The following is a 144,179-nucleotide window of genomic DNA, read 5'->3' as shown; positions in this document are numbered from 1 at the left end:
GTGTTACGTTCCACAAAAATGCTATGTAAGACCTAATAGTAGTGGTAGTGTTGAAATTGGGGTTCAGTTTTACAGATTAAACAAAAAAAAAAAGTCAATCCAGTGACACATATCAATAATAAGTTTAATGTGTACTATTTTGGATATATTTGTGCAACATGTATAAAGGAAACTTGAATTTTCTTAATGTTTATAAAAGAGCTGGTTATGATATTTTACTTGCAGTGATTTTTTTTTCTTTGTGTAAGTTCTTTGCAGGGCATAAACGTACCCATGATCACTTGTGTCATATCCATGACTGGATCTTCTTCAATAACAAGTCAGAAAACTCATTTCCCACTCGCAAGGTTTAATAACTTTTCTTCTGGAAGTAACTCTGGATTCAATCACCGAAAATGTCTAGTGACTGAAGCTCCCTTATTTGAAAGCCAAAATCCAGTTTTTTACTTCTTATCTGCATTCTCAGGAGTTTGGATTTTGAAAGAGGGGAAATTTTATCAGGTTTCAATGCAGCATGCACGTAAAATCAAAACTTATCTGCGTAAAATAGAATTAAGGTGTCAAGTCTCAAACAGCATATAATCAAATCTACATAAAATGATGGTCTACTGTATTGTATATTCTTTGTTATTTGTTTTTTGTATAAACTGCTCTACATTAATTGTGCTCAAAACCTAAATACAACGCACTGCCTTCAAAACAAATTTCTTTAGAGTTGATCATTCTGATTTTTGCCTGGAGAGTTAGCAAAAATGCATATGAAAAAAATATAAACAGCAATATAATTTTCTAATTTAAATAAGTGCATAGCAACGAATGGAAAGTACTTTGAAGGGGACAAAATTGATGTAGACTAATTTTTGCAAAGTAAAGTTTTTATTGCCTCAGTTTGAGTATAGTGCCTAGAAACAGTAGTGTGCCAATCGACAGAGAAAAAGTGACGTCAGATCTGAGGAAAATCCAGATGGTGCTGTGCCCCGGGAGCACGTTATGTTTCTCAGTCAGACTCGGTTTTTAATCAGCGATTACATGCTAATTTCGCTGCTTAAAAGCCACGTTTTTCGGGAACAAGTTCTATGTCTGGCAGGGGCTTTTATTTATTTTTTGAAGCAACACAAACATTACATGACTCCTCTGTAATGAATATAGTACACTATAAGCTTTTAAAGCAATTTTTAAAAAAGTAATTTATTGAAATTTTAGTACTAGTTTGTTAGTAATGATGTTTTCGTATTTTACTTTATTTCGTCATATATTTCATTAGCAATTGGCTTGACCTTTCATCGTTCCTGGACAGAAAAAGGAAACTGGATAGTAAAATTTGTCAAAAGAAATTTTTGAAAGACTGCAAATCTCTTATTTAATTATTAAACCTGCTTCTGAATTATTTCTGCTAAGTAAAATACTATTTGCTAAAATATGCAGTCCAAATTTGCAAATTTGATACAAAATAGAGAAGTCGGTAATTTAGAATTTATTTTATGATTTAAAAACAAAAGAATAATTTAGAGAAGTTGTTTTTTAAAGGATTTTGTCTCATTATGAGGGTTGTGTTTTGGGGGGTGTTTGGTTTAAGCTTCAGGAGGGAGGAGCATAAATTTTGGAGGTGGGTACCTCTTATTAAAGTTACTGCATTCTACTCGGTAATTCCGTTAATTTATTCTATTAATATTAGCTAAAGCAGGGGTGCCGTCAGCGGAAGAGGAAGTGATGGAAGGGCTCATGATGGAGACTACACTAGCGAAAATTTCAAAAGAAGGCATTTTTAAAAAGAATTTCAGTCTCAATTTAAGGGGGAACATTTTCAGGAGAATTAGGGGGCACTCTAAAATAGTGAGAGTGGATGCTATCGCCCTTAGGATGAGCTTTCCTAACTAAAGTTTGCATAGAACAGCCTGTGGTCATTTTGTTATTTTGTTTGTCATTATGTTATTTGTTTCAGTATTTTTTCCTAGTATAGTTATAGCAAGGGTGCCGACCCCAGGTGGGGGAGGGGGGGGATGATGGTTCATGGGATGAGACTACACTATTGAAATTTTTATAGAAGGTGTTTCAAAATAGTTTTGGTATCATAATCAGGACACTACTGGGCCCAGGGGCGGCATTTCAACATTTCATTTGGGGGGGCGAGTTTTTTTAAACATGAATTACCTTTGTATAAAATGACATGCATAAAAGGAAAACGAAGCGATAATAAAATGGATTTAATATTTAAAAAACAATGTGATTAAAACGAATTACATTTTGTGACAGAAGTTTAAATCTATTTTATAGGTTGTTATAAAAATATTGCTACATGTTTTGCCCGTTACTGAAGGTTTAGTCTGCGATTTTTGGAGTCAGGCAATAGAGAAAATTTAGTTACTATTTCATCAATGTCCAGAATAGTATCTTGTTCTATTGCAAGTACAGCTAGAGATGAAAGCCTTTCTTGTCCCATTGTGCTTCGAAGATAACTCTTCAACCTCCTGAGACAAGAAAAAGATCTTTCACAGCTTGCTGAGCTGATTGGAATGGTTAAAAACAATTGAAGCAATAAAGCTATGTTTGAGAACATATTTTTCAGCCTTTTCTCTTTAAAATAATCAAGTCTACTTTTAAAATCCAGCTGGTCTTCATTTTTCATCATGGAATAATACATACGCAATTCACAAAGCAATTCTTCTTCTTTCATGTTATAAACTTTACTTATAACTGAAACATTTCCTTTTTCTTTCTCAATATCTGTTCCAGAGAGTACAGAACTTAAGGCCAACAGCACAGATAAACTATTTTCATCAAATCTTGTTTCGATTTCATTCGAAACCGAATCTATAATTCTATACAAAATATCGATTCGATGATATGATTTTACATCATTATGAGGATTTTGTTCACCTCCTCCAAGTTCATTCGGAATATTTTTGCGCCTTTTTAAAATTGGCCCAGAATAAGAATTTTTTTCGCAGAGTTCTGTCACAAAGCTCCATATTTGATTAAAATATACATCACTGCGAAAACTATTAACAGTTTCAATTGTCGATTTAGCTAAAGCTTGCACAACCTGAAAATTAAGATTAGAAGACTGAAGAAGTTTCGATAGAGTATTGCATTGTTCAAAGACGTTTCGCAATACAAACTAAGTGAACAAAAACTCAAAAGAAGTCAAACATGTCAAAAGGACATCAGCTTTTCCACCATTTGAAGAGTCGTTTTCTGATAATTCTTCTAGGGTTGAAATTACTGCTTCAAAATTATCAAGGAGAGCTTTGATGGCTTTAATTCTCGAAGACCATCTTGTGTCACTGGGTGATTGCAAAACTGTAGAGCCTCCAGAAAAACTATTTGTTGAAGTGCGAATTTTTTCAAAAATGGCATGTCTTTTATAAGAAGATTCTATAAAAGAATATAATGAATTGAGTTGTTCAAATGCGTTTCTAGCAGAAGGAATCGATGAACAAGCTCTAACTAGACACAAATTTAAGATATGAGCATAGCAATGGATATAAAAGGCCGAGGAATTTTCTTGTAAAATTCGGGTAGCTACACCACTGTACGGACCTCTCATATTAGATGCTCCATCATAACACTGAGCACGCAAATCTGAAATTGTTAGCCCATATGAGGAAATTATTTCTTTAATTAAAACAAACAATGATTCTCCATCAGTTTTTTCTGTCCTGTAAAGGCCGGCAAATGATTCATGAATTTCAAAGTTATCATCAACGTATCGAAAAACTATCGCCGCTTGTTCATGTCTGGAAATGTCCTGAGTTTCATCAACTATTATAGAGAAATAGCGAGCTTTTTTGATCTCCTTTTGCATCTTATCAGTAATTTGTGTTTTACATAAATTGAGGATAGTGTTCTGATGTTCTTTATGCACGTAAGTGAATGATTTTTCTTTGTTTTGAAATAGTCTTTCGATCAGAGGACAATCCTTAGCTTGGAGTTTCATCAACTCTAAAAAATTTCCCCTATTATTTGAGGATATTTTTTCGTCGTGTCCCCTCAAACTAATTCCTTGACGAGCACAAAAAATTACGGATTCACACACTTTTTTCAAATAGAGGCGATTTTCTTCAACTTCTCTGGAATACTGCTTGTCAAGTTTGGCAGAAACAGAACCTGAAGACAGAGTGTCAATAAAATTCAATGCATAGCATACTGCCGTTTTATGAGATGAGCTTGCATCGTGAATTTTAAATTTTTCGGTTGCTTTTGACCATTTACAAAAGCCATGAAGAATGAAGGTTGGCTCAGCATATCCTTTTTTAGCATTAGAAAAGGCTCTGCAAGGAAAACAAAACGATTTGTTGGCAGAAGGGCTGTATTCGAGCCATGAATATAAGCTGTACCATTCTTTTCTGAACTTACGGCCCTTTGGATCAGTTGGAAAGGAAGAAAGTTCCGGCTGGTAAGGTCCCAAAGTGATATTTTCTTTTGCATTTTGAGGGCCATTAGCGGGATCTCTCTCGTGCAGCAGATTTGATGTAGTAGTTTCTACATCAATTTGATCTCTTTCAGTCGAACTTTCTATCGGGATTTCACATTCTTCTGTGTCTTTCACTTCTGTTTCGCTTTGAGCATTTTTTTCAACAGAATTTTCATTGGGAGGTACAGTTCCGTCTGATTTTGGATATTTTACGAAGAAATCCGTAATGTTTCCGTTCCAACGTCGCTTTTTCGTGCTCATAACTGTCGCAAAATAAAAACGCTTTTTCTTCAACTCCAATAGAAACCCAAAGCAATCAGAGCAAAAAACTTCAAATTCTACTCTTGTATCGAATGGAGATATTGCCACACTATTATGAACAGTAAAGACAGGGTTGCCAACTCCAAAAGTTATTCCCCTCCCCCCCCCCACCTAAACTTAACTCATAAACCCCCAAAATGCGATGGGATAAATTCGTACACGTCAGAAAGTCACATGATCCTTTAACTGTGACGTCACACCTGGAATAAAAAGGTCACATGACCTAGAGTGGATACAGGATTTCATTTTTTAGGGGGGGGGGGTCATGCTCAAAAATGTAGTCTTACGTACGACAATTTTCTTGAAGTCTGGTGTCTTTAGATGTCAACAAAAATCACAAAATCGGCCATTAGTTGGTTGAAGACTAAACTAATTTTAACTATTGTAAATTAAATACTTATGATTAATTAAACTTAACTAATAATAATTTAATACATTAAAATGACCTGGTTAAGTTGTATTACAACCTATTTTAGACCAGTATTCGCACCAGCCAACACAATAAATAAATACTACGAAAATCTAATAAAAATTAAATGTTTTATGCATATGATGAATTAAGATATTGGTCAAAATTAAATTTTAACATAACATTCGACACAGGACACACATCTAAATAATTATATTTAATGATAATATATAATGATTATAAATTTCCATGATACACGACACAGTATGCAGAAAAATAATATTAAAACTCACTTGATATAATAGTAAAAAATTCGGCGAAAATCTTCTTTAAAATTAAATGTTTTCCGAATATAACTCAAAAACTGATGAATACTCACCCGATTCTTTTCAATTGTAGAAAAATCAGAGGCGAATGAAGACGTTGCAGTCTCTAAGTCTGATACAAGGGAACTCCGGATATGTTTCCGTCGGTTTTGGGTCTTCAGTTTTATTTCTACTTATCAAAAAAGACAACAATGTTTTGTCACCCGAACACTTCATTGTTTTTGTTAGAGGTGGTCCTTTTTCCAAAACAAACCCCGGCTTTTTTCAGCTCAGTTTCCATCTAAAACGATGGGACGGGAACCCTTATATAACCAGGTTTTGAGAAAACACGTTACTGAAATTTTACATTTTTTGCTCGATCCTAATGTCAAAACACTGGTTTAAACTATTAACAGCTTATACAAAAATAAACTCGGTAGGGACAAAAACGAAACTATCTAAAAATCACAACAGAAAAGAATCGGACGGGACGGCAGACACTTCTTTATTTTTATTTCACTGGCGCCTAAAAGCAGCTCCGTGAAGAAACTCTCATTTCACTGTCTACATATAAATAGAAAAATGCCATGTAATACCTTCCCCCCCCCCCCAAAAAAAAAAAGAAATCAAAAATTTTTTATTACTCTTTCTTGTGGTTTCGTCCAGGTTTTATTTTCTTTCCTTTTCAAGCAGTCATTTTCATTACTCAAATGCAATGGACCTTATAATAACAGATTACAAAGTATTGTTGCTGATTGAAGGGGGGAGGTCACGACTCCCATGATCCCCCCCCCCTCTCTTTATCCATCCTTTCATGTTATGCCATAAAGAAGCTGAATTCAAATATTTATTTTTTCTTATGGTTTCAACAATTTTTAATTTTTTTAGCAAACGTTCAAGTATTTACACGGGTTTGGGATGGGGGGTCAGGACCCTATGACCCTCCCCCCTTGTATCTGCCACTGCATGTGACCATTGTTATTTTTCGGTGCTGAGTGAAAAAAGGCATTTTTATCATTTTTCTGTCATTTGTGATCAAAACAAAGGTTATTATGGCTCAAAAAAGTAAAAAAATAAATGAAATAATAGAACATTAGCATTTCTAAAGATTAAAGAAAAACATTTTTATCTGATAAAACCCTAAAATTTAAACCCCTAAATTTACCCCTAAAACTTTTATCCCCCTAAAAAAATCCCATTGTAAAATTTTCCCCCTATTTATTTAAGGGGAAAACCCCTTAGCAACCCTGAGTAAAGAACAAAGAAAATTCTATGCATAGTTTATTAAAACTAGTTTTGAAGGGGAAGTCCCATGGAACCAACCAGGGTGAAGGGTTGTCACCCTGTCAAGCAGTGATCTCTTTGGTCCTGTTGATGTCATCTCAAAAAGGCGTCAGCCGATATACGACAACTGACGAGGGAGATTGCCACACAAAGCATATAATGGTAGACGTAATTTTAGAGAAGACAACAAATTGAGGAAGGGGGGGGGGGTTAGCTTGCTTTCCTTGTCACCGACTCCTTGAAAAGAAAGAGGATGAAAGAAAAGGAAATACAGTTTTAAAATACTGCAAATATATTTGTTGTCTACCTATTTCGTATCCTTCTGCGGAAAATGTTTGGGGGTGCAACCGCCCCCTCTTGCCCCCCCCTATTTGCTGCCCCTGACTGGGCCGACGCTGAGTAAAATGGGGGGTGGGTACTTTGCATCATCATTCTTCGGAAACGTCCATTGATTAACTATCAGCATATTTGTTTCTGTTATGTAGAACATCAGTCTGCCATCTCGGTGAGTATATATTTCAGCAATTTAATTCTAATTATTTTACTAAATCGGGACGGGGGGAGGGGGTAAGGCTTGTGTATGCCATTCAAATTTCTACAAAGGGTGCCATAAAAAGATTAAAGTCCCATTTTGGGGGATAGCATTTCTGAGGGGTGGGGTGCTTTGTAAAATTTGGCTATGTAGATGGGTTGCGCGTTCGCTCTTAGGGGGCGGGGGGGGGGGGGGGGCTTCCATATGTAAACCATCTGCATTTTTCAAAACCTATCGGCCATCAAAGTAAATTTTCCAGGAAATAATTGTAACACTTCAAGTAAAGCTAAAGCAGGGATGACAGGGGACGGAGTGGGCGTGATCAGGGTGCAGATTAAACCATCAAAACTTTTAGAGGTGTTTGAACATAATTAAAGTGTCATTGAGGAACTTTTTTGGGTGTGGTGGGGCTTGGTAAAATTTGGGGAAGGGAGGAGTGCTCTGTCATTATTGGGTGGGGGGAGAGGACACTCAGAACTAAATCTGCATTTTAAGATCTGCAATAAAGGCTATCGGTCATCTCGATAAACCAGAGATTCGAGCAATTTACCCTTAGCTGTGCTGGGGTGACGAAGAGAGGGGGAGGGGGCTATGGCGCAGACAGCACCATTGAAATTTTTAGCGAAAATCGGAGTTCCATTCCTTAAGTCAGTGGCGTCACTAGGTGGGCGGTCCGCCCTGGGTGTCACCTGTCTGGGGGGTGACACCCAAAATGAAATTACAAGTTTCTAAAAAATATGAAGCTATAAAATGCATTTTTAAGACTACAAATTTAAAATTTTTCCAGAGGTAAACGTCCCGGGACCCCCTTCTTTCACCCTACATCATGGGGTGAATACTATACTCAGGATTAGGTTCATATTGTCAGTACTTGGACTGTTGTATGAATTTCATGCTTACAAAGAATACTAAAACCTTTTTTTTTTGTTGAGGGGGAGGGGGACGTGACACCACAAATTGACACCCTGGGTGTCACCCAGGCTAGGTACGCCACTGCTTAAGTTTTTCCTCATCTTCGGTAGATGACTTTTAAAAGCGAAACATTTTCTTTGCCTGATCCGTAACCACTTTTGCACGCTGTATAAAACAAGATGTATCTTTTTTTCTCTTAATATTTGACTTTGATGTGTCCATTAAAATATTTTAAACCTCTTTCATAATAATTTTACGAAATGCGGAAAAACAATATTAATGCATAACCGAATTATAACTATGAATCCCGCATCAGCTAATATGAACTCCGTCAAAAGTAACGTGCTCCCTAACCGCACTGCCCTCTAGCAGAATTCCTCAATTTCATCCTCAAGAATCGCGGTGAAAACTGGCGGTCGGCACACTACTCTTTCTAGGCACTATATTTTGAGTATTTATTGAACAGATCTTGTATTTAGATGTAAATACAAGTTTATCGTTGTGTAAACGGTGGTTCATTTTACTTGCTTAATTGCGGTTTTCTGAAGTGCATGCTGGCTGAATTATATTGTGACTATTTAACTACTCTAAAAATAAGTCTTTTTGAACTTTTTACAGACAACATAGAGTGCAATTTTCATGCATATACATTGCACTGTAACTGTCTCTATTCCTAGTATTGAATTATGATACATTTGTAGTTTAAAATAAGTGTAAATTAACATTTAATCCTCTTTCCCCCTATCCCAAGAGTTTGACTATTATAGTTCTCTCTCTCTCTTTTTTTTTTTTGTAGAGTGTTAGGAATAAACTAGAGAAATATGGTTAAGTAAAACAATTTTGCCTAATTGGCATGAAAAATGTAAAGTTTTTTGCTAAAAGGATATGTAATAAGTTTCATTGGTTATTTCTTTTTCAAACATTTTGCTTAAAGCTATCATATACCTTTTCAGACCTTGTTTGTGTAATCTTATTGAACATTCATTAAATATCAATGTTCGTTTGAAATTTTGCTATTGATACTTATTTATTTTTATTTGTTTATTTATTTTTTTGTGGTATGAAAATAATAGGTATCAAGAAACCAAGTTAGAATTGGAAGAGTTCCAAGAAAGCAGTCGAGAACTTGAAGCTGAATTAGAAACGCAGTTGGAGCAAACAGAGGCACGAAACAAAGAATTGAAAACTCTATCTAGTCGACTTCAAATTGAATGTGAATCCTTAAAGGTAATTTGCATCAGGCATTTGAATTTTTTTGAGATTAAATTTTAAAAAATGATCTTGAAATTCAAAAACTTGATTGGGTATTTAATTTCAAGATTTTTGTATTATTTTCTTCACTTTCTTTTTTGTTCTTGGTTTATTTATTTATTATTATTTTTAAATTTTATTGCTTGTCCTAAAAATTGTATGTTGTAATGATTGTGCTAACAATGTTTATTGGAGAATTTAAAAAAAAATAAAATAAATAAAAAAAGGCTTTTTCCTTTTAATTTTCTGTGAAATATTTCATGAGTGAAACAAGTATGATCTTCCTCATACAGTGAATATAAAGTGTCTTCTCATCAGGGTTCACCAAACAAGGCCCAGCCCGGAAGAAACCACCTTTTTTTTCAGGTGAACCCACCTTAAACACCTTCTCAGAAAAGTGGGTTTTTTAAAAATTTACTGCATATTGAAATCATTTACGTTGTGGAAGAAAACTAAGTGAAGATATAGGGTAAAAGCTCCAGTAGTCTGCCATTTAAGATATCATTTGTTGAGTTTTGTTAACCTAAAAATTTCAGTTATCAATACAACAACAAAAACAATGAAAACCTTTAGGCTGTACCTTTTTGATAATGATTCACTATTTCGTCTCTGGAATAAAAATGTTTTTATTTTAAAAACCAAGCTATTGTTAATACGAGAAAATGCTCCAGTAGTCGGCCTTAGAAACCCAGTAGTCAGCCATTTCATTTTCGTTACTATTATGAGGTGTAAGTGAATAAATTTGAACAAATATGAATCTGAAACTTACAGAACAGCAGTGTACTTAAAAAATTAATTCCAGTAATTACAAAAGAAGTTTGCATTCCGGATGTCTTCATAATATTTATCTTTATATTATCTTCTAAACTACGATCAGTTTGAATATACATCTCATGCAATATTTTTTTTATTATTTATCTTCTAGATCATAGGTTCTCAACCTGCAGGGGGGGGGGGGTTGCAAAAAAATCTCAAAACGGGGAAGGGGGGGGGGGAGCGTTAGGGTATATCAGATAAAATAAAATCAACCCTCTCATTAATATTGTGAAAGTGACTATTGTGTACGCCAACCTCACTTGAATCTTAAGTTATCTCAAAAAATTGAATTTACTTTTCATTTTGAATTTCATATGTTCTAGTAATAAGTTGTTCAAAATAAAGCTTTGAACAGTTGAGTTGAATCTTGTGTGTGAAACTATCTAGATTTTTCCTTATTTACTAGTTTTCAGCTATCCATATCAGTTCCAGTTTCGAATTAGATTGCTTGTATTAAGCACGTACGGAGAGAGAGGGGGGAGGGGGTGACTTCATGTCAGCAGGGGTCTGTGAAGGATTTTTCACAGGGTCCGTCTTTTGTGAAAAATAAAATAATTTTCTAAAAAAAAATTTTTCAAAATTTCGATGGTGCAAATGCTGCATCATTAAAACTTAAAGTTGAGTGTTTTCCTCTTTTCTGTTGAGAATATCATTGAGTGTTTTTCTAATATGGGGGGGGGGGGCATCACTCTCTGGGGAGATGGGCACCCCTCAAGTATCAATATTTATTTCCCATTCTACATTGTGTTAAATTTTTCTTAAAATGTTACACGTAAAGATTTAAAATAAATGTAACAAAAAAAAAATAATAATAATAAAATTCAGGCAGGGAGGTTCAGCATTTAACTTTTTGTCCCAAGACACTTTTAAAGCGAAAAGAATTTCGTTTAAAACTTATTAAGTCCGTAATTTTAATGAAAATAAAACGAGATTTTATTTGTTTACCTCTTAATAAAGAGTACTAAACGTCAAAAATTCGAAAAATCCGATTCTCATAGCGGATTCAAAGAGATAGATATGCAATCCCCCTCAAAGTGAAGGCATCAAAAGTATAAAAAACGGCTTGTAAAAGAAATATTTTTGATAAAGTTATTTTAGAATTACGTTTTAAAGGCCTATGATAAGCAGATCATTAATAACTATCGCCACAGTTGAAGCAAAAATAAAATTAAACCATCGATTCAGCATTTTAATTTTTGACTCATACTAGAAAATGGAGTTTCGCTTTAAAAACTTGAAATAAGCGTTTTAACAAAAATAAAGATACTTTTCATTTATTTGTATGCTAATAACGCGAAGTTAGTTTCAAAAAAGAATAAAATATGATTCTCATATCGGATGTAAAAAGATTGCACTTTTCGAAATGTAGGCATCTAAAGAAAAAAAAGGTAAATAAGAGTGAATTTAAAGTTAATCATCCTTGTTAGCATTGAAAAATCAAACCAATATAATTTACTCCCAAAATAAGTCACACACACATAAATATTGCCAAGCTGGTAAATGGATGAAAATATTTTCTAATCAAGTCATTATAAAGGTTTAATGCCAGACAGTAAGTGGGGATAATTTTGAAGTTGGTAACCCTATCTGAAGCAATCATTTTTTTCCCACCTCTACTATCCCTTTGCAGTTCTAAGTTCATTTTGCTGTTATTGTTTATTAAATCATTACCAGGGAGAAAAGTGCTTACGAGGAAAAGTGCTTACCAGGCTTTTTGGCTTTTTCGGAGAAGTTAACAACAACACCATCACCCAACACTGCTGCAAAATAGCTATGATAAAACTAACAAGTAAAATTATTTGAAACCAAACTGAATTTCAGCTGTTAATTTCTTTCAGAGAAACAAACAAGCAATATATTTATTTGGTTGTACTAGTTATTTATTGCTTGCAGGAGCATCACAAGTGTTTTTTTTTTTTTTTCCAAACTTAGCAGATTTTGTATAAGCTCATCCTTCTAATTTAATTTAATAAGATTCCAAAATTATTGGTTTTATACACGGGAAACATGCGCGTTATTTTGATTTCAGATTTGCTCTTTCAATAAACAATTTGAAAGCGGTTTTTGTTTATCAGAATTTTGTGAAGGGTCTATTTTGGTTGATCAGAATTTTGTGAAAGGTCCGTTCTGGTTGATCGGATTTTTGTGAAGGGTCCGTTAACGGACCCAAATTTCCTCTGGCCAAACCCCTGGTCAGTCTTCAAAGGGGCTTCAGAGCCTGAAAGTTTGAGAACCCCTGTTCTATGTCAGCAACTAAAATGATATTATATGCTGCGAAAAAAGTTGATAGAATTCATGACCGAAAAAGAGCAAATTATTGATCGATATGATTGACATTTGGTTAGTCTATGTTCATTAGAACGAAACTTCAACATACAGAACACAAAATTAAAATTGTAGTTTTGGGACTAACTTCACCTCAAAACAATAAAAGTAAAAATCCTTTTACGTAAAAGATTAGCAATCAAGGTCACGTCTGAAGCAAAATTTAACACAATAAAAAATGGTACTCCGTTGGGAACGAACTGCAGTAAAGTGAGTTATAGGCTCGTCCGTATTTTCAAAGTTTTTTTTTTTTTGGGGGGGGGGGGGGGAGCAAATGGTATGAATACAGTTCATTTGAAATTAAAGCATCAAAATACGAGCAAAAATGCATAATTGCATTATACTGGGAAAATCCAGAGGGGTAAATTGCTTTCCCCCCCTTTATTGATTGCCCAAATGACAGCCTGTATGTAGGTTAATTGAAATTCAGACATTTGGGGGTGTCCTGAATATAATCATACAGTCTTCAACAAGAATATTAGTAACAATGCATAAACTAAAATGGAATTAGTAGCTACGTAATGCAATTTTGAAGCTAAGTCAGCATTATTTTAAACAAGAAATAAATTTTGATTTCCTAGAGAAGAAACCCAAAGGAAATAAATGTCCAGGTTATGGAAGCAGTAATAAAAGATGTAACTAACATTTGAAATAATTACCCTTAGTAAAATCAAAACATAAACGTAAGATGGTTTCATAAGAAAGACAATAAATCACTATTTGGTAATGAGATGTGAAGTGATAGAACATTTATTCTAAACGCAACGATTAACTAAATTTACAACATCAGTTTTCAAGAATTCTAAGTTAAAACCAACATTAGAGGCAATAAAATGATGAAATAACCCCTTTTTGTCAAAAAATGTTCAGGCAGAAATTTTTGATGAATATCAGAAAATCCATATTAGGTACGCAGTTGACTACTGGGTGATCAACAAAACAGTATAGAACCAGTGGTCAATCTGTCATGGCCGACTATTGGAAATGCATAAAAATTCAGTACCCTGTGGTCGGCCATCCCTCTAAAAATAATTGAGTTGAAGAAAGAGTTTAATTTTTAATTGAAACGTAATGTTATACTATCCATTAAAACATAAGTAAAAGCAAATTTATGTCAGAACGAAAAAAATAAGGGTATTTAACATTTAAAGATGAGGTGTCTTCTTAAGAAAAAATAAGCAGAATCGCAAATTAGGATGATGGGCACACTATTTAAAATAAATTGACTCATTACTGCTTAATAAAACGTACTTACAACTTCACTGTTGTTGGATGATAATTGGGGACAGGTAAAGAAATGTGGGAATGCATCATATCCGATTTTGAGCTATACAACTATTTATAAGCAGTTTTATGTGCTTGTAGCTGACTACTGGAGCACTTACCCTATTTTTGATATTAATCACCTGAAGATAGTTGGCAATAGTTGTTAGCCAATAGCGCTATGAAAAGGAAATGGCAACTGTGTAGAAGAAAATGCAAAGAGTCTGCTCAGGTTTACTGTGGAGTGGGCAAAAATCCAGTTAGGACAAGTCGATCTGAATGAAGGGGAAAAGTAAAATATTTGATGTGCTAGGTTCGCTCATTTTAATTTTTAATTTAATTAATGTAATTCTGATTAATTTAGAGTTTTACACACATCTGCAAAACCTAGCGCACCTGAAAACTAATAGATGTGTCGGTCCATTTTCTCCTGGAAACCGGATGTTTGTCTTTTCATTGGCGGTCAGACAGTATTGTGGTTAGGTGAAACAAAATCACTGATAACTAGGTGAATAAAAATTTATCTGGATTTACTACAAAAATCCACCTTGTGTCACACTTGATGCTTCTTTCTGGTCTATAATTTCTTTTTCACGATTATTAGTGATCTGTTATGTAAAGATCTTTCTTGGATATGCTGTTATCTGTTATTGAAAAAAGTTAAACAACCTGTTCTAAATACTTATATTAACCTTTTAATTCAAAAGTTTCATTTTTGTTTTTCCATTTAGTTCCCTTACTTTGTATGTGTTCAACAATTAAGTAATTAAGCTGCACTGTATTCTTTGAATGTTTTTTCATTTACTTTAAAATTACTGTAATTTTCTAGGATAAATTACAAAAAACTCAGCATGATAGTCAGGCACAAATTGCTGACCTTGAGCAGGAGTTAGTTTGTGTTACTGCTGCTCGAGATAGTTTGCAGAAATATATACGAGAACTGGAGCAAAGTAATGATGATCTAGAGAGGGCAAAAAGGTAAAAAATCAGTTTATATTTTCAAGTTCTCAAATTAAATCTATTTTCTTAAACATTGCTAAAATTTTTTGATCTGAAAAGCTATTAATTTCTGTATTTCATTTTATCCATTTTTACTTTTTTCTATATCTATTATATGGAAGAAAGTGTTGGATTGGTGCAGATTTTCGAATTTTGACGGATTCAAACGTTTTGAGGTGTGCTGAGTCCATTTCGACCATTTTTGGAAAATGTCTGTCTGTTTGTGTGTGTGTGTGTCACGTATGTGTGTGACTATTTTTTTTGTGGCCGCTCTACAGCAAAAACTATCACATGAAATCGAACAAAATTTGGTACACATATGTGCCCTTAAGTGAACTTGTGCCCATTGGTTTTTGGTGAGAATTCCTCGAAGCGGGGTGGAGCAATGGGACGTTTCTTGAGTTATGCGTGCCTGCTATTCCCCAAGAAGTAACTGGTGGAATCAAGCAAAATTTGGTCCATATGTTGCCCCTAACAGGTACAGGTGCTGATTCAATTTTGGTGTCAATAGCTCAAACGAGGGTTGAGCTATTGAACGTTTCTGTCGTCAATTGTGACTGCTGTATCTCAAGAAATAATGAACAGAATCAAACAAAAATTTATCGGCAAGTAGCCTTTCAAGGGTATAAGAGCCGATTCTATTTTGGCGTCAATAACTGAAAAGGGGGTAGCGCAATCAAATGTTCATTTTTTTTCATTGTGAGTGCCAAATCTAAAGAAGTAATGTTACGTTCTGGATGAAATTTGGAATAAATGTAAATCCATATGTAAACAGGCGTTAGTTCAATTTTGGCACCAATCATTCCATGGGGGAGGGGGGGGGATTATTTTTTTTAGCTTTAATATAAAAATAGCTTTATAAATGCAACAATAAGAAAGATAAATCGTAATGGATTGTCGTCTGTGTATTTTTTGTGCTTTTAATGGTTGGAAAGTGACCAGAAAATCGCAATGATTTAAACTTGTTAACTGTTGCCATCTTGTGTTTGTTAACAAATGTTTGTAATTATTTTAAGCAAGGCTTTTAAAATAATTTTCAATTTTTATTCTTTGTTTTGCTCTTTAGATAAATCAGGAATTGGGATGGTTGTCAAGTTTTGGCGTGTGTAATTTTGTTTTTGTTGGAAATATTGCTTCCTCGTCAAGCATGGGGAGCAGGGTTTCTGCCACAGTCGCATTTTTCACAAAATGTGAAAACACTATATCAATTGCGAAAATTAAGCGAAGCATTCCTGCTTTTTTGCTCTAACAAAAAATAAATTATTAAAAAAAAAATATGATCCAAGAGAGGAAGCAGCATGGCGATACTCAACTTAATCTTTTTTTAAATATTAAGTCAAGATTTTAAAATTATTATTCAGTTCAACAATACTTAGTCTTCTGGCATTATGTCCCCCTCAACAACTGCATTATTGGGAGGAAGGGAGTGCAACATTCTAAAAACGAAACGTGTAGTTTATTTTTTTATTTTATGTTAAAAAAAAAACTGCTGCACTTCTTTAAAGATCTCATAAATGAAATAAAAATTTTATTTTCAAACTGGAGATGAAACACACTGGGGCATTTAAAAAGATATGGAAATACACATATTTTAGCACTTTGCTAAAACTTTTCCCACAATTTTAGCTTTTACGCTGAAGAACTTTTGAACCCAGCTTAAACGCTGATTGGGAGGGATCAGAATTATAAGAAAGATATAGAAGAAAGTTTCGTGATGGCCACAACATACTAGTTGAAAAATTGTTTGAAGAAAATTCTTGTACTTTTATTTAAGTTACATTCACAGACATAATTTAGATTAAATATGAAATTAAGTATATTTATAATATAGCATTAGTTTGTTTCTGGAGATGCTTCACTGCCATTGTTTATCACTTTTTAATAATTTTATGCACATGAGTTTGATTTAAAAAGACAAAGGTTATTATTTAACTGCTAAATTAAAAAAATAAAAATATAATGTCTTTTAATAATATAAAATATAACACATAATCTATACATATAATAAAATAAGATGTTTGTTTGTGTGAGTGTGGCGCGCTTCTCGGGAAAATGGTAAAGCCTAGAAACATGAAATTTGGTATACAGGTGCAGTTTTTGCTGAAGATGTGCACCTCTGGCTTCAATTTTTAATATTTTAATTAGAAAAAAGTTATTTAATTTTTTTATGTGTTTTTTCGCACTTTTTAGTACATTTTACCTCACAGACCCCGAACCAATCGCACCACACAAATATTTTTTGTACTGTAGTGTAGGAAATTTAATTTTAAATATGATGAATGAAATAATTTTGAAGATAGAGCAATTTTTGTATTTTTTATGAATTTTTGAAAAAACCTTTAATTTGCATTTTTTTTCTAATATCATTAAAGCCTCATGTCTAAAATTTAAGTTGGTAATAGTAAACTTTTTTCAGAGTAAAAAGCTCTCAAAAATACACAATAGTTTTTTTTTTTTTTTTTTCAATTTTTTTACTGCTGAACACATCATGTCTTTCCACACAGGCCAAAAAAAGCATTCTTCATTCTTTTATGCCTCTGACATCACTACTTGGATTTCAATTCGATATTTACGATGGAATCTTAATCACAAACAATGTTAATCTTTTTTTTTTTTTAACTATATAGCTTACTTGTACATTTTGTGATGTGATGACCACTTGTTTTTCCAGCAGTGCTTGCTTTTTTTCTTTTCTTTTTTGTTCCATTTAGGGATTGCATTTATTTCTTTTTTCATTCCCCCCCCCCCCCCAAGCTGGACGTTTTGCAGTATCTATATTACGTTACATTTCATAGTTGTGCATATTTAATTCAATAAAAATAGCGAGATTTTTTTTCTTCATCAAACTCTACTTTTTGCACACTTGGGGGGAATTTGGAGGACTCTCTTTTGCTCTACTTAAATAAAAAAAACGGTTTTTTGAGTGATCTTTGTTTTTATTAGGAAATGGGTGGGGAGGTATAAATAAATAGAGATGGATAAGAAAATTTAAAGATAGATCATAAAGGTAGATAGCCTCTGAAGGCGGCAATCGTGGTGTAAAAATGTGAATGGCACAGAAAAAGATAGAGACGGATTGATTAATACTGCTGCCAAATTTATTTAAACATCTGCCAAAGGCAGCAAACTTGAAGAAAAAAGGTAAATGACAAGTTAGCCAAACAGCTGCCTTAGGTGTCTGTTAGCATAGAAAGGCGAATGGTGTAAGAAGGCAAAGCAGCTGGTCGCCGCAGGCGGCTAGTCTTTACTAATAATAAAGCTGAAAGTCTCTCTGTCCGAGTCTCTCTCTTTCTGTCAGGATCTCTGTGACGCGTATAGCGCTCAGACCGTTTGGCCGATTTTCATGAAATATGGCAGAAAGTTAGTTTGTAGCATGAGGGCGTGCATCTCGAAGCGATTTTTCAAAAATTCGATGTGGTTCTTTTTCTGTTCCAATTTTAAGAACAAAATTATCATAAGATAGACGAGTAAATTACGAAATTATCATAACATGGAACTGTAATATGGGCACATGCCAATTGGCGAGAAAATTCACCATACGTTATTTGTAAATATACAGGTCAACCAAAAGACATTTAATTTTCTATTACGAGCAAAGTCGTGCAGGTACCACTAGTATAGAATAAAGTACTTTTATCAAGGGCTTGCTTTCCTCTTGTACTCTAAAGATCTTGTCCCTTTAGATCTCCGGTGTGGCCCACAAGCAATGTGAGACGCTTCCAAAATATTGAAATATAAAATTTTCAAAACATGAGCATAATTTTAGGCATAGGGCTTTTTCAAGTGACTTTTATACTCTGATTTTATAGGAATAAAAAAACTGAGAAAACTTCCGATCATTTTTGATGATTTAAAGAAATGTTTTGAACATAAAACTCACAAAGTCTTCATTTTTTTTTCTTTTTCGTGTTCAGGAATTTATTTTGCCTTTATTTTTGTTATTAAACCATTGGTAGTTTTTTTTCTCTCTCAATTTATTTCACTACTTGCCTGTAAAAGTATTTTTTATGCATTTAATTACATTTTCATTTAAGTGTATAACTCTTACTCTGCTTCTTATTGCAGCAATTTTCAATCCACATGAAGTTCATCTTTTCACTTTCATCTATATCTAATACAACCGTGGAAATCTGCACAACTTGGGAGAAGTGGATTTTAGGATTTGCGGATTTCAGGCCATGAAGAAACTAATTTTTAAGCATATCTTAGAACTAAAAAAATAACACAACAATAAAAACTTCGAAACATTAAAAAAAATTACTATTTGCAATATTTGTGACAATACATTAGAATCAAGAATTTATGCTATAGATACAGAAAAAAGTTTTGTTATGGCCATAAAATACTAGTTCAAAGTGGCACTTTTATGCCTGAATTTTTTAAGCTTAACAAATTCAAGTTTTGAAAAAACTCCGTTTTTTTTACATCATGTTTTTTAAATTTATGAAATTTAATTAATCTACACCTTTTTCTTTCCTCTTAATGAAACTGACAGTTCTATCTACCCTATTTTATTTATAGGGCTGCTGTTTCATCTTTAGAAGATTTTGAATCAAGGCTTAATCAAGTAAGAATTCAATGCTTCATCTCTACTTGCTTTCAGCAAGTTGATTCCCCTCTTTAGTACTTTCTAAATTTTTATTTGACTTCATAATTTTTTTTTTTTTTTTTTGAAGGCCATTGAAAGAAATGCTTTCCTTGAAAGTGAATTGGATGAAAAAGAGGTTTTAAAAGTAACAGTGCAAAGGCTGAAAGATGAATCAAGAGGTAATATTAATTGTTCTTTATGCTAGTTAAAAGTTTTTTTCCCTCGTAAAATGTAAAATTCATTAATAACTGTTAAATGAAAAAAAAAAATCTGTTGTGATTGTTTTTTTAAATACATGGATGTTATGAATGTAGGTTAAGTTAATTATTACTAATATAGGTAGCAGACTTGACAGACGTTGTCCTGTTCAAATATTATGTATGCTGATTTTTAACTCCAACTACTCCCGAATGCCTCCTTTAATCAAAAAAAAAAAAAATTCCCAAAATTTCCTTCAATTTAAAGAGGAAATTTTAATTTAAAACTAATTTTAATCAAATTCAAATTTCAATTGATGAAATTGATCAGCTACAAAAATCATAACTACATTTTTTATAATAAACTTTAAGCTGCAGTTATTATAATAATTATTATGACCATAAGATTTTCATTTTCGATGAGCCGTTGTATTCTTCTTACAAACTTATTACGATATTATTTTCAAAGTGCTGTATAATATTTCATAAGATGTATAAAATCAAACGAGAACTGAGAATTCAAATTTGTAGGTTAGGATATTCAATGCACATGTATACATGTTAAAAGAAAGAAAAATCCTATCAAATACTCATTTCAGGACTGCACCTTAAAAAATTGCGCAATAGATATTTCGTAATTCAATTGCAATTGAAAATGTTTTTTCAATAAATAAAAATATAATATTCTCAACTAGCCACTTGTGGCAACCAGCTGGTGCTCCTTTTTACGCCATTCGCCCTATGCAAGCAGCCACCTATGGCGGCTGTTTAAATAAATTTGGCAGCAGTATTAATCAATTTATATCTGTCTTTTTCAATGTTAATTTGAGTAAAGTATTTTCTATATCTATCTCCAGTTCGTTTTGTGAAATTCACCTTTTTATACCAAGATTGCCGCCTTCAGCGGCTATCTACCTTTTCCAGCTATTATCCATCTTTATTGAATTTAACCTCTCTACCCATTCCGTAATAAAAACAAAGATCACTCAAGAAAACGCTTTTTGTTTAATTAAATAGCACAAAAAAAGGTCTCCTTTACTCCCGGTAGTGTGTAAAAAGTATCGTTTGCCAAAGAAAAGAAAATAAAACCTTGCTGTTAATAAATGATCACAACTATATAACATGACGTAGTTTTGATACAGCAAAACGTCCAGCCAGGGGGGGGGGGAGAAAAAAGAAATAAATGGGAGCAATTTCTAAATAAAATTAAAAAATGGAAAGAAAAACAGCAACCGCAGTCAGAAGATAAAAAAAAAGGTAAACATTGTAGCGATTGAAGATTCGATGCCACAGTATTGAATGGAAATCCAGGGTGTGACGTCACAGATAAGAGAAGAATGGTTTTTTCCGACTGATTCGTCTGACGCGTCAAAATTTGATGTTGTTGCATTAAAAAAATTGCGCATTTTTGAAAAAAAAAAATCTTCTGAAGAAAGACAAATGTTTTGATTATTACATAGTTAAATTTTAGAAAAGAGGCTTCTATATTTTTTGAGGGATTGGTTAAGCCAAAAATGAAACCCAGAACCCCCCCCCCCCCCCCCCCCGCAAAATAAAGGTTTTTTTCAAAAATTCATAAAAAAATACAAAAATTAATAGATTTGCTTTAATGTTTTTCTCATCATGTTAGAAATTAAATTTGCTACATTTTAGTGCAAAAAATATTTTTCTGGCGCATTTCGCTTGGGTTCAGTGGGGTTAAAAAAGCTAAAAACTGCTAAAAATCACATAAAACATTAAATAACTTTTTTTCTAATTAAAATATCAAAAATCGAAGTCCGAGGTGCACGCCATCAGCATAAGTTGCACCTGTATACCAAATTTCATCTTTCTAGACCTTACCATTTTCCCTGGATGCAAGACACAATGCACAAACATCTTGTTTTATTATGTGTACTAGCCGCTTGCGGCGACGAGCTGGTTCGCTTCTATGCTATTTGCCTTTAAATACAAGCAGCCGAGCCGCCTAGGCCAGCTGTTTGGCTTACTTGTTATTCACCATTTTGCACCAAGTTTGCCGCCTTCAGCGGCTGTTTAACAAAATTGGGGGTGGTATGAATCAATCTATATTTATCAATATTAATTTGAATAAAATATTTTCTATATATCTCCACTAAGATCGTTTGGAATTTTCCCAAAGGAGGGGGATCTCAATGCAAATTTTGTCAGAAAATAACAAAAAGCATTTCCATTTTCATGTGAAAGCATTATTTTTTCAAAATCATGGAGAGGGGTGGGACTATTACCCCGTTGAAGTTCCTTAAATGGCAGACCTGTCTATGTCTTGCTGTCCATCGACCAAAACGGCCTCGATGAAAAGCAAGAGATAGACATACGATATTTATCTACCTGTAGATCTATGCATTAGGGCGGAGTGAAAATAATAAAATTGAGAAATACAATTATCCTGTATGCGGAAAAGTTGCCTCTTACCAAGCCTAATAATTATACAAAATTTCAGCTAAATCAAATATCTTTAGCTGCCCATTTGACTTTGAATTTTAAGTAATTAATCTGATTTTTAACCAACCTGGCAAAAATGGAATGATAAAATATAATTACCTCTCATTTGAAACTTAATGTGTTTGAAATGAAACTCTTGATAAATAAATACTTAATCTATCGTTAGTTGAATTACCTAGGCGATTGCGAAATTTCTTTCAAACGTGTATTAAGCATGCTAATCACACATGCTTTTCCAGCGCACTTTCTTGTTGCGTTCACTGGTATCAACTGCGTTCTTTCCAGTTAGTTGTTTCTCTCTTTTAAAGTAGTTCATTTAGTTTTAATTATTTCGAACCATTAAAATTATTACTTCAAACTTAAATGAAGATGTTTTTACATATAAGCAACTTGAAAGGAAAAAATAAAAAATGCAATTATTAGTCAAGATTTTTCTTTAGCATCGTAAAGGAGATCAGCGTCTATTTTTATAAGTGTAACTGAATTAAAGTCAAATAGTTGTCTGCATTTATTATATATCCCTTTTAAAGCTGTTGAAGGCCCATCTCTCTCACACATTTTATAATGCTCAGCATTGACAATAGAATGTTTTCTTAGCATGACTACTCTATTTTATTATACTGTAAATTGCACAAGTATTCACTTCCAATCCGACATGATAATTTAGATTTAATACTATAAAGTATACTCTAACAACATATTCTGTTGAAATTTTCACGTTCTCTGATGGGCATTTTCTGGAAACCGAAAAGTTCTATTTGTTGTCGTTGGCCGTCTACAATTTCTGTATTCTTTGCTCGCAAGCAGATTGAAATATTTTCATTTGAAATTCCATTCCACATTTTGTAGATATACCATTGATCTGTACTAAGTTCATCAGGGGCAACCTCTGCCAAAGATACATCCACTTTTTGAAAGTTTACTACAGCCATATCTTCAAAGGACTCTAGTTTTTTCCCCATTTCTAAAAAATACCCTTTTGGCCCAGCGGTTATTTCCATTCAAATGTTCCAGTAAATGGCTTAATTGTATTTGTACAAAATTCATAAATAAACCATTGCAAAGAACGTCCAATAGAAATCCCAATTTCCCTTAGGACTCCACTTTTTTGCACTTAACGTCCAACGCGCTACTTAGAAATATCGATAATTTTCTTTTAAAAAGTTAATATGCGTATTTAAATGTTATGAGAGCTATCAGACATAGGAGTTACAAGGATATCCTACTTTGATTTAAGTTAGGAGAGTAAAACAACTTGGTCTCCTATTGTCTTTCTAGCTTTATTTTTTCATTCCTTTATTTGAATCAAAATATTGCCTTTTCGACCATCAAAGTACAGCATATTCTTATGAAAAGTGTTATTCCTCATTTTTCTTTTCAAGTCAATAGGTATTTTTCTTCTTTTCCTTCTGATTTTGCGACGATCAACTTCCAGGGTTCGTACTCCTCCTGAAAATCCTGAAAAACTCCTGAAATTTAATTTTTTCTTCTAAGGGCCCTTAAAACTCCTGAATTTTTGTTTTAATCTCCTGATTTCCCCCTCTCTTCTTGAAAATAATTTTTACTAGTAAAAGTGCTTCATCAATCTCAAAATAAAACTTTAACAATCGCTAATTTTAATTCCATGTTGTTAGACTGCCATATCAAAAGAGCCAATGAAAAATCTCATATTATATAGAGCACCCATTGCTTTTTGTAAAGACATGGGGTGTGTTTGAACCGACTGACCGGTTACTTCATTCAAACATGCTCATTACGTTTCATGATTGTAACACCGGCCTAGGTTTTGTGTCAACTGCTATTAAGCATATTTTCTTTATTGCTAATTAGTAGTGCTGTTGCTATTTTGTAGTATATTTAGCATTGATAATACTAAATATACTACAAATACATAATATACGAAGTACTATGTACTAAATATACTAAAAACTACTCGTGTTATTACTCCTGAAAATTCTGCTTTTGACTCCTGAAAACTCCTGAAATTCATTTTGTCTGGAAGAGTATGAACCTTGAACTTCTTTGGAGGAATCTTCTTTGGCAATTATTCAAATACAAAAGTGACGATCAGGAACAGGCTCTGGGCCCAGCTTAGCTGGTCCTAGGTCAGTTAGTCCTTAGTGAAGATCAGTGGCCCTCTTAAAGCTATCGACCCTCTTACTCACTACAGCCGCTTCCGGTAAAATTCCTAGTGCCCAAAACCCTACTAAAGTAATAATTTTTTCTAATTTCCAGATCAGCTTGAGATTTGAGTAGCTTAAAACAATGACCACTTGTCCGGCCTCCCATGCCAAAATTTAAAACCCATTAACCCATCTTTCATATTCATAAATTTAAACAACTGAATCATGTCCTATCTGACTCTCCTTTGCCCCAGGCTATATGTATTGAGGCTTTTAAGTCTGACACCATTATCTAAATATAAAAGGCCTCTTACTAGCCTAGATGAAGCCCTTCTTTGAGCCTTTACAATGAAAAAATATCTTTCTTCGGACAAGGAGACTGAAACTGAACAGAATACTAATTACTAAAGATGAGATCTTACCAAACTCATACATCTTTCAAAGCAGCATTGATAATAATTGATGCTGATCTATCGGAGTCATGATCCTATGCTACATTTGGAAGTATAATTCTCCTTTTCGATGCTGAAGAAAAACCTTTATTTATAATTGTGCTTTTTTATTTTCAAGTTGTTTATATGTAAAAACAGCATCTTCATTTATATTTGAAGTAATAATTTTAATGGTTTGAAATAATTCAAACTAAATGAACTACTTTAAAAGAGAACGACAACCAACTAGAACAAAGAACGCAGTTGATACCAGTGAACGCAAGAGGAAAGTGCGTTGGTAAAGCATGTGTGATTAGCGTGCTTAATACACGTTTGAAAGAAATTTTGCAATGGCCTAGGTAATTCAACTAACGATAGATTAAGTATTTATTTATCAAGAGTTTCATTTCAAATACACGAAGTTTCAAATGAGAGGTATAATTATATTTTATCATTCCATTTTTGCCAGTTTGGTGAAAAATCAGGTTAATTGCTTAAAATTCAAAGTCAAATGGGCAGCTAAAGGTATTATTTGAATTAGCTGAAATTTTGTGCAATAATTAGGCTTGGTAAGAGGCAACTTTTCTGCATACAGGCTAATTATTTTTCTCAATTTCATTTTTTTCACTCCGCTCTACTACGCATATCTACCTTTGATGGTAATTAACAATTTTTTTTCTCAATGAGTATTAATTCGTAAAAAAACATTTTTTTGTGCACTCAATTTCTATCTACCTATTCAATCCTTCTCTAAATTTTCTGGTTAGCAAAATGTCCAGAGGGGGGGGGGGGAGGAACAAATGAAATCCCTAGAAGAAAACAAAAATAAATAAATCCTTTGGAAGGAAAGGAAAAAAAGCAAGTTACTTCAGTAAGATCACATGGACGCTTTACGTCATATTCAAAGCCATCACAGCAGACAGCAGATCTTCGGTGAAGCGAGAGCTCATATCTTCGTTCTGTATTTAAAAAATTGTAAAAAAAAAGAAAACTATTGTGTATTTTTGAAAACTTTTTTTTCTGAAGAGGGTGAAATGTTCTCACTATCACATATTTAAATTTTAGAAAGAAGGCTAATATACATTTTGGAGGATGAGTTTCAAAAAAAAACAACTCGGGGGGAAAAAATGCAAAATAAAGGTTTTTTCAAAAATTCATAAAAAATACAAAAATTGCTCTATCTATGAATTTTTTATATTCATATTTAAAATTAAATTTCCTACACTATAGTACAGAAAATATTTGTGTGGCACGATTGATTTGGGGTCTGTGAGGTAAAAAGTACTAAAAATCACATAAAACAATAAATAACTTTTTTTCCAATTAAAATATCAAAAATCAAAGCCCAAGGTCCTCATCGTCGGTAAAAACTGCACCTGTATACCAAATTTCATCTTTCTAGGCTTTGCCGTTTTCCCGGAATGCGCATCACGTACACACACACACGCAAACTAACATCTTATTTTATTATATGCATAGATAGATAAGAGTGCAATTTCTGTACAAAATGATTTTGATGTTATAATAACAAAGTAATGGCACAAGTAAATGGTAAGTCACAAATTTCTGAAATGCGGATTTATTTACTAAATTTCAGATAATTGCAAATCATAAAAGCACAGAAATTTTTTTATGAAATCAATCGGCAAAAAAAAAGTCTTAATTTTTAAAAATGTATTTTAAACAATAATTATTCTAGTATTATGAATCTTATAATTAACTTCACCCATTTACAGTTTTATTTTCAATAAGTTGTTTAATACTTCATAACATACATAGAATCAAGTGGTCAATTCTTATTTAAAACTGATTTAACCAGAGCACAAAACCCAGATGTATAGTTTTGAAATATAAATGAAATGCTCTGCATTGTTTCTCGCAAAAAATTTCTTTGCTTTGTGCTTTACAGATTTAAGGCAAGAGATGGTGATCCACAGTAGACCTGTTTTTGAAAAATCACTAAGCACAGATGTGAAATCTGAGCACATAAAAAGTATTGATTCAAACAAAATTAAGTCAGAGCTGGAAAATCATTCAGAACTGCCATTGAAGAGTATGTATGTTTTGTAAATTCATATTTTTTAGAATTTTTACAATTTCAATCAAGCAGTTATTTGAAAATTAATTTTTTTTTCTGATTCTTAACTAATTCTTAAGCATTCATTTTTAGTTTGTAAAATAAGACAAAGTTTGTAAAACTTATAAATTTTTAAAACTAAATTCAAATAAATTATTACCAAAATTTTCAAACAAAAGTCAAATGCAATTGTATTTTTATTTCATAGTTTTTTAAAATATTTGGACATGTTATTTCTTTAACTATTATGAGTGATTTTAATTTCTTAGTGGTTTGTTTTTAATTAACTTTTATTTTTCATATTTCATAGGACTGAGTTGCCATCAACTAAATACATCCTTACCTTTGACACCTTCCTCTCGAATTTCTGCATTAAATATAGTTGGTGATTTATTAAGAAAAGTAGGGGTAAGCTGCTTCAAATTTTTTTACAAAGCCTCATTAAAACAAAAAATGAATTTAGTGTATTACAAAAATGGAGTTTTATTTCATAAAATTCAACCTTCCTGTTAGTAAAATTGTTACTGTGATTTTTTCTTTAGTATAACAATCTGCATTGTCATTTTATATTATGAAAAATATTCATATATATATATATATATATATTCTAAGTCTTTATTGTTTTTATCCAGTGAGTGCAAAAGTTAATTCGGAGTTAGTAGGTAAAAGTCACACAGTGATTAGGCAAATAAAGTTCTTTATTCAATTGATGATATATTCTCCATAGCTGTCTGTAATCTGTTTACAACATTTTGGCAGCATAGGGATGCATAAAAACTGCGTGATTTAGATTAGAAGAACGAAGGCACGGCATTTTATAAGGCATCCAAAGAGTCAAGCTTTGTTCCATTTAAATGATTTTGCAGTCACCAGAACAAGTGATAATCAGATGGTGTGATATCAAAAGAATACTGTGGATGAGTTAGAATATTCCATTTGAGGCTGTTCAGTTTGCACAGCGTCTGTCTTGAAATGACACCTGTTGTCCTGATGATATGACGTCCTAATGAAAAATTATGCCCTTCCGATTCAACAAACTCGGGCTTTTCTGTTTGATTTCTCAGTTCAGATTTGTTAATTCGTGATAATACTTGTCCAAATCAATCGTTTGGCCAGCAGGGGGAAACTCAAAATAAATTATGTCCTTGCAATCTCACCAAATACAAATTATCACCTTCATCAGGTGCGAACTGGCCTTTGCCATTGTGTCACCATGCTCACCTGCATATTTTCATGTGCATTAGCGTTGAACATTATTGTACAGATCCAAAAACTTCAAAAGAATTGAATGAATCTGAGTTCCGAAAAATTCTAAAGATAACGCTTTGAAACAATTTTTAAATTTGGATGAAACTGTGCTTTTTTTAAATTTGTGTCCCACTAAAAGTTTATGCTAATAAAACGAGCACTGTTTCGGACGAAACAAGTTTGAAGAAACACAGCTAGTTCTTTTGATTGCAAACATAAATGGTTAAGTTTAATTTACTCCTCTTCTGCTGCAAATCCCTGTGCTTGAAAAAGGTTAAAACTCTTCCTATGAACTATAAAGCTAATACCAAAACTTGGATGACTTCAAATGAATTTAAAGAGTGTCTAGAGGCTTTCCAACTTTAAAATCAGAAAGAAAGAAAGATAGGAAAAGTTTGCTTCTAATGGATCAAGGCCCTACTTATCCTGCAGCTGGCATTCTTCAAAACATGAAGATAGTATTTTTGCCAGCTAATTGTACAGTAAACTACTGCCTTTGGACTTAGGGATTATTAGCTCATTTAAAATCCATTACTAGAAATTCCTATTGCAAAAAGTGCTTACTGACAGCCCAAGAGTTAAAATTAATGTTTTAGAATTCTTACGACTTATGCAACAAAGCTGGAATGCAGTATCTCAAAACACAATCCAAAATGTGTTTTAAAAAAGCAGGCATTTTTCTAAGCATTGATAAAAGTAAAATAGAGAATGAAGAATTTACTAGGGCTCGACCGATGGCATTTTTTGGCCGATGGGCTGATGCCGATTGTTGGCCGATTGTTTTCCTCCAAATGGCCGATGCCGTTGGCCGATGGCCAAAAAAAAAAGTTGATACAATTGTCAGGAATTTAAAAGATCATTGATTCATTTCACTTTATTTCCTTTCTTCGAATAAGGAATTGTAATCACAAAAAAAAAAAAAAAAAATCAAATCTTGACCCAAATTTCTATTTTACGATCACCCAATTTCTTCACAAGTTTTTTCGGCACATCTGTACATGCATATGTACCTAAGAACATGTGGATGGCCGAAATATCCATTTCGAACGCCTCCTCAGTTAATTATCGCAAATTGTCTTGTGATGTCTTCATGCGCCTAAACTAGCGTCACTCAAAAACGTTATGAAATAGTAAGTTGAAAACTCATACGTACGTAGTATGATCTGAAAGTTAGAGGATAAGTTGTGTGAAACCGAACCCTGAATAGTTCACATTACCGAAGCACATCTATCTACAAAATAGTCACCTTGAACGACTATGCACTTCTGGCAACGTTCGTATAGCTTTTTAGAAGCACTCCTGGAAGACATTTTTCGCAAACTCCTGTAAGGTCTCTTAAGCTGCTGCTTTAACTTCATCGTGGGGAAGAAGGCGACTTTCATGTTGAGGATGCACGGTTCGATTGGTCAATACTCTGATATGACAAACAAATAACGTAACGTTTCGTCGAACTTAGCTCCGTGTGACTTTTACCTGTTCACAGTAAAAAAACTTTTGGATGGACGCCGCTTTCTTCCATCAGGAGAAGATAAAGCTGCATCATAGAAGGTAGCGAAAAATTGGCTTCCAGGAGTGCTTCCAAAAGTTATATGAACACTGGCAGAAGTACATAGTCCCTCAAGATAACCTTTTGAAGGTGGATGTGCTTCTGTAATGTGAACTATTCTGGGTAAGGTTTTATACAGCTTGTCCCCGAACTTTTGGATTGTGCTACGTACAATCTGTATAAGGTGTAGTTATGCTTCTCCTTTTTTGACTGCTGTATGATGAAAGAGAAAGAACAACAGTTAAAAAAAAAAAGAAAAGAAAGAAAAAAGGAAAAAAAACAAAGAGACTGTTTAATAACTAATTGATTTGATTTTTTTAATTGAACATATAACTAAGATTTCAGTAATATTGTAATGATGTATGGATTTAGGTTCACTAAACATAGTTTAAAAACATTAAATTATGTTGTTAAATCATTCAAAAAAAAAAAAAAAGAATAAAACTATGAAACCGTCAACAAATTACGCAATTAAAGTGCAAAGGTTGCACGTAGACATTTTTTGGTCATCAAATTAAACAAAAAGGTAACAGATAAATTACAATACTAAATCATAATAGGAATATTTTTATACTTATTTAAAATTTACGAATAGAAAATTTTGCATTTTTCAAAAAACTAAAACAGTGACATAAATTTTGCTGAAACAAAAAATAGCCATGAAAAGAGCGAGGTTCTTAAAACGCAGCTACAATAAACAAACTCAATATTTACACCAAGTTAATAACTGAATACATATACTACTTGATCTGATGTTATTGAATTATCTAATATTATCTGATATTATCTGATAATATTGAACAATTTGATTGTTTAATCTTTTATGAAGCTTTACAAAGAAGTTCAAATTAAATTGTTCAATTTAGCAATAATTTTCTGAAATTTAAAAAATTGCGTAATAGAAAAACCTTGAAACTTTTCTATAAAATAGAAAATAACTTATTCATTGATTTTATATAAATACATAAAAATAGTTACAACAGAAAAAAATCGATCGATATTAATGATACAAAAAAGATGGCGCATTACGAAATGGGGGGGGGAGTCACCCTCTGATTTTGCAGTAACTCACACTTCGGCCCCAACCTCGGCGTAATTGTTTTAGTACAGAACCGCTAAAACCAACGCTTCGAAAGATTTTCTGAATCTATTTCAGCACTTCCGAAGAAAAAAATTCAAAAGTCCCTTCGATTTCCGAATTATGTCACCATTCATAACGTCTTTAATCAATTTCTTACATTAATGCTCTAAATTCTTTCTAAACAATAGATAAAATTTGAAAAAAAAAATCGCTAATTTTATGAATGGTGTTAGTTTTAAACAACTCAGAAGTATAACTAGAGTTTAATTTCAGAAATTAAGGAAGTGGGAGGAGGGGCACGCATGTGTTCTCGGAAATTCAAGAAATAGTCGTAAAAAATAGAGTTCAAAATAATCATAAACATTGAGCAGAAAAACCCTTTCAAAACTTGCACCCGAGTTTGTTTTGACGTGCAGTGGCGGATTTTAAATATAGCAAATGCACGAGAGGCCCCTTAACCATATGGACATCGCAGGAGTTACAAAAATGCTTATGATAAATGTTTTACAATTTTTGTGATAGAGAAATAGGGCCCCAAAATGTATTTCGACGTTCCCCAAACTTGTAACTCCACCGAAGCGATACAGAAAAGATTGCATTACTGTGATTTATATTACAAACATCGAAAAATTAAAAATTACCTTCGGCTCAAGAGGAATCTAACAAAATGACACAAAAACCAGTTTCGCCATCTCATATTTGTTTCCATGGTCTCCAATTCGGCAATATATCACCAAATGATCGTCAGTCTGAGACACTATATTAGTTTTGCATTGAAATAAGTAATTAATAGCCACAAAAAATGAGTAAACAGGCTTTTTTGAACACCCGATTGAAAACAAAAACGGAAGTGCGCAACTGGAACGTACGCACACCCCACATGCGAAAACTTATCCTTCTACAGTTTACCATTTTGGAGTTATGACTTATGAGAGATACATACGTACATCCAGCAGCAAGAAACAACGCAATAATTAACTTGTTTGGTACCTTAATGCAGTATTAAAAACTCTTTCAGGGGTGACTAAAATAGAAATTCATACTGAATTTCAAGTAAGCATTTTTATATGAAAACAACCTTTACTTTGTATTGAAAGGTAAAACATCAAAGGTCCTTTTTTTTTTTTCAAAAACATCGGCCAATTCCATCGGTTTTTCGATGTTTTTAAGGCCGACGGGCCGATGCTTCCTGCAATTTAGCATCGGCCGCCGAAGCCGATGGATAAATTGTTGAACCATCAGCGCCGATGTATTGGTCGAGTCCTAGAATTTACTAGCACAGATAAAGCAAACATATGGGAAGATAATGCACCTAATGATCTGGACAGACTGTGTAAACTGTGATGTGCAAAAGTTGCCATTTGTGATTGTAAAAGTATTCAGGAAATAGATGAAGAGTAGACTCATTTTGCGTCTGATTTATAATCAAATTCAGAGGTTGAGCTTCAAAAGAACTGTAAAGTGTCTTTATTTCAGTTCCATATAGGACTAAATATAATTTTAAAAAATACTTAGTGGAGTTGAATACTAGGGCTCGACCGATGGCATTTTTTGGCCGATGGACCGATGCCGATTGTTGGCCGATTGTTCAAAGATGGCCGATGGCCGATTATTTTCCTCCAAATGGCCGATGCCGTTGGCCGATGGCAAAAAAAAAAAAAAAAATCTAACAGAAATAAATTGATAAGACTGTCAGATTTAAAGGATCATTGATTCATATCACTTTACTTCCTTTCTACGATTAAGGAATTGTAATCACAAAAAAAAAAAAATCAGATTTCGAACTAAATTTCTATTTTACAATCACCCAATTAAAACTTCACAAGTTTTTTCGGCACATCTGTACATGCATATGTACCTAAGAACATGTAGATGACCGAAATATGTATTCATTTTGAACGCCTCCTTAGTTAATTATCGCAAATTCTCTTGTGATGTCTTCATGCGCCTAAACTAGCGTCACTCAAAAACGTTATGCAATAGTAAGTTGAAAACTCATACGTACGTAGTATGATCTAAAAGTTCAAAGACAAGTTGTATAAAACCTTACCCTGAATAGTTCACATTACCGAAGTACATCTATCTACAAAATAGTCACCTTGAACGACTATGCACTTCTGCCAACATTCATTTAGCTTTTAGAAGGACTCCTGGGAGACATTTATCGCTACCTCCTAGAAGGCCTCTTGCGCTGCTGCTTTAACTTCATGGTGGGGAAGAAGGCGACTTTCATGTTGAGGATGCACGGTTTGGTTGCTCAATACTCTGATATGACAAACAAATGACATAAAGTTTCGTCGGACTTAGCTCCGTGTGACTATTACCTGTTCCCAGCAAAAAACATTTGCATGGACGCCGCTTTCTTCCGTCAGGAGAAGATAAAGCTGCATCACAAAAGGTAGCGAAAAATGGCTTCCAGGAGCGTTTCCAAAAGTTATACGAACACTGACAGAAGTACATAGTCCCTCAAGGTGACCTTTTGAAGGTGGATGTGCTTCGGTAATGTGAACTATTATTCTGAAGAAGGTTTTATACAGCTTGTCCCCCAAACTTTTGGATCGTACTATGCACAATCTGTAGTTGTGCTTCTTTTTTGATTGCTGTGTGATGGAAGACAAAGAACAACAGCAAAAAAAAAAAAAAAAAAATGAACAAAAAGAAAGAAAGAAAGAAAAAAAGGAAGAAAAACAAAGAGATTGTTTAATAACCAATTTTTTTTTTTTAATTGAACATACAACTAAGATTTCAGTAATATCGAAATAATCTATGGATTTAGGTACACTAAACATAGTTAAAAAACATTAAATTATGTTGTTAATCATTCAAAAAACAAATAAAGAATAAAACTATGAAACCGTCAACAAATTACGCAACTCAAGTGGAAACATTGCACGTAGACATTTTTTAGTCATCAAATTAAACAAAAAAGGTAATAGATAAATTACAATATTAAATCATAATAGGAATATTTTTATACTTATTTAAAATTTATGAATAGAAAATTTTGCATTTTTCATAAAAGCTATAACAGTGACATAAATTTTGCGGAAAAAAGAAATAGCCATGAAAAGAACGAGGTTCTTAAAACGCAGCTACAATAATCAAACTCAATATTTGCACCAAGTTAATAACTGAATACATATACTACTTGATCTGATGTTTGCACATGTAATATTGAAAAATTTGATTGTTTAATCTTTTATGAAGAACTACAAACAAGTTCTAATTGAATTTTTCAATTTAACAATAATTTTCTGAAAGTTAAAAAATTGCATAACAGAAAATCCTCGAAACTTTTCTATAACATATTATTAAAAATATGTTGAAAACGAAAATAACTTATTCATTGATTTTATATAAATATATAAAAATAGTTGCTTACAACAGAAAAAAAATCGATCGCTATTAATGATGCAAAAACGATGGCGCATTACGAAATATAGATGAAACAAGCATAAGAAATACGCAAAATAACATTTCTTGACCAAAATAAATAATCGCTAAAGGTTTAAGAAATGCTTGAAACGACGAGGGTTGGTTAGGGGGGTCAACCTCAGATTTTAAAGTAACTCACAACATTAAACTTTGGCCTCATTTTTTTAGTACATAACCGCTACCACCAACACCTCGGAAGAGTTTCTGAATCTACTTCAATACTTCCGAAGAAAAAATTCAAAAGTCCCTTTGACTTCCGAATTATGTCACCACTCAAAACGTCTTAAACCAATTTCTTACATTAATGCTCTAAATTCTTCCTAAACAATAGATAAAGCTTGAAAAAAAAAATCTCTAACTTTATGAATGGTGTTAGTTTTAAACAACTCACAAGGAGAGGTTACGGTCTCGGAAATTCAGATCGGGATGAGATTTGGCATATTAGTAGTATCCCTTAAGGGTACTCTCAGGGTAAAGTAATAAAGCGCACTAGCCATAAAATTCCGAGAAAACAGCCTTTAAAGATTTACGCGCAACTTATTAACTACTAGAGATTGTGCGTAAACAAGCGCCCGGCGGTCATGTGGGCAGCGCGCTGGGCTTCCATGCTGTCGATCCGGGTTCAAATCCACTGCGAGTGTTTTTTTTTTTTTTTTTGTTCATTTATAAAGTAACTGTTACAGCTTTGTACAATTTGAATTGAAGATAATGCGAAATTTTTAAACACGTAAAGCACTTTAATAGAGAAAATGGAGATAAATTAAATCGATAAGTTAAAATTTGAATTACAACGGCTACAAAATTACTGTGGAGCTTAATTTATAGATGATTTTTAACAATATAGTTGTTATTTATATACATACACCAGAATGATATTTATCATAAAAACATGGAAAACAAAAACTGTTTTGATATCTCGCACAATTTATAAAGGAAGATTGCTTACAGGATCAACTTTTTTGTGAAAGAGTCGTTGGAAAACATACTTCATTTACATTCAGGAAAATTTCTCTTTTGTCAGAATGTTTAGAAGTATACCAGGTATATCGAATCATTTTATCAAAAATTGGCGATGACAGTTGATGGACAATTGATTGTATTTTTATGCAGTCTTCACGGGCATTCATTTCTTTATTTTCAACGAGAAACGCGCAATTATGTATATTTTTTATTCAATTCTTTACCTGTCTATAAAAATAGACGTCGCAAGGTTGAACAAGTGGAGTACATTTTGGTGGAATCCCTTTAACTGAAAAGTTGGAGATTTTTCATCATCCTGGAAAATTTGGTCGTATAGTTCAGGTTTTGTTTGTCCTCCCGAAGAGTCGATAATCAATAGAAATTCTTCCTTTCCCACATAAAACTTCAAGCAAACGGTTTAAAAATTCGATGTATAGTCTTGTCGTTACCTTTCCTGATTTCGAAGATGTTATTATGACATTTTTATATTTTTGTTAGTATTTATCAATTGTTTTTTTGAATTCGGGGGCCAAAAATACCAGTTGCTTTTTGTAAAAAAACAAATACAAAGGGCAGAACTTTTCCAGACAGGGTAAAAGAATATTGAGCGGTATATGAATGCATTACTCTATTCATGTCGTGCCTTTTGACGAAAATAGTTTTACTTCCCTTTCGAGCCAAAGTCCTGTTGTACGCCGACTGATACTGACATCCTGGAAAAAGGAAATGGGAATTAAAATATTATGTCAAAAGCAGGCGCGGATCCAGAGAGAGGGTTGTGGGGGGGGGGGGGGGTCATGACCCATCTTTTAAATGACCAAATATAGAATAAAATTGCATTTTTGGGACATATTTTGAAAAAAAAATTGCCCATTTCGCACAAAAATTACCCTTTTACCCCTCCCTTTCCGAAAATGACCTCCTCCTAAACCAGAAGCTGGATCCGCCCTTGGTCTGAAGATCGTAAAATAAGTTTTTAATTACTTACCAGTTTGGTCAGCATTGATAACATAATCGTTTTTGAAATTCGGTATCAACTTTAACGTCTGGATTACAAAAGTGTCTGCAGAAGCCAAAGTTTCTTCGATCGTCGCAGTTTCTCTTTTTGAAACAAATTTTGTGACTTTTCGCTGACGAATGGCATGCTTCCTTTTGAAATTTTTTTACCCAACTGTCAGCTGTTTTAAATTCAAAATCTGTAAACTGTCGTGCTGCTGCTAAAGCCCACTGTTGCAAGTTCCGAGTAGTAACTTGTTGATAATTCTCTCGAGCTTCTAGAAAACGATCATATGTCCAAGAATTGATTACATCGTATTGATCTAATAGATTTCCTCCATTTTTTATTTCTTTCTCCCATTGCGATAAATATTCATTTTTTTTAACCTTTTTTTTTGTAAAGTTTGTAGATTCCATGAGGGGTGAGCCGTTGCTATGTTCACAACTTTAATTTTGTAATCCAAAGGAAGATGCTCTACCTCTTTTCTTTTTTTCTCTTTTGGTTCGTATTCAGCTGATGAGCTTTGAATTTCGACTTGCTCAAAAGGTTCCTCCTCACAGTTTTCATTTTCATGAGCAAGTTCGTCATCAGTTACAAATATTTTTTCAACCAACATATCCATAGTACGTTCATAAATTTCTTCGCCCATTAACACTGCTTCATGAGAAATTGAACTTGATGATTCTGCTGCAATCAAATGGTTTTCAGTAAGCAAGCTCTCGTAATAAACGACCGCATCTTTTAATCTCTGCTTCAACAATTCCTTGTGCAATGAATTTTGATCCATTTTGCCAACAGATTTTATTTATTTCAGGATTACTTCAATAACCGACCATTTCGATTCACAATATTTTAAAAACTGAAATCCTTTTTCACGGTATAGAATGTTCCAGTCTAATATACAGCACAGACGATAAATAAATTTAATGATGAAAACAAATATGAACATTGCAAACAATAATAGATGGAAAATAAAAAGTTGAATATTCAATGAAAAATACAGCAGACGATAAATTTACAAATAACAGAATCAAGGAGCAAAACCATTGCTCGATAAGTACGGTTAGGTTTTTTTTTTACATTTGACTACCTGCTTATATGCAATAAAACAACATTCTTACTCATCCACAAAGAAACTGATTATGTTTTTATTGCAAAAATCATTTACTTCGTCAAAGTTTATAATATCTAAAAATGTGTAATCACTTGTTTGTGAGAATAGTAAATAGAATTTTGCAAACTGCAAAAAGCGGTAATAGTCACTTTATAAATGAACAAAAATGAAAAAACTCGCAGTGGATTTGAACCCGGATTGACCGCATGGAACCCCAGCGCGCTGCCCACATGACCACCGGGCGCTTGTTTACGAACAATCTCTACTAGTTAATAAGTTGCGCGTAAATCTTTAAAGGCTGTTTTCTCGGAATTTTATGGCTAGTGCGCTTTATTACTTTACCCTGAGAGTACCCTTAAGGGATACTACTAATATGCCAAATCTCATCCCGATCTGAATTTCCGAGACCGTAACCTCTCCTTGTCAGAAGTACATCTAGAGTTTAATTTCAGAAATTGAGGGAGTGGGAGGAGGGGCATGCAAGTGTTCTCGGAAATACAAAAAATAGTCGTAAAAAATAGATATCAAAATAATCATAAACATTGAGCAGAAAAACCCTTTTAAAACTTGCACCCGAGTTTGTTTTGACGTGCAGTGGCGGATTTAAAATATAGCAAATCTTGCAATTGCACGAGAGGCTCCATAACCAGAGGGGCACCGTAGGAGGTACAAAAATGGTTATGATAAATGTTTTACAACTTCTATGATAGAGAAATATTGCCCCAAAATGTATTTCGATGGGCCCCAAACTTGTAGCTCCGCAGAAGCGATACAGAAAAGACTGCATTAATATGATTCATATTACAAATATAGAAAAATTACCATCGGTTCAATGGGAATCTAACAAAGGGAAACAAAATCGGTTTCGCCATCTCATATTTGTTTCCATGGTCACCAATTCGGCAATTTATCACCAAATGATCGTCAGTCTGAAACGCTATATTAGTTTTGCATTGAAATATAATTAATAGCCACAAAAAATGAGTAAACAAGATTTTTAGAACACCCGATTGAAAACAAAAAGGGAAGTGCACAACTGGAACGTACGCACACCCCACATGTGAAAATTTAGCCTTCTATAGATTATTATTTTTGAGTAATGACTTATGAGAGATACATACGTACATCCAGCCGCAAGAAACAAAGCAATAATTAACTTGTTTGGTACCTGAATGCGTTATTAAAAACTCTTTCAGCGGTGACTAAAATAGAAATTAATACTGAAGTTTTAGTAGACAATTTTATATGAAAACAAAGACTCCCTTTACTTTGTATTAAAAGGTAAAACAACAAAGGTCCCCCCCCCCCTTTTTTTCAAAAACATCGGCCAATTCCATCAGCTTTTCGATGTTTTTTTAAGGCCGATGGGCCGATGTTTCCTGCAAGTTAGCATCGGCCGCGGATGCCGATGGTTAAATTGTTGAACCATCGGCGCCGATGCATCGGCCAGACCGATGCATCGATCGAGTCCTATTGAATACTAGTTCTGTGACTGTTTTGAAACTATTGAAAAGGTCATTGTTAGCACTTTACTAAGAAAGAAAATGAAACAAACATCAATAAAAGGTTTTTTTCAAAGTAATAAAAGTTAGTTTTTATCTTCAAGGACCAGAAGTATATTAAACATTGGTAAATGCTCCGCGATTTAACGATGTCTTTGATCATATATTTTTTCCATCCCCTTGACAACCATTTAATTCAGGTTATACTTTTTATTGTGTATAAAAAAGCACTTTCTTATTCTACTCTTTCAAAATTTCTCACCTAATTATTTTGTTAGTGTTGTTAAAGGATTCTGAAATTTTAGATGAATTTTCATTATTCTTCTCCCTCCCCAGGCACTTGAGTCGAAATTAGCTTCATGTAGAGCATATGTAAAAGACAGTACATTAAGAAATGAAAAAGAAGAAAATGGAAATCAGTCTCCTGTGTAAGTATTGCACTGTAAATTTTAAATTTGCATCAAATTGTAATATCTTGTTTTTTAAATTATTTTCTAGACACGTAAATGTAAAAGAGCATTTGAAATGAATTATATAGTGATTAATTTTTAAGTCTTTAAATGCCACATCATTTCCCCTTCATTTATAGAAATAAACAGTTCTTATATTTTACATATACAGTCAATTACCTCAAATCCATAGTTACTGTATCTTAGTTTTTCAACTAATCAGGCAAAAATTCTATTTTTTCTTACCTGCACTTGGAAACCTTGAAATATCACTTCACTAACATACTTGCTAATTGAAGATGTAATAATACGATCAGAGTTTCTTAGTTAAGTAAAGCAATGGTCTCAGAGTATGAAAAAATGAACAGTGCAACCAAAAAACCATCAGTTATGGGGGCGGCTACCCTAAACACTTAAATACATAAATGTGAATAAATAAATAAAAATGGGCAATTGAATTTTAAAGTCATTAATGATAGACACAATAAACTCTCTCCTTCGAATTCAAAATATAATTTTAATTTTTATGAAATAATAGCATAAGAAAATATAAAACACTCTTTTACATCAATTCTTTCTTTAAACAAATCAATTGATCAATTTTTATTATTTCTCGATTGATCCTTAATAGAAGTGGGGGAAAATGAAGGGGCGAAGCCCCTTTACTTCTGAAAGTGAGAGGGTAGTTGCCCTCAAATGTACATAATTGGAGAAATCACCAATTAAGGCAAACTAAAAATCTGAGAATGATTTTTAGTTTATCTTACTTGTATGTTCAAATATGTGTGTGTTTTTGTGTTAAGAAAGAGTTTTTTTTTTGAGCAATCACGATTGCTAATTGTTCTCACTTGACCGTCTTTGGCGTTCCAATTCCTTTTTCAACCCCACCATCCTCTGCAGGCACAATTCCTCTGGTCCTGAGCACTGTCCCCCGGACAGGTCTGGATTTAGGTACAAGCTAAGCAAGCTTATAGCTTAGGGCCCCGCTTTGTTAGGGGCCCCAAACTCCCGGAAATCAGCATGATGCGTTCCATAAAAAGAGAAAAGTAGTAATTGAAAAAATAAATTTAATTTTCTACTGCTTTGAAAACCTTGAAAATTTGGAAAAGTGTGGATACAAACCATAAATGTGAGGGTGTAGGCAGAAGGAATGCCAATATATGTCAAATACAGCTCCTTGCTAACATCCTGCACAAAAAATGTAAAAACCATGGTTCTCACGTTTCTGAGACATGTATTACAAATTTTTGTGACTCACATGTTTCATATCTTCAGGGTTGCCAACCTTGGAAAAACTATTTGAGGAGCATCTGTGGTAATTTTGAGGAGCAATTTGAAATTTTGCGGAGCAGCTTGGTATTTTGTATAAAACCAATATAAGAAAATTAAACCTCTTATGTATTTTTTTTTTTTTTTTTTTTTTTTTTTTTTTTTGAGCTTTGATGGTTATTTTAAGTACTGGAATAAAAATAATTAATTTTAAATTAATAAAACAGCTGTAAACACTGTCATGCTTTGAGTATAAAAATCTTTAATTTTGCATATTTACACATGTCTTTTATAATAACAAACTAGCAAAATATAATAAAAATGAGTTTAAATTTATTGATATCTTTGGTGAGCCTGGTCAGAATTAAAACTGAACGTGAAATGCAGAGCAAAAAAATTCTTTGCAGAGTCTCGCTATTTTTGCGGATCAACTCCGCAAAATGCGGAGCAGTTGGCAAACCTCCCCAGGGATCAAGGATCCATATGACAATATAAACAAAATGAAAACAATATAATTGTTGTTTACTTAGTTGACATTAACTTTAAATATTCAAAACCATGTTAACATAATAAAATTTATCATAGTATGAGTGATAAATTTAATCTATCACTGCAGTAAATATGCTAAACAAATAAAATATTAGTTTGCACTTGTAACCCACATAACACCTCAAAGATCTAAACACAAACTAACTCTACTGATGAATTATGTTCTGATCAGCCGAATGAGGTGGAACAAATTGAAATAGATGTCAAATCTTTGTTGGAAGGAAAAAAATGATATTGCTATAGTTTGATTTAAAACAAAACAGTGAGTTGCCCATTATGTAGACCCAGTAGCGGATAGAATGCAAAGATGGATTTCTACAGTTTGAAATAAGTTTTCTAAAATAAAAAGGTAATATGCTTAATCAGTCCAGAAAAATTGACGAAATGTGTCAAGCTGCACATATTCAGTTGTGTTTATCAGAACTTTAAGAACTACAACTAACAAAATGTTTGCATTTGACTTATCAGGTTTTGAAAACATATGCTAGGCTTTCTTTTCTTTTTTTTAAGTACACTGATACTTACATTTTTCTTCCCTCTTTCTAAATATTAATTCAATTGATAAAACTCCATCCGTGTTTTTTTTTTTTTAATTTTTTGTAATTTTAGCTTCATTACGCTACTTAAAAAAATTGTTACTTTTATTTACAAAATATATTGTTCACAACTGTATTGAAGAATAAGTAACTGATCAAGAGCATAATTTCATTAAAGTTGTGTACATTTTTTTTTTTTATGTCCTAGAGGAATTTAAAACAATTATTTTTTTTTGTGTGTGTGTGTGTGTTCACATTATTATAATTTAATAAAGAAAATTAGAAATAATTTTATTTTTTACAAACATTATGCAGAAAACGAAAATCCATAAATAAATTGTCGATATAATGAAAAGTGGATGTATTTTCTCCGTGGGATCGAGTATCCCCCATGAAGGGATAATGTATCCCTTGATGTGTGGATACATGATCCCTTTATGAAATTACTAGCAAAAATACCCGGCGTTGCCTGGGTCAGAAATAAATGTAAGAAACAATCGCTTCTTCCTTTCGTTTATGATCACTTTTAATATTGCTGTTGTTAGGCAACGAATTTTCGAAACAATGGGTTTAATCTTTAATCATTTGATGTGGAAATTACATGACATTTACTGTTTTCGATCACGACCTTCTTAAACTAAGTTTTTTAGCGATAAATTATAGCCTAAGTTGTTCCCCGATTATGTAGCTATCTACGGTGAAAAAATGGTTAAAATCCCTCCAGTAGTTTTGAAGTTTACCCTGGACATCCGGACAGAGATTAGCCCTTTATGTATAAAGATGAGAATGCAATTCCTAAGAAAGCAATGTCATGCTTGCTCCAGAGAGGCCTGTTTTAAAATTTACATTATGATTACTTTTAATATTGCTGTTGTTAGGCAACGAATTTTCGAAACAATGGGTTTAATCTTTAATCATTTGATGTGGAAATTACATGACATTTACTGTTTTTGATCACGACCTTCTTAAAGTAAGTTTTTTAGCGATAAATTATAGCCTAAGTTGTTCCCCGATTATGTAGCTATCTATGGTAAAAAATGGTTAAAATCCCTCCAGTAGTTTTGAAGTTTTCCCCGGACATCCGGACAGAGATCAGCCCTTTATGTATAAAGATTAAAAAAAATTATTTTACCAAAACTATCTCTTTAATTTCAACTGAAAAAAAAAACTGATCATTTGCAGCAGAGAAAAGAAATTGAAAACTAAAGTGGGGATCAAGTATCTCCAGTCTCCCCTACCAACAAAGAAAAGATACAATAAGATAAACTTGAGTTACAATGCATTAAAAGTAGGCTATTTTTCATGTGAACGATTTTGACAGCCGCTTTGGATGCCAATATCTTTTAGAAAATCAATATTTACGTTCTGCAACTATACCCCATTAAAAGCATGTATATTGACAATAGAATTACAGAAGCGCTTTTGAATCATTTTTGTTCAGAATTTATGATATTCTAAAATTCAAGAAAAAGTTTCTCCACTGCATTTTTCTTGGGACTTTGCATGCGTGCTACACAAAAGTTAATTAACTTAAATTCATAAAAATAGTAGAACATATTGACAACTAAAAGTACTTTGAGCTTCTAAAATTTCAGGCTTCCAGTTAGATAAAATTTCCCGTAATCTGAAGCTTAAACATTGCACTTCATTACGACCGGCAGAATTTCAAACTCATTTTTCTATCCTTATTCAAAAGAACACAATCAAAGAAAAAACTTATTTTGGAAAGAAAAACTCTGTTCTTTTTTTTAAATGGTATTTACGAAAAGAAGATGCGAGGTGACAACTTGAGCTACAGCGCTTTGAAAATAAGCTATTTTTCACTTGAACAGTTTTGATAGCCACTTTGGATGACAATATCGTTTAGAAAATAGATATTTAAGCTCTGAAACTGTAACTAATTAAAAACAAGAATTTTTACAATGTAATCACTAAGTACGAGCCTTTGATTTTTTTTTTTTTTTTTTTGTTCAGATTTCATGACAACCTAAACTCCAGGAAAAAAATTTCCCCACTGCACTTTTTTACGAGTTTACACGCGTGCTATAAAAAATCTAATTAGCTCAAATTTCCAAAAATACTTGAATGTATTAACAGCCAACTGTACTTTAAGCACCTAAAATTTCAGGCTTTTAGTATGATAAAATTTTCTGTAAACTTTGTCTAAACTTGGCAATTTGCACGAAAAGCTGATCCGCCGTTTCGGATCACATTTTTCTTAGGTCCTAGATCCTCAGGATTTGGATCCAGGAAGCAGAAAATTCTCATAGGTTAGTTTCAAAGGCATCTCTATACTTCTATAAAATTTTATCCAAATGAGATATGGTTGAGCAGGGATCCCTACGTCACTTGACATGGAATGACTCTTCTATATTTGCTAGTAGTAAAAGTAAGTGAAATAAGCAGAAAAAGATCAACATTTTTCACTCTTTTTCTGAACGTTGTTCTGAAGTTAGATTTCAATTCAATCGTATCCCCCCCCCCGGACTGAAAACAATGCAATTTGGATATCAGTCTTTATTTCATCAATGACATTTCTTTCGGGATTCCAAAAATTTTCTTTGCAACCATATTTTGTGTCATATTTTTTCACATTAACTTTGCAATTAATAAAAGAAATCTCGAACTAACTTATACTGCTGAGTGACACACTACAGCGGGTTATGTTTTAATGTTTTAGGAGAGAATAACTAAATAACAAAAATTATTATTTATCGACTATTAAAACAAATTTCGCACAGGGTTGCTAAAATTCTAAGCACACCCCTGGGTGACGGGAGCCATTTCTAAAAACAATAACTCCAATGAGTGGGGTCCTGTCACAGCTCGTGATTGCGAAAAACATAATTTAAATTCAGAATTCAAATTATTATTATTACTATTTTTTTAATTTTATTAACCAACTATGAATTTTATTAATTGGCTAGTTTTAAGTGTTTCTGTCTTGATTTGTTTCCATTCCTATTGATTGTGAGTGAGGTATCTATTTATTAGGGAGGATACTGTATTTTTAATTTCATATGCTTTGTTGATACTCCCTCTTAGAAAATTTTAATTATTTATTCATTAATTATTTTATTTGTTTTATATTATTAAATATTTAGTGTCATTTCCTTTTTTAGCAAAATGTGACTGAAATTTTACTTCTTACAGAAGATCCAAGCCATTGACCAAAGCTTCTTTTTCTGTCCCTCAAGACTGCATCAGTTTGACTACATGAAGAGTCCTTTTTTTTTAAATCTATATTTTTAGCAAGATTTTAAGTTACTTAGTAACAGAAATATCCAGTCTTAAATGAACATTTTAAACTTTTTTCTTTTTTTGATATGAAGCATTTATTTAACTACTGTGTAAACTATTTTCAAAAATTTGTTCCACAGTAGTTTAGAGAAAAGTTATCACATTTAACTGAAATATTTTAAAAGCTGCCATTATCATCATTTTGTGCAGACATTAATTGAAAGATATATAAAAAGACTTAATTGGTGAAATATATTTTTTCATTAGAGTCCATTTTTTTTTTTTAGAAAAGCATGCTTTTTTCAAAGATATTTTAATTTGCTCCGAAGTGTTTGATGGTTAGCTTGAATGTTTTTTTGGTACTGTTGTCAAAAGTGTGTAAGTAAAAATTGTATCTCTTAAATTATTTTAAATTTTACTGCATTTTTTTGGCCAGTTTTCTTTTTAAAAGTTTAGTCTTTCTGTTTTGTTTATATTGTTTGTAATACATATACTTTAAAAATTTTATTTAATTAGAACTGTAAGATTTTCATTATTTTTCTTACTCTGAACTGAGATAATAACCAATGAAACAAATTAAAGGAATCGATTGTTTCATTTTGCAACCATTTGAAAGTGCAAATAGTTAGTAAATGAAGTTTTAGAGTTGAAACTGTATCATCAAGAATTTAAACTATTACTTGCAAAAAAGGAACATTAAAAAAAAAAAAAATAAATAAATGTAATAAATGAAAGCTTAAATGATAAAATAAATTATAAAACAGTATGAAGAAAGAATAGGAAAGAGGTAATTTAAATTTTACACATATTAAAATTTCAAAGATTTAGTGTTAAGTTGGTAGTGTAGTAATATGCCAAGTGCACATTTCAAGTTGAATCACTCAAGTAACAAAATGTGCAGTAGTGTAATGGACTAATTAAATGCTGTAGTTTAGCAAAATGCACATGTTTATTGAAAGTCATAACTGTACAAGGTGTTCTAGAGTGATTGGGACAAACTTTAAGGGGATGATAAGATGCAAGAATCATATAGGAACGTGGTTGCAAACACAACGCTGACGTGCTACATGCACACAAAGCCAGAAACTGATGGATGGGAAACAGATCACAAATTTATTACACAAAGATGATTTTACCCAACATTTGGGTTTTTAAGAACAGTTTAAAACGGTTGTTGAAATTTGAGCCTGCAACCGTATTATGCGCCCCAATGAAACTTTTTTTTTACTTATGTTCGTTAACTTGTATTGATTGTTGCATTTTTCTGCAATACGTCTTTTAGAGCTACAGACTACTACTTTAAACCTTTCTTAAAAACTAAAATGATGTGTAAAATCATCTTTGAGTAATAAATTTGTGACTTGTTTCACATCCTTATCTCAGTTTCTGGCTATGTGTCTATGTAGGATGCCTGCATTGTGTTTGCAACCATATGTTCCTATATGATTCTTGTTTCTTATCCTCTCTGACACCCCTTAAATTTTATCCAAATCTTTCTGGGACACCCTGTATAATAATGGCTTTCAATAAACATGTGTATTTTGTTAAACTAGTTTAATTATTCCATTATACTACTGCATATTATATTTTAATATGCAATGTGACTAGTGATGTAAAATACCCGTGTATTTATTTTTAGGGGTAAATACCCAGAGTATATGCCCAAAGTAAGTATTTACTTGGGTATTTATTTCAAAACTTTATATTCAACTAAAATACTTTCTGTGTGTATTCCACTATGTATATATACAGAGACTATTCCAAAAGTCATGCAATTATTTAAACAGATTTGCACAGTCACTTCAAAGTAATGTCCTTGGGCTTCTGCATATTTCTTCCATCATCTCTGCCATGACTGGTAAGTGCTCGGAAAGGTGTTTTGGGGACCTCCCCTAAGGTCTTTGTCACAGCTGATTGAATCTCATCTAGGGATGAAAAATGGGTTAATTTCAGGCCTGCCTTAATCCGAGTGTATAAAAAGAAGTCTGCTGGGGCGACGTCAGGACTGTAGGGGGCTGGGACAGCTTTATCACCTGGTGTTTAGCCAGGAACTCGCGGATTTACAGCTCGTTATGGCAAGGTGCTTGCCTCACACTTTTCTCATCGCTAAATCTTGAGTAATGCAAAATACAGCAGTAGACGACATGTTCAGTTCATTTGCAACCATCTTGATAGTCAATCGAGGGTCAAAGTCCAACAATTGAGGAATACGAGCCACATTGTTGTCTTTTTTGTTGGTTGACGACCGTCCAGACAGAGTGTTGTTCATCTTGAACCTCTTCCCGGCCCTCTTTAGAGGTCTTTAACCACCTCAAAACTTGTGAATAGGACAGAGAAGAGTCCCTGTAAGCCTCACAAATCATTTTGTTAGTCTCCTCAAGATATTTTGTTGGTTAAGCAACAAAACTTAGTCGCGTACCATTTTTCCCGTGACACAGTCGATGCCCAGAGGTTAATATTAACTTATGTTCGGCCACTTCCACAGCTCGGAGAACCCCGAGACTGGTTTTCTAGAAAACCTCAGGGTCCCCCTCACCTAAACCAAGTAGTTTGATTATACTCCGACCAATAAAAGCGGCGTGGTAAAAAACCATTGCATTACTTTCGGAATACACCTTGTATAACCAACCATATACAAAACAATAAATTTTTGCCCAAAAATTGTATTTTGATCACATATTTAATGAATTATTGTGTGAAACTTAGCAATCTAATATGATATTGACATTAAATGTATTGGATATGCCTAATCAATGTTGATAGCCAAATTTCAGATATAAAAAGCCATTCTACAAAAAGTAAAAAGCTTAACTGGTTACAAAAAAAAAAGCAAACATCTTCTCCAATTCTGACATTGAAAAGAAAGATTCTTTGGTTCACCATATGTTTCTTTCATAATTTCATCAAGTCTTTCAGTAAAAAATATTATAAACTGTGTAATACATATCAGTTTTGCCAATTAATTCATATTTAGATTCTTAAAAAAAATTCACATTCACTTTTTGCATTTTTTTTTTTTTTTTTGTAAAATACCCAAAAAATATTTACCTACCTGCTTGGTGTTTACCCGAACCACATCACTAAATGTGACATTTAATTGATTCAATTTAAAATGTTTTTTTTTTTCACTTGGCAGAGTATGCCACACAACACTCCTAATCTTGAAGTTTCATCCTGGTTTGGCCACTGATCAAAAGTCAAACGTGTAGATCTTAAATACCTGTACATTTTGAGTTGTGAACAAGGGCACCCATATGGGGGGGGGGGCAAGAGGTGGCTGAAGTCCCCCTCCCCCAGAAATTAGAATTTCCTTGCTTTTAGTACTTTTTCTAAGCAAAAATGTAAAAACATTTCTTCTCTAGCCATCAATGAATAATTAATTAAAAATGTCAATCTTTAATAACTCTAATCTGTACTGAAATCAGTTTCTATGGGGAAAATATCCTGCTAAACCATGGAGAAAATATCTGAGCCTCCCTCCTTAAAATTTTGCATGTGAGCGCCCATGGTTGTGAAAAACAATCAAGAAGAGGATATCATAAAAATCTTGTATTTTATTTTGAGAGGAATATTGAAATTTTTAAATTATTTTCTGTAAGTTTTTAAAAATGCACTGGACGGTTTCTGAAAAATGATTCAGTTGTAAGGCAATTGCATCGAGTAATTTCTACTATTTCCTTATGCACTCAAGTGTGGAGCAATCTACATAGTAGAAATCGGGACATGAGTATTTCCACTTGAGTTGAATTTGATGCTTGGAACTTCTTTTCAATGCTATAAAGATTTTAAAAAGCATTCTATTGTGTAGAATTTTGGGAGAACTATCATAATTTCAGTGAGATGGTTAATTACAATGTATGATGTAAAAAATCACTCTTTAAAAGCTGCAGTGAAACCTCTCCAAGAGGTTTATTAGTGGATCCTACTGATTAGTAACCATCCTTAGCAGGGCCTATGGATTTCGAATTGCTAGCCGACAAATTTTGCAAATTTTAAAAAGCTTAAGGAAATTCCAAAAGTCTCAGCCAAAGGATTAATTTTAATAAATCATAATTGAAAATTCTGTATTATATATATATTTTTGAAAACTTGAACTGGAAAACAAAGTAATAATTTTATAAAATATGCATAAGACATAGAGTTCCCAATTTAGCGCTTTTTTTTTTCTTGCCAAATTTCTAAGAATTAATTCTGAGGATCCAAAGGGGGGAAATGTCAAAAATTTCTGAGAATTTTCTGTTTACCAAATCAAATTTCTTTCGCCGAATTTACGATTTTATCGCCTTTGGCGCAGTGACGAATGCTTAGCACAGGCCCTGCCCTAAAGGACGTCTGCATGCTAAGTTTGAATATTAAATTAGCTAACCTAATGGTAGCTAACTTTTAATATAATTATAAAATTTATTTTTGCAAAAACATTTTATGACCATGCAATAAAAAAAACTGAAACTAAAACACTGATTAGCAATGAAAATAACATTTAAATGATAAATTTTTAAAATTTCCCTTAATTAATGTAAAAAATATATCAAACAATCAAAAAGTATATATTTGAACGAGAAAATGCACTAGTTTGATGCTGACACATTTGGGAAATACTTTCTTATTCCCAGATGCATCTCATATTCTTTTGATTCTTAGCAGGCACAAGTTTACAACAATTTTTTTAATGGAATAGCTTGAATTCAGTAGGAAACAAATATTATAAGAGATAATTGTGATCATTTTGCTGACAGTTATTTTACTATCAGAACTAGGTGAGGTATTAGCTTATCATGGCAAAAATCTATAGTCACCCATAAAATAAGACAGAGCAGTTAACTTCTAACCTGGTTACCTAAGTTGACAGTTTATAAAAGAATAATTCATGGAAAGTAATATTCTAATTGCTCTAAAAACATAGTTGAGCATGGGGGGGGGGGGGGAGGGGGTCAATTGTTAGTCATGTTTCCATTTTAAATAAATCCTTCTCTAGCATCCTATTTTTTCCCCCTCACAGTATTAGGACTAAGGTTTCTTATTCAGGGATTTAGAAACTTGTATCATTTTCTTATTTTTGCATCATCCAGATTTGTGTGGTTCCTGGAAATCCCTGGAGCAAAACAGACATAAAATTGCAAAATAAAATAAATTTAAATGAAAAAAGTCTTAAGTGTAAAAGAGTATTCACAAGCAGGGTCTGTTGATTGAAATCAGCTTGATTTAAATCAAGTGATTTTTTTTTTTAAATCATTGATTTGGATTAAGTGATTTTTTAACAAAACCATTAATTAAAATCGGTTGATTTTACTTTTATAAATTAATTTTGCATTTTGAGGATGTATTGCTCTAAATTTAACTACACTGCATTATAATATCTTTCTTCAACAGGCTTAACTACATAGATCCCTCTTTTTGTGTGTGTAACAGATTTTTACTCTATATTGCTTTTACTTCAAAATTACAGTTTAGAAAAAAAAAAAAAAAAAAAAACTTGGAGTTTTTCTTATACACCATGAATAATATAGTTCAGAAAAGTAATTGTTTAACATATTATTTTACACTAAAAACGTACATGATAATGGAAACCGTATCTTTAAGCAAAGCATAAAACAAAATCACATCTTATCTAAGCATTACAATGTATTTATAAATCTTAAAATATTATTGAATAGTTAGAGAACTTATCTTAATTTTAAAAGTATGTTGATTGGATTTATCGATTGTATGAAATATATTATGCTTATAAATGTAAAGTAATTAATATCTACAAATTTTTGAACTGGTTAAAAAAAATCTGATTTAAATAAAAAAAATCTGATTTAAATTTAAAATATATGACTTTTTTGATTTTTTTTAAAAAATCACAAACCCTGTACACAAGTAAAATGTTTAGTTTAAAGCCTTATCTATAGAAGTTGCTTATTGTGCAATAGTTTTTAAAAAAATGATCAAAACCAAGCCTTTAAAAAGACAATTTTCCATTACAGTATAAGTTTTGAAAAGAAAATGAAAAGACATTTAGAAAACAGAGATAGGAGGGGGAAGTAATTTTTAAATATTTAATGAATATCAATTAAAAAGGGAAAAATTATATCTTTAATCAACTCAAAAGCAGTAAAAAAAAATGGAGTTTTTCTTAGCAATTCATTCAAGTTTCAGCAAAAAATTAAATGGTATGTTTTAAAATGTACAAAGATAAGAGAGGAAGAGAGATTAAGGAAAAAGGAGGTAGAACAGTGTTTTTATAGGAATTTCAGAAAAATATATAAAGAATCAGGCACCACGTGAAAATGATAAAGAATTTTAATTTCAAAGTTAAGTACTTTAAGGGCTCTTTGTAATATATCACTGAAATTAAGCACTTTGAAAAGCCTGTGGAAACACTGATACTGATATTTTGTGTCCATTTTAAGAGTTGACTGAGAAGAAGTTTTACTGAATCTCATTTTACCTTAGAAACATTGAAAAACAAACATTTTTTTTTTTTTTGGAATTATTTACGTAAATGTCAAAATAATGTTAAGAAAAGCTATTTCTACAAAAGTAGTCTGAATTATTTTTATTTTTTTTCTTTTATTTGTTTGATAGACCTTTGTCTAAAAATTCAGAAGTGTGAAACAAGACATGTATATAAAGTGATGTATTTAATCATCACTTCATGACCCATTTGTAAAATACTATATATCAAATGTGCTCTGTTTGACAGTCAAAATAGATGTAGGTTATTTCTTGTGCTATGAAAGTTACTGAATTGAAAAATTGAAAATACCTCATTCATGTTTATTTTTCTTTTCCATTATCTTAAATTTGTATATAAAAATAGCAAAACTTAATATATTTGCAAATTTGCTGTGCAAATACCCTATTTATTTTGTTATTAATTTATTTTTGTCTGTACACATATATGTATAATACTTGTTACACTAATGCTTTTAATGCAAAATATGTTGTAGATATTTCATCTTATTTTAAATTAATTTGAACCAATGCGTTAGATTTCTGTATCAATTTAAATAAATATTCTTTATGAAATGTTTTCTCTGAAATTGATTGAAAAGATTATTTTAGAATTTATTTTTCAGTTGAAGAGATTGCAGCAAAAGGACGTTGTATCAAATTTCTGGTTAAAAAAAAAAAATTTTAAATGCTAACTCAGTGCTGATTCTATGATTTTTTTCCAACAGGACCAAAAACTTGAAACTGCTGCCCTTCTCTATCTTCTAAATTTGCATATCTACTTTCACTAAAGGGAAAAAAAACCCGGAAATATGATGAGTTGACTGCCGGGGACAGGGGCCACATCTTCTAAGTTATCATATCTAGTTTCAACAAAGGGGGGAAAAATCAGAAATAAGATGAATTCACTGCTGGGGACAAGGGCCTGGGTTTGCCCCCCCCCCCCCCCCCCCGGATCCTTTAGTTTTTGTTTCTAAAATTAAGTATGAACTCTGTCACCATGTTTTTCTTTTGCATGCAAACAATGAAGTACTGTTTAAGTTGGGCAATAGCTTTACAATTGCGATCTTCATCCTAGCTAATATGCAAAGTAGTTGACAAACATTGTTGAAATGAAATTTTTATGCAATAAAAACCTCTAAAATCAAATAAAATATTTTTTTTATGCTTTATGAAACAGAGCAAAAAATGAAAAAAAAAAAAATACAAACTTCCATTATATCGAACTTTCACATATCGAAATTTTCTATACATCAAACTTAGAGTAAATCTCCATGTTCACATAGAAAACTCGTTTTTATACATTGAAAAAATCTCCATACATCGAAATTTTTTTGGGACATTTTAATCAACTTTAGATTATTAGCTTCACGAAAATTAAAGTCAGGAAAAAAAAGAAGAGTGATTGTCTCTAAGAACCTCACAAGTCGGTCAAGGTTAAGGAGTGGATATAGATGGAGAAACTCATGAATTTTAGAACAAAACAACCAAGTCGTTTTCGGTTTTGTATTATGACTTCAAGTAGAAAACCAATTTCTAGACAATTCTTTGTTTTCTGATTGTTGCTCTTCATTCGTAAATCTGCGAAGCTTCAGTGAAAGTCTAAAAATTTCCAATTCATCTAGTAATGACATGCTAGAGGTGTTTGAATAATTGCATCCCGAACTTCAGTTTTCAAAAAGTGTTCCTGATGATGTTTTAATTTGATTGAATAAATGCTAGCTATTCTTTGAAGAATGTTTCATGAAGCTGGCTATTAAGCAAGACTTTCATGGTTCTTTTATTTTAAAGAATGCAGCTGCAATCATTATAACCAATACATGGGTTACCATTTGTAAAAAATAATAAAAGATTTTTCTTATTGATACTTTTTTTAACTATTAACTTGCATAAAATGATTTGCAAATAAATTAAAAACTGAGTTTCGTGTAAAAAATTTGTTTTAATTTTGCTGTTCTAGGAAAAATTACGATAAAATTAAGCTTCCTTCTGTGTATCAATTTCTTTTCCCTGGCAAGTTGAAACTGGAAAAAAATAAAATAATGCTGAAGTAAACTAAGAAAATTTTACTTAACAGATATGCTTAAAATTGTGTTGGTAGAATTTCATGCTTTCTCGTTTGTTATGCTGATGATTGAAATTATTTTACAGAGTCGTTTATTTTCAAAAATAGCTGCATATTTTACAAAAGAAGTCAGCGAAACGGGGCGGCGAGCAGCAAGCGGCTCTTTACACAGCGTTTTTAGATGTTAAAGAGAGGGATAAATACGCACTTTTGGTGGCACTGAACCAGTGGCGGATCCAGCCGATTGTTTTGTGAGAGGCCATCCGAAATTTTTGAACAAACTCCTCGGCCGAATTTAGCTCCATGCTACCTCTAGGCAAATGTGAAATCTGCCCCCCCCCCCCTAAAAGAAGCAAAATATCCTTTACTCAAAAAAAAAAAAAGAACACAAAAAAGTGTTCCCCAGATTCAAACTGTCAAACTTATTAAGAAATGATGGCGTTTCACATTCTGAGGGGCCCCGATGAAATGATCAGTGATCTCTCAAAAAACATTTTTATTCGGCAAATTTTGCTGACGATTCGGCAAATACCATGATTGAAAAACATTTGACTTTCATAAGATGTGTGAAAGTAATCATTATTAAATTACAAGAAAAAATTATCTCTGTGGAAAATGAAAGAATGCTAATATTTTACTTTCAAGAATAACAATTTAATTCAAAATATGTGTTTAAAATAGCAAATTTGCCGCCCCTGAAAAGTTTGCCGCCCTAGGCAGCTGCCTACTCTGCCTATTGGGCCCTGATAGCTCCCCTGAAATTTTATTAAAATGAAGTTTTAAGAACTCAATTTTCGGGGGTACCAAGACAGAAAATGTTTCAAAATTTAAATTTCCGAGAAATTTTTGAAAATTATGAAACTAAAAATGCATTTTGTCTATTTTCAGGGGTCGAAATAGTCCTATATATCCTATATTTTCAAAAAAAGCATCAAAATTGTCCTATATTTCCTATATTTTTTTTAATGTCCTATATTTCCTATATTCCCATTTTTTACCCTATATATCTTTTTAAAAGAACTAAATAAACTTTCTGACACCGGATTTTTCGCTAAAAGTACATGCCCAAATGAATTTCAAATTAAGAAACTCAACTGACTAAATTCTGCAACTGGCACCTTCTGTCATTGGCTACAGCAATGTGACGTCACTCTATAGTGGGTGGAGTTTCGAGAACTAAGACTGAAGTTGGTTTTAGAATTTTGCGTTTGGGGGGGGGGGGGCAACAGCCGTTTGTTTTGTTTTCCATCATGGTTTTCGTTGGTATATTTTTGTGTTCAGTGCATTTTCTGATCGAAGTGTTCCATTTTTTTTTTTTTTTTTGCAATCTTTTCTTTTTGTGGAATTTTGGGATTGTGGAATGTGGGGATATTTCGATAATTGGGAATCTGGCGCGGTCGTCTCATTTTTGGCATAAATAATTTTATATTCGTAGCTCTGCTGATTTATAGTAACTGTAGGTGAATAGATGTTTCCTGTCTTTTTGTTTAGATTTGCAAAGAAAAATATCTCTCGCGCAAGCGCTGGAGCCAAAAGTTGACACCAATGAAGAAAGATCGCCAGATTCCCAATTATCGAAATATCTCCTGGAATGTTAGTTCCTTATGTTAAAACAAAGTTTGTTGTAATAAGTTGAATTATAATGGCGAAATCGCATTGCTTGAGAAAATTTCGTGTGGAGTTGTTGAACCAGGAGGACATTAATTCTACAAATTTTTGTGCATGGTGCACTAAAGAAAAAGATGATTTTACCGCTTTTTGTCATTTTTGCAACTGTTCAGTGCCCATAAGCAATAGTGGATTTTTGCAATTGAGGCAGCATGCTAAAACATTCAAGCATAAAGAAAACTCTGAAAAATGTCTGAAGGATCCTTCTCAAGCTCTGCTTGTTCTTAATACAAGTGGTAAAGGGTTCAGTTTAGATATAAAATCAAAGAACAGTGAAATTAGTACTTGGGTCATGAGTGAGGAAGAAAAAAATTATCTTTGTTCAAATTTTGTTTAGTTATTTAGTCTATAATGTACAGTTTTTTGCAAAAATTATTCTTTCAACTGCAGGAAAGTGATTTCAGATGTAAGGTATAATTTTGTTTGAGGTTTTTTTTAAACAAAATCATTGATAAGAATAACTAAGTAATATATGATATGTACTATTTCTTTTTCATAGCAAAATTATTCATATAATGTGTCCTATATTTTTTGTGAAAATGTCCTATATGTGAGAAGTCGGTCACTTCTACCCCTGTATTTTTGATGATGTGCGGAGAAAGGTCAGGTTTCGGGCGCTGTCCCCAAAACACTTTTTGAAAATAAAGCTTAGAAACCAAAATATTCTGTCATTATACATTGAGAAATTAGAACAGGAGGGGTGCTCTTCTAGTTCTTTAGTTGTCCAGCCTAAAAATGCACCTTTAGGTAATGTTTGCTTACGTTAAAGAAAGTGTGAAGGTGCTTAGAATCCTTCCTTCCTGGAAATATTTTGCCTTTGAGGCTCCAAAAATTCGATTTTTAACTATATTTATACATTTTTTAGAAAGGGATGGAAGATTCGTGAGCTCCTCCAAAAAACCTCCTTTTAAAGCTATCATCAGGATACAAACTAGAAAGGGAGGGGGTCCTATCAAAACTCGTTTGTAATTGAAGTCCCCCCCCCCCCAAAAAATTTAAGTTGCTTTTAAGCAAGTTCAGTGATAAGGCTGGATAAGCTACTTTCCGTTGACATTTTTTTCCAAATAAAAGACTTAAAATGCAATTTTTTGCTACATATCAAGGCATTTGTGAAAGGGCATGGGAAAATGGGTTCTCCTCCTAGTTTCGAAATTAAAGCCATAAAAATGAATATTTAGGCTCTCTTTAGTGAACAATAGGTATACTCTGAGAACCGCAACATTTAGAGATCGTCCAAGTATCTGTAGTTAAAAAATGATGCAAAAGATGGAGAAAATTTTTGGAAATAAAAGTTTTGTTTGGAGGATAGGAATATAATTTATCTCATAATTAAGGCCTATACTTCTTTTTCAGTAAAATGCATGTGTTAAATTTTGTTATCTTCTCATAATATTTTTTTCTTTTTTTCCTTTCTACAATCACAAGGCTTTGGGAGGGGCCATGGCCCCCTCTAGATCTGCCCCTGCACTGAACTACATATGTGTACTAGACATTTAAATAGATTTGTACTTAGCAAAATCAAATAAAAACCTACTAAATATTGATTGTTTCCTCGTTGATCAACTAACTTCTGGTGTAGGCACCGTGATCCCTCCTATGACGGCATATTTTAAGCAGCCGCACATTTTACGATGTCAAGGTAAAGTAAAAATATATATATACATGTATTTAAAAAAAATTCTTTTGGGATAGAAATTATATCATGCTCAAAACCATACAATAGTTTTTCTTTCACAAATTTTCTGAAGCACCCTTTGCTTGGAGGAGCGGGGGGGGGGGGGGGGGGAGAGCGGTTGAGCCTGTAAATGTTGTCCCCACATTTGGGGAAAAAATGCTAATTTTGTTTTGCATTTTCATTATTATTTTTCAGTAGGAAGAAAATACTTCAAAAAACGCTATTGAAGATATTTTTGCTAGCATTGATTTCTATAAGAAAAGAAAATAAAAATGTACAGTTTCTAATGCTTTCTTTTTTCTCTTTTGTCTGGATACGAGGTAAATTACAAAATAAAAGTGAGAACTTAGCCATAAAAGTGTGATGTTAGAAGAATAAATAAAATACTCTTATATTTATTCTGAAATGAAATGCTCAGTTGTCGAATGAGAGATGATTTTGCTCTTCCAACACCAAAAAAAGTTCAGTTAGCAGCATATACTCTGAAAAAAAAGTTCTTTTTCTTTTTGAGGAGGCGCCCGAGCCCCAGGGAGTTTACCCCTGCTGCCCTCCCCCTCTGCTCCCCTATACGTTAATCAGTCATAACCAATAAAATTAGCGCAGGAAAGGTATAGTTTTTTTTTTGCTATTGTGTATTAGTTCTATAGATAATTATCATGACAGTTTGATTAACCAGCTCCTTAAAGAAACTAAGCTAGCTAATTTGGGATAAAAAAACACCTTCGCACCCTTCTAGCTGTAACCATGTACCATGCATAGAAAGTAAAAATGATTTTTCCATGTGAAATCTCTCCTGGAAAACTTCAAAACGATGGGCCGACTTCCATGGCTTAGGAAGTATAAGTTTGAAAAGTGTTGATTCGGACTGAACATATTCAAAATGGCATTTTCTTTGTTTAATTAAACTAGAAGGGCTGCACCCCTCGCTCGCAAACCCCTGATGATTATTGGCAAATGGAAATGCTTGGTGATATGTCCTCCAGTATTAGAATTAAAGTAGTCCGCATAGAGTAAAATAAGCTTAATGCAAAGAAGCACTGGCGACAAAACTAAAGAAATAGGATAGCTTCATAGGGATTGCCATCGCATTCACATTTGTGTTTATTTTTAATGAAGATTATTGTTATGAAATTATTGCTAAGTATAAAAAATGCATGGATCGCCGAAATATATTTGAAATAGAAAAAAAAAGTTAAATACAAAGACAGATTCAAAATATTGTGATGATAAGAATATTCAGTAGGGTGTCCCAAAAAAAATAAAGTTTATTTTTCAAGTTGCACACCCTTAAATTTTTCCTTCTACAGTAAAACCTGTGAAGTTGACCGCTTTTTTCAGGCACAGAATTAGCCCTTATCATATAAATCAGGGCCCGCCAACACATATTGTGCGACCCGCCTATTTACTATTCAGCATATTTCTTTTTTCGACATTTAATGATATCAAGAAGCTTCCAAGACTACATTCTTAGTCAAGCAGGGGTCTCAAAATTTCCTCTTGATCGTTCTTTTACTCCTTTAATTGTATTGCGAGAAAAAGGTACAGGACATCTACAGGTCAAGGTCAAGCAGCCCTACCCTGCACTCTGATGTTCAAACGAATTCCTAGAAATAGTATTGTCTCACGTTGGGGGGGGGGGGAGACAGAGAGGCAAGATAGAAACATTTCAGATAAGCAAAACCTGCCTGTAATTAGTTAAAAATAAAGACGCCCTCGCCGACTCTACGGCCTTATGATTTCAAAAAAGAAATTAAGAGCTTGCTTTCGTCATATTTATGTGAAAGTACTTTATCGTCGATGAACTTCATCAAGAATCGTCACACCTCTCCGACAATTCATTGTTAGACCTTCTTCGGCTGGCAACGACAAACATCGATGTTGATATTCCTGCCTTTGTAGAGAAAGCGGATCGGCTTCAGTTTTCCCATTAAATTAAAGCAAATCGTTTTATAATCCTTCTGTTTCATTGTTTAATGATTAATAATTCAACTATTAATTGTTATTGTGTAAGAAGTTATTGTTCAACTTTTTCAAATTGCAGCCCGCCAGGTGATCAGTGACCGGAATTCTAGCCCGTGGGTTCTTTGCAGTTGGACAGCCCTGATATAAATCAACCTTTATAAGTTGACCACTAAAGTAGTGCACCGCAAGTAGTCAATTTACACAGGTTTCACTGTATGTCCAAACAATTTTTAAAAAAATTTCATATAATTTGAACTAAGGCAACCGGTTCCGGGTTTTTCCAACGTTTTTTTTTTGCCATTATAGAGCCAAAAACAAAGCTTAGTAGGATCTTTTCGTCATGATACGTGGAGGAGAAATGCTAAGGCCCACACTAAGAAACGCATTCTAATGATGCATTATAATTATCTTTGGTACTGGTAGGGGAGAAGCGGTTTGGAGCGCTCCTCCTGAAATAGTAGCTCTAAAAAGGCTGTTTTCGACAATTTCAAGTGATGTTAAGGGGACCAGAGATTAAAAGGCCCATCCCAGGAAATTTTACTAATTTATAGACTTAAAAACAGACTATCTTTGGTAAAAATAGGAATTGAAAAGATTCTGAGGTCCACTATCAAAATTTTTTCAAATTTGAACTCTTTAAATTGTAAATGTAGGCAATCCTTGATTCATGACTAACTTTTTGAGCACCAGCAATTTTTCGAAATTGAAGCTCCAGAAACGTAATTCTTGGAGACTTTCAATGATGCTAGGGCGGGAGGAGTTCTCCCCGGGAAACATTTGAAACTCAAGCGCTTAAAACAAAATTTAGGCTGATCTTAAACAATATCCGCGAAAAGGAGAGGGAGGGGGCTCCCCTGGAATTTTTTACAAGTTATTTTTAAAACGGTTTGTAGACTTATCTTTGGTAATATTACCAAAGATAGTCTACAAACTGTTTTACATCCGTTAACAAGAGGAAGAGGAGTGGTTTATATAAAAGAGGATCCCATATTAAAAAGGGAATGAAGAATACGTACAAAGCACTGCATAAAGCCAGCTTAAAACTTAAATATAACTTTAACTTAATGCGCTATGTAAACTTTTTATCGGAGACTTACTAACACATGGGTCATTCCATGCGAAATGAGCAAATCAGCTGTGGCTGGCATGTCACAGATTTCAATGAAAATTTTTATTTAGGTAAACCATGCATATCTATGAGGGAATGCAAAGTATGGAAGTTTAAAAACGGTTTGTTGCTTTGTTATTGAAAGTAGAAGTTGATGCTTACGCTAAGCCTAAATTTTCAGAGTTCATGGCGGACAGTTTTGACTCAATAACTCCATAAGTTATAAACGTACACTTGAAAAATAAATATCTCCATATTCTATAAACAAATCTCTATTGGGAAATAGCAAAGTAAAATTTATTAGGATCTTTTTTTTGAATCTGAGATATTAACAAAGATTGAAATTTTGCCAATTTACTTCAGATTTCAATTCACTCTTCCAGCTCTTTTAATGAAAAAATAACAGTAAAAATGATTCAGGATTGAAAAACTATAACTGACTTTCTGCTCTAATTTTGTAATTGTTTATGAATTTCTTGATGACGAAATCGTACTTTAAAAAATCAAAATTTTCCGAAAATTTCATTTTTTCCTCTACTTCAGATGTTTTTTTGAAGATGAGGGAATGCTCTAAATTTTCTCAATTTTTTTTTACGTAACACATTCAAGTGTCTTTTAGATGCTACTAAATTTTAATCATTGGTATCAGCATATTTTTGTTGCTAGAGTAACTTGAACTAAGGTAAAATTCATTTTTATTGTAAGTTTAGCAAAACTAACCATTTCTTTCGTGTTTCATTTTCTCAAAAGTATGTTTATGAAGTACTTGCTGAAATGTTTCCTTAATTATTGTGTTGAATTTTCCTCTCCATTTGTGATATAGGGAAAAAAATAGCTCTTAGAGAACATACTAAGTTTAAAGATATGGGCAGAGGACCATCTCGTCTAATTCACAACAGCATTTGAGATTGGGCTATGAGTTTGAGGAAATTTGTTTTATCCATGAATAAGATATTTGACGAAATACTCTTCATCCCCTTTTGGTTTACAGGTGTCTAAAAATGTCATTTTTTCGATTTTTGAGGGGGGCTGTAATCTATAAAGGGTACACAAACACACAGCAACAGTTACATATTCTTTTTAGCATGGTTTCAGTAATTAGTTTTTGCTGTATTTCATTTTGTGTTTCCGTCTCCTACGCGAGTTATCCTTCTTCGAAATGAGTAAAATTTTTACATTTGACCTTGAAATTCAACCTGTTGCCATTACTTTAATTATTAACTTACAGCTACGTAACTCAGCATGTAAGATTATCAACTCATGCACTTTAACATCAAAGCTTTAAATTAACTATCATAAATGTAATTCAAATAGATTTTGGCCAAAATGCAAAAAGTCCCCTTTTTGACTACGAAAATCCCTTTTGATGACCTCTAAAAAATCAAAGGTCCAGTTGAGAGAAAAAATAAAAGTGGTTTTAAACATCTTTCATATGCAGCTTTAAGGAATATGAATTTCAAAAAAAAATTTGAAATGGTCGAGCGCACGCATTCGTCAAACCTGTATGGATGACCCATAAAACACAAAGAAAATGCTATTTTTCTGAATTTTATTTTAAGTTTGGAAACTGAAAACCAATTTCGAGTTTCTTCAAGCAAATAGTAGAAACACAGCTCTATATTCTTGCAAAATTTTTAAGTTGTCTGAATTTTCCCTCATTTGAATTTTTGTGTTTATGTGAAGGAGAAAATCATCATTTTACAAAATGTCACTAAGTTTGAAACTGATTTTGAAGACAAAGGAGTTAAAATACAACTTCAAAAGTAAGGTAGTTTTTTTATGATACTAAGCACATTATTGGGTATTAATTTCAGCAAAGCTAATGCATTCCTTAAAGATTGAGATTGAAAAATAAAATGCTTAATTATGAGAAAACTGAAATATTTTCAGTTTTTGAAACTCGGTTAAAAGTCAACTATAATAACTTTGAAAATTTTACTGATATCAGATTAATTACTCTACTCCATAGATTGCAACAACATATAACTTTTATGTTTTCATTAAATAGTTAATAAGATACAAGCCTTCAAAAGTGCAACATTTAGCATTAATGAGAATGCTGTTCAATTTGACCAATTTTCAATCGCATGTAACTATTCAAATAAAAAATATTAAGCAAAAATATTTTAAATATTTTTAAATAGGCATAAAAGGAACCTGTATACCAAATTTCATAAAAATCTGTTACCATGCGGCCACCACTTTTTTGTGAATTTTGCTCATTTCGTATGGAATGACCCACATACCTTTTTTCTTTCTCCCATGAGAGAAGTAAACACATCCAACAAGACGAGCCCATTATGCTAAATGAACCCAAATATTTGGTATAAACTTGATATTTTAAAAATTTTCGTGGGATGCCTTCCCTGTGGCATTGTTTCCATTCTTGTTGACTTCACATGAATTACAATGAAGGTTTTTTTTTTTTTGCAATTTAAGCTAGGAAAAGGGCTTAAATGGTGTGGTTTTATGGCTACCCGGTGTTGTTTTTATTTCTTGTTATACTTCGGGAATAATAAGGATTTTTTTATATTTAGCTCTAAAAAAGGCTTTTAACTTCTTACTCTCTTCGTTAACTTCTAACTCTTCGTTATACTTCGGGAATAATAAGGATTTTTTTATATTTAGCTCTAAAAAAGGCTTTTAACTGTTTTTGAAACTTTCTCAATGTAGCCATGCCCCCCCTCCTGTCATTGTTTTCCTTATTGTTAGATTTTGTATGTTTTATTAGGGAAATGTTTTGCATTTTTGCTCGAAAAAAAAAAGGGATTTTTTAAACTATTCTTGAAATTTTCTCAGAGGGAGCCATGAAAGGGTGTGTTATTTGAAAAATCAACTTTCATTTTTTTGATGGTCACTTTAATACTCCCATCAGAAGTTCTAAGTTTTTGAATGTAAACGTCATAAAAGTAAATTAAAATATCAAAAAATGCAGGAGGTATATTGAAAATAAAATGAGGTGGAAAAAAGACCTAAGGTATTGTGGCAAAGTACTTCATCTGTTCAAAATATTAAAAGTTCTTTTTTTGGGACCGCAGAAGATTGAACTTCCAGCAAATAAAAAGTTTAGGCTGGAAATTGAAAACTTTACGATGGGAAAATCTAAGCAGACAATGGGTTTTGGGAAAAGAAAACTGGGCGAAGGTTTAACCACAATATGTTTATTAATAATTAAAATTAAAAATGAGGATAGCAACGTAGACAAAAGGAGAGAAGAGTGGGAAACTCCAAACTCTTCTTTTTACATCCTCAAAGGTAGCTTAGAAGTGGGTTTTTGTAACTTAGGTTTTAAAAGAATTCTGGAAAATATTCTCGCACCTCATCCTTTGCTCTAAGGTCATTAAAGATGGCCTACACATGAGGATTTAGGACTGCAGTTTTCAAAAACTTCCAGGAGAGTGCTCCCATCCCTATCATTCCAGATCGAAAAATTTCGTATTATGGACACTAATTTTAAAAAACTTCCGAAAGTCCCCCGAACCTGTCCTCCTCTTAATATCACCGAAGATCCTCTAAAATTTCATTGTTAAGGCTTCAATCCCGAAAACCTTACGAAGAAGATCCCCCAAACCTCCTTCCCCTACCACCATATTATTGAAGATCATCTATGATTGCGTTAACGGAATTTCAATTTTGAAAATTTGCCAGGGGAGGACTCCAATCCTCTCCTCCCATTATCATTACCAAAAATCTTCTAATACTGCGTTTTCTACAGCATCGAAAATTCCTCTCTCTCTTACGAACATTATCAAAAAATGTCTTTAACCTCGTTTTCACCACTTCAGTTATAAAACATTTCTGCGTGCAAGTCCCTTGAAAACTCCTCCTTCTGTTATCGAAGGTTGGCTAAATTACGTTTCTCAAGCATAAACTTCAAGAAACTGACTTTTAACAAAGAAAGCTTACAATTGCGCTTTTAAGACTTCAATTGTGTACTTGGAGTATAAATTTCGAAAATTATCGAAGGATGACCCCCGAACCTCTTCCGCCCACTTTTTCTAACTACAATCTTGAAAATTTTAAAAATATTTTGAGCAGGAAAAGTTTTGAGTTTGAAAAAGAATTGAAGCAAGATGAATGTGTGTGTTAAGGGGGCGGCATTTTGAAGTTTTGCCCCACCTTGGAAAATTCCTAGACCCGACACTGGTACCTCACAATGTATTTTTTACAGCTACATGATGGTAGGACATGGATATGGCTTGTATACTTCAAGAAACTGATTGTTGGAACATAATTTAAAAAAAAAAAACCATATTTATAGTTTCTTATAAGAATGTTTTTTCGTTTGGATATTAGTACACCAATGTTTGCAGCATGGGGGAGGGGGCCTTTCTCTTAACAAAAAGGATTGAATGAGTGAAAATTTAAGATTAGTTGGGAGAATTGCACTCAAAATTTGGATGTAAAACAAAAAAGTAACATTTGTAAAAAAAAAAAAAAGTATGTTTATCAATATATAAAAGAAAAGTTTTTTTTTTATCACAAGTACATAGAACAAACATAAACTGAAAAATTAAAAATAAGAATTATGAAAGTTGAAATCATCAATCTACTTTTGTCCCTTGTACAATATTAGTTTTATATGTGGTTTTATAGTCATTCAAGATTTCATTTTTCCGGTCAAAAAATGTCTTTGGGTTACATCTGCAAAAACAGTTCACAATGAAACTAGTTTTTGTAATATGATATGAAAGCAATACAGCAAAATTTATTACATAAAATTTCAGGTTAAGATTTAATATTTGAAATTTCATTTAACAACAAACTAAAATAAATTATGACATGCCTTTTTGCAAAGTTTCGTAATTCATCAGTTTCTCTACTGGACCTATTGCAGATATTGTTGGTGATTTGTTTTTTAAATATTTTGTACAAACTTCTCTTACAACATCTGCATTTATCATTTCTATGCGGGCCTCCATTTCAGACATCGGGATTCTCCGGCCATAATTTAACATTTGTCTGCCAATATCTTCAAATATAGGTGTGGATCCATCAAGCAACAGCAGTGAGTTAGTCATTAAGAGGTTTTTGGCTCGTTGCACCTCTTCCTCGGTTACCGAGGTGCACAACCGATTCCACTCCGCTTGCACAGCATGTATCATATCATTTAAAGTTTTACCATCACATACAAGATAAATTCCCCACAAACCAGTATCTTTGTAACACGTATTGAAAGAAAGAAAGCTATGGCACAAATTTTTCATGCCTACTTCATGTGCTAATTTACTGTAAACGTTTCCTCCACTTCCATGTGAACGATCCCAATTACCAATCAGAATGTTTGAAATGAGAAGAGGTATACTTTCTGGATTCATCCATCCGCAACCTTCCACTGCAAGAGCAAGATGAACCAATGGCATACCATTGTCGCACAATCGAGATTCACAACCTGTAAACATACAAGGCTGTAAGAGGCTTTCGTCAACTACACCATGGCTATTTAATGATCCAAAATACTGTTCTGCAAGCTTAACAAGTTCATCATGATTGATGCCCCCTGCTCCTGCCAACACCATCTTAGATGCAACGTAATGATTGGTTTTGAAATCAACAAGATCTTTCCGGGAAATGCTTTTGATATTTTCAATAGGACCAAGAATTGTGCGCCCTAAAGGAGTTCCTTGAAATGCCGAGGCATGCAGATGATCAAAAACTAGTTCTTGCAGATTCATTTCGATTTCTTGCATTTCTCTTAAAATAACACCCCTTTCAACTTCAATTTCAGACTCTCCATATTTACTACTTTGTATTATGTCGGAAAGAATATCCATAGAGCGGCTGATATCTTTGGAAAGGCACTTTGCTTGAAATATTGTTTGCTCTCTAGAAGTACAAGCATTTAAATGTGCCCCCATATTTTCAACTTCCAACTCTAGAGCAGTCTGAGACCTTTTAGCAGTACCTTTGAATGCCATATGTTCTAGGAAATGAGCAACTCCATTATTACACTCGGTTTCATGTCGACTGCCAGCATCTATCCACAGCCCAACCGTACATGTTGGTATGCCGGAGTCTTCCGTTGCGATACGTAATCCGTTCGACAATTGACTTACTTTTGTTTCAGGAACATTCAAAACTTTTTGAGGGCAAGCAGAACTTGCTCTTTGAAAATATTTACTAACTTTATAAATATTACGAAGCATTTTTCTGGTCTATCCCTTCACTTTTTAAATTGACAACAATGACGCAATTATTCATCAAGTTGCGGTTACAAACATGTTTGTTGTCATTCTCCAATTGAGTCGCAATATGATTCATTAATTGCATTTTAGAGTTTATTCTCAGTGATTTTGCCAAATCTAGCTCATATATAAGTATATTTATTCATGAAAGCGATATTAATATCAATAAGAGTTTGGAAAGAACATTTTCAACAGATGTCAATAAAGTTGTGTCATATTTGGCGTCTTATCGCCATAATTAGTATTCCTATTTGGCTACAATGCTTTCGTTCTTTTTCTTTAGCGAATGAGTTGAATGAGCAATTTCCCTTTAATGAATATCTTTTACGACCTCTATGTTTATAAAAAACAAAACAAAAATAAATAAATAAAACCGCTTTGACAGGGAGAGAGCTTTTTTTCCAGCTTCAATCCTCTTGAGAGCCTTCAGAAACACTTTTCTTATAGGGTATTTTTTACTCGAAGCAGAGAGATTTGAAAAACTTTCCCTCATTTATATATTTACACAAAATTTATTCTCAGGAAAAGAATCTATTTTCACTAAAAGAGTAAATTTTGTGACTCTTGCGAATGAAAAAATCAGAGGTAAAATTCAATTGTTGTGTATTGATGTTTGCTTTCGGTGTTTGTTTTGGTTCTTAACCTTGGCGCATGCTCTAGCAGCTGATGAGTGATCGGTAGAATCCTTGCTTCGGTTTGAGTGTTAAGAATGGCGGATGTAGGCGAATATTGTGGTACTTGGAGGGTAAATATTGTTCATTAGTTATAGCTGGAATTTTTGTTTGTTACGAAATTTGTTACGATAATGTTTTGCTCTGTTTCATTGTCCAACATTACATTCGTTCGCAACTGCCGATGTTACCTGGTGATAAATACCGTCAAAACAAAAAACGATTTGACGCATAGTGTTTCAGTAAAATTTGTCCTGTTTTACTTTTGTGTTGCATTCAGACGATGTCCATCATAAAAAAAATTTCTTCACTGACAGAATGTCTTGAAAGATATGTATGATGGATCTTAAAATTGTTTATCTTAATCACTTGCCTCATAATTTTTTTAAATGCATTTCCATTACCTTTTCCTGGAAATTTAATGTTAAGTAAATGCTGTTGAATAGAGTATGAATTGCAATTTCATTTTGTTAATGATATCATACTCTGCCATTAACTTTTTGTTAATATGTTTAAATCATTATGCATTCAATTTGTACACAAAAAGTGGTCAATATCAAGCCCTCAATTAATTCAATTCTTAAAAATATAAAAACCCCGTTTTCGAAGCTTGAACTAAATATAGATAGATTTTAATGTGAGACAAAAATCTTGGTTTTTTACACATGAAACATTATATTAAAACACTTAGTAAAATAAACAAATACAATTCTGAGGAACTGCTCTTGGTGTAAACGAGGATGGTGCTAGTGAACGTTTCTCTTCCTAGGGGCGGATACAGCAATAGTTTTTGAGGGGGCACCAGAGAGCAATAATTGTTCCTCTTCCATTCAATTTTTCATCGTATAAACTTTTCACTGGGTTTCTTTTAAAATGTTTTTAGGCTCCTTTAACTTAGATTACCTGGGTTTGTTGATTTAAATCAGCTTGATTTAAATCAAGTGATTTTTTAAAAGAATCATTGATTAAAATCAGTTGGTTTTATTTTTATAAAATAATTTTGCATTTTTAGACTATGTGGCTCTAAATTTAACGATACTACATTATGCAGTTTTAACTGCAACTGGCAAAACTACATAGCTCCCTCTTTCCGTGTGTGTAACAGGTTTTCAAAATCTTTTTACATTGCTTTTTCTCCAAAATTAGTAATTCAGAACAAAATTAAAATTTGCAGTTTCTGTCATACACCATGACAAATATGTTATAAACATATTGTCGCCTCAGAGCAACAGTAAGATATCTTAGTGTTATTTCTGGGATTAAATATCTTACTGTTGCTCTGAGGTGACGATATATGTTATAGCCAAATATGTTATAGACCAGAGGTTCTCAAACTTTTCTGGCTCGCAGCATCTTTCACAGAGTTAGGATTTCTTCACCGCACTCTAGTCGATTGCTATAGTGTACATACACATATCAAAATTCCCTCCAGTGCTTGGAAACCTTATTGAAGCAAATATATTACCAAAACAATGTTCAATAAAGCTGGTTTTATTGAAGAATAAAACTGAACAGATTTTGGTTTCCGAAATGTTTGATATAATGACACTTATTATTGCGACTGAAATGAAGTCTTAATTCTTGTTTCAGTCGCTGCAACATGGCACGATTAAGCTTAGAAAATGCGTTTTAGATCTTTTTGAGTAAATCTTACACGTCACAGGGCCTATGGAGCACAAACTCACGATCTTTGATGTAACATCATAAAAAATCGTTTGGAGCTAGGTCGGGTGAGCACAGTGGCTAGGTTAGAAGGTGATTGTTGTAGTTAGAACTCCATTTAATCTGAAAAGTAGGAAGCTCATTGTTGAAGAAATGGGGAATATCAGTCAGATAATTTGGGGTGCCCCATCTTGTTGGAAAATGAACGACCATGATCATAATATTGTGATATCGTGATGAAAGATTATTTTAGCCGTGATATCCAGGTGAAGGACGTAGGTCTTCCACCTCTAGGGCTGAACAAAATACACACCAAAAATCACAGACAAAACTACCTTTTACTAAAACCACAACACACTTTATACATTTATTTTACACTACAAAATATGGATTTTTTTCTTTGAGCTCGCGAGTAGCATAGCTGGCTACCCTACCATCACTCACAGTTCTCCTCTCTGCTCTCCCCAAAAGAGACCAGAAAACTCTTCCTTCCAATAAAGGCAAAGATCTCATGAATCTCTCTTGGCGCCTCAACGACTTGAGATGAACCCCAGATCATCAATAATTTACACACCACTGACAGTTAATCTGCCATAAACTAAGTCAGATTCGGTTTTCCATACTGAAGTGTCAAGGTCAAGAGGGGGAAAATAGGATACATTACAATATGGTGCAGCAAGAGGACAGAAGAATTAGTCTTGGGAAGGTTCACACATTGAACATTTGGACATAAAACTTTTACATTTGCTTTCTCCAGTAAAGTCAGCATTGTTGTTGTTTTAGTAGTTTGTTTATTTAACAAGGCTTCCTACCCCTGAAGGGAATTGTCACAAAACCTGGACACTTCGCAGCACCCCTCGCCAGTCTTTGTGTCACCCCAGGGTGCCGTGGTACCCAGTTTGAAAACCCCTGTTATAGACCATGACGATATGAAAATGTAAATGATGCTGGAAACCTAATCTTTTAGCAAAGCGTAAAGCAAAATCAGACATTATCTAAACATTAAAACAATTGATAAATCTTTTTTTTTAAAATATTGAATATTTAAAGTACTGAGGGTGTTGTGAAGGTTTATAACAACACCCTAATTTTGTATAAGAATTTGACTCCATTATTTTATAAAAATCGACAAAACTTTATTTACATCACATATACTTCAAGAAGTCGTCATTTTTTATTTTCTCAAGATCAAATTCATGGAACACGATCTCGTGCGTCTTTTTCACTTTTTTTAATTACGTGTTGCCATTCGGCAGTTTGTGTTAAATAGAAATAAAATAATTAAATTTAAGAATTAAAAGACATTAAAAATATGGATGAAAATATAATACTAGAGAATTATCATTACGTGGTAATAATTTTGACTGAGAAGGGCACTTCAGTACCCCCTTCCCAGTAATGATGATAATAAATGCGTTGCCGAAAGTCACGCATTAACCACGAATGACATGTCCATAATTCTTTGGGAAGTGAACTGTTCGTCCATATTTTGTCCTATATGAAGTTTCTTCATCTTTTTTACGCATTTCTTCTTCTGGTTGGTTAACATTGTCCTTGTCAGCAGACAGAAATGCTGGTTTTAGCCTGTCTACAGACACAGTGACATTTTTGCCTTTTATCATTACTTTGAACACTTTCGCGCCGCGCTTGATGACTGCATAAGGTCCGTTGTATGGCGGCTGAAGACTTTTCCGCACCCCATCATTTCTGATAAAAACATGGGTGCAAGTTTTTAAGTCTTGTGATACGAAAGGCTTAATATTAGAATGTGATTTTGTCGGTAAAGGAGCAAAATCGTGAAATATATCTCTTAGCTTCTGTATCATAGTTTCAGGGCTTTTAATAACCGAATGTTCATCGAAAAAATCTCCTGGAAGTCGAAGTGAAGTTCCATAAACAAGTTCGGCTGGTGAAACATTCAGATCCGTTTTAATTGCTGCACGGAATCCTAGGAGTATGGTGGGAAGAACTTCGGTCCATTTTTCATTTCGTCGAGCTTTTAAAGCACATTTTAATGGTCGATGCCAGTTCTCAATAAGACCATTTGATTGAGGATGGTATGGTGAAGTTCTTATCTTTTCGGCACCAATGAATTGAGTTAATTGTCGAAATAGCTCAGACTCAAATTGACGACCTTGATCTGATGTAATTTTTTCTGGACAACCAAATCTTGAAATCCATTCAGACATCAACGTCTTAGCGACAGTTGGTGCTGTCATATCACAAATAGGATATGCTTCTGGCCATCGCGTTGCCCTATCAATTACCGTTAAGCAGTAATTCTTTCCTTCAGATTCTGGTAGTGGTCCTATTAGATCAATGTGTATATGGGCAAACCTAGATGTGTTAATATCAAATTTTCCTTCTTCAGTTTTAGTGTGCCTGAAAACCTTTGATCTCTGGCAGTTTAAACACTCTTTAACCCATACTTTGATATCCGTAGCCATTGAAGGCCAAACAAATCTCTGCTTAATAAGCTTAGTCGAACCTTTTATACCTGGGTGCGTTTAATTATGTAGGTTTAAAAAAACTTGTTTACGAAAACTTTTTATTAGAAAAGGTCGTGCTTTTCCTGTAGAAATATCACAAAATATTTCAGTTTTTGAATCAGGCATAGTAAGTAATTTTAATACTAAATTAGATTCCTTATTTTCTAAAGCAGATTTAAGTTCTAAGTCAGATTTTTGTTCAACACCTAACTTAGCGTAATCTAGCGAAGTAGGAAATTTAATTGTACTTATTCGAGAAATGGCATCGGCTGCTTCATTTGAGCTACCTTGCAAATATTCAATGTCAGTTGTAAACTCAGAGATAAAGGATAACCATCTACTTTGCCTATTTGTGTAGGTATCTCGTTTCTTTTGAAAAGCAAATTTTATTGGTTTGTGATCAGTGTATATTATACATTCTTTCGCCTCGATGAAATGTCGAAAATATTTTACTGATTCATAAATGGCTAATAATTCCCTATCAAAAACCGAGTATTTTAACTGAGCAGTATTCAGTTTTTTTGAAAAAAATGCTATTGGTTTCAACCCTTCTTCAGTCTGCAGACTTAAGGTTGAACCAATGGAGAAATCACTAGCATCAGTGTGTAATGCTAACTGCCCATCCTGCGAGGGAAAGACCAATGCAGCGCCAATTAAACTTTGTTTAGCTTTCTCAAATGCGTCATTCAAAATTGGAGACCATTCAATAGGAGTGCTATCATTCTTTTTACATCCTCTTATTTGATCTGTTAAAGGGGTAAGCAGTCTTGCTGCATGTTTAACAAATCTTCTAAAATAATTTATTAATCCAATGAATCGTCGAAGCTCTGATATTGTTTTTGGCTTAGGATAATTTTGAATGGTTCCAACTTTTGATTTTAAAGGTTTAATTCCTTCAAAAGAAATATCATGTCCTAAAAATGATACTTCAGTTTGAGCAAAAACACTTTTGGAAATATTCACATTTAAACCATATTTGGCAAGCCTACCTAATACAATTTTCATGTGTTCTAAGTGTTCCGTTTCATTTTCGGAAAAAATTAGTATGTCGTCTAAATAAGCAACAGCGAAGTCTACATTTGAAAGTGCCTCGTTAATAAATCTTTGGAACGTATTTGCTGCACATTTTAAACCGAAATTTAAATATAAGAACTCAAAACTACCAAACGGTGTGGTAACTGCAGTTTTTTGAATATCATCTTTGAAAACTGGAATGTGAAAATATGCCCTAACAATATCGAGTTTAGAGAAAATTTTCTTGCCGTGTAAAATGTTCGTTACATCGTGTATGTGTGGCACAGGGTAACGGTCAGGCACAGTGACCGAATTTAACCTTCGATAATCACCACAAATACGGTAAGATCCATCCGCTTTTGATACCACTTGAATAGGAGAAGCCCAAGGAGATTTTGAAGGACGGCATATTCCTTGATCCATAAGGTATTGAAATTCTTTTTTAACTTTGATTAATACCTTTGGATGTAAACGTCGGGGCTTAGAAAATAAAGGCGGTCCTTTTGTTTCTATATAATGGACAGTATCGTGACTGACTGGTTTTTTGAAATTTGGGATAGGATTCAATAACTCGGGAAAATCTTTAAATAATTCTTTGTACACCATATTATCCGAGACTAATTTAATTCCACTATATTGAGTTTTAGTTAACTCTCCCTTCGTTGTCAAACCAGTGACTGAATCAATTAATCTCGACTTCTTTAAATCTACTAGTAGTGAAAAATTTTGTAAAAAATCTGCTCCTAGAATTGGGCAAGAAACATTTGCTACAACAAATGGCCACTGATATATTCTACGCAATCCCATGTTGATATTTAACACCTTGTGGTCGTACACAGCTATTTTTGAATCGTTCGCAGCATACACGTAAGTGATGGGAGTTTTTGCTTTGAATGAAAAATGGGCAGGAATGCAAGAAATATCACTGCCACTATCAACCAAAAAATTTAATCCCGTACTTTTATCCATTATGTGTAATCTACACTGTTTATGTGCTGCTATGTCAGGGTAAATATCGTTATTAGACATAGCAGCTATGGCAAGTTTTTTTTGAACTGCATCATAACTGCATGGTTGGCGACATTTAAATGCTTTATCGCCGAATTTTTCATGATAAAAACAAAACTCAGATGTATTTTGATTATCTGAGGGTGTTGGAACTCGTCTACTCCTAGATTGGGACCTATATCTATGATTACTACGACCTCTTGAAAATGAACGTTTTGATACCATTTTAGTTAATTCAGAAACTCGCATGGTTAAATGCTCAATTTGATTTTGCAAATTTGATATTTGCGTCGTTTGTTCACTATGTTTTAGTGTTTCTGAAATTTTGCAAACTGATGGCTCCATTTTTATTTCATGAATTTTATCAGCTAAAATGGACAGTTCAGTCAACTCTGCAGTTGATGCTGATAAAATGGCTTGAATATGTGTTGGCAAACGCTCTAACCAAATGGTTTTTAAAAATTCGTCAGTAATTGAATTTCGTGAAAGTTCTTTCATTTGCCGAAGTAAAACAGATGGTTTTTTATCACCTAATGTAAGTTCACACAAAAGTTTCCGTATTTGGCTTGATTGCGAATCGGAAAACTCTTTAACTAATCTATCTTTTAAAGCTTGATATTTATTTCCCTCTGGAGGAGCTATAATTAAATCCGAAACAGCGCTAAGTGTATCTGCGTCAATGGCGGATAACAAGTAGTTATACTTCGTCTCATCATTTGTTATACGTGAAACATTGAAACTAGCCTCCACTTGAATAAACCAAACTGTTATATTACTTTTCCATAGTGGAGGTAATCTGGTTGCAACTCTCAAAACTGAGTCACTTTGTACAGTATTATTGGTAAATTCAACATTATCTAAACTTTCTACCGACATTTTAAAATTTAACTGAGAATTTACAAGTAAAATAAACAAATGCAATTAAATTAAAACAAAGAAAAATTAGTCAAAGATAAAATTTATCTTTACACGAAAATAAAATTTAGGCCAGAGCATTTCCCTTCAAGTGAATGACTTTAAGTGAAGAGCATACCGTAGAATAAAGCATTGTCCGTCTTCTTTTTCTTTTCCTTTTTTTCTTGTTCAAAACGTGGGTCACCACTGAGGGTGTTGTGAAGGTTTATAACAACACCCTAATTTTGTATAAGAATTTGACTCCATTATTTTATAAAAATCGACAAAACTTTATTTACATCACATATACTTCAAGAAGTCGTCATTTTTTATTTTCTCAAGACCAAATTCATGGAACACGATCTCGTGCGTCTTTTTCACTTTTTTTAATTACGTGTTGCCATTCGGCAGTTTGTGTTAAATAGAAATAAAATAATTAAATTTAAGAATTAAAAGACATTAAAAATATGGATGAAAATATAATACTAGAGAATTATCATTACGTGGTAATAATTTTGACTGAGAAGGGCACTTCAGTACTTTTCCTATTTTTAAAAGTAAGCTGAATGGCTTCATTACTTCAGATTGATTTATTATCTTTTTTTTTTTTTTTTTTGCTTTCTGCATCCTAATTGAACAATTAATCAATTTCAGAACTTTTGACTCTAAGCTGATAAACATAGAAAACTGCCAAATTTTAAGAACCTTCTTTTCTAAAAAGTATGAAAATTGTAATTCTAGGAAATAGTGGTACTACTGTTTCCTAGAATTATATAGTTGAAGGATTGGTGGTTATAGCAGGTGGGGGGGGGGGGGTAAACATTAAATTTAATTTGAATAATGCATTTATGTTAAAACTGGTCTATTTAAACTATTATTAAAAAATAGCTACTGCCATGAAATGTAAATAGCTAAAAAATTGCTTTTTCATCTATAGTATGAAATATATTATGTTAATAAATGTAAAGTAATTAACACCCACAAATTTTTGAAGATTTTTAAAAAATCAAAAAAATCTGATTCAGATAAAAAAAATCTGATTTAAATTAAAAAAAATCACAAACCCTGTAAGATTACCAATTTTATCAAAGAAGAGTTAATAGACTAATTACAACATTGTGTACCTATGAATTATAAAATTCTAAACCAGTGAATGAAGTCTGTTCTTTCACACTGACCTCCGACTCCAACGTTATTCCTATAAGAAACAAAAGTGATATTATTCAAGTTCGCTTTGTGTTTCTTAAAAAAATCTTTAAAGAATTTGATTTGTGATTTTTGGTCTCTTTTCAAAGAGCGAACTCAAGAAAATCTGGGACTTTATTTATTTCCATGCTTTTATATTTTTTTCATTTACAAATTTAGATGTACCTGAATTTTTAACTATATTTTAGCAAAAGATTTTACTTTTTTTTTAGATTGTTAAGTGTATTGCCTTGTCCTGGGAAGTGGAATCAACTGGTATTGAAGGGTAAATATTTGAAATTATTACAGTATTTTATTTTGTGCTGGAAAATTCATTTCTTAGTTTATAAATCATGCAGAAAACATGTTGAGATTTTGTTGTTGAATCCAGTTTTTACAACAACTTGTCGAAAAATTCATTCTTTTTAAAATATCCTGTTAAGTATTCAGTAAATTACCGCCCATTAGCCAGGGCTAAAGCAGAAATACATGAAATACACCGCCAGCTCAGTCATTTCCAGCTGAGGACTGCAGTTTCGTGCTTATTAGCACTCATCAGTCCGGCATAGGAAAGTGACTGAGCTGGAGATGGAAAACCTCTTATGGAAGCCAAGAGGGCCAAACAAACTGGTAGCTAATGTAGAATTAGCACAGACCAGACGAGTGACCGAAGCAATGGTTCGGTTCAACTCTAAAAATGATGGCAAGGCAGGTATATTCAGCGGTATATTCAGTAAATTACCGCTCATTAGCCAGGGCTAAAGCAGAAATACATGAAACACACCGCCAGCTCAGTCAGTTCCAGCCGAGGACTGCAGTGCTAATAAGCACAAAACTGCAATGGCTGAACTATTGCAAAAACAAAGCAAAGAGCAAAAATTGAAAGTTATTTTAAAAGCCTTGCTTGAAATAATTACAAATGTTTTATTTGTTAACAAACATAAGATGGCAACAGTTAAAAATTTCAAGTCATTGAGATAATATTTCCAATCATTTTCATACAGTTAAAATCGCAAGAAATACGCAGATGACAGTCTATTACGAGTTGATCTTTCTTATTGTTGCATTAATAAAGCTATTTTTATTCGCAAAAAAAAAAAAAAAATCAGCACCTCTTGGAGTGATTGACACCAAAATTGAACCACAACCTGTTTACATATGGATTCACATTTATTCCAAATTTCATCCAGAGCGTAGCATAACTTCTTGAGATATGGCTCTCACAATGGAAAAAAAGGACGTGCAATTGAGCCAACAGTACAGAGGCTATGGTAGAAAAAATAGCCGGAAACTGCATTTTGTGATAAAATCATGAAACTTGGCATGCATGTAGACAATGTACTAACAAACATTTTTGGCAGGGGAGGCAATTCAAAATCCCCCCCAAAACCCCCCTGGCTGCCATTTTTGTTCAAAAATCCAAAACTACTTTTCTTTTTTATTTTTTGAAAAATACCCACTGTATCTTCTTTTGGGAGTTCTGTTATGCTTACTAAAGCGTAAAAAGTCATCACAATATCTCTAAACCTCCTAATTTTAAAGTTAATTTTAAAAAAGTTGATTTTTTTTGAACAAAACTTTAACTAATCAAAGTCTTTAACATTTCTTGAAGGGTCATTTGAGAAATGTTTTTTTATGCATTTTAAAGCACTGTGTTAAGGAAAATCAATTCGTTTACAGTAGAACCCAATAATCCGAACCCTAGAAATCCGAAACATCAGAAAATCCGAACCTATGTTTTAAAGTTTATTATTAAAAATTGATTACAAAACTAAGAATAAAACTAGAAATTAAAAACTGTAAACTAAGCTAATAATTTTTCAAAACTTGAAACAAGCATTTGAATTGTTGTTTAAGAATAAATACAGCACTTTGATTAGTTAAAAGGAAATCAATTTTCATTATCAGTGAAAAAAAAAAAAAAACTTCAAACACTTGGAAACGAAGTACGCAATGTTTTTGGAAGTTTCACCCACATTCTGCAGTTTTATCAGTCATATGTGCACTTGAAATAAGGGGGACGGGGCACGGACATTGTTTTTACAGAACTCCAATCTTTATTATTATTAAACGCTTTAAAACAAGTTTCAAGTTTTTTCTCATTAGACGATTTGAGGCGTTTGTTCTATGTTTTAAACGATGTAAGAGGAAGAAATATTTAATTACTACAATAAGAAGTTTAGTGCTATGTTAATAAAGCTAGCAATATTTTTACTATTAATAAAATTGTTATTTATTGTAATATAATTCACTGTTACAAAAACTACAACTAAATTGCAATACAAATCTTATTAAGTGATGCATACAACGATTATATAGAAGGCAATTTAAAACGTTTGAATTTACAAGTAATTTACACAAGTACATAACATTTTTCATTGCATCATTTACACATAGGTGTTAAGATAAGTATTTTTGAAGCACCCACAAGTGTTTTGAGAGCAGTTTTTTTTTTTTACACTTGCATAACGTAAATTCGCTTTCAGCAAGAACTTGAAACTTTGGGCAAATTCAAACAAATAAGAACGTGCTTTTCATCAGTTACTGTAAAACCCCAATCATAAATTAAAGTTAAGGCTAAATTTTTAGACATACTGCCCCACTGATGTCCACCTTGATAAGCACTAAATAACTTGCCTTAGGGCTTCAGCTGTGGGTGATGGTAAGTTACTCATTGATCATTGTTCGCTGGTGAAAAAAACAGTTTCCAGCTTCATTTACGGACGGCAAGTTGCATGCAGATGAGTAGTTAGCAAAGATTAAGGAATTGCTAAGATATTTGAAAATTTTAATTAGGTGTGCATTTTTTTTAGGTTAAGATATATATAGCAAAATACACCAATAACATCAGGATAGTCTTTTCATCATTTCCACATCGTCACTTTTTTCCAATCTGCAAGAAAAGAGGTAACCATGAGAGTTTCGCTGAGAATGAGTGGAATTCTCTTAGAACAACTGATTTTTGCTGACCGAATTTGTACAATAAGTCTTGGACTAGTATAAGTCGAAAGTGTTTTCCAGCTCCAAAATCTTCTTTATCCCCTTTTTGTACAGCTGATGGAAGCATCGTTGTCAACAGTTCCAACGAATAAGCTCATGTGTCCTCTTATTGCAGAATGCAAAACATGAACGAAGATCCAGAAATTAGTTTCCTCGTGATTTTATGGCACTTGAGATGTCTTATTCGATGAAAATCACCGTCACATCATTACGAGCAAACATAAGATCATATAGCTAGTGCAATCATGGAAAACAATTCTGTCTTATCTACGTTTCGTAGAAACTGAACCAGTTCTTAGAAAGCAAACCATGTTCTCTAAAATGATATCTTTCTCTTATTCCTCTTATGTCTTACGTATTGTATCCTGAAAAGCATGCAGATACTCCACCGAAAAATTTTCTGTCCTAGGTCGTTTTATATGAACGATGAAAGAACCATCGTAGACAATGGCGTCACAATGTATCCTCCATTGCACTTATTTTAAAATTAGCATTCATCATTTGCATCTTTATCAGCCCATCTTAACTCGTTTTCTTCTTCTCTCGAGTTGTTTTCATCAGTAGGAATACTATAATTTAACTCATTGAGCAGGAATGTTATTGACCAGATTTGTTTCCCATTCAAAGAGCTCCATTTATTGAAATCGATGGAGGGTGAGGTTGATTTTCATAGAGGAGAAATTCAACTAGGTTGAGATTTACGGTATTGCAAATAATGAAAAGCTTTGAAAACGATTCTGTATCGGATTTTAATCTTTTCAGTAAAAGAGCAGACTTACTGATTTTTCTGGAAAAATGAAATGCTAAAAAGTTATTGTTTTTCGACCCGTGAACATAAAGTGACTTTTGAATCACAACTCTTTTCTCTATAAATTTGTTGCACTGTTTTTTTTCTCAACTTGCCCAATCTTCATCAGTTGCTCCACATACTTCGTCTACTGCTGCATTCGTCTCCAATGAGAACAATTCTTTCGATGACTCTAAAAATGGATTCTCATGTTTAGCTATTTCTCTTCAAGACCTTTCTTGAAAACATGCTTTGGAAACTTAACATTTCTTCATTGCGCATATACAGCAGTTTTTTAAATCAGCAACGATAACTTTTTCAAACTGTGTAATTAAATCGATATTTTGAAGACCAGCCAACATCTATCTTCCTAACGCAGTTGGATCTGTGAAAGACCAATAGCCCCACCATCTCCTTTCACTATCGCATTGTTTTGCTATGTATGGTCCGATCCTATTACAGAAAACACGTTTATTGTCTTTTTTACAACAAACGTTCCTTTTTCAAAGGCTTTGTGTATGTCGGGAAGATTTCTGGGTAAAGAAAAAGATTTTGAACAAAACCTGGTAACCATCCAGTATAGTTACCAAAGCATATGTATAGCTTATAGCAATAAAAGGAAAAAAAAAACACACACACAAACAAAATCAACTCTTTCAAGGTTTCAGTAAAGATACTAAAATTGGTTGAAATCTATGATCTAATAAACTTGAATTTTAAAAGCACCAGCTTTAATACGGTGCTCCAAAACTTGAATTTGTTTATATATATATATATATATATATATATATATATATATATATATATATATATATATATATATATATATATATATATATATATATTTTTTTTTTTATAAAATGAGAAAAAGCTTACTGATGATCAATTGGGTGACGGAGAATTAACAACAGCAACAATAGTAATAATAATAATAAACAGAAATTTAAAATTCAACTTTAAATTTCTTTCTATTAGAATTATGTTATTAGAATAGTAATGAAATTGATTTCTCCCTTTTTTCTTCAAGTTCTTATTCTATTATACCCTTCGCAAATAGTTTCAATTATGCATGCTCAATCATTTAAAACAAGGGGTATCATGACCGAATAATTGGACAGTTCGGGCAATAAGAGTTCGGATAACTGGAACCCTACTTTGATATAACACTAATGTAATGTATCTTCAAATTCAGAAACCTGTAATTCTGTTAGGGGGGGGGGGGCTCACTTCAAGGAACTCACAATTTAAAAATATTGATTTTTTAAAAACTTTTTGCGAAGTTATTTTTGAAATTAGACTTTTTTGGAGTTTTAAATAGAAAAAAATGTAATAAACATCCATGGAATGACACAAACAATGATTAAAAAAATTATAATACCGAAAATTTAAAAAGAATCGCCGTTTTTGGTTTTGGACCAAAAATGGCCGCCAGGGGGGTTTTGGGGGGGATTTTGGAATGCCTCCCCTTCCTAAAATTTTTATTTGTACAATGTCTACAAGTATGCCGAGTTTCATAATTTATCACAATTTGCAGTTTTTTTCCCCCGTAGCCCCCCCCGACTACAACTCCTTTTCAGCTGTTGACACCCAAATAGAATCAGCTCTTATACCCTCTAAGGGCTACTTGTCGATAAATTTTTGTTTGATTCCGTTCATTATTTCTTGAGATACAACAGTCACAATCGACAACAAAAAATGTTCTATAGCTCAACCCCCGTTTGAGATGTTGGCACCAAAATTGAATCAGCGCCTGTTCCTGTTAGAGGCAACATATGGGCCAAATTTTGTTTGATTCCGCCAGTTACTTCTTGGGTAATAGCAGGCAAGCATAACTCAAGAAATGTCCCATTGCTCCAGCCCTCTTAGAGGAATTCGCGCTAAAAACCAATAGGCACAAGTTCACATAGGGGCACATATGTGTACCAAATTTTGTTCGTCTTCATGTGGTAGTTTTTGCTATAGAGCTGCCACAAAAAACTGGTCACACACATACGTGACATACACACACACACACACACACACACACACATTTTCCAAAAATGGTCAAAAAAGACTCAGCACATCAAATCATTCAATTCTATCAAAATTTAAAAATTTGCACGAATCCTATACTTTTTCTATGTATTAGATATAGAAGAAAGTAACGAGCTGATGTGTGCATCACATGACTTCCTTTTACTCCAATTTAATGTCATTTCCCCATTATTGGCAATTTTAATGTGATTCAATTGTTTAGGGGGACCCGGGGTAAAATGGGTAACCGGGGTAAAATGGGTATAGTTGCATTTTTCTTGATTTTATTCCACTGGACAACATTTTTTGAAAATAAAAAAATATAAGGAAAATGTTTACATAATAGGCAACATTTTGACTTGAGGAAATAAAATCTAGCAACTCATTTACCAGGCTTAGCAAGTTTTATTTTTCAGAACACAAAACAATGTGTTTATAGTGAGTGATAAACTTCTTTCTAGAAAAATTTACAGGAAGAGTTTGGGAAGTTTTTTATTTGGATTTGATAGAAACAGAATTTCTTAAGATAAGGAGACCAAAACTGAACAGCATACTCCAAATGGGGTCTTACCAAACTTCTATATAAGGGCAGAAGAACTTCTTTAGATTTATTTGAAATAGATCTATTGATAAACCCAAGCATCTTATTGGCTTTGTTGCTAGCAATGCTGCACTGTTGGCTAAACTTTAAATCCTGGCTTATTAAGACCCCCAGATCAGTAACTTTGTCTGCCTGACTAATGACTGAACCTTGCAAATAATAACTTGTACACTTATTTCCATGCCCTAAATGTAGCACTTGACATTTCCCAACATTAACAGCTATACCCCATTTATCAGCCCACTCCGTAATATGATCTAGATCCTCTTGCAGCTGATTTGCTTGTTCTTCATTTTCTACAGTCCCCATAAGTTTGACATCATCAGCAAAACAATTCATGTTCCCAGAAATATTTTTGTGAATATCGTTCATAAAGACAATGAACAAAACAGGCCCTAACACTGATCCTTGAGGAACCCCGCTTAAGACCTCACTCCAATTAGAATAATTTCCCCTTACAACTACTCTTTGTTTCCTTCCAGTCAGCCAGTTTTTTACCCAAATGAAAGTTTTCCCTCCTATTCCCATATCAGCTAATTTGCTAAGTAGAGCAACATGCGGTACCTTATCGAAAGCTTTTTGAAAATCAATGTAAACAACATCTACAGGCTTCTTATTGTCCAAAGCGGTGGTAACTTTGTCATAGAAATGTAATAAATTAGTTGCACAAGATTTACCTTTCCTGAAACCGTACTGAAAACTAGTCAATAGATTATTAGTCTCTAGAAAATTTACTATCTTAATTTTCATCAATGTTTCAAAAATTTTGCAAACCACCGAAGTTAGACTCACAGGTCTATAATTTCCCGCACTCCCTTTAGACCCTTTCTTGAAGAGCAGTGTAATGTTAGCCAGCTTCCAGTCCTCTGGCACTGTCCCCGAATTATAAGAAGCATTGAAAATGTTTGCGATTACATCTGCTAATTCCTCTGCACATTCAACTAAAATTTTTGGATAAATATTATCTGGCCCCGGAGCCTTAGTCTCTTTAATTTTTTTCAAATGAAGTAAAACGTCATCCTTGGAAAATACAAAGTCCTCAAGCTGTACTATAGCTTGTGTCTTGTTGGTGTCAAATGTTGAGATACAGTTATCGTTAAAAACACTCGAAAAAAAGTTATTAAGAACATTAGCAATATCACTATCGTCCTGAATTAAAATTCCGTGCTCATCAACCAGTGGCCCAATATGACTATTTCGAACTTTCCCCGAATTAGCGTATGCAAAAAACCTCTTGGGATTCCTGTTTATGTTATCTGCCAGTCTTTGCTCCAACTCTCTTTTCTGAATCCGTACCAAATACTTAAATTTACGCCTTGCCTTACAGTATTGGAGCCTATCTGCACTGTGACCTATTTCTCTAAACCTATGAAAAGCAGCTTGCTTGTAATTTAGAGCGTCTTTAGTTTCCCTGGAGAACCACATTAACCAAATTTTAGTGTTGACACCCTTTCTCCTAAAAGGAACATGATCCCTAACTGTATTTGCTAGATTTTCCTTAAACTCTGCCCACTGAAGATTCACATCGCTATTGTCCAATCCAGAAGAAAAAACTGCTTTCAAACTCTGCCGAAGTGCCACAAAGTCAGTATTTCTGAAATTGGGCACAAACCTAAAATTCTCTACTTTGTGCATATCAAATTTAATCCCAAACCTAATACTGTTGTGGTCACTGTCTCCAATGTGTTCCCCTACACATAACCCCTGAACAGAGCCTTCCATGTCGCAGAAAACTAGATCCAAAATCGCGTCCTGTCGAGTACCTTGAGTTACAATTTGATCTAAGAAACAGTCACCAATTACTTTCAAAAATTCCTCTTCTCTGCTATTACTATGGTAAAAATTATTCCAATCAATTCCTGGAAAATTAAAATCTCCCATTATGATGACGGATCCCTTGCTAGAAATGTCACTAATAATACTAAACATCTGTTTGTCTTGACCCTGGCTTAAGTTGGGTGGCCTATAAATATTCCCTAAATGTAGTTTTTTGCCCTTATTACTAATCAACTCCAGCCAAATCATATCAATCTCATTAGGTTTATCATTAATTACCAATTCATTGCAAATTAAAGTCTCTGACATAAAATAAAACCCCACCACCTCTTTTACCTACTCTATCTTGTCTAAACAAATTATACCCAGCAATAGATAATAAATCATCATCACTTTCGGTAGCCCATGTCTCGATAACTCCAATAATATCCAACCTCTCGTCTATAATTATGCTTTTCAATTCTTCCATCTTGTTCCTAATACTACGAGCATTTGTATAAAAAACCTTAAGTAAGCCCATCTTACTTTAATTTAATGCTGCACGATTGTTTGAATCCCAGCTGTTAAAATCTTTTCTCTTATTAGCCACCCTATTTCCGTTTCTACTCAAATCCCAATAGTTAGTACCCTTTCGAATTCTGCTCCTTAAACCATGTCCCCCATTCCAATTTAGTTTTTTGATTCTGAAGCCTCTAAAACCAAACCACTAACCATTTTGACCCCTGTAGAACTCAGATACAGGCCATCCCTAGCAATCCAATCTCATTTACATTTACTCCACACATCAATAAACCTGATTCTACGCTTAACGCAAATTTCCTTGAGTACCAGGTTCATACACCTAGCTCGTTGGTTTAACCAACTCCTATGCACTCCATACCTGGGAAGCAAACCAACCACTTGGACATTTGCCGAACAGTTGGTTGCTTTGTCCAACAGGGAATCCCATTCCTTTGTAAACTCATTGTTGTTACTATGGCCTACATCGTTAGTTCCCACCCACAAAGTAACTACATCCTCTTTATTAAATACCCCCTTCTTTTCAGCAACCCTATTTACATCTCTCACCCGAGCCCCTGGCAAACAACATCTAGCCACCTTACGTCTAACTCTGCCTATTGAGTTTCCCACCTCACGCACCATTGAATCTCCCAAAATTATACCCTTTCAGGGGTCTGGCCAGAGGATATTTGGGTCCGTTGACGGACCCTTCACAAAAATCCGATCAACCAAAACGGACCTTTCACAAAATCCCTATCAAACAAAACGGACCTTTCACAAAATCCCGATCAACCAAAACAGACCCTTCACAAAATTCTGATAAACAAGATCGGATCTTTCACAAATTGTTTTTTGAAGGAGCAAATCTGAAAGCAAAGTAATGCATATTAAACCGATAATTTTTGGAACCTTTCTTAAAGTCAAATTAGAGGGATCAGCTTATACAAAATCTGCTAATTTTGCAAAGAAAAAAAAAATCGGCACTCTTGTGATGCTCCTGCAAGCCATAAATTGCTACTGCCAAATAAATATAATGCTTGTTGTTCGCTTCTTGGAAAGAAATTAACAGCTGGAAATAAGTTTGGTTTCAAATAATTTTGTTTTATCACAGCTAATTAGCAGCGGTGTTGTTGTAAACTTTTCTGAAAAGGCGTTTGGTAAGCACTTTTCTCCCCCACTGATGATTTAATAAACAATAATAATATATATCAGCGAAATGAACTTAGAACTGCAAAGGGATAGTAAGGGTGGGGAAAAAAATGTGATCGCTTCAGATAGGGTTACTAACTTTAAAATTATCGCCATTTAGCGTCTGGCGTTAAACCTTTATAATGACTTGATTAGAAAATATTCTCATCATTTTACCAGCTTGTCAATATTTGCGTTTCTATGGTGTGGTGCGATGTTCAACTGTTATTTTGGAAGAAAATTATATGGGTTTGATTTTTCGATGCTAACAAGAATGATTAACTTTAAATAAACTGTTTTACTTGCCTTTTTTTTTCTTTAGATGTCTACATTTTTAAAAATACAATCTTTTAACATCCGATATAAGAATCATATTTTGTTCATTTTTCAAGCTAACTTCGTTTTATTAGGATGCAAATAAATGAAAAGTCTATTTTTGTTAGAACACGCACTTCAAGTTTTTAAAGCAAAATTCCATTTTCTTTTATGACTCAAAAATTAAAATGCTGAATCAATGGTTTAATTTTATTTTTGCTTTAGCTGTGTCCACAGATATTAATGATATGTTTTGTTTATCATAGGACTCTAAAATGCAATTTAAAAATAATTTTATTAAAAATATTTCTTTTACAAGCCGTTTTTATACCTTTGATGCCTTCACTTTGAGAATTGCGATCTCTTTGCATCCGCTATGGGATTCCGATATTTTGAATTTTTGATGTTTAGTACGCTTTGTTAAGAAGTAAACAAATAAAATCTATTTTTATTTTTGTTAAAATCACGGAATTTATAAGTTTTAAACGAAATTCTGTGCAATTTTAAGAGTGTCCTGGGTCAAAAAGTTAAATGCTGAATCCCCTCGTCTGAATTTTTTTTTTTTTTTTTTTTGTTACAATTATTTTAAATGCTGTACAGAAATATTTCTAGTATAATTTAACATAATGTAGAATGGTAGATATATATTGCTACTTGAGTTAGCGATGCCCCCCCCCCCCGCTAAATACTAGAAAAACACCCCAGAATGATATTCTCAACATAGAAGAGGAAAACTCTCTACTTTAAGTTTAAATGATGTAGTTTGTACCTGCTCTAAATTCTAAAATTTCGATTTAACAAAAAAATTTTTTTTTTTTTTTTTTTTTGCGAAATTATTTTATTTTTCACAAAAATGATTCACTTTTCACAAAATTATTTTATTTTTCACAAAAAACGGACCCTGTGAAAAATCCTGGACAGACCCCTGCCTTTGTTTCCCAGTCAGTTGCCTCAGCAATAATTTTCCCCTTTACCTCTAGAATTTTTCTACTATCTAACACACAGCTAATGCCCACATTCTTTTTACTAACTTCCTCCTTTAATTCTGGAATATTCCTACTATCTAACACACAGTTAATGCCAACCTCCTTTTTTCTAACTTCCCCCTTTCCCTCTGGAGTGTTTACCCCATCTACACGCCTACAGCCTAATGCTAACTCACCCTCCAAAGTAAGCATCCTAACTCTGATTTCTGAGAGTTCAACACAATTTGTGCAAATGAAATCCTTCTCAGACTCATCCTTCCCCTTAAACAAGCCGAACATCTGACATAGGTCACAAGAAATCCACTTGTCACCTTTACCACTTTTAACCTCCTTCATTATGCATATGACTCCCATTCTAGCTCAAAATGGTACACTTAAAAAGTCAATACAAAAATACAAAATTGGAGAAATAATGCTAATTATTAGAATTAGAAAGCATTGGAAGTAAAAGATACAAATATTACTAAATCCTAAGACAAGCAGTAAATTAAAATAAACAAGTTACACCCTAAACAGAGCACTCAGGCTTAACAACAAGAAATCAGCACAATTTAGGCTTAGCTACACAGAATAGAAAAACACTTTAAAAAAGCAAGTAAATCAAAAATAAGACTTAAAAGCACAAGAATACTTAATTATATGATGAAATACAATAAAAATACTGAAACTAAAGTACTAAAATAAACAATTACAGTAAAAAATCACTTATCTCAGGAGCAGCAAAAACACTCCCCAGCAACTCTAGCGCCCTCTAGCGGCGAAAATACTAATAATAAAATAACTAATAAAGTAGAAGTGAAAACTAGTGGTTCTCCTAGTTGTTAATCCCCAGCAATTGGCGACAGGGCCGTTGTTAAATTGGTGGAATTCATAGGTTTAATCACTGAAATCTCAGCTGAAGGTGAATATACTGAGAAGTTTGCTACAAAATCATCTGCCAAATTATCCTATGTGCTACCCAAGAAAGATGACATTGATGTTGTACAGGCATCACAATGTTGTAAAAATCCTACCTCAGCCAAACCGCAAGTCTTTGCCAATGTGCCTTTTGTTCATAAATTTGGTTCTGTAAACATTTTCTTGTGGTTGTTTTGGATTAAAGTTTTTATCCTCCAATGCAATTATACTCAATTTTAAAAAATTTTCTCCATTAGTTACAGTGTAATTCAACTTTAAACAGCATATACCCATTTTACCCCGAAGCACGGGGTAAAATGGGTATACCACTTTACACTAAATTTAAAGCAAAATGATAACACAAACTATGTCCAAATTAGACCTAAGGTACACAATATATAGAATATTGATCAAAAACACAATTATATTTCATAATATTTCTGCTATGGATCACTGAAATTAAAAATACTGTTTTTTATACCCATTTTACCCCGGGTGGCCCTATTCTCTAAATATCACCAACAAAGGCCAAATTGAAACCAAATGTAAAATTTAAAAAAGAAAATCGCCAAATTTGTCACCAAGGTGGCGACAAAACTTAGCGACCAAAAGACTGGCGATATATCATCAAGTGTCCGACAAATTATAACACCACTTGAGTTTACATCGAAATTAACAATGCCCCCCCCCCAAAAAAAAGAGGCAAAAGAACCCCTTAGAAATATCCGAATGCAACCAAAAGGGAAGGTGCACAACTAGGCCCCACTAGGAGTCTACGTACCAAATTTCAACTTTCTAGGACATACCGTTTTTGAGTCATGCGAGATACATACGTACATACAGACGTCACGAGAAAATTCGTTGTAATTAACTCGGGGGTCGTCAAAATTGATATTTTAGGTGTCTGTAGTTTCCTAGGCATATATCCACATGTGGTCAGGTCGAAAAAAAACTCAACATTCATTCGGGAGTGAGGAAAATGGAAATTAAGGCCAATTTTTGAGTGAAATTTTTTTTCGCAAATACAATACTTCCTTTTTTGTAAAAGGAAGTAAAAAAGGGAGAGCATCCTTTTTTTTCCGTAATGTTATTGAAGATCGTCTAAAATTATGTTTTTGTAACTTAAGTATTGAAAATCAGGCGAGGGAGAGTTCCTGCGCCTTGGCTCAAGGAGGGGGCAATTGCCCCTCCCTTGAATTCGCCCTTGTAAGTACTATTATTATTGCTACACGACTCCTCTTAATATTATTACAATGGAATTTAGACATTTTATAGTGCAATCGAACCAATCTATCTCAAATTTCACGGGAAAAAAATCAAGATGCAGAGGTTTTGATAAAGTTATAAAAATAAGCAATTGAAACAGAGTCAGAGAGTTGACGAATTCTTCTGCATTTATATGGCTTAACATTTTACTGTGTGACCTATTGTGATTACACGATACATGTTTTACTAATTTTAGTAAGTATATTTATAATAACTTTATGCAGACTTTTAAGGAAGAAAATTATTTCTTAATAATTGTTGTTTGGTTGTTTAACAGTGTTCGGATTTCAATTCTTTACCCAATGCAAACAACTTTTATATTAAAATGGCATATTTCCACAGAATCCAACAAAATGAGTGTTCTCCAGAACTCAAAAGTAAAATTCAGGAAGCTCTCAAAAAGTAAATTTCATTAAGGTCCTCCTATGCAGTTTCCTAAGGGATGGAATTCCTGCAAAATTTGTTCCTTATGTATAGTTTTCCTGAGCCAACTTGTCTCACAAGACTTGAAAGACTATCTGACTGCTGATGTTAGAAAGAATGGTTTTCATCTCCATTTTTTACTATTGTTAAAGATCACTTTGGATCTAATTCCGAAATGACAATGTTGCAGGAATTTATGATATAGAGATTTTTGAGGAAACTAATTCGGAATAAACATGGGAAAGTATGTTGACTTTATGCTATAAATGCAGGGATATGGAAAAACTTCAACATAGAGAGTGTTTCAAGATAGGCAGGTTTGAGATAAACAGGTTCGACTGTATTTAAGATTTAATAACATTAAGCTGAACGTAAGAACAATTAATCTAGTTAGAGATACCAGACATAGTTTATAAATACTTATCTGTTGTATGTGCATTTATGTTTAGCAGAAATGTTCTAAACACTTGTTACACTTGTGCTAAACTCTTTTGCATTTTCATTTTGTGCTATTATCTTTAAAATACAGTCGAGTCCTGACTTACGTGAGGGATGCGTTCCAAGACCCCTTGCATAAGTCGAAATTTGGCGTTGTGGAAAAAGGTATGCAAAAAAACTTTTATAAACATACCGAATTATTTAACGCACTTGTAAACACCACCTCAAACTGTTTTAAACCATTCCTCAACTATACATTATTATTTCTTACATCAAGAACGGAATTTTTAATTTTATTTTTTTAAAGCTGATTTATTCAAAATAAAATACTGTTATGATGCAAAATCAATGATCAATGGGAAAGAGGGACATAAAATAAACTAGTACGGCATGTACATTATACTAATAAAATAATGCACTATATTGTACTGTGCATTATTTTATTAGTATACTGTACATGCAGATATCCAGTAATCCATCCAGTAATGATATTTGTAATTTAAAAAAATGAAGTTGATGAAGATTTATGCCGCGTTATCAAACCGGCATTTAAATATATATTTTAAATACAGTTGCATAGCTAATTCTTTTATAACGTTTCTATCTATGGAAACACCCCTCTTCCAAGTTTCTTTAATTTACAATACAAGAGCGGCTTCCATTTTCATTATTTTTGCATTTTGCTTAGACATTACTCGGCAAACTTTTACGGATTTTCTTTTCTTGACCTTTAATTGTGCGTATGGAAAGTCACTCATGCCCGATTGTCGTGTTAACTTACTTTAGATAAAACAGCGGTCTTAGGTGTCATTGCATTTCATCATTATACTACTTTACATCATTTTTTGCATTTAGAATGAAGAAAATAAACGGAAAATGAGGAGAGAGTATATATTAGGGTGTCCCAAAAAAATGAAATTAGTTTTTTTAAACACATACCCTCTTATTTTTTTCCTTTTATACCAAAACCATTGTAAAAAAAAGTTTCATGCAATTTGAAGCACGGTAACCCGTGCCGACTCGCGTTCCTAAAGGCCTAAATGTGTAAATAACACGTGTATTCATAAACAAGCAAGCGAACGCTGGCGACACGATACTTTGCGAAGCTCAAAACAGCTGTAAATAGTGCACAGAAAACAAATGAAAACAGAACAACATATGATGAGGAGGGGGAGGGCGGGGGGGTTATCCGTGGCAATTTGCAAACCGTCAAACGAGTCAGTACGAATGCATTCCGGTCAGTGAGCGCGGTATAGTCTTTCCATAGGGAACGAAACATGGCAGTAGAATAGCAAAAGTTCGAAAAAAGAAATATTTTTATAGGAGTCGTAAAACACCAAATTACGGGCTTGAAACTTCCCTCCAACGGACAAGTTCTGTCTGTTTTGTTTTATAACATTTGAGAAGTAAATTCGACCATCAGTAAAAGTGCAAATCTCGCTATTCGGGTATGCATCATCTTTTGGGAAAAGGCACACTTTCTTACAAAATCGTTGCCAAATTGTGTGAATAAACTTAAAAACCTGTATCAAATTTGGAGAGACTTACAAAAAAATGCAAAGAAAGTGCAAGAAGTGTTCTGGCAGCGTCAACAAGAATTTAAGAGTAATTTAAACAATGTATTCAATATTGCACATGCTAATGCACTTCGGTTAATCAAAATAGAGGATGATGGGATTTTTTTGCAACTCCAAAGAGAGCCCGGCCGACATGGCCACTTTAGGTGGAGTGAATAAAAAACTGGCCGACAGTGAGGAAAAGGCTCGACTTAGAGCTGTCAAAGAAGAAAACAGGCACATGAAATACGATTCCGCTTCGACATCCTCGGAATTGTATGAACCTGTATAAGAAGATTCCTCTTCGAGCTCAAGTGAAAATATTAATTTAGAAGATTTCCCTGAAACACATAAATCAGTACCTAGAACAAGTTATCTTATGGCGAGCAAGACTCACATATTAAGGGGTAAACTCCCAGCTGGGCTGACGCCCAGCACGGGGACTTTCCCCGGCGCAATAAGCACCAAGACCGTCCGCGGCTTAGATGACTATCGACTGTCGCACTCAGCCGTGTGGGGGGTCCGCTACTCGGACCCCCCCCCCCCCCCCGAGGGGAACCTAAGGCTTCAAGCTAAGTGGTGGGGTGTGTGCGGAGAAAAGTACCTAGAACAAGTTTATCAGAACCTGGAACAAGTATTCTAGAGCCTGGAATATGTATTATCAGAACCTGGAACAAGTAAATATGTAATGAGGAGCGATTTTATTACTCCAAAGTCAGTTGCTGCATTGGACAGGTGTCCAAGTATACGCTATTGTGTGTTTATTCTTGAACCTGCTATTGACGCACTTGGGTGTAACATTGATGAATTTCCCATAGGTAAATCTTCAATCTAAAGAATTCGAACGAAAAGCGGAAGAAGCACGAGGAAATAATTAAAATTGGTTTTCAGTACGAGGTACCATAAGTAGTGAATTTACCTTGGGATGTGAAACTGTCGCCTGCTTTGAGTGCTCAAAAGTCAAAAGAAGATCGCTTATCTATAGTTATTTCATATGGATGTGACGAACAACTCATTGCTGAGTCTAAACTGGATAATTCTACAGGAAAAGAACTAGCATAGGCTGTTTGAAAGGCAGTTTTAGATTGGAATCTCGAAGGCAAAGTTCAAAATTCTCTTGTGATACTACAGCTTCCAAAACAGGTCATTTAAGTGGTTCTTGCGCTATTCTTGAGCAAAAATTTGATAGAGAAATGCTTTCCTTTGCTTGCTGCCATCATATATATGAACTGATTTATCCCACTAAAAGCTGCGGAGTTGTTCCAAACTGTACCCTAACTTGGAAAATTTACTTGACTTTTACCGTGCTGAACTTACTAATATTATGGTCAGGGATGACTGTCAAGAGTTGATAGAACAGGATCATATTTTTAGGTGGAGATGCAGAAAATGAATTTAAAATAAGACCACCGAGAGCCATGCACCAAGCTCGACGGATGGCTCGAGCGATTTACTCCCTAAAACAATTACTATTTAGTTCAAAACTAAAATTAGATACGAAGGAAAATGAAGCATTGTTTGATGTCTGCTTGTTTGTAGTGACAATATACGTAAAACCATGGCTTCAATGCATTTTGGCAGTCAAAGCACCCAACAAAGATTTGTGCTTTTTGAAAAAAGTGTACAAAAATGTGGACCCAATTATCTCAAAAGTTGCTCTACAAAAATTCATCCAGCTTTTATGGTATGGTCAATAATATTTCATTCCTTGACGTGAAAAAGACTGTCTCAATGCTTAGAGCAGTAAACGATGCAGCTGAAAGAGCGGTAAAAATGATGCAGGACTTTCATGGTCTGCTAACAGCTGATGAGGAAAGACCAGGGGTCGATCCAGGTTTTATTTTTTGGGTCCCCATTTTGTGAAAAGGCAAAATATTTTTGTGAAATTTCGTTATTTTTGTGAAAAAGCAAAATATTTTTGTGAAATTTCGTTATTTTTGTGAAAAAGCAAAATATTTTTGTGAATTTTCTTTATTTTTGTAAAAAAGACCTTCTCGTGATTTTTTTCTTGGAAAAGATTATATTAAAGCATTTTTAGCTGTCGTATCGTTATAGAAAAGCCCTAGACAGGTTTCAGGGGTGATTGCAAGTTCTTGAAGAATACCTGAAAGCTGTCAAGAGAAAATGCGCTGGGGGAGGGGGGAAGTAAGACCCTTAACATTTTATTCGTAATTTGACACATACATTACATTTATTGCTTTTTACAAATATACATATGCAAGGCACACTTTCTTAAGGTGAAAGTCTCACAACAGATTTCCTGTTTGCCCCTCTCAAATACTTTAAGAGCAATGAAAATTGCACATGCTGCTGAACGTAATGATAACTCCTAATAAATACAATATGAACAGACTCAAAGATATCACATATTTCTTAACACAGAAGTGAAATACTCATTAAAGATTCCATGTATGTGTTTGAAAAACTTAAAAGTAATTAAAACCCAAAATAATACTGCACCAGCATTCAGCGTTTAATTTTTTGACTTTTGACGTTCTTACAGAGTAGGTATTTCGTTTAAAACTTTGCAATTTAATGATGTTAATAAATATGTAAGAAATTTTATTTGTTTACCTCTTAACAAGGTACAATAAACATTAAAAATGCGAAAAATTCGTTTACCATGTCCGATGTAAGGAAATCAAGATCTTCAAAACAAATAAAAATATAAAAACAGCATGTAAAATAATTTTATTTTAAGTAAAGTTATTTTAGAATTGGATTTTGAAACTCAACACAAATTAATACTAAATATATATTGCATAATCAAAGTAAAATTTAGGATTTTCCTGAAAACAAGCTACCAATCACAAGTGTCCCTCTCCCGTCCCCCCTCTGACGCTCTCAAGCAAAAACACCTCACGCAGCAAGCAAAAAGATAAGATGAGGGAAGGTGGAATAGGCTCCCGCGTAGATACGTACACATTTGCGGTTAAAAAAAATTGTGAAAAGGCTGCCTTTTTATAAATTTTTGTGAAGAGGCTGCTTTTATGACGCGGAATTTTGTGAATGGGGCCGCTTTTGCGATGGGGAACTTTGTGAATGGGGCCGCTTTTGCCATGCGGAATTTTGTGAAGGGGCCGCAAAGCGGCCCCAATTTGGCGCTGGATCGACCCCTGAAGACAATTTTTGTTACGTTGCGTTCAAGACTCCGGAAGCTCTATCCTGACTGCAAAAAGCAAACATTGAAATAAAAATATGTGCAGTAATGTTTCTTGTAGTCTAATATTGTTGTAAATATCTGCTTTAAATAAATTGATGTTGCGTGTAGTAAGGAATTATACAGTTAGCAATCTTTCCTCTGTAGCCGCCGTACAGGATTTTAAGTCCAACTTTGACCTCAAGTCGGCACGGGTTCCCGTTATTTTATCGTAATAAAACTTTTTTCTCATGTTTCTGAGATGAAATGGGGAAAAAATTGGAGGGTATGCGTATTTGATTTCACAAATTTTTTTTCCGCCATTATATCTTGGGACACCCTAGTATATATAGAGAGTTATTTTTGTATTCAATAACAAAGCAGTGTTCAGACTATTACGCTCTGGGATCTTCTGTTGTCAGCGATACTAAAGGAATGAAGGTTCATTTGCGAAAAAAATATTTTTATTAGCCAATAACGAAGTTGATACTTATGCACTACGATTCCCTTCCGAAAAATTTCGTGTTGCTGGCGATTAATTCGCGTTAGGTCAAAAATTCTTTACTGGGGAAAAAAATCGTGTTATAGCCATTTCACGTAAGTTGAATCGCGTCGCAGCAGGAGTCGACTGTATCTCTGAATTATGTAAAGCATTCCAAATTATATTTTTCAAAACACTGTGATGTTTTTCAAACATTCCACTTAATTGTTTAGGACTGAATTTACCCTGGAAGAAAGTGGTGATGTCACCTGGAATATTTCTGAAAATACAGAACCCATGCCATTTTTTAAGTGTGAAACTTTTGAAGTAAGATCCTTTTGGATTAATTATTTTTTCTTAGATGCTTCAGTAAGGGTTTTATCATGCTTATTGTTCTTTTCATTTTTCAGATGTATCTAAGTGATCCTCATTACATAAGGTTCTTTGGAACCTTTGTTGAACATGTTATAGAATTTCGTGTAAGTTTAGTTTTATTTTCTTATTTAAAAACCAGATTGCAACTCCTGTAGTATTTGTGGTTGATAGAAATAGAACTACCAGTTGAACCCTTTTTTTGCAATCAATCCTTAAATGCATAATTATAATTAGCATATTATTTTGAAGCTTCATTATTTCAATAGCATTCTTTATTCAAAAGAGTTGTAGGAGTTTTTCTTTTGCTCCTTGTTCCGATTTTTGAGCTTTAATGTAAATTTTTGTAATGAAAAAGTTATGTTTAAGCTTGTTTAACATTCAGAGTTTTTGAGTCCCCCCCCTCTTCCCCCCCAAAAAAATGAAATAAATAAATAAAAGGGAAAACAAAATAAATAAGTAAGTATTTTTTTCAGACTCACTGTAAAAAATGAATGAAATTGGGTTTCAAGTATTAAGTATAACTAACATTTTTGGACTTCAAGCATATTTGTATGTATCTTGTCCATATAAGTGCATCATTTTTAATAAATATCTTGGGAAAATATTGTATCAATTACCAATTTCTTAATTCTATTTCTGATATTTCTATTGAACAAAGATAGAAAAATGGAAGCAATCTATAAAATATTATATCAGTTTTTTTAATTTATTTCATTTTGCAAAATAATTATTTATTTAAAACTCAAATGTGTTGAAAAGTTGACATAACAGACATAATATCAGTTATATGTAGTCAATCCGAGAAGATAGTTTTGGTATTCCATTAAAATATTTATGTTTCAAGTAGGAGTATATTCAAGAATCACTCTCTCTGTACATTAAAAAAGTGTTTTAAATGCAAGATCAGCAAGAAATAAGTTACCCACTTTAGAGGGCTTTAGAGTCCATTCTATTGGTCTGAGTGAGATGAAATTTAAACTATGGATCTTTCAAATGATGTGCCTGAACTTTATTGAATTAAAAAATTTTGTTCAAAAAGCTACAGATAGATGGTGCTGTACATAAAAACATTCAATGTGTTATAATTATTAAATAATCAAAAAAGTCGAGTAAAAACTTCTTAGTTTTACCTGCGACCAAGGTTATATATAAGGAAGGGGCTGAATGGGCCTGGGCCCCTCCAAAATCGGGAAAAAATTTTAAATAAAGGTATAGTATTTATTTGGTTTTTGTTTGCTCACAAATAATTTCCAAGCTTTTAGTTACAAAAAATGGATAAGTAAAACAAATAAATTTGGAAAATGATAATTATAATGCGTTAGATCAGGAATTTCTGAACTAAATGCCCGAAGAAAAGGTTAGGGGTGCCGGGGAGTGTTTATAGTAACAATAATATGTACATAAAACTAGACTTAGGATGCCGTGAGAAAATTCTAATTCTTCAATGGGTGCAGTGAATCATTAAAGGTTGGGAACCCTGCGTTATAGGGCACTAGACAATGAAGAAAAGAACGTGTCTTGGAAAAGCGAAATAATTTTAACAAAAAGAAAAGCAAATAATGTTGGAATAAGAATTTCAATTCTTTCGAAAAGAAATCTTTAAGTTGAAAATTTTTAACAGATGCAGAATATCGCTTAGCAAATTAAGTTCCCATCTCTTTCCCTCCCGATACCTTTTTTGATTCTAGTCAATCTGAAAAGCAGGGTCTTCAAAATGCTTCGCTCCTTCTAAACTCTCGTCCTCTGCAAGAAATTTAAAATAAGTTCGGTTGTTCGGTTGGAGTAATAATGGAAAATTGATGTCCTAAAAACGCATTTATTTATGCATTCTTTGGACATTAATTTCAAAACATTTCTGGAGGAGAGTCCCCAAACCACCATCCTTTCACTAAGATTACTACCAAAAAAATTCTGAAATTGTGCCTTTGAGATTTCAATTTGGAAAAATTTCGGAGAAAGATCCCTAATCTCTAAATGCTTGAAAACTGTTCCTTACCTCTAAACGTCTTGAAAGATAACCTGACATTGCAGTTAACCTTTCAGGGGAGGATTCTCGAACTCTTCCTTTCTAAAGATTGACTAGTGTTGGGGGAAAAATCTGAATTGTTTTTGAAAAGAACCTTAAAAGAAAAAAATTAAAAAGCTGCTTACTTATATTGATCAGGTTATTACATCCAACACCTTCTATTTCTTTCTTCCCTCCCCCCCCCTTCCGCCCCGCCCCATTCTTTTTTTCTCTTTCCTAGTCAGTCTAAAAATAGGAAATTCTTTAAAATGCTTCGCATGCCCACTCCCCTCACCAAAACCATTAAAGAGCGTCTCAAACCTCGTTTACAGGGCTTTAATGTTGAAAATTTATAGGGCACAATTACCAATTGCCTTGCCTTCTAACAACATCGAAAATCGTTTTTAAGATTACTTTTATGGAGCTTCAATTTTTAAAAATTGCCGAACTCCTAATGTTACCAAATGTAATCCACAGTCACGTTTTTAAGATTCCAACTGCGAAAAAATTTCGGGCGAGAGCCCAACTGATTCCGTATGAAATCAGAAAATGACAATAACTACAATTTCGTAAAATTTACGGTGGAGAGCATTTAAATCCCTCCCGACTAGTATCACTGAATATCTCTTTAAAATTTTGTTTTTTAGGACTTCAATTTAAAAAATAATTTTTGGGGAGAACTGCACCCCCCTTCCCTAGAACAGCCCTGTCTGTAATGTCCTCAAAATAAGTCTGAAACTGCGTTGTTAGAATTTAAATTTCAAAAATTGAATAGGGAAGGAGTCACCCCTGCATCATGTGTTGAATTTAATTAGAAAAACAGAAAATAAGGTGTCCAATAATTTTGACTTTTTATCATTGGCAAGTGGTACACCAGAAAAACTGGGGGTTAGAAGTGAGGGGTGTTAGTGGGTGGCTACCCTGAAACTTCTTTTTTTTTGTAAAATTAGGCTATGTTTTAAGATGTTAGAGTTCCTTTAGTGGTTAAAATATCTCTAAAAGTATGTAATGTGACCTCAAAAATCAGGACTGATGGAAACCATAAACTTCCCTCTTCCGATTCAAAGTTGCATTCTTATGAATTAGCATAAGAAAAGTCTATTTTTCCCAAGAAAATGAGCTTTCGTGAGTATTAGAGGACCATCTCATTCCAATACATGATTCGCTGGGCGGATCAAACTATATTTCAGTAAGACAAAGTGCCTACTGATGCATCCGTCTCAACAAATCTGTAGTTCAACATGAATAATATCAATGTCGTGGACTGGCCATCGGTTTGTCCAAACTGAAATCCAATGTAAAACACGTGGCAACATCAAGTACAGCTCCTCATAGGCGGATTTAGGACTGAGTTCCTGGGGGGGCAGGATTTTTTTTTAGCAACATATTTATTGCCCCCCACTCCCATGTTTTTGTCTGTTTCTTTTGATGCATAAGTCCATGCTTAAACTTTTTTGTGTATCGTTTTCATTAATGTGTGTTTTCATGCTGTCCTTTTTGAATTAACCTTAAGAGAAGGAGGTGGTATCAAGAGAGTGACGCAGGGCTCCCTTTTAAGTGGGAAATAGAATATCTCCTATTTTAGGGAGCCAAGGGTTTCTCCCCCAGAGGAAATTTTGTAAAATGGATATAAAATTCTGCATTTTGAAGCCGTATAAAGGTTGACTTGATAGACATAGAAATTGAGAACTAGATTATACAGTTGTACAGTATTGTTCAAACTTTGTAAGAAACAGCTATTTTAAGTTTGAAAGAAAAAAAACTTTAGATTTCTCATTACAACCTTTTTTTAATTATAAGTAGTGCAGAAAACGAAAAGTAATAGAGTTAGTGTATCATTTTTTTCCTGACTAAACAGATTAACAATATGCAGTAGAAGTAATCGAAGCCCACTTTGCTTAGGATTATCAAAGACTTATCTAAGAATTATTTTCAAGGACTCTAGAATAAATAAAATTATTCAACCCACTTCATTTGTACTTTCCAGTCTCTGATATTTTAGTACTTGATTGTAAATTTTTAGTCCTGTTCTAACTTTGTGAGAAATAGCTATTTTAAATTTAAAAGAAAAAAGAAACCATAGCTTTCTCATGACAACAACTTTTCTTCAATTGCAAGTGGGGCAGAAAACGAAAATAAATAGAAGTAGTATTTTTTTCCGTGCTAAACAGATAGACAATATGCAGAAGAAGTAAGATAAAAGCAATCAATACAAAAGAATTTCCAAAATACTGCATTCTGGATTGAGTAAATAGCAAGATATGAAACATGAGAGTCACAAAAATTTATTTCAAATAATATGTTGCAAACCTGAGAATCATGATTTTTACATTTTTAATACAGGATGTGGCAAGGAGCTGAATATGACATATTTTGGCATTCCTCCCCTCTACCATTTACTAGAAATTTTTAAATTTAAGGTTTGTAGTCACACGTTTCCAAATACAGGGTATCTACTTCTTTTTGAGTTTTGAAATCCATGACTTTCCCTGACTTTCCATGACTTCTGCCCGTAGCTTTCCATGACTCACGTTCTTCAAATCCATGACTTTCCATGACTTATGCAAGTTACTTCATTTGACAATGACATCAAAATTGCGTATAAATATAAATAGCGGCTATAAAGCAGTATAACTTTGTTTTAGGAAAATATCCTTTTTATCTCAGCTATGTAAATAAATTTAAACAAATGCAGCAAAAAATATTCAACTAAATATGTATATGAAAAATAAAAGATGCAACAATTTATTGAGACAAAAGATAAGTACGAGAATTTAAGAACATTTAAAATCTAAAATAACCCATCATCTCCCCAAAGCGCAGTATGATATTGTAAAATACAAATTTAGTAAATGCATTCATAGATTAAACAGAAAAAAAAACTTCAAAATACACAATTCCAGAGTCATCATGGCAAAAGATAAGTTCGTAACAAATATGAATACGATCGGTATAAATATTCAATTGTAATGTACAAAAGCAAGCTTACCATTAAATATAGAAACTTCAAACTGCTATTTCTACTGTTTATGTGTGTTTTTTTAAACATTGTAGAAAAGCTATGATACGAAAAAAAAATCCCCAGTCTCCGGAATGGGAAAACATACGATATTGAAAACATACGATAGTCCTGTGCGCGAAATCCATGACCAACAGTCAGTTTCCACGACTTTTGGACATTTTACACTGAAATCCATGACTTTCCATGACCAATTTCGATCATGTTCGAAATCCATGACTTTCCCTGACTTTCCATATGCGCAGACACCCTGCAAATATTCAAGGTTTTCAAGAACTTAAAAATAAAATGAGTTTTTTCAAGCAATTTCCATTTTTTAAGGAACAAATCATGATTTTTTTCTGGGGGAGTTAGGGACTCACTTCAAAGCAATAGCTTGTTTATCTTATAGGCGAATTTGGCCCTGTTTGTAATTCACTCTTACTTGCAAAATTTTGCTTGATTTTTTGTAATTTTTACGAAAATTCGTCAGTTTTTATGGTTAAAGGATTTTTAAGATTTTACCAATCTTTGTTAAGTTTTTATAGAGTTTTATAAAATTTCAGCAAATTTTTCCAAAACTTTTGATGACTCAATTATTTAGATTTCAATAATGACAAGGACTGACTCACTTAGACTTAGATGATTATCACTTACCTTACTTTTTAAACAGTATTTATAAAGTAAGTAATATTGTACTCTCCCTCTAAGTAAAAAGATTTATTTAATCAGAACACTCAGATAACAGAAATTTATTCAGTTTGTGATAGTATTTATTTTCTCTCTTTCTCTCTCTTAAAAAAAAAGAGAGAGAGAGAGAAGGAAAAATAACTATGTTTTTTAGAATTTCTTAAAAAACCAATTAATCTACTAAGAACATAAATATTTTGCACAAATATACTTGAAATGTGGACACAAATCATAACGATTAGATCATTCTGTTAGCGCGAATGGGAGGGGGGAGTTTTTTCCCCTTTGCTTTAGGTTCTAATTTGTTAAAATAATCGTCAATTATTATAAGTGTTGCTTAATATATAGCTCGTTTAGCATATATTTTCATTCATATACTTGCCCAAATGGTTTTCAGTCCAAAATAGTGTAATTTAGACACATTTTCAGCACCCCAGTGACAGCTGTACTATTTGTATTTAATGTTCTTTTTTTTCCCCTTTTTTTTTGCTCTCATCAGAAAAGGACATTCACTTTTCTCTCCATTGAACCTTTTCATTGAACTATTCAAAAAAGAAAAAGTCATGATTTTTTTGTTTTATGATTTTGGGAGATATGTTATAGAGTCTTCTCAAAACTGGGGGGCGTTGCCCCCTATGCCCCCCTCCCTATAAATCCACCCATGCCCTTCTAAACTATTCAAAAAAGAAAAAATACTAATATATTTTTTTTTATTTTTGGAAAATGTGTTGTTACTACATAGTCCTCCCAAAACTGGGGGGGCATTGCCCCCTCTGCCCCCCCATAAATCCGCCCATGCAGCTCCTCAAGAGAGGGGCGATTGCACCTCTCTTGAGGAGCCCTGCACTGGTAATTTCTCCGAATTAAAAGCCCAAAAATGGTAGTATAGGCCATCTTTGATATGAATTTAGGGCAGTGGTTCCACACTTTTTCATTGCGCATCCCCTTTTTCGCCAACTAAACAACCCGCGACCCCCTATGTGTCCCCATACTCATATGTATATATATCAAAATTCTTGCATCTTAGCAGTGGCGAATGCAGGATTTGGTTTCGGAGGAGCTGAGGTCATAAAAATCTTATATAGTGTTTCCAACTTTCATTGAAGTGAATGAAGACATTTTTTTTAAACAAGGCCGTCCCAAGGTCAAAAAATTGGAGGGGAGGGCGTTTGGCAGACACTCCATTTTTTTCACACGTTTGTATGGCAAGAGAGCTCAGTTTTTTGCTTAGAGGTGTGGGGAGTGTCATTACTAGCATATGAGGAATCAAATTATAAGAGTTGCGTTATATAAGCAGAGATAGATAATTAACAATATGAATTTACAGTCGTAAGTCTAGCATTCGCGAAGGTCCTCCCCCGGAAAATTAAGGGCACCCATATGCAAAATTTTAAGAGGAGGGCTCAAAAAATTTCCCCATAGTTTAGCAGAATATTTCCCCATGGAAGCCGATTTCAGTACAGATTAGAGATATTAAAATTCTACATTTTTAATAACTCATTCATTAATGGCTGGAAAAGAATTTTTTATACATTTTTGCAAAGAAAAAAGCACTAAAAGCAAGGAAGTTCTCATTTCTAATGGGGGGCTTGAGCCTCCCCTTGCCCCCCTATATGGGCGCCCTTGTGGAAAATGTTCGAAATTTTAGTTCTAAAATTGCAGTTTACACGATCTCTGGTGCTGTTCGGAGGAGAAGAGGTTCAGGGACTTATATGAATAGTTCAAGTTTGGAGACATTGCCATTGAATTTTCTCGAGGTTGAGATCCTTTAAATGTAGTTGTAAGCAATCTTTAACAATTGTGGATGCTCTCTAATTTTTCAAAAACGAAAATGACCGATCTTAAATAAGCTCATTCGTAGATCATCTTCATTGAAGTTAAAAGAAGAGAAGCGGCGACATTTCTCCGTAAACTTTTTAAATTCGAGGGTTGAAAAACATAATTATAGGTCATCTTTGTGAACATTACGGAAAAAAATGAAATCAGTCTCTAACTCGGAATTTTTTCGGGATTGAAGTTCCAAAAACGAAATTTTACGCGACTTTTAATGATGCATGCAGAGAGAGGATTGTAGTTACCCCCAAGAAAATTTTTCAAAATTTAAGTCCGAAAAACAAAATAGTAGGTTATCTTTGATGACAAGGAAAAATGTTTGGAGACCCTTACCCAGATTTTAGTAATTTTTTTGAAGTTTAAACCCTAAAAACAAATGATTATACAATCTTTGATTATGTGTGGAAATTTTTTCGAAAGTGAAATCCTAAAATCCCATTTCTTGGCTACTTTTGATGAAGTTAAAGGGCCGGACGGGGATCAGAACTCTTCTCCGGAATATTTCCTAAATTTTAGACCATTTTGAATGACGTTAGAGGGACTGAATTCAAAACTCTTTTGCTGAAATTTGCAGTTATTGAAGTCCTTAAACCAAAATTTAAGATAAGTTTAGAGAGTGTTGGGGGATCAGGTACTCTGATTTGAGAAGTGTGCTGCTGCAGCCCCATAGTCCTTCTCCTGGATTCGTCATTATGCCCAAGTATTGAAGCTACCCTAAAATGATGCTATTTTTCACCTATGTGTTATAATTTTTAAAGTATGCAATGATATATTTTTTAATGTAAGGATAATGTCGTGACACCCTAAGAAATGCTTCACGACCCCCTTAGGGTTCGTGACCCACAGGTTGGGAACCTCTGCTTTAGGGAAAAGAATATGGTTCGAATCGCCCTCCCAAAAACTTTTTATAAGAAAAATTTCAAAACGTCGATTTAAAACGGTCTTTGGTGATGTCTGGAGAAAACCAACATAATTATAGCACAAATATACAGATCGTACATTTGTGCTAAAATTACGTTGCTTTTCTCCAGTTATTTCTCAGCACAGGATTATTTCTTGATCTTTGGTGATTTTTTGAGGAGGAGTTTTGAGGCATTATTCAAAATTTAAGTCTTGAAAGATGGGATTGTATATATCTCGGGTAGTGTTAGGGGAAGGAGTGGGTTTAGTGTCTTTCCTCGGGTAATTTTTCGAATCTGAAATTCCAAAAGGCGCAGTTTAAGATGACCTTCGATGATGTTAGTAATGAGCAAGAGAATGCTCAAGACTAATAACCTCTAAATGCAATAACCTAATTAAATGTATGACTAGAAATGCATGATTAAAAATAGTTGAAGACAACTTCAAAATAAAAACCAAATTTATTTGCTCATTTAGTAAAGTTAGTTAAATAAAATTAAAAACATTTGAAACAACGCGAACTAGAGCTGAGCTATATCAATCTATTATATATATATCTATTAAAAAGAACCCGCATCGTTGCATAAAAGCAAACGAGCGCTCAAGTCAACTTGCCAGAGAGAAAACACCGAAGAAGTCGCTTTTCTACTCGAAACATTTCCTTTTATCGTAAGTGAACTCATTTGCATGCGGACGCCAAATCACCTGATACACACCAGCATAGCACCTGGCCAATAAGCATCAGGCACGTGCCGATCTGTTACGATGCATCACCGATTACGTGAAGGTCGTGACGTCATAGATCGGCGACTGCACGTGCGAGATACGTCTTCAGGCGTCCGCATTAGAAGAAAGAAAAACATCGTTGAAAATTTCTCAATGATTAGGCAAGTGACTGATATTATGGTGAGATAAGTGGTGAGATGAATTCGTTAATTATTTTATATAAGGGGCGCTAGGCCAACAGTTAGGAGGAGGGAAATCCGAAACATTTTGCCGGAATTATAACAAGTTGAATTTATAAAACCCAATTTTTGAGTAGCTGTAGATCAGATACGTTGGAGAGGTAATGGTAAAAAAAAAAAATTCGCCCCCCTCGATAAATTTCTGGATCCGCCCTTGGGTAACATCGGAATTATATGTGAAACTGGAAATCAATATTTTTTGACACAGGAATAACTTGATACTTACAATGGAAAACCATGTGTTTGAAGTAACTAGAGGTAATGAAAAAACAATTTCATATTAACATTTGTAACTGTATTTCTCAACCTTAAATATAATTCATAAATTAAAAAGTTTTTAATTATGGGACACCCAATAAAATTAAGGGGGGTTTTCTTAATAAATTCAACACATTGGTGCTTTTAAAATAAATCACCCTAACTTGTGTTTCACATACCGGTTATCATTATACACATATGTGATTATAAATCTCTCCATTCGCATTTTTACTGTGAATTGTATTTTATTGTGTCTTTATTTTTGGGACTGGGTATAGTTTTTGTACATGCAAAAATATTTGCTTACTAGTTATTAAAATCATCTTCTAAATGTGTTCTGTGTTTTGCTAAAAGATGTTTTTAACTAAAAATTAACAAGAATAAGTGTATTATTTATAACTTTTTTCCACTTTGTATTTCTTGATTTCAGAATTTTTCTTAAAGTTGTTTTCCCACTGAGTTTTCAAAGAAAAAAAAAGTGAATGAAAAACTGCTCTCAAATTACTTAATATTATTTTAAACAGTTGCAAGATTTTTTCAATTATTTTCTTGTTTCAGAAAAGTTGTATTCGCTATACAATAAATATACGAATTAAACTAAACTTTCAGTCAAATTTGTATCAGATCAGCTGTAATTTATGTTGCTACATATTACAAACAAAGCTAGTATCTATTTCACCAAGTATGATATTCTTATTTTGTTATGCCAAAGTTTGTTTATTTTTTTAATTTTAGTCAGTATATGGTTAGTATTTAGTCAGTATTGGTCAGTATTTTTTAAATTTTGGTCAGTAAAGTCAGTAATTTTGACTCTTCGAACATTTTTATCCCCTGATACTATTCTTGAAATCAAAATTATGTAGTTAACAAATTCAAAAAGAAAAATGTGTGCCGTCAATTTTTTTCTGAGACAGGGTTGCCACGCACCGGGAAAACCTGGAATTGTCAGGGAAAATGAAAAATTGCATATTTCCGATCGATCTTGATCGTTCTTAGCGCGGCCCGCGGTCTATGACGTCCAAAAAAAAAAAAAACTTTCAACCTTGTTTTTTTTGCCGATATTCCCATTCGTCGTTTTGTCATTCCCCTCTTTCTTCTTCCCCCTGCAGTTCTTTTTATCAACTCTGCCATTGGCGCGTGCTCCATAGCAGTCGGCGGCGGACATGCGCAGAAGGTTCTTTTCTTCCTTGTTTAAGCGGGCTCTGTTTAAACGCTTCTTGTTTACGTCAGCAGTTCTGAAGTTGTTATGATACACAGCACATTGTTTTTGTCTGCGAATAATTAAAAATCCCCCCCCTCCCCCCTGAAGTTCTTAATGAGCTGCAATGATCCTTTCATATTTTATATTATTTCTTTAAATTGAGTAATGAAATCGTATTCTTCTAAACAATTTTGTTCTGTAAATTTAGTTCATTAGACAATTTTAAACTTAGAAAGTTTCTTTTTTACAGAAGTATCGCTAATCTTTTAGTATTTTGGTAGTGATCTTTAAAGACTTCCAATGCGCTTCTTTCTTTCAAAATAAAAGTAATCCGATTAAAAAAAAATCTGCACATCAGAGAAGTTTCTGATCAATGCTCAAAATTTAACTTTATGACAGGGTGCCCACAGGAGTGATTATGGCGCAAGTTGCGCCATCAATTTTTTTTGGGGGGGGAGGGGGGATTTTTTAATTATTTATTTTACTTTATTTTTATTCAAATTATTTACTCATATTATTTTACTTTGTTATTTTCATCTGTGTGTGTGTATTTTATTGGGGAGCGAGCACACTTTTCTTTCAAAACAATAATAATTAAAAATAAATAAATAGGTTAAAAAAAAAAATAAAAAAAGAGGGTTAAAAATAAAAAAAGCGCTAAGGCGTTCAGAAATATGGGAACTTGGGGGGGAGCACCCCTGTTTTATGAGCAACAAACAGGGGAAATATGTGAAGCTAAAAGATGCATGATTTTTTTACAGGCCAAAGTCTAAAAGCGCTTTGAGTTCAATGGATTGGAGGGGTAGAAGGCAATAATTGAAAAAGTTTAGGTTTCATAAGTTTTTAGTTCAGATTATTTTAGCAATTAACTTTATTTTTGTGATACAGATGTCACAATTGCTAATTCTGCAGTTCTTTCACTTGATGTAAGGCAGTGGCTCCTCGCTATTGAAAATTAGATATGCTACATTTACATTAATTGTTTATTACAGTGATTTGCTTCACTTGTGTTAGTACATTAGGGTAGTTCAAAAATACACTTTAAAAAAAAAAGGTTTCTCCTAGAAAACAGGACACCATTCAATGTTTTTAGACTTGTGGATAGTAAAATACTGGAAGAATTTTAACTTCCTATTCCAACTGAAAGCCGGTGCTCGACCCCGTCCCCAAACTTCATAAGTATGGGGAGGGGGTTAAAAAAATACATTTAACTGAAAAAACAATGTTACACACTATAATCTACACGAGTTATATGCATATTCATTGCAATAAAATAATTACTTACATAAAAAAAAACAGCTGGGGAAATTAAATGTTTCTAAATTTGTGACTTTTTCTATTCTAGGGCTAATGTTAAATTAAGGGGTCATTGAGCAACCTCTTAAAATTTGAGTAAGAAGCTAAAACTTTTACAGAACAATACTATTAGTAAGTTTAAAAAAGATAAGGGGTGTCTTAGACTCAACCTGAGAGAGAGAAAAAAAAAATGAACCACCCTAGTACATATTTTTGATTATTCCAGCTTGAGTAAATTAAATTTTTTAACCATTGTTTGTAAAGTTTGAAAATCAGGTAAGTTTTATCAAAATTTGAGATGTATATATTAATATTGCAAAATGAAGGTGGAGATCGATAACCTGGAATTTTTCTCAAAACCACCTGGAAAACCTGGAAATGTCAGGGAATTTCATTCTTGAACTTTCGTGGCAACCCTGTGAGATTTGATAACCTAGGAAAGTAGATTGTAGTACGATAAGACCATGGTTCGCCTCATTAATACTTGTCCTTATAATATTTTGGACCAGATACACCAGAGTATTTGGGAGGAGGATAGGGTCCTGTGCTGCATATGCTGCACATAAGTGCATGAATGGTTCGTAGGTGCGGGTAAAACAAGCCCGACAATTGGCCATGTCAGCCTAGTTCGAAACTAGGGGCCTAAGCTTTGGGGGGGGGGGGGACAACACTGCTGCAGAAAAAAGAGAAGGAAAGAAAAAGGGGTGAAAAACTCTCTGAAAAGGAGAAAACATAAAATAAAATTTACTCTTTTGATATTTACTATTGTGATACTTAAAATAGTGTTAATTGTTTTCCAGTCAACAGTTTTGATTTTTTCTTTTTTCTCCCACTTTTTTTCTTCTCCCCCCTTCCCCCCCCCCATTTTTTTCTTTTCATTTTCTCCTTTTTCTTCTTTTTTTGGGGGCGGAAGGGGCCCGGCAACATAACTGACAAGAGGCCCCTCCTGGCTCTTGGCGGCCCTGAAGATAAAAAAACCCCTGAAAATAAACACTTATTAGTTGCTACCATAATAGTAGAAATGGAGTAGGGTGCCGTGAGGGAATTCTAAATCTTCAGAGGGTGCTACAAGTGGAAAAAGTTTTAGAATCTCTGCCATATTAGGAGGTATTATCTTGTGAAACAAATACAAAAAGGCTTTCTAATTCTATTATGAATCTCGCAATTTTTCCCAGGTATTATAAAAATGTATTTTATGATGGTTATTTTAGGTTTGTATTTTATCTGAAAAATATAGCCCCCCCCCCCAAAAAAAAAAATGGCATTGCTTTTTTTTTGCTGTACTTATGCTTTTTTACAATATGTTATAGGTTGATCAACCAAAGGAAGATACTATTCGATTGACTTACGAGGGTTGGTGTATTTTACAGTGTGAAAGAGTATGTATTTTCATTATAACATTATGTGACTTAAGTACAGTAGAATCCTGTCATAACAAACCCCCACTAGACCAGCTTAAGAAAGATTGCTATAGGGGCATTCCACGGTATTTTTGACATTTATGTAGAGTCCGTAACGTGACCTTTTTTGCCATAACTTTTTAATTTACTGTTTGATTAGCATATTATTTTATTTTGATCTTTTCCTACCAACACACCAGCTCAAATTAAAATAATTTGCAAATCAAACGGTAAATTAAAAAGTTATGGCAAAAAAGGTCACGTTACTGACTCTACGTAAATGTCAAAAGTACCATGAAATGCCCCTATAACCAAAAATTAGCTACTTCCATTTTTTTTTTAAACTTAACTTGCAAAGATACTTCTGTAATGAACATGTTAAACAATATTTTTATTAGTAATTAGATTAAAATAAAGTGAAATGTTAGTATTATAAACTGTACGCCGCAATAAACAGACAAAAAAGTTTTTTTTTCAGTTAACAAGTATGGTACCGGCAAACCTAACCTGGAAACATTCTGAAGGCTACACACAGCTGCCAGGTTAGGTTTGCTGCAACTATGGTATGGTATGGAAAAAGTTGTTATTTTTGGATCCAAGGTTTTAGGCTTAATGCACATCATGATTGTTTTTTATTAACTACTGTAAACAAATCTGCAGCACTGTTTACCTACAGTTTCTGTGGCAAAAAAAAAAAAAAGTTCAAAACATTGATAACTGCCTAAAAATTAGGATTCTTCCAGATATGAGCTACAATATTTTTCAAGAGGAAAATTTCCTCGAAAATTGAGAATTGTCTTTCACCACTTCCAAATTTTCGAATAAACTACAGTAGAACCTCCATTAAGAGACACCTCTATTTAAGGGACATTTTTTCTGGTCCCAGTCCCTTTGAATGAGGACTTCCATGTATTTACCTCTAATTAAGAGACACTCTATTTAAGGGACAGTCACAGAAAAAAAAGCAAGAAATAATCTATAAGTACGTAAGAAATAGTGAATTCACTGGAATTCAAGTTTCACTTTTCCTCTAAAAATTAATTGACGTAGGTTTGACATAAAAATATGTAAAGAGAATAAGTAATGTAGTTTTAAAAAAAAACTTGCTGAAATTAACATGCATAATTTGCCCTCTCAACGATTTATTCAAGTTGATTCATGGCCAACGAAGAGTGCACAGCAACTAATTAGCTTTGTATATAAAACTTAAGAAATTTGAACATTAAATGTAATTCACATAGTATTACATTGTAAATTACATTGCATAAAGCAAATACATGTAATGAATTACTTCAAAATTATTTCTGTATGCTACAAAACTTTGCCATTACAAAAATTTTCATTAAATTTTAATTAATAAAATAAGATAAACTTAGAAATGTGAATAAATATGAATTTTATTTAACATAATAAGACATTTTCAGCATTTAATCTTAAGTGTTAGTAGTTAATGTTTACTATAATATTATACTACTAAGTACACAGCATGCACCAATTCATCCACCTCCGAATAAGGGACACCTGTATTTAAGGGACAAAATGCCTGGTCCGCTTAGTGTCCTTTATGAGAGGTTCTACTGTGCCTTAAAAGACCGTTTTTCTTTCCTGCACCAGTCACTATGCCAATGCTAAGATTATATAGCAATAAAATTATAAGAGTTGAAAAGTGATTAACCATGTTATTTTTGTTTAATCAGAAACAGTTTAAAAGTGACACTGCAGGACCTGAAAAGGTGTTCCCCTTTGGAAGCTAAGTTGCCGTTTAATCGTATTGAGGAATATGGTTTAGGTGGAAGAGTTTTTGAAAAAATAAGTAACTGTTGCTGGGGGCGGATACAGGATTTTATGTTGGGGGGGGGGGGGGCATGACCAGGGGTAATAGTGGACTCAAGAAACATTTTCTGAAAACAGTCTGAAATTTTCGGAAACTGGAAGCTCGACACCCCTCCCCCTTCTCACGTAAAATAAATTCAAATTTGCATTCAAAAAACATAGAAATAACCATTTTTTAAGTTTTTTTTTTTTTTAATAATTTTCAGGTTTAGAATCAGTTGTCAGCCTTAAGTTTTTGGAAATGGTAACCCAAGATTTTCGAAAATTTCAGATCACGAACACCACTTGGTCATGCTTCAGAATGGAGTCTCACATACGGCAATTTTCTTGGACTTAGGTTAAATTTAATTAAAATTATAATAATCAAAATAAATCATTTGGTTTGACCTCTAGAATTCATCTTGTAAAAGCTATGAAGGAACAGTATGATGTTTCTTGTTCTAACATTGATCTTGTTCTAACATTGAACTTTGAATTTGTGCTGAAAAAAAGGTTTTAATCCTGTTTAGACTTATATAGCGACTTAAAATGTAATGGGCATCTCAGGTACAAGATGATAAAACATATAGGGCTTGTCATGGGCTCATATGCAAAATTTTAAGGGGGGGGGGGCTCAGATATTTTCTCAGTGGTTTAGCAGAATATTTTTTGCATGGAAATAGATTTCAGTACAGATTAGAGTTATTAAAATTTCACATTTTTAATAGCTTATTCTTTAATAGCTGGAGAAGAAATGTTTTTACATTTTTGCATTGAAAAAAATACTAAAAGCAAGAAAGTTCTAATTTCTAAGGGGGAGGCTTGAGCCCCCCCCCCTCATATGGGCTTGTTGAGATTTGTAGTAGAAAAGAAAGTTATAGATCTGGGTCTGCATGAAGTGAAGGATTGTTTAGCATAAAAGTTTTGGTTAGCATTAACTAACGGACGTAACTAAAAAGTCATTGCATAAAAATAATAATAAAATAAGCATTAAGATAATAGCTTCTTACGACAGTCGCTGCACAGATTTTATGTACTGATATCTCAATAAAAAAGGTTAATTTCATTCAACACATGCATCTTGTATGCAGAAGTAGACCATTAAAACTTCCCTTAAAAATGTGGCGAAAATGCAATTAAAATTAAATATTTTATGAATGTAATTCGGACATTGATAAATACTCACAGACAAATTCTTTTCAGTTGTAGAAAAATCGGAGGTAGACGAGGACGTCCTAGTCTCAGAGTCTGATACAGGAGCTTGGGATATGTTACCATTGGATTTGGGTTCATCAGCTTTTTTTAACTTTGCAAAAAAAGACAACCATGTTTTGTCACCCGAAAGCTTCATTGTTTTTGTAATAGGTAGTCCTTTTCTGACAAAATGCGGCTTTTTTCAGTACAGTTTCCATCCAATACAAGGGGCTAATTTTCGGGATAAACCCTCGTATAACAAGGTTTCACTTGAACACCAAACTAAAGTTTTACATTTCTTGCACGACACAAAATCTAAAACATTGATTTAAACTTTTTCACTATTTACAGCACATTTATCAATAATCTCAGCACGAGCAAAAACGAAACTGTCTAAAAATCAAGAAATAATAATCTGGAGACTTCACAAAAAAAATGTTTATACACTCAAATATTTTATAAATTGAAACAATGCCTGCCTCTAACTCCGGAAATAGTTTGGCAATAATTCTCGCCGATTAAATTCATTGCATAAAAAGCGATCAGATGGCAGACACTTCTTTGTTCCTTTTTATTTAACTGGCTAACTTATTTATAAATTATTTACTTTTTCTTCTGATTTCATTAAGGTTTTTTTCTTTTTTTTCACAAGCAATCAGTTTCACTACTCAAATGAAATGAACATTATAGCGATTACAAAGTATTGTCGCAGATTAAGGGGGAGGTTGAGACCCTCACGACCCACCCCCCATCCTTCTTGTAATACCCAAAAAAATTGAAAAATAATTGTTTTCTTATTTTTTTCGATCAAGTTATTATTTTTTTGAGCAAACATTCAAATACTGTCACAAGTTTTGGTGGAGGGGGGGGGGTCATGACCCCCCCCTTGTATCCACCACTGACTGTTGCAGAAAAAGGTGTTTACCCAGGGAATATTTTTTTATGAATTTCTGGAACAAGTGCTGTAAAAGCTTGAATGTAAAAAGAAATTGCTTCATTATAGCCAATTCTTAAGCATTTGGTTTTTGTTATAAGCATTTGAAAATGCACTAACAACTTGAAAAGGTTCATTAGTACTGGAGAAATGTTATATCCCAGGTTTCCACAGCAGGTTTTGATTGTAATTACATTTTTAATATTACACAATGCTTTATACAAATACAAATACAAAAGTGACAACCAGCAACAGGCTCTGGGCCCAGCTAGACTGGTCATAGTCAATTTACAATCCCCAGTGAAGATCATCAGTCCCCTTTAAAACTGCTGTCTACCCTTTGTCACCACCCTCCGTAGCTGTCTATGTCCACTACCCTGCTAAAATAATAATTTTTCCTAATATCCATGTTAGCCTGAGATTTAAATAGCCTAAAACAATGACCCCTCGTCCTGTTTTCAGTGCTAAACTTTAGCCCCGTGACATCTTTTGTTTTAATAAATTTAAACAGCTGAATCATGTCCCCTCGGTCTCTTCTCTATTCAAGACTACATTTTTAGCCTTCTAAACCTGGAATCGTAGTCCAAGTGAGAAAGTCCACTTATTAGCCCCTAGGCTCTGCACTCTTTGAACCTCTTCCACATATTTAATGTTTTCTTAAGATAAGGAGACCAAAACTGAACAGCATACTCCAAATGGGGTCTTACCAAACTTCTATATAAGGGCAGAAGAACCTCTTTAGATTTATTTGAAATAGATCTATTGATAAACCCAAGCATCTTATTGGCTTTGTTGCTAGCAATGCTGCACTGTTGGCTAAACTTTAAATCCTGACTTATTAGGACCCCCAGATCAGTAACTTTGTCTGCCTGACTAATGACTGAACCTCGCAAATAATAACTACACTTATATCCATGCCCTAAATGTAGCACTTGACATTTCCCAACATTAACAGCCAAACCCCATTTAACAGCCCACTCCGTAATATGATCTAGATCCTCTTGCAGCTGATTTGCTTGTTCTTCATTTTCTAGTCCCCATAACTTGATACATCATCAGCAAAACAATTCAGCGTTCCGGAAAATATTTTCGGTGGAATACTCATAGATAGAACAAAACAGGTCTAACACTGATCCTTGAGGAACCCGCTGTTAGACCCCACCCAATTAGAATAATTTCTTATAACTTTCGTTTCTTCCGTCAATGCCAGTTTTAATTCTAAATGAAAGCCTCTCATCTTATATCATTAATTCCATAAGCAGAACAAATATGCGTACCTTACTGAAAGCTGAACCAATGTAAACAATATCTACAGGCTTCTCATTGTCCAAAGCCATGGTAACTTTGTCATAGAAATGTAAAAAATTAGTTGTACAAGATTTACATTTCCTAAAACCGTACTGAAAACTAGTCAATAGATTATTCGTCTCTAAAAAATTTACTATCTCAATTTTTACCAATGTTTCAAAAATTTTGCAAAGCAACGAATGTAGACTCACAGGTCTATAATTTCCCGCACTCCCTTTAGACCCTTTTTTTGAAGGGCGGTGTAATGTTAGCCAGTTTCCAATCCTGGAAAATTGTCCCCAATTATAAGAAGCACGAAAATGTTTATGATTACATCTGCTAATTCCTCTGCACATTCAACTAAAATTTTCGGATAAATATTATCTGGCCCCGGAGCCTTAGTCTCTTTAATTTTTTTCAAATGAAGTAAAACATCATCCCTGGATATGACGTTTTACTTCATTTGAAAAATCCCCCTTAATCCCCCTTTATAGATTGATACAAATTTTATAATCGAAACCAGTTTGAAATATTTTAGTTCAAACAAAACTGAAGTGTGAAATTTTTTATAAAATAGTTGTTTTAATAATAATAATAATAATAATAATAATATTAAGATATTAAAATAAAAAACTTTTAAAACCCAAGTTCTTGATGTATTGTAACACATGAATCTTTTCAAAGTTATGATTTTGCAAATTTTATTGTATGAAGATGAAAGAATAATTTTCGGTGGGAAAAAATTGTATCAACCACGAAAGCTATCAAAAGCTTATATAATGGTGATAAAAGAGCTGCATTTCCTCTACAGGTATGTCATGGCTCATTGTCAAAATGTTTCCCCAAACTGGACAAAACAACAAAGCGCTTATTTGCTCATCAAACGCTGTCAAAATTGATATTATTGAAATTTAAAATATAGAGTTTTTTTGTTCTGAAAATTATTTACATTTTGATCATTTAAACGTCAAGTTTGCAGAATAAAATTAGCTAAATGAAGTATGTGGTACTTATTAAATGTGCCTTTTGAAATTTACAATTTTTTCTTTAGGTATCTTCTGCCAATGCCAAACATTACCTTCCATTTTCATTTTTGTGTGCCTTAGAAGAAGGTTATTTTTCTGATCTTAGGATTATTGCAAATAATGGAAAGGAGGTATTTTATTTTTCTGAACTTGCAATGTTTTTGGAAAACATTAGTAAACTTTTTTCTACCTTAATTTTATTATTGTCATAATGTTCCGTCTTATCCAGAATGTTATTTTCATTCTGACAAGTGAAATACTTAATGTCATTTTAATGAATAAAACTAAATACTGTTGAAATGTGTTTCAATAATTAAGATTTTCTGGTTTTTTAGAAATTGTAGATGAAACATTATCTTTTTCTATTGTAAATTCAATTATGATATTGGTCATGTTAGAATAGAGCTTGACCTCCCAAAAATTTTCTTATTTGACAACTTTTGCCTGACAATTTGAAAAGTTTATAGACAGGATAGCATTATTTCCTTGTTTAAGAATTAAACAAGGAATAATTTCTCTAATTATACATAGGTATGCGCATTGCACGTATTTTATCATTCCATAAATTTTAGTTCATTATGCTCTGACACTCGGCAACTGATTTCATGATGTTTGGTGACATCAGTGGTTTGTACGGTGTGTGTTCATAAATTTTCTTTATGTTAAAAACTAACTTGTTTTCTATTTTAATGTTTCTTGTTTGTAACCCTGGAGCCTAGGTTGATCTCTATTCCAACATACCCATTATAATATTTTGGTACTTAAAATATTTTCCATTCTACAGAGAAAAACTAGATGCTTTAATAATTTAAAATATTTTTTAAAGATATGTAGTTTGATGTCATTTCATACAATTTACTTATTATATAGAAAACAAAATTTGCAAAAAAATATTAACATTTACAAGAAATTTCTCAAATGCTTGCATTCTTTTGGGGGAAAAAAAGGTTAATGGAGGAACTATGGAACAAAATACAAATTACACAGTGCTGGATATATTAAGTGCTTTGTAAATGATTTTTAAGTTTTGAGTTTGTACTTGAGAACTACAATACATTATATGGTTAGATGGATAAATTACCCTTTGTCTATCATGGTTTAGATTAAAATTGGAATAAAGAGAAAAAAAAAATTATGCTGCAATTTTTGTGTTTGAAAGAAAAATAATTGATGACTGATCCCTTGTCTTGCCTACGGAAATGTTTATAATAATGATTCCATCAATCTTTTCTCTAAAAATTTGAAAAGACGTATGGCTGGTTCTCTGTTTAACGATGCTCTATTTAATGACTTTCTGTATTTAAAGACAACTTTTCATGGTTTTGGACTCCGCACAGTAGTTTTGAAGCATTCTATTCAAGAACCCATTCAACTTCATTACGATTTTCTGTGGTCCCTTGAAATTCATTAAATACAGAATCAACTGTATATGCTTTTTTTAAACTTGTGTTTTCATTATTTAATCATTGTATTTTAACCATATAGTTTTATTAATGGAATATTTCTGCCTGTTTACTGTTATTTTTTCTTTCCAGTTTAAAGTGCACAAAATAGTTTTAAAATTGGGAAATCCAGAAATCAATTGGGATGCGTCTCCTGGGCCTCTTGATAATTTATCAGAAGATGTCTTGTTTACCATCTTGCATTATTTGTATTCTGAATGTTTACCATGTGATCTGAAAGAAGAGACTGCTAGAAATTGTGTAGCTTTTACCCCTTGTTTACCAGGATTTGAATCATTTCGAAACCTATGTCAGCTTTTCCTCAAAAATTCTGCTCTCAAACAACGTGAGTCCTTATGAATCTTAAATTGTTGTTTTATGTGTACTTCATATTTGCATACATTAATGCATATAATTTTACATTTTTAAAATAATATACTTACATATCCAGGGGTCGATCCAGCGCGAAATTGGGGCCGCTTTGCGGTCCCTTCACAAAATTCCACATGGCAAAAGCGGCCTCTTTCACAAAATTCTGCGTCGCAAAAGCGGCCCCATTCACAAAATTCCCCATCGCAGAAGCGGCCCCATTCACAAAATTCCGCGTCGTAAAAGCAGCCCCTTCACAAAAATTAATAAAAATGCAGCCTTTTCACAATATTTTTTAACCGCAAATGTGTACGCATCTACGCGAAAGCCTACCCCTCTTCCACCTTCCCCCATCTTATCTTTTTGCCTGCTGCGTGAGGTGTTTTTGCTTGAGAGCGTCAGAGGGGGGGGGGGGGACGAGAGAGGGACGCTTGTGATTGGTGGCTAGCGAAAAATCCAAGAAAAATAATGAGCACGTGATAAAGAATTGATTCGATGATTTTCTGCTGTTCCACGAGTGCGAAATGAAGACTGACTCATTTCACGCCACGGCAAATTAATCGCCTATATTCTGTTGGTTTGATTTGCTTCAATGACCAAATACTTCTGAATTAAATATTCCTTTGAATCATTGTGACTTTCAATTGTGTCTTAGTTGCACGCATCCTTCCTTTATCCATATTATTTTGCCAAATTATGCACTTTTAATTCTCAAAAGTAGTTGCAAATTGAAACCTTGCCAGTTGCAGATCTTCTAGTTTTTTTCCTCTTTCTTTTTTTTCTTTTTAAATTTTTTTAAAAATATTCTCCTGTTTTTTCAATTTGTTCCTATTTCCTTCAGTTTATTTTGAAAAAGTTTAAGGTTCATAGTTGGGGGGTTATCTTACAGAACGGACGAGCAAAATTTCTAAAAATTATTCCCGAACGAAGGTTAAAAAGAACACTCGAAAATCATATATTTTCCTTTTTTAATCAATTGCATAGAAATTCGCATTGAATACTGGCGCATGCTGATGCAAATCGTATTGTATGGCAATTAATTAAATCCTGTTAGAGTATGAGTGACTACGCGGGAAACGCCGAACAACCGATTGGCGAAATTCCCTGTAGTTTGTAGTTGATACTGTCCGTTCTCGAAAGCTCACTTGACACGATTGCATTTAATGAAAAAAAAAAAAGTGTGATTAGGCCACGGGTACCCACTTTTTCTTATATTCTTTAGTTTAAAGCAGCATTTCTTGATCTTTTTTTGAATCTCGGACCGGTAGAACTTCGTCAAAAAATTTCACGGACCGGTAGAAATTTTTATTTTATTTTTTTCACTAAAATAAACTAATCTGTTTTGTCCTTTTTTTTTAACAAATGCCAGAAAGAAAACAATTTTACTTAAAATAAACTTACAAAAGTTAATTGTAAGATTTTTTTAAATAACTTACACACTTTGAACGTAAAAATAAGCGCAGCTAATTTGTGTAAATTTTCATAAGCGAATAAATCTTATAGAGAAACCACAAAACGTATGCAAAGTAATGGATATATTAATGCATAAAATATCGTATAAAATTAGGAATAAAATTAAAATAAGGAAATTTTATTTTATTGGAAACGGGTATAATTCTTCGAAGACCGGTCAAATTTTCTCGCGACCGGTGCCTGCGGAGAATTGCTGGTTTAAAATGCATTATTCATTTTTTCTTTCCTGCTATTTTTCTTGTAGACTGTACGCGTAAGAGCAAAAGATGACTTCCAAAGTCACGCTAGTTTGAGCATACAACATACAGTAAACCAAAAGAATAACGGTATTTTTTTTTTTTTTTTTTTGTAGTTGAATTTCTAGATTCCTTCTTTTATTGATAAAATACAATGCCAGCTGAAAAATATCGTCGGTCATTCTATTTAATCTTGCTGTCTTCTTAAAATAAATATAAAACTTCCAGATGAGCAATTTCGGAATTTTTTAACGCATGTCCGCTAATGGTGAGCAACGGGAACAGTGCGCAAAGGAAGTTTTATTGAGTGGGATTTTATTAAAAAGTGGCGGGAATCGCGTAATCTGCAGACGATAAATTAAAAAAATGTGGTAATTGTATATTATTCCAGTTCGTTTTCTTTCTCGGTATTAATTTTTCTTTTGTAACAGATCGTCTGCGATCTAGGAGCGCAGACGATATTTTTCGTAGTTAGCTTGTTCGCGCCTTCGCGTGTTTAAGAGGACATTTTTTAGGCGCATCAAAGAATAAATGGATATTCTATTCGATTATAACTTGTGTGGGAGCGGATAATGGATAATTTTAGCGGATAATGGAGCGCTGGAGATAGCCGCAATAATCTCAGTTTGGAGAGATTGCTTGTTCGTTGAAAATTATTCTTCAAGAAATTAAAATATGAAACGAGGACGTCCTGCAACGGGAGGTACCTCTCGAAATTGTGCGTATTATGTTAAAAAATTTCGCTCTTCGAACGTTCGGTCCCAAAATATTGTGAATTTCTTCAAGTCAGCAATTAACAACCCCGATAAAATTGCTACCACCACTTCATCATGCAGTAACAGTAACGCAAATGTTCCCGTTTTGGAGGGCTCGGGAAATGCGGTAAAAGATAGTACATCAAATGACAGTGAGACAGTTCGCGAAAGTATAACGATTTTTGAGCAGAAAATACTGGAAGTGAATCTGGAGCAACTTCAACTGATGATGATATTGAGATTGAGCCATCAAATAATGATTCAAGCATTGTATTTGAGAGTACAAATGGAAATAAGAAGCATGCAATAAATAAAAAGTACATTGCAAATTATGAAAAGGTTTATAGCTGGCTTTACTATAGTTATTCAGCTAAGGGTTTTTTGTGCAAAATATGTTCATCTTTCATGAATGTTAGTGATTCGAACAAACCTTGAGTAAATATTGGAGTTGATATCAAGAAAAGCTGTCACCCTATAGAGTTTTAAAAAAACATGTGCGCAGCAAAAATCACAGAGAGGCTGTCAATATACAAAAATCTAGTGCAAAAGAAGGAATTCTCAAAAAAATCTGAAAGTGAAGAGACTGGATATGAAGCAAAGAAAAAAAAAAAAAAAACAGAAAATTGATTGGTAAGTTTATTCAAATTTTGTACTTATAATCATGAAGCAATGGGCCATTTTTGAGAATTTTGAATCTCTAGTTAGATTTTTGGGGGTAAATTTAGATGACAATGAAATGAAAAAACATTTGCTAACTTGTGGTAAGAATGCCACGTATTTATCCCATATTTCAGTTCAAAACATTTATCTTTAAAAATACCAAAATTCCGTTGTTTTCAGGAAAATCCTAAATTTTACTTTGATTATGCAATATATATTTAGTATTAATTTGTGTTGAGTTTCGAAATCCAATTCTAAAATAACTTTACTAAAAATAAAATTCTTTTATATGTTGTTTTTATATTTTTATTTCTTTCGAAAATCTTGATTTCCTTACATGCGCCATGGTAAATGAATTTTTCGCATTTTTGATGTTGACTGTACCTTGTTAAGTGGCAAACAAATAAAATTTCTTTATATATTTATAACCATCATTAAATTGCAAAGTTTTAAACGAAATACCTACTCTGTAAGAACGTCAAATGTTAAAAAATTAAACGCTGAATGCTGGTGCCGTATTATTTTGGGTTTTAATTACTTTTAAGTTTTTCAAACACAAACATTCTTCTGTGTTAAGAAATATGTGATATCTTTGAGTCTGTTCATATTGTATTTATTGGGAGTTATCATTACGTTCAGCAGCATGTGCAATTTTCATTGATCTAAAAGTATTTGAGAGGGGCAAACAGTAAATCTGTTGTGAGACTTTCACCTTAAGAAAGTGTGCCTTGCATATGTATATTTGTAAAAAACAATAAATGTAATGTGTGTCAAATTATTAATAAAATGTTAAGGGTCTTACTTCCCCCCTCCCCCAGCGCATTTTCTCTAGGCAGCTTTCAGGTATTCTTCAAGAACTTGCAATCATCCCTGAAACCTGTCTAGGGCTTTTCTATAACGATACGACAGCTTAAAATGCTTTTATATAATCTTTTCCAAGAAAAAAATCACAAGTTCTTTTTTACAAAAATAAAGAAAATTCACAAAAATATTTTGCTTTTTCACAAAAATAAAGAAAATTCACAAAAATATTTTGCTTTTTCACAAAATGGGGACCCAAAAAATAAAACCTGGATCGACCCCTGATATCAATCTAAAAACTCTGCAGCCAATTAATTAGCAATCGGCAAATTTGAAAAATAAGGGAGGTTCAAATCCCATCTGATAGTTTTGATGCTGTATCTGAGATATCGAGTTTTGAAAAGAAACTGATTGTTTCTATTTCAAAATAAAGGAAATTTTAGGAGAAAAGAGGTATGATTTCTGTTTTTTTTTTTTTTTTTTTCAATACATTTTATGCTTACTCATATTACTAGTTTACACATATGATGCTATTTTGCATGCTTTATGCTTAGCTGTTTTACTGAACATCATGAAAAAATTTTTTGACTCGAGATTGTTTTGTTCAAGTTTGCATACAGCTTGAGCAAAACTTGCTTTTTTGAAATTTGTTTTAGATCACTAAAAAATGCATTCTTAAATGATGAGGTTGATTAACTTTGTAAAACTCTACTATTACTCTACTATAACTATTTATTCAACTTACTTGTTAAAACATCTGTAGCAGCCAAATTTGTGGGAGAAATTAAACACCAAATCTTTTAACAATAAATCAGGTTTATATTCATTGATTCTATGCTTTTTCATTAAGTGCATTACAACAGATTATGTTACATCAAATAAAGTTGTTATTTGTGTTCAATAGTCTTGTAATGAACTTTTTTTTTTTACAGAAATAATTTCATTAGTGACAGATATGCATTCCTGTGCCAATCTTATTATTGACTACTTTAGTGGGAAAATGAGTGGTCAAGAATCCCCTTCTAATGTAGAACCTAATGGTCCCTTAACTAATGGTACTACAGAACCTGACAATCTTATGGACCCTGCCAAATTATGTTATGTGATTAGACAAGCTCTGCGAGAAAGTGCAATTGGTAGGTCCAGAAGTTTCACATTTTCAATACGAGTTTTGCTTACTCTACTCAAAATGCTTGGTTTCATGTTTTCAAAACTTTGAGAATCATGAAAAAAAGATTTTTTTTACAATTTACTTTTAGGAGTGGATACATTTACAGCTGTGCAGATACTTCTATTGTTCAATAATCGTTTATTAATATCAATATTAAACATTGGTTACCTTCAAAAGGCTCAGATTAGTTAATGCAACAAGTTTGCATCTTGCTTTCATATATACAGGATTGAAAGCAAAGGGCATTATCTTACTAAAAAATTACGTCATTGTCATGTAAGAAATGAAGACCACAAATCTTTTCCTTCAATATGTATAGCTTGTGTCTTATTCAATTCTGCATTAAAAGAAAGACTATTTTAGATACTTGAAAACTTTCACTATCACATACTTAAAACTGTAGAAAAGAGACTTTTATACTTTTTGCCGGATGAGTTTTAAAAAAAAATTAAAGTGAGAAAAAAATGAAAAATGAAGAATTTTTCAAAACATCTTAAAAAATACAATAATTGCTCATATCTTCAAAAAAAAAATTCCCATCATGTATAAAATTAAATTTCCTGCAAAAAAATACTCTTCTGGTGTAATTGGTTTGGGATCTGTGGGGTGAAAAGTGCAAAAAAAAGCTGAAAATCACATAAAATGTTAAGTAACTTTATTTCTAATTAAAATATCAAAAATCAAACTTGGTGCTGCATACCATTGGAAAAAATCGCCCCTGTAGGTCATCTTTGTTAGTCTTACCATTTTCCTAAGAAGTGTGTCGCAAATACACGACACACACTCACAAACATCTTATATTATTATGTGTATAGATTACTGTATACATTTCTGTACAGTACAATCAACTATGAGCAATTTTGTTTTCAAATTTCATTTAAAATTATATTATGTTTCAGCTGGAGTAAAAATGCTTATTTTATGTGACCTGTTTTCAAAAAGAAAGAATGAATTGTCTCGAGATGAGAGACATGAAATAATTAAGTACTGCAAATCTAGGTATGTGAGTTATGTCAGCTTCTTTTTTTTAAAGTTACTTAATATTTTAAACTATGCTAAAATATATTTGCTTTGGTTATAATTAAGTTTTTAACTAACCAATATTGCTTTCGGTTATTTATATGTTTGTATGTAAATAATATATGTGAAATTTTTTGCAAACTAGTGGAAACTAGTAAATTAGAAGAAACAAAAGGAAATGAAAATCTTGCTCCTTATTACTTTGATTGCAAGCGTATTTCAAAAACATAAATGATAAAAATTAAGAGCATTTGATATTTTTTTTTTTTTAATATGTTTCAGTTAAGATTCAGTTTGTTGTCATATTGACTGACTTAATGTTATAAACCAAGTTTTAACATTTTAATTTTAGCCTATGTTTTTTATTGCGTCAGAAATACAGCATGTTCAAAGATGTTTTTTCCCTGCCCACAAAATCAGTAGATATTTTAGGAAATTGCTTCATTATGTGTTAAATTTAAAAATGAATTTTAAAATTTAAATGTCAGGAAATGATGCAAAGTGACACAGACAAAAGCTCAAAGTACTGTTGAATGAATTAAACAGGTATTGTTTCCCGAAGTTTTTTTTTTATTCCATAATTTGATATTTCTTGATAGATGCAACCAGGCCACTAAGCAATTTAAAGCAAATCCATCTCAATCAGATTGATAACTGCTGTCAAAAAATAATTTTCTATGAAAACAGCGCAATCCGTAATGCTTTTTTCTTTCTTTTTTTTTGTCACTCTTTTGAAAATTTTGAAAAGCGGATTAAACTGGTTCTGATAGAAAATGCCTCAATTATTAATGTTTATATCTGAGTTAAAATCTTTGAAATAAACACCTATGTGTGGTTCAAAGTGTAACAGCTTTTCTTATTTTATTTTAAATTTATTACCTTTTTTGTTCAATCCTCCTAATTTCAATAAAACCAAATAAGCTTACTCTCCAATGAACTAACTTTTTTTAGTATCATCTATGTCTCTCAAATGGCTTAGATTTCAAATTATTTCAGTTGTACATTTTTAATAATTTAAAAACAATTTCTGGAAATTTCAGTCTGTTTTTTATGAAAAAGGAAAACGTTTGCAATACATACAGAAAATAACACTCATTATCTCAAACTGTTCGGATGCATGTTTCAGTAATTAAGAGCATAAAAGTCCCCCCCCCCAATAGAAACTCTAAATTCAAACATACTTTTTTTTCCTTTTTTCTAAATTGAAGCTTGCAAACTTAGTAGGCTACTAGTCTAAATTCATGAATGTTTATCAGTGTAAAACTTAAACCTGAATAGGCAAAATAATGAAAAGAATAAATGAACATATTAAGGTATAGTTTTTCTGCCTAATTTACATAGGTACCTAATCTTAAAAAGAGATTCCGTTAAAATCTTTTTTTTTCTGGAAAAAATGTTTTGCTTTTTAATCATTCATTTTTCCCTCTGAAATGATATTGCTTTTCTTTTTAATTTCACATTGCAGTATTTATATCCTAAGTATAAATTCTTAAGTTTTTTTTTCTTAGCATTAATGTGTTAGGATTTTCTGTGTCATATTCTGCTCAAACTCATAAAGTTATGGTTCCTTGTTATATGCATGTAAAGCTTGTTTTGAAGATGCATATAGAGAATTTATTGTTGAATGAAATGTAGATTAATGTTTTCTGAAAAACATTATTTTCAGATTGCCAATTTTTATGAATCAGTTGTACAGGTTGTTAGATGTCATAAAAATATCTTTTAGTAACCTATCGGCTATTGAGCGAATGGAAATCGCTTCTTATTTTGTTCCTGAAGTAAGCATTACTTTTTGTACTTTTAGCCCGGTCAAAATAGACATTCGAGTTCGGAAAAATTCACATAAAGCTGAAAATTGGTACAGACCTTAAGAACATCATTATAAGTGAAATGTCAAAAGTCCTCATCGATCCGAGTGGAGCTAAAAATTTTATGCAAGGTCAAAGGTCAAAATTGAAATTTTTTTTTTTTAAATTGAAAACATTTGTACAGTGCTGAAAATTGGTACAGACTTTAAATGCATCATTGTGAATGATATATGAAAAATTCCCATCGATTCCACTTGAACTGAAAATTTTATGAAGGTCAAAGGTCAAAATAAACAAAAAAAACTTTAAAAATCGGAAAAATTCACATAGAGCTAAAAATTGGCAGAGACACAAAATACACAATTATAAATGAAATATAAAAAATTCCCCATCGATCCCACTTAATATAAACATTTTATGCACCGTCAAAGGTCAAAAAATGTTTTTTTTTACTTGCAATTATTTCAAAAACATAACTGTTATTATAAAAAGCACATATTAATTTGTAAATTATACAATATGTTGAAAAGACGTTTTTATATGAAGTTCAACTTTTTCTGGTTCAAACTAGGTGAAAATGGTGAAACAAGTACAACATTATCCCTTATTTAACGGATATAAGATGCCTCTCAGTACCTATTATCCCTAATCAGATTCTTCAGGTGCAGCAGCAACAATTTCTCTAGCCTTTGCATACAAAGGTTGATCAAAAGTAACAAGTAATGCTTTGTATTCTCCAAAGCACAAAGTAGTGTATATACTATTGTAGTCATTTGCAGGTTGGTGAATAAATGGTAAGAACAAAATTCTAGACATTGAAAAATCCATATTCTTTGTTAAACCTTAAATATAACCGTTTCAACCTGATAGCGATAAATTAACAAATCTATTTTCCGGACCATAACAAATCTATTTTCCGGAGTAAGAAAGAAGTTGTATCACTTTCATAAGCAAAATTCTGAACAGTTATTTTACTATATCCTACTACATCATTATTGTGGTACTCTTGTGTTGGCACATGAGCTTTTTCTGCAAAATCTTTCGCTGAAATAATTTGTTTCATTCGCGATAAAGGATCTTCTGCTAAAACTGAACTTCTAGGAGTAATAATTTGGATTATGCCCATTATATGTAGAGTGTTATGGCCATCTAAAATGTGTACGTTAATACAGTAAAACCTGTAAAGTTGACCACCCTTGTAAGTTGACCACCTGTCTATGTTGACCGCTTTTGTCAGGAACAGAATTAGTCCTATCTCATATAATGAAGGAAAACCTCTGTAACTTGACCACCTCTCTATCTTGACCACCTGTCTATCTTGACCACTAATGTACGCCAAATTTGGTTTGCAGTATTGTAAAAAACCCTTTGTAAGTTGACCACTTGGTTTATTTTCTTAAACTTTCTTCAGAAAATCAGTTTATTTTATTATCTATTTATTTATTTATTTATTAATTATTATTATTATTATTATTATTTTCTTTTTGATAGCTTTCCAAGAATGTTTTTAATGCTTTGATGACAGACTAGCATCTTACTAGCTAAACAGCAGCATAAAGCTTATGCTGCTCTTTATTCTCCAAACTTGTTTTTCGTTTGTTGTTCTATTTGAGATAGCTTTTAGTACTCTGTTCAATGAAAATAGGTGTCAGTAGAAAAATTCAAAGTATTTTCTCTCAGTTGCAATATGTTGTGGCAACACAGGAATTGTGCTACAAAGAGCAGGCCCGGATCTATACATTTTGGGCCCCCTGCTACAAAATATGTAGGGCCCCTCCCTAATGGCCAGCAGTGTCTATTTGTAAAGTTTAAGTGCTAGTTTCTTTCTATTTTCCTTCAATTTCTAGGCCCTTTAGCCACTTTAAGGACGCGGGCCCCTCGCACTGCGGATACGCAGATCTGGGTCTGCTAATGAGTAAAGTTACACATTTCTGGTGCTAGGGATTAAGAGATACATTTTAATTTTGCCTTTATGAACTGGGAGAGTCGAGCTTGTTGCTCTTTATGCTATAAGTTTTACATAAAAAGGCTTCAAAAAGAAAATTAGTTGAGCTTGAGATTAATAAAAAGTATGAAATATTAAAATTATTTGAAAATAGAGAAAGCCAGAGAAAATTAGTTGGCACACATGGAATTCCTAAAACTACAATGTCTAATATAGTTAAAAACAAGGAAAAAATATTAAAATTATTTGAATAGTATTTTTAATTATTGTTTCACTTTCAATGATGTTAAGCAATGAAAATTAGTTGAACAGAAAGAGTAAGGGTAAATTACTCAAAAAACAAAATACATGGTGCCAGAAATGAAAAAAAAAAAAATCATTACCGCCCTTTATAAGTTGACCACCTGTCTAAGTTGACCGCCAAAGTACTGCACCGCGAGTGGTCAACTTACACAGGTTTCACTGTACCAGCATTGTCTGCTGCGTATTGAATAAATGTCCCGGTTTCTGGTGGTAAAATATGTGGCTGATGGTTAAAAACTGTAGCCGCCTAATAATGCCATAGTATCATTATACGAAGCACTTAAACCAAAAGATGAGAAAATTTGTATCAAACGTTTAGATCCAAATCGTCGATGAAAAAAAACTGAGAGACCCAATTGTAATCTCAAGATGAAAGATCCAGGACGAACAGCAGCCATAATACAGTGGCTGACACTAGTACATATTAATTTCAAATGTTCCAATTTAGATCGTTTTCTTTTAAAGATAATTTGCTCCAAAAAATAAGTCAATGACTCCGGAATGTCACTATTAATATTTTCAAACATTTGACATAGCGGGGGATAATTGTTAGTGTCGCACACGACAGATTGAATATCTTCTTGAATAATTTCTGCCGCAGTCTTTAGTACCCAAAATCTTTCCTCTTTTGCTGTTTTTTTTAAATTTTCGTACCAAGCTTTGTTCAGTATAGTATCGTTCTGAGTGTAAACAAATCATTGCTGAACTTCCACGTTTCTTGGTTATAATCATTCTATTGCCATACCTTAACTAATCTGTTTTTGATTGTTTTATCATCTGGGATTTCAGTTTTACAAATATTTTTTAGTTCTTACAGTGAAAACTGACAGTCATCATTATTTTCAATATAATCAAATATTTCTGTCATCGCCATAGTAACAGTGGGATTTTTAGGATGACGTGCTTTAAGACCTACAGAACGCTTTAGAAATGAAGTGTAGCAATTAGAATGGTACTCCGCTTCAGCAGCAACTAAATCGAATTCATATTGTATGCGTGCAATAACAATTTTTGCTACGTCATCTGAACAATTATATGCAATCTTTAGAATATTATCTTTAAAGGAAAGAGTAGCAACTTGACAAATTCTACGCCGTATATTCTGCTGTTTTTTTCTTTTCAGTCTCTTCATTTGCTTCATCACCACAAAATAAGCAACAGTTTTTAAAACAAAATGTTGTCTCACCTGATAGGACTCTAGTACGAGGTGGACTACTCAGAGATGTACTGGCCTCTGTCTCTTGTTGTCTTTTAGCTGCCGCAATGCCCACTTTCGGTTGTACATTTTGCGACACTACATGAACTGATCCACCGACTGTTTGTCTTTCAAGTATTCAACAAACCCATCGTTCCTTGCACTACTTGAATCAATTAAAGATTTTAGTCCGCGTTCAACAGTAACAATTTCACCGTCAGTCAAAGATTTATTGCAAATGAAGCAATCTTGCGGCATCTTTGAAGAATTATTTGTTAAGGGTACGTATTCATATCAAAAATAGTATCAATAAACCTGACTTTTCACAACTAAGAATCACTCCCTGTTAATAGGAGCACTTGTGCGACTGACTTTGCTCATACAAAGGAATCTAAGCGCATCCACTCTCCCCTGAATGTAATTTGATCTTTTCAATTTGAATCGTAAGATGTGTGAATCGTAAGAGGGGATAGGCATAGAGGTCAAGTGTCATTTCTCGAGGTCACTCGAAAGAAAGAAAAGGAGCTTCAGTACTATTTCCAAGTTTCAAAAACTGCGATACCTTATGAATGTTATCATTTATTGGGGGGAGGGGGGCACAAATATTGGGCTTTATTAACACCTAGGGCAGATCCAGCTTCTGGTTTTGGAAGTACTCGTTATCAGAAAGGGATCAAAGTAATTTTAGGGCACAAATAGGGGGTTTAAAGTCAACGAAATATGTCATCAAAATGCAGCTTTAATTTTGTCCCTTACAAGGGGAGGGGGAGGGCTGGGGGATAAGACCACCAAGGCACAGCCTCTAAATCTCCGCTTGTATGTGCATAAGTGCATAGTTTTCAAACTTTGTATCCTCTATTTTAAGACACTTACCGTTTAAGAGATATTTGAAAAATTGATTTTCTGAGCTTCGACCTTGGATAAAACGTTTAGCTCCACTGGGATTCGTTGGGAACGTTTGAAATTTCGTTTATAATGATGTCTGTAATTATTTCAATGGTAATTTCATAGTCAAAGTGCAATATTTGGACAAAAATTGGGATTTTAGGGTGAATTTTTAGAACTTTGAGTCCCTGAACTGCAGTTTTAGACTTCATTTTATCGCTTTAAGGAGAGGGGGGTATGACCCCTTGACCCATCCACTGAATCCCCTCCCGTTTGTGCATAATTATCTATTAATTTTCAATCTTTGTATCCCCTACTTTTACAATAACACTTACCGTGTAAGAGATAGTTGCGAAAAATCGGTTTTTGACCTTTGACCTTGAATAAATTTTTTAGTTCCACCGGGATCGATGGGGACTTCTGACACTTCACTTTAGTGTTGTCCTTGACTATATTTGTGTTAATTTCATAGTCAAAGTACCAAATAGGGGTACAAATAAGGGGTCTATGGGAATTTTTTTTTTTTAATATGTCTCCAATGCCATTTTAACCTATATTTAGTAGCTTTAGGGTGGAAGGTATGACCCCCATGACCCATCCTCGGAATCCCCACTTGTTTGTACACAATTGCATACCTTTCAAACTTTCTAACCTCCATTTTTTCCCTAACAATTATCGTTTAAGAGACATATATGAAAAATTGATTTTTTGACCTTTGACCTTGCATAAAATTTTTTGCTCCACTCGGATCGGTGAGGACTTTTGACATTTCATGTATAATGATGTTCTTAAGGTCTGTACCAATTTTCAGCTTTATGGGAATTTTTCCGAACTTTTGCTTTTTTTTGGTCTATTTTGACCGGGCTATTTACTATGTACGTTTATTGCTAAGAACATTTACGTGTTAAATATATACTTTTACTGTGTGAAAATATTTCCTTTAATTTTTATTATTATTATTCCGTGTGTTTTTAACTATATGATTTGTATGGAGTCCATTGAAAATCTTTTTGCACAAACTTAAATTAATACTATCAACTTTTCCTTTAATTCTCTTTTCCTCTTTTCCTTTTTATTTCCTGTCATTATCATGTTATAACTTCATAATCTGCCATTGGAAATAAAAAAACTTTTCCTTCAATTATTCAATTGTATAATTTTGTATAATTTTTAAATTGTATTATTAATAATTGAATTGAATAATTTTTTATGCTATCTTTTTACTACCATTTTCATAATTAGAGGATTTGATATGTTCTGCTATAAGCATTTACCTTTGGAAAATAGATGGTATTGAATACAGTAGAATCTTGAAAATCCGAGGTAATTGGGGCTCGCCCCACCTCGTATTACTGAAAACTCGGATTATCCAAAAAATTCTTTGGACTACATAAGCACATGCGCTGTTTAATTCCTTATGCTATGAAAAGGAAATATTGTCTCCTCTAAAAATTTATCACTGAAATATCAACATAAATTTATGTTTTAATTAACTCTAAACAAGTTTTGATTAGTTCTTTTCTTGATGTCTGTACCTACTTGTGTGTAAACTTGCAGGTAACCAAAAACTGCCCTTTAACTGTCCTCGAATAAGTTTTGATGAGTTTTGTCGCTACATTTGTTGTTATGTGTGAGCATACTTATGTCCCTCACATAATACAAAAACGATAGTCATAGAAGGATAAAATTTCATATATACGCTTCGTACAGCGTCAAGTTTTACACTTTCCTTTTAAATTGCAATCTGATATTCCAAGAGAACTGTTTGTTCGTTCTTTGGGGCAAAACAATGTTTTAATTTCAAATTATTTTTTGTATCAACCTACTTCCTATTTTCTCCAAGACATTTCTTAATACATCTCTAACAGTCAAAGAATATTTCATGTCACTTGGCAAGTGTTATTGACGTAAACCTTTCAATTTCTTTTTATTACCTTTTAGTATATTGTTAGGGCTGTTCTACTAAGCAAAATATTAAAATTTTCAGATTAAAACATTTTTTGTCTATGAAATGTATACCTTAACATCAATATAGCACCTCGAAGACTTGGATTTTCAAGACTCTACTGTACTTGCGCATTGATTGCTTTGCATATTTACTTGTTATTAGAAAAAAAAAGTACCAGAAAAAAGAAAGATATGAAAAGAAAATCAGATTTTCTTTGTAAATTTGTTTAACTTTTTCATTTAAAATAGTTCATAAATGCTGAAGTCTACACAGGATTCGATTGTTTTGCAGTGATGTACCTTTTAGTAGTTCATTGTGATGTACCTTTTATTTTTAGCCTACTTTCCTGTAATAGCAAAAGAAAGAAAAAAGCATAAAAGAAAATACATCTAAAAACCAAAAAAAAAAAAAAGAGTTGAAAATAAATAAATAGTTTAAATATCAAAAATTAAAAGTAGGGTTATAAGATGAGGAAAATATGTCTGTCTGCCCCCAATAAATTTTGATTGAATACTCTGACTTGAACAAGTTTTTTTTAACAAAATATCTCAGCAAAGACTTTCATTACAACTCATTTCCATTTTTCACTTCTTTGTTTGAAAATTTTTTTGTTCAATTTCAAACAGTTCAATAAAACTTAACATTAGCATCTGCGGGGCAATTTAAGACAACCATAGATCCCGAAGTTAAAGACGGATTTGCTTCAAACAAACTTTTTTGGAAAAAGTGTTTTGTTAAGAAGATATATATGAAAGGTTTTTTATCTAACTGTTTTAACGGTATTTTTTGAACAATTTGAACATTTTTAGCATTTATGCCTCTGGGAGAAGGTACCAAAAGATGGAAAAAAAATTGTATAGATTCTGAATATGTTCCTAGATTTTTCGTTTCAAGAAATAAGAAAAATAGTTGTTAATAAAAATCAAAATATCTTCTCGCATAGACAACATTAACACTAGTCAGAGATAAATGTGACTGAATCAAAATAAAATAAATTCAAAGCACAAATGTGTTTACCATCACTGTGGAGTCATATTCTGACTCCTAAAATTTTTGGGCATTTGACCCGCAACTCCAACACCCCAAAATTAGTTTGAAGTTTTACATTATGGATTGCAGTTTATGTGTAAAAATAATCTCACAAATTTAAGAAAGAGCTAAAACCTGTTTGAGAATCAACTAGGGTAATGACACCAGTAACAGACATGCTTAAGACATCGCTCTCAGGTTAACTCAATTTTCTCACCCTTTAAATGTATTTAAATTTTTTAAACTATTTTTCTCCCATGCAACAACATCTCATCTAACGTTTGGCTGCTTCTGGATCCTCTGAATTAGTCAATTCTATTTTTATTTGCTGAATTTCGAAGAAAGCTCCAAATCCCAGTAACAGACACCGAAAAATCTGGTGATACCCAGTAACAGACAGGCTAAAAGGATGAGTAACAGACAGGATTAGTAATAGACAAAATTCCATTTTTCTCTTAAAATTTGCAAACATTCTTTATTTCTAGTACAAAAGCCTTTAAACTCAAATTAACAGTAATTGAATACCTACTAAACTAGAAAATTTTCATCACAAGAAAAAAAAATAATAATAAATAAATAAATAATAATACATAAATTAGAATTTAAGACAACAACAAGGTTTTTACAAACACACAAAAATTAGATTTAAACTCGTGCAATTATCTGGATTTAAACTTCAAAATTGAAAGCATTTCATTTATAATATAAGTAGGAAGGCAATTTGCCTAACAGCCTTTTTACTAAACTATGCAAATGTAAAAATAAAAATATGTAGGTAATCAGTCTTCTTCACCTCCTTCTGAAATCTAAACTGGATGGCATTCTTCTTCTGTAAATAATGACACTTTCCTCTTTCTGTAATTTTGTGGTTTCGTTATTGGTTTCTTCTGTTTTTCTCTTTTTCTTCATCTTTTCCTCTTTTTCTTGATGTCTTATTGTTCCTTCTTTTTTTGAAGTCTTGCTTCAGCCGGTATCTTCTTAGCCTCTTCTTGTTCCTGTTTGTATTTTTGTTTTTTCAGCTCCTCGCTTTGTCACTCTTGTGAACTAATAACTGCTACTTGTGTTCTATTGTTGTTGTTAGATTTTATATTTACACTCTTAGCAGGAGCAGAATGGGAGGGAACCGAAACAAGGGCTTTTTTGAAGCGGTTGGGAATCCTGCCCAAGACACTACTAATGGTCTTGTCACCATCACCAGTCTCGCAGGATTTGGATGTTCCAGGTTGTTGGATGTTCTGACCAATTACTGGATGATTAGGGGACGGGTTTAAGGTGACTTAGAAGTAACTGATCTTGAATTGTGTTTGATGGTAGATGTTCTTGAACAGAATCAATGGTCCCATTCACTCTTTACTTTTTATTTCCTCCCATGACTCTTTGGATGCTGATTCAGTTATTTTCCACAGTTCATAATAGAACTTATCTTCAATTTCCACAGAATGGAAGGCACTCATTTCTTTAAATGTCACTAATTTTTCTGAAGGAATGTACTTCTCTTGGTCAGTCTTGAACCAGTTGCCTAGGCTTTCTGTGGTTACTTTTGAACGGGACAATGTAAGGTTTTCACTGATCCTATGAGCGACTGAAGGACTCCGTTTAAGGAAACCAGTGTACCATGATTTCCCAAAACATCAGTAAAAGAAAGTTTTCTCCCCAAATTCCTTTAACAGCAGCTGCACACTCTCTAAAAACAGGGTGGCGACAGATCAGGGAAAAGTCAGGGAACTTTATTAATCAGGGAAATATCAGGGAGTTTTGAAAAAATAAAAAAAAATCAGGGAAAATTGATTTTATGGAGAAAAAAAATTTTTTTTTTTTGCTTTACAAAATTAAGTACACTAATTCCCTACTCATTTTCTGCCAATTATCTGTTCAAAAAAAATTAAAATTAATGAGGTGCGATTATACACTGCCGCATATTTGTGCATCTTTTTTCCTCAATGTCAAAGTATTGAATCTTACTTATTACCCACAGGATGAACTTCCTAAGATTGCTTCTGTGTCTGTTAGGTTGTTTATTTTACCTAGCTTGAAATTTCCTTTTATGCTTTCAATGCTACATAAAATAAACAACCATTCAGGCAAAGAGAAAACCTTCATTAATGCCTTAGCTCCTTTGCCTTTATTCTATTGTTTCGAAGTAATTAGCGTACTGTAATCACGATTTCAAGAAGAAATCTTTGGTTTTTGAGTTAATACTGATAAAAGCTTAAAAGTTATTATTTCTTCGCGTTTTTAATTTAATTGCTAAAATTGAACTTTCAATCAAAAAAACTTTGTTTTTTTCCGTTATACTATTTGTTGTCACCACAGATTATAAAGATTTTCTTTTCTTGAGACTTAAGTGATTCTTCAATTTTATAACCAAGTTGTATTCTTCTTTTATATATTTTGAAATTTACTAATTGCTTTTTTTTTCTTGCATTTCAAAGTTGTTTGTTACAAAAGCAATCTAAGATTTTTTCTCGTTACATACTGAAATCATTTGAAATAGAGTTAACTTGTGTACTTAAGTAAATATATATATTTTTTTAATTGTTAAAATGCTGTATTCATTCATTGAAACCTATGTTCTTGATTAGAGAAAAGCTCCCTATGAATGGATGTCAAATGGCTTCATCTGTTTTGCATAAATATGTCAATTAGTTATATAAGAATAACTACATTACTTCTATACTTTCACTATTACTTGTTATTCTTGCAACAATTATTATACTGTTTGAAAACTTAGTTCAAAATAGTTTCAATTACTTTTTAGTTCTATCATAAATACACATATGTTTTTAAGAGTAATTTTAATATTTTCTTAAAATTCTTATACTAAGTAATTCTTGGAAGTAAAGTTTTTTTTTTTTTTTTAATTTTTTATAATCTTTCCATTGTAGAAAAATTTAATATACTGTTTTGTAAGTTTTTTTCCTCCAAAAAAATTGACTTGATATGTTTTTTTTAAAACCATTTCATTTAAAAAGTAGCATGTTTTTAAAATATATCTTTAGTTCAACAACTTTACACAACTTAATACGTTTAAAATACTGCATTTTATACAAACATACAATGGATTTCAAGTAGAGCAAAGAAAGAAAACCATTATCAGTGGTAACGTAAATCAGGGAAATTTGGTGAACTTAATCAGGGAAATCAGGGAAAAGTCAGGGAACTTTTTTTCACAGTTCCTGTCGCCACCCTGAAAAATTCTTCTTTTAGTATCGGAAACCCTGCTTTAGATGATGAGGCTATGCAGAGTACCAGTTTTTTCCCCTTATCCTTTGAAAGCACGGATCTGGACCCGTCCTGCTTATGCTAGGATAAATGCCTTTTACTTTGCTCAGTAGTGTAACTTGTGGGACTCTATTTTTCCTTGATAAATTGGCAACACCAAGGGCGCCCATATAGGGGGGCAAGAGGGGGCTTAAGCCACCCTTAGAAATGAGAACTTCCTTGTTGATTACTTTTTCCTTTGCAAAAATGCAAAAACATTTCTTTTCCAGCCATTAATGAATAAGTTATCAAAAATGTCAAATTTTAATAACTCTAATCTGTACTGCAATCGGTTTCTATGGGAAAAATATCCTGCTAAACCATGGTGAAAATATCTGAGTCCCCCCCTTAAAAAATTTTCATATGGACGCCCATGGGCAACACTCATATTATTACCTACTGTTTACATCCAATAAGACTGTTTGCATCTGTTCTTCACTGTAACAGAATTTTTGGCAAGGGAGAGGCCATCCTGAACTGAAAAAAAGAGGTGCATTCACTATTCTGATGTTGCAAAAAAATATGGCTTGAGTAACAGACACCTGTCTGAGACTAGTCATGTTGTTCGATTTTCAATATTGAACCTGTAGATGAAATCAAATCAATGACTAACCTCTTCTGAAGCAAAAAAAAAAAAGGAAAACAATGAAAAAGGCTTCAAGGACCAATAACAGGCATGGGTGTCTGTTACTAGATTTTCTGGGGATGAGTAACAGATATAGATAAAACTCACATTAGAAGGGGTTGTACGTGAAAAACGATGTGAAAACCAAAAATAGCACAGTTCAAACATTAAAAATACCTCCAGCATGCACTCATATCAACATTTTACAATACAAAATGATGGTTGAAAACATTCACCTTCTTAACGTAAATAGCAGCATAAAACACCAGCTAACCTCATGGTGGGTATTTATAACCTTCCACTACTGCCTTGTAAATACCTCCTGACTCAAGAAATTCACTCTGATAACACTAGATGACTGCACCATATTCATGGACCACAGCAACATCAGTTTAACCTGCCTAAAATCATATTATTTAAATCCAAACTTATGACTATCTGTTACTGGTGCCATCACCCTAGTAGGTGAAAATAAATGCTCAAAATTTTGATTAAAAGTTTCTCGCTTAATCAAATGACTGATAAGATACATAAAACCTTTTTAACAAAAATATACTGTGATTCATTTTGCTGAACAACCTTTTACAATTATTGCCGTGATTCAACAACTTTCATTAGGAATGTAATCCAAATACTATGTAATAATGCATAAATAGTTGGCAAAAAGTGAACAAGATTTTGGAAAACAAATCCTTACACGAAGATAAGGTTCCGATAGAGCGTGAAGATTCAAATGTTTTTTTCCAAACTTATTTCATGGTTTGCTTTTAAATTGTTTCGCATAGTAGGAAGATGGTTTAAGGATCTTATTTTAGAGCCTCAATGGTCTGTATAAAGTTCATTTTGGTGCAGAGCACTTTATGGGAAAGCTATCTCCCTGGGGAATTTTTAATAGCATCTGTCCTGTTTCTGCATCTAAATCGGGGGAAGTGGAAGATTATTTCACTTTTGAATAAACATAAAGATGTCTTTTTACATTCAAAAGAATTTTATTTTTTAGTAAAGAAAGTAGTTGAAGAATTGAGGATGTGAAAATTATATTTGGTAAAAAAATTTCTAGTTGAAGTTATTGCTTATTAAAGTTATAAAACATTGTTTTATAACTTTACCCCCTTGTCTCTGAACCCCTTGTCTCTGAAAACAGGACAAGGGGTCATTGTTTTAAGCTATTTAAATCTCAGGCTAACATGGATATTAGGAAAAATTATTATTTTAGCAGGGTAGTGGAACCTTGGAACAGCTTACCGGAAGAGGTGGTAATGAGCAAAGGAGTAGACAGTTTTAAGAGGGCCATTGATCTTCATTGGGGATTGTAAATTGACTAGGACCAGTCTAGCTGGGCCCAGAGCCTGTTGCTGGTCGTCACTTTTGTATTTGTATTTGTATTTGATTGCTTATGAATTAAAATGAACCAGATGATGATGTTAATGACTTTTGTTATTTATTTATTTCTTTATATTAAAATATTTTAATTATTCAACAGATTGAAGACACTTTAGACTCCATGTTTAAGTTTGTCACAGAAACAAAATCTGCACTGGAACAAATCATCAGTATTTCTAGCAGCAATAATAGTGATAAAAACTTTTCCTCGTTTGCAGACAGATGGAAAAAAGGAAGTGTTGGTGAAGCTTTAGGAAAATCTCTTAAAAATGTGAGATGTACTTCATTTTTCAATCTTGATTTTCCATTTTATTTTGTTAGTGGCCTGAATTCTATTGCTATTGGCTGAGAATGAATATCAAGTTGATATCAAGTTTTTTTCATAGTATTTTTCATTTAAAAATGGCTGAAACCTCTCCTTACAGGCTTTACACATGAGAGAATTGATGAAATTAAGAAGTTTTCATGAAAGGGTCACTGTGAGCTTTTTGACCCTCATGCACAAAAAGTAAGTTGTGTGTTAACTAAGTTTTGTATAATATTAGGCCCCCTCCCCTTCCATTAAATAATTCTATATTTACATAAGGACAAAGCATTGGGTATTTTTTTCAAATGTTATACTTAATTGTGCTTACTTCATCGTGAAGTATTATTCAGTTTCTTTTCTTTTCTTTTTTTTTTGTTTGTTTTTTGGAAATATATTTTGCATCACTGTAGTAATGCATTTTCATTCATTACTGATTAGAGTAGGAGAGGGGGGAATATATATTTTTAATGGAACTTTCATAATTTTCAGTGGACTTAAACCTTCCTAGCATTTTCTTAAAAATGAATTCTTCTGCAGTATTATATTTTATTTCATGTTCAGTTTTTGTGTTAAAAAACAGAAAAAAGTTAAAAATTAATATGTAAGCAACTCCAAACCAATACTATCTTTCCAGTTCTTTTCTACTTTTTATAGATTGCATGCAATTATTTCATGAAAGAAATGAAACTGTATTTGAATAAATATATGCAAAAAAATTTGTAATGTCTACCCAAGACTAAAAGAACTGCTTAGAGTGTGGTACTATTAGATCTGAACTCTTTTGTTGGTGAAACCGACTGGTTGGTATTTCTACCGCACTTGATGCCCTTTCCATGTTTTGTTGCAATGTCCATCAGTCAAAACTTTTCTTATTTTTTGGAGGGAAAAAAAGTAAATTCAGCCTTTTCCCAACACCAAGAAGAAATAAATTGATGATGGTACTGCTAAAGAGGAATACATATGTCAGTACAGAACTAGTTTGAGTATTTGTGGATGCACTCAAAAGTTTTGAAGTGGTTTGGAGTTTAGTTTTTTCATGTGAATTAAGGGAAAGTAAACACAAATATATCTTAAATGTTGAAATTTCAGCGTCTGGTTTATGAAGAAAAGTTTGAGTAGAAGCTGAGCATTTCCCAATATCTTTACTAATAATAAATCTGAAAGTCTCTCTGTCAGGATCTCTGTGACGCGCATAGCGCCTAAACCGTTAGGCCGATTTTCATGAAATTGGCACAAAGTTGGTTTGTGGCATGGGGTGTGCACCTCAAAGTGATTTTTCAAAAATTCGATGTCGTTCTTTTTCTATTCCAATTTTAAGAACAAAATTATCATAAGATGGACGAGTAAATTATGAAATTATCATAACGTGGAACCGTAACATGGGTACAAGCCAATTGGCGAGAAAATTCATCATACATTATTTGTAAATATACAGGCGAACCAAAAGACCTTTTAATATTTCTATTACGGGCAAAGCCCTGCGGGTACGACTAGTTTAAAATAAATGAATGGAATTGTTCACTTTTTTTTTTTTTTTTTTTTTTTTGCTTTGTAAATGTTTTGCAGCAAGAAAATATGAGAAACATATAGTCCTTCAAACATTTTGTATTTTAATTAAAAAAATGTTTTTTATGATTATCATTTACTTCTTCAGTAATAATGGCCAGGTTAAGATAAATATATTTGAACATCTTTTTTTTTAAAATAGTATTTATTTCATACTTTTGATAGGATCAAGATTTTTTTTTTTTTATCATGAATTTTGTAAATAATAAGTTAATAAATAAAGCATGAACCTCCTGTAAGTTTAGCTGTGAGAAAGTTTTATTGTGCTTTTTGTTATAAAATATTTTATCTTTTGTTTATTTATTTATTTATTTTTCTCCAAACTGTTTTTATTACTCTCCAATATCAAAGTAACTTTTTTATGAGTTTCTCTTAGAATTTTGTTTATGCTGCTACTACCTTGTAGTGTAAATCATATTGTCCATTAGTTTATGTGTCTAATCAGTACTTTTAGTAACATGACTGTGACTTTTTGTTTCCCTTTAAAAATAGAGAAAGCTTCAGTGAAATGAACTTAGTAAATAAAAATAGGTCTGTAGCTAAAAATTTGGAGCAGCTAATTGATGAGGTACTCTTGCTTTTTTATTCATTTTTTTTTAATCCTGATTTTCTTGATGTGTCATTCCAATAAGTTGTGTCTTGGATCTTTATAGATTCCAATGTTTATGTTACGGATTGAAGAACTGAAATCAGCATTAGATGAAAAGCTGACATGGAAAGAGTGGAAGTATTTATTCAAATTAGGAACATCAAAAGTAGTATGTATTTTTTTTAGAATTAGAGTCTTATGCGTTTATATACACAATTTTCTGATAATTATTACTGTTTTATATTATTATTGGCTATGTAAAAGAAGCAGTGGAAAACTTTGTACAAGAAAATGAGTAAAAATATGACAATGTGTATACATGAACAAATAAAGGCGTTTAAAAGAAGTTAAAAAAATTCTGCAACAGCTATTTCAGGGTTATAAAATAAAACCCCTTTTTCAGTGCATAAAAAGAGAAATGGAACAACCAAGTCCGACGACTGACAAATGAACAAGAAAAATAAGACGTGGATGACTTGTTCTATTGCTCTTTTTATGCACTGAAGACAAGGGTGCCCACCTAGGAGGGGATCTTGCTTTTGGGCAGCGGATATCATGGTATTTAGGGGAGGCCTTTCTCTTTGGGGGCGGGCACCCCTGCTGAAGAAGGGGTTTCATTTTTTAACGCCAAAACAGCTGTTTGCAGTTTTAAACTCCTTTTAAAGCTTTTATTTGTACATATATACACGTCATCATATTTTTACTCATTATTATTGACAGTTTCTTTTTTCTTATCTTCCTTTTTTCATATAATATGCAATAAGTTATTTTAGAATTTAAAAGGAAGGGAGTTTTTTGGTTAGCTGCTCTTTCCTGATACCTGTTTCCCGATGTCTTCAATTTCTCGCCAAGTATATGCTCTATCACCTACATGCCCTGCAAAATACACAACTATAAAAAAGCAACAATTACTAATATTATATTAAAAAGTTTAAAAAAAAACCCTGACCTGTATTGCTGTGCTGATCTCACATTAAGATGAACTTTGTTCGTCAGACCTCCATCGGACACGAAAAAGTTCCGTTTCTTTTGGTACTAATATTTTAGCTCTGTGTAAATATGTTTTCACTTCCAAAATCAAGAAAAACGCTATTTTCGAGGTTTTTAATTATTATTTTTGGAAATTATAAATTGTACAAAGGTGAGACTTAGCTAAGAATGCTCTTGATCAAATCTCCCTTCGGACCAAAAGAAAATTAAAATCGACTCATCTATTTATGACCTACAGTGCTACAGGCAGATATATAAATACACGTGCAGACATGCCAATCTCATAACACTCTTCCTTATTTTCATCAGGGGTTAATAATGGGTTTATTTAATCCCTTACCTGCTGAGGAAAGCATGCAAAATTCAATCTCCATTGCCATTACTTGACAATAATCTCATTAGGATTAAATGAGCAATGTTCTCATTGAAGAAATGTGCTTTGATCTTGAACCTATGATTGGATTTGATGCAAGCTTCTGAGCTGCTTGATTGTCATTGAATATTTGAATGCTAGGATGAGGAATACACATGTCATTTGCAAGTTGCTTTAAATGTAAAGCTTCTTTTGCAGCTTCAGTCAATGCCATGTATTCAGCTTCTGCGGTTGATAAAGCAACCGTTTTCTGCTTTCTTGATTCCCAACTAATTGCAGCTCCAGCGTATATAAAACAATATCCTGTGTAGGAACGGCGATCTAATGTACACGAAGCCCAATCTGCATCAGTAAATCCAGTTATATTCCGTTTAGTTTTCTTAAATATTAGACCATAGTCTTTAGTGCCTTGGAGATACCTTAAAACTCTTTTAGCAGCATTCCAATGTTGCATGTTGCAACATGTATTAAACTGACTTAAATAACTTACGGCATAAGAAATATCTGGCCTTGTGGCAATAGAAAGATACATGAGTGAACCTATCAAATTTTGGTATGGAATGTTATTCTTTTCTTCAGAGTGTGCTTTTTCTAATTTGATACCAGGTTCAATTGGATTTGAAACCGCTTTGCAGTCACTCATATGAAATTTTTCTAGAATTTCTTTGATGTATTTTCGTTGTTTAACTACAATTTTATCATGCGATTGTTCAAATTCCATTCCTAAGCAATATTTTAAGTCTCCTAGATCTCTTATTCTAAAACTTTCCATTAAACTTTTCTTTAGATCGTTTACAGCTTCATTGTTATTTGTCGCAATAATTATATCATCAACATACACAGCTAAAAGAATTCTATCTCCCCCTTTCTTCATTGAGTATAAGCATGGATCAGCTGTGGATGATGAAAATCCAAGTTCCATTAACTTCGCATTAATTGTTTTGAACCATTGTCTTCCAGCTTGTTTAAGTCCATATAATGCCTTCTTTAATAAGCAAACCTTTTCTTTGGAGTTTTTCTTTATGTCACTTAACATTTTTTGAGTTTTTAAGAAAAGTTCACTGATCCCATTTTCAGTTTCTTCCAAAAGTATTTCTTGAAGAAATTTTTCAAGACATTTAGGTTTCTCCATGTAAACTTTCTCTTCCAACTTTCCATTTAAAAATGCTGTTGATACATCTAGTTGTGAAAGCTTTAAATTTTCTTCAGCAGCAATCCCCAACAGAAATCTAATTGAACTTAGTTTTGAAACAGGCGCGAAGGTAGCAAAAAAATCTTCATTTGGTCGTTGAGCAAATCCTCTTGCCACTAAGCGAGCTTTCTTCCTTTCTAAAGTTCCGTCAGGATTTAGTTTTTCCTTTAAAATAATTTTTGAATCAATTACATTGAAATCATTTTCTTTCTCAACAATTTCCCATGTTCCATTCAAAATATGAGCTTTGATTTCATTTTTAATTGATTCATTCCAATCTGAAGATGATGACTCAATTGTTTCATCGCAAAGAAAAGAAGTGTCAGAAAGATCATAATCTTCTAACCAGGCAGGCAGTTTTCTATCGCGTTTTGGTCTTCCTCCTTCAGTTTGTTCAACAACTTGATTGTCTCTAGTGTCAAAATTTTCTTCCTTACTCTCGTTTGTTTCATTTTCATTTAAATTGGTTGTTTCTTCATGTGAAACTTCATTTGTTACATCTATACATGAAGTTTCTCTTTCTTCAAATGTATTTATGTCTTCAGATATTTCATCAACTCTTTCTGATATAATATTAGCATTATTTGAGCTCGGATCTTTAAGAATTGAAAATTTGTCAGTTTCAAAGTTCGGTTTAAAAATAACATTTCTTGATATTTCTACTTTTCCAGTATCTGGAAAATAAACTCTATATCCCTTTATATTTTCTTCATAGCCAATAAAGATTCCTTTCTTACTTTTTGGATCCCATTTTCTTCTATGTTGTTTAGGAATTAAAACAAATACATCTGTTCCAAACACTTGTAATTTGTTCAAATCAGTTTTCCTGTTAAACCATAATTCATTAGGAGTTTTCCCTTTAATAGTACTTGTTCCCGTATGATTAAGAACATACGTTGCAGTATTTATAGCTTCAGCCCAGAATTCTTTCTTCATATCTTTTGCACAAAGCATACTTCTAGCTAATTCTACAACTGTTCTATTCTCTCTTTCTATTTTTCCATTTTGTTGTGGAGTGTATGTACAGGATTTCTGGTGTCTAATTCCTTTATCTTCTAAAAATGAAGCTATATCTGCATTTAATGCTTCCAACCCTTGATCTGTTCTTAAAATTTTTACTCTATTTCCTGTAACATTTTCAGCAAGTAGTACAAATTTTTTAATCTTATTCTTTACTTCAGATTTATTTTTTAAAAAATAAACTGATCTATAATGACTAAAATCATCTTTAAGTAGTAAAAAATATCTGGATCCCCCAATAGATGGTTCTTCCATTGGACCGCATACGTCAGCATGGATGACTTCAGCCGGGACTTTACCAATGTTTTTACTTCTTGTAAATGGCAAGGTGTGTTGTTTTCCAAAAATACATGATTCGCAGAAAAAGTTTTCTTCATCAAGGAATTTTATTTCATTTTCTTTTAGAATTCTTCTTACTTGATGAATATTTTGATGCGCCATCCTTTCATGCCAAACTTTCAAACTTTCTATTTTTCTACAATATGTTCCCAAAAAGGCAGTTTCTTCCACTTCAAACATTAGTTTATAAAGTTTTCCATCTCTTTTTCCAAAAATCTTGACATCATTTTCTTTCTTTACCTTGCATGTATTTCTATCTAATTCAAATATATATCCCTTGTCAGTAACTGAGCTTATGGAAAACAAATTGCATTTTAAAGCTGGAACATATAACACATTTTTCAAATCTCCATACTCCCATTTTCTACCATTAAAATATTTAATTTTGATGTCACCTTGACCTGCTGCATCAATTATATTACCATCAGCTATTTTAATTTTCACCGCATTTGTCAATTCTGTATAGTTTTGGAGCCACGTTTTATTGCAAGTCATATGCTCACTAGCACCCGAATCTGCGTACCATTCTCTGTCTTGAAGTTTTTCTTCAGTGAACAAAGCCATAGTTGTATAAGCAGCACGATTGTATTTTCCCTTTCCTTTATGCATTTCATTTCGATGACAATCTTTTGCTTTATGGTTTGGCTTATGACATATAAAGCATAAATTTTTATCAAAATCTTCTTTTAAGGGACATTGGTTCGCAAAATGTTCTTTCTTGCAAATATTACAAGTTATATTTTTGTTCTTGTGATTTTTCCTTGTATGCTGGTTCATTTTCTTGCTTGCTAAAGCTGTTTCTGTTTTTCTGGACATATTTTTCATTCTTTCTTCTTCAATCGACAGTCTACTTACCAGTTCATTAATTGATTGGTTTTCAACTGGTACTGACTCCCAAGCACTGATGAAATGCTGATATTCCTGAGGCAAGCCCATAAGGACTTTGGTCATAAACATATGATCGGAGATATTTTCCTTATATTGTTTTAATTTAGTCCTAATTTCTTCAAGTCCAGATATGTACAAAGACAAATCCTTTCCATCATGACTATAATTGAAGAACTTCTTTTGTAGCATATAAATGCTCACTTCTGACTTGTGCTCATAAACTGAACACAGTTTATTCCACATAGCATTTGCATTTTCGCAAGTGATAATATGAGCCATCGGACCTTCTTCTACTCGACTCACAATTATTTCTTGAGCTTTCAAATCTTTCTTTCTATATTCAGCTAATTTTTCTAAATAATCATTCTCATCCTCTGTGTCAACTTCAACTGGAAAATCTCCATTA

The 144,179-nt window shown here is 33.0% G+C and overlaps 3 protein-coding genes across 3 annotated transcripts in view; 2 read left to right on the top strand and 1 right to left on the bottom strand.

The window, feature by feature from the left end:
* The window catches only part of LOC129234619 (nuclear distribution protein nudE-like 1), a 54,544-nt gene extending 9,869 nt beyond the window's left edge, over positions 1 to 44,675 (top strand). The window contains exons 3-10 of the mRNA XM_054868652.1: positions 9,251 to 9,404; positions 14,662 to 14,810; positions 19,353 to 19,398; positions 19,508 to 19,598; positions 26,543 to 26,686; positions 27,021 to 27,118; positions 38,930 to 39,021; positions 44,550 to 44,675. Coding sequence (XP_054724627.1) covers positions 9,251 to 9,404; positions 14,662 to 14,810; positions 19,353 to 19,398; positions 19,508 to 19,598; positions 26,543 to 26,686; positions 27,021 to 27,118; positions 38,930 to 39,021; positions 44,550 to 44,616 — 841 coding nt within the window. The 3' untranslated portion in view covers positions 44,617 to 44,675. The remainder of the gene's footprint in view (positions 1 to 9,250; positions 9,405 to 14,661; positions 14,811 to 19,352; positions 19,399 to 19,507; positions 19,599 to 26,542; positions 26,687 to 27,020; positions 27,119 to 38,929; positions 39,022 to 44,549) is intronic.
* A 19,517-nt stretch (positions 44,676 to 64,192) lies between these two features.
* Positions 64,193 to 65,763, bottom strand: LOC129234618 (mitochondrial-processing peptidase subunit beta-like). Its single transcript, XM_054868651.1, has one exon. The coding sequence runs from the start codon at positions 65,696 to 65,698 to the stop codon at positions 64,328 to 64,330; it is 1,371 nt and encodes a 456-aa protein (XP_054724626.1). The 5' UTR covers positions 65,699 to 65,763; the 3' UTR covers positions 64,193 to 64,327.
* A 683-nt stretch (positions 65,764 to 66,446) lies between these two features.
* LOC129222828 (uncharacterized) lies at positions 66,447 to 140,348 on the top strand. The gene is made up of 15 exons (XM_054857417.1): positions 66,447 to 66,482; positions 74,894 to 74,946; positions 94,261 to 94,354; positions 94,438 to 94,506; positions 107,859 to 107,927; positions 114,227 to 114,331; positions 115,736 to 115,988; positions 120,869 to 121,072; positions 122,007 to 122,106; positions 123,794 to 123,905; positions 136,610 to 136,780; positions 136,935 to 137,017; positions 138,875 to 138,950; positions 139,036 to 139,137; positions 140,271 to 140,348. Exons 1-15 carry the CDS (start codon positions 66,447 to 66,449, stop codon positions 140,346 to 140,348), a joined length of 1,605 nt encoding a protein of 534 aa, XP_054713392.1.
* The last annotated feature ends 3,831 nt before the right edge of the window (positions 140,349 to 144,179 follow it).

This window comes from Uloborus diversus, chromosome 1, assembly GCF_026930045.1.
Source record: "Uloborus diversus isolate 005 chromosome 1, Udiv.v.3.1, whole genome shotgun sequence".
Lineage (NCBI taxonomy): Eukaryota > Metazoa > Arthropoda > Arachnida > Araneae > Uloboridae > Uloborus > Uloborus diversus.
The sequence above is the reverse complement of the archived record's forward strand: the minus strand, read 5'-3'. Positions and strand labels throughout refer to the sequence as shown.

Excerpts from the sequence above, each read along its gene's own strand:
- LOC129234618 (XM_054868651.1), bottom strand. The coding sequence starts at position 65,698 with ATGCTTCGTAATATTTATAAAGTTAGTAAATATTTTCAAAGAGCAAGT.
- LOC129222828 (XM_054857417.1), top strand. The coding sequence starts at position 66,447 with ATGGCGGATGTAGGCGAATATTGTGGTACTTGGAGG. Across the intron at positions 114,332-115,735 it reads TTGCAAATAATGGAAAGGAG|TTTAAAGTGCACAAAATAGT; the intron begins GTATTTTATTTT and ends TTTTCTTTCCAG. Across the intron at positions 137,018-138,874 it reads TTGACCCTCATGCACAAAAA|AGAAAGCTTCAGTGAAATGA; the intron begins GTAAGTTGTGTG and ends CTTTAAAAATAG.